We start from the raw sequence: 130,958 nt of genomic DNA on the forward strand, positions 1-130,958 counted from the left end.
ATCCTGGGAGACATGATACCGTGGACTATAGCCCCTGGTAGACCAAAAGGTGTTTTGGGTGGGAGTTCCTGTATTGATGTGAGGGTCCCGGGACAGAGGATGCCGTATGTGTAGAGATTTTAAAGCCCACATTTATGATTTGTGATTTTGGGCGATACAAAATACATTGAATTTAATTGAATTAAATTAGTAATGTCTCCCAAGGTGAAATGCCAAGGGCTTGTCCTCGGGTCCTTTGGTCACTCTGACCCTGTGTGTATCTCGCCAATTTACCACTCAATTTATATTCCAATACTCACCTATGAACATGAACTTCAGGTTGTGACCAAAAGAGTGAATCACTGATACAGAGACACAATGACTTTTCCCTCCTCAGAGTGGTTGGGCTCACTCTAGTGGTAGTGTGAGGAACTTGTCATCCAGAAGGAGCTTGAAGCAGGACTATTGCTGCTTCCCATTAGTGGAGCCAGTTGAGGTGAAAAACACTTTTCATGTGTCCCAAACCCTCCTGGGTCCCTCTGACCCATCTCCCAGAGTGTACATCTCCCCGACCCTCCCGTTGTCCTTGGGTCACTCTGACTGTGTGTATCTTGTCAAACCATCACGTTGTCCTTGGGTCACTCTGACCCTGTGTGTATCTTGTCAAACCCTCCCATTGTCCTTGGGTCACTCTGACTCTGTGTGTATCTTGTCAAACCCTCCCGTTGTCCTCGGGTCACTCTGACTCTGTGTGTATCTTGTCAAACCATCACGTTGTCCTTGGGTCACTCTGACTCTGTGTGTATCTTGTCAAACCCTCACGTTGTCCTCGGGTCACTCTGACTCTGTGTGTATCTTGTCAAACCCTCCCGTTGTCCTTGGGTCACTCTGACCCTGTGTGTATCTTGTCAAACCATCACGTTGTCCTTGGGTCACTCTGACCCTGTGTGTATCTTGTCAAACCATCACGTTGTCCTTGGGTCACTCTGACCCTGTGTGTATCTTGTCAAACCATCCCATTGTCCTTGGGTCACTCTGACCCTGTGTGTATCTTGTCAAACCATCACGTTGTCCTTGGGTCACTCTGACCCTGTGTGTATCTTGTCAAACCCTCACGTTGTCCTTGGGTCACTCTGACCCTGTGTGTATCTTGTCAAACCATCACGTTGTCCTTGGGTCACTCTGACCCTGTGTGTATCTTGTCAAACCATCACGTTGTCCTTGGGTCACTCTGACCTGCATATATATTCTCAACCATATCAAATAAACACCAGGCGTGCCAGCTTGCGTCAATGAGGGTGAGGATGTCTCAGGCTTCCACAGCTTGTAAGATAAAACGACACATATCAAACAAACTGTAGGCTCTTTTTTTTTTTAAGAGTAACCTCACATTTGTATTGAATATCAGGTGGATCCCCTGGTGACATTCGCCTATCAGCAGAGGATCTACTGTTACGATATGTGGTGGCGGACCCAAACGCAGACCAGGGAGTAGAAGGGGGAAATAGTTTATTGCCAGGGAAACAGCTACGGAGGAACAGTCAGGGAATGGCAGGGAAATCCAGGCGGGGGGGATCCAGGCAGGGAAAGGCAGACAGACTGGGGAACCGGGAGGATGGCTGACTGTGAGAACAAAAAAACAGGGTCTGAGGCAAGGCAAAAACTATTAGGTTAAATATCTGAAGTAAATTGTCACCAGAGCAGCCAGGATCAGTCACTACCAGGTTAGTTGAGACAACGATCTGGAGACGAGTGGCTGAGGAACCGGGGTAGGTATCCAGCAGGGTGATTAGTGGATTGAAGGCAGCTTGGTTGCTTGAGCAGGTGAGGTTGGTGTAATCAGGGAGCCAGGTGGAGATCAGTTCGGAGCCACGCCCCTACCACACACACATGTACAGGCAGGAGGCACGGCTTGGCCATGACATTTATAGTACTAAAATGTGGTGTAAGTAATATGTTATTATTGTGTATATATTAATGCATTCCCCTGTAAGATGGGAGTTCTAACCCAGACAACTCCTATTAATGGGGGAAAAGGAGCATTCAAACTCCTGAATGAAACAAATGCAATTGGGGAATGACTGGTCAGTTTGGTAGGACTGTCATAATTGGCCAAAAGTGACATTCAAATGTTTACTCTTTAAAAACACACAGGTTCGAACTAATTGAACATCAATTTTTGCACATTATCTGTTTGTTTTCTTTTACTATTCAACTATAAACTAAACATTTGAACATCTTGGTTGACAGCCCTACAATTGACATGTCATTACAAATAACAGGACTGTTAAAACTGAAACTATTTTCAATTTGTCCATGCCCTGTTAATAATTGAAAGACAAGCAGAAGAATCTCAACGTCTGTTTTACACTGCCAGAGCAATAATCTCGGAACAAGCAGTATTTAAAAGATTTAGACACAAACTCATAAAGCTTTGCTGTAAAAAGGGAAAATATGATCGTTGTCAAGACAACATGAAGTCATGAGCAAAGTCTAAGGCTACGCTTTGGTCTAGTGCTCTTAAAGGGTGAATTTACTTCCTGTTGTGAACATGCATAGTTTCAATATTACCCAATATTTAGCAGTTAATCTACAGCCCTATCTCAGTGTGTCCACTGTGAATGCCTGTCAAGACGCAGCAGCTCTCAAACGATGGAAGGTGACACACAGAGACTCAATCTGAAGAGGGAAGTGGGGATTATAGGAGCGGTGTCATTCATTGCTGGAACCATGATAGGATCCGGGATTTTCATATCGCCCCAGTTTGTGCTGTCAGCCATCGGCAGCCCCGGGGCCAGCTTTGTTATATGGTCTTGCTGTGGGTTGATAGCCTTGCTTGGTGGGCTCTGCTACGCCGAACTGGGCACAGTCATACCAGAGTCTGGAGGAGAATATATCTACATTCTGCGGACAGCAGGGAGAGTGGTGGCCTTTATGTTTGTCCTCAGCTTCATCGCTGTCATGAGGCCTGCCAGTGCCACAGGAATTGCCCTGAGTTTGGCTGAATACGTCGTGGCCCCCTTTTACAGCGGATGCACCGCTCCACAAGTCGTGGTAAAGTGCGTGGCTGCAGCAGCTATCATGGTGCTGGCCACAGTCAACTGTCTCAGCGTCCGCTTGGCCACCACCATCCAGGTGGTTTCCATGGTCGTCAAACTGCTGGCACTGGCTGTGATCATATTGGGAGGGGTTGTGATGCTTTTCCAGGGACACACTGAGAACTTTGATAACTCCTTTGAGGGAACATATGTTGATGTCAGCTCCATTGGCATTGCTTTCTATCAGGGCTTGTGGTCCTTTGATGGGTGGAACACTTTGAATTATCTAACCGAGGAGCTGAAACACCCAGAAGTAAGAGTTTACTGTTCATTAATCATCCATTTAAGAAGACATTTATGCTGTTGGCAAATAGAGAGATTATATAAGTATGCAATGAACATAAACTGTAGATCTGTAATCAAGATCTTACATCTTTCCCAATCACTCTGCTTATTGATTTGAATGAATGAATTACTCATTGAACAAAACAAGAAATTGGCCCCACATATTTTTAATCATATATTCAATATTAAGTCACAAAGTGGAAGTGCAGAAATAAGTTATAGTGAATGGAGTTGACGGCAGTCTGCAGACTATTTATTTTTAGTCACATTTTAGCACTGCTTCCTGTAAACCAGATCAAAGCAGAAAAACAGGAAAGCCACATGTTGCTCCGGGGTGAAAGGGTAATTTCAGTTCCCCAACTGTTTACTGTAAATCTACTGCTAGTTCGATATTGCATAGTACATGTCTAGCATTGTGTCTTTGAGGAGACAGCCGCTCTCAAAAAATGGAGGGCAAAACACAGAGACTCAATCTGAAGAGGGAAGTGGGGATTGTAGGAGGTCATTCATTGCTGGAACCATTATAGCCCCAAACCCCCAAAACATAGCCTCTTGCCCACAGAAGCTAATTTGTCGTTAGACCGATAGCCAATGGGTTTGTGATTGGTTGTGTTACGCTGATGCTTCCTCTCACCCTGCAAAACTTCTTCTCCCCCCCCCCCCATCCCACCCAATGTAGGGTTACAGGCTATGGAATGTATACCTTTAGGTAAATTCAGGTACATTCAGGTGCTGGACATAATATCAACATAATTGGATTAATCAATCCTCAAATAATAAAGTGAGAAAAATAAAATGGTTAATAGCTAAGGAAAACAAGAAAACTAAATTTAAATAATAAACAATTACAATTAAAATTAAATAAAACAAATTAAATTAAGGGGGGGGCAGGGGAGACTGCTCACTGTTGCTATGGGACGGATAAGGGATCGACATTAGTCTTTGTCGAGAGGTTCTTGTAAGGAGTCGTAGTAGTCTAGAAAAGGTCTCCATACTTTATCAAAGGTTTGGGAGGAATCTCTGAGTATATTTAATCTTTTCAAGTGTCAGGAAATACATGACTTCTTTGACCCAGTGGGAGAACGATGGAGGGGCACGTTGCTTCCATCTAAGAAGGATCAAATGTCGAGCAAGGAGTGTTGTGAAGGCTACGACCACATTGGCTTCATTTGGTAAACGGGTACAGAGTTCCTCTGGTGTTAAGTCAAAGAATGCGCAGGTTGGGTCCGGGTCAAATTGATTTGCAAACATCTCACTATAAGCTTTAAAAATACTTATCCAAAAGGTAGAGAGTTTCGGGCATAGCCAAAACATGTGTAACAGGTCTGCTGGCTGGCCTTTACATCGAGGACATAACGGATCAGAGTTAGGGTACTTTTTTGCCAGTCAAGCATTAGTGTAATGAGCCCTGTGTACCACTTTCAGCTGTATCAAGTTGTGTTTAGCGGATGTAGATGATGTATATATCAAGTCTAAAATAGAGTCCCATTGGTCATCTGTTATAGCCACTCCAATATCTGAATCCCAGGCCATTTTTAAATGATCCAAGGAGTGTGGGTTGATATCGTTAATGAGCTTTTTATGGCCATTATGATTTCAGCAACTGAGATCCTCTGATACGCTAGGGATAGTCAAATTATCAAAGAGAGCACATGAGGGCCCAAGGTCATTGTTAAATTCTGAGGTGTAAAGGTTAGAATAGAATTGTAAAAAGGCTATATTTATGTCCTTATGGTCTATCAACGTTTCTCCTGTGTCTGATTGAATCTTTGTGATATGGTGGTAGCCATTTGGCGGGCTTGCATAACCAGTAGTCTACTCGATTTATCTCCAAATTCATACACCTTATGTCTGGATTTTAAAATGAGACGTGTTGCCTCATCAGTAGATAGGAGATTAAATTCAATTTGGAGTCTTAACCGTTCCTTATAAAGACCTGCAGTCGGGGAATGAGCATATTTAGAGTCCACATCCAGGATCTGTTGGGAAATTTCGGTCAGTTTGTAGTTTTTTCCGTTTCTTGATAGTAGAGGAATAAGCTATGATTTGCCCGCGGAGGTATGCTTTAAGAGTTTCCCATAATGTAGCTTGCGAGATCTCTGGGGAGGAGTTAGTCTCTAGAAAGAATTGTATTTGGGCTGAGATGAACTGCACAAAATTTTCATCTGAGAGTAAGAGAGGGTTGAGCCTCCAGACTCTGTTTGGAGGGGGGCGGTTTGGGAGGTAAAACTTCTTTAAACCTAACATTTGGTGCATGGTTCTCTTGTAATGCTACCTTACAGCTACCCCTCTGGCAACATTGCAAGACTGTTGCCAAAGCTCTTGAACACATTTCACTGAAAACCTTTTTTCAGCAAAACTGTGTAATATCTGACATACACAAAACATGTGCTCAGTGAGGGAGCTTCTGACCTTCTTATCAATCCGTAAAATTGGCCTCTGCTGTTTCAATACAAGAGTGATCATATCCAGATAAGGGATCACATGAGATAAGATGTGAGTTTGGAATAAAGAGCTGGACGAACCGTTCAAAGGTTTACAACTATAGTAGATTTAATATGAAATCTAGGTAACACATTGAGCTGTTTTTATTGTTTCTCATCCAGTTATTGTGTCTTAGATGTGTATATCAGGGTGAATAACAACTACAGTACTTTCATCATTGTCTCTCTGTTCTACGTGACGACATGGCAATCAAGGAACCCGAAGCTCTGAAAATGAAGCGGGAAATTGGTCTGATTGGAGGTGTTGCCATGGTTTCTCGAACTATGATCGAATCCGGCATATTCATGTCCCCACAGTTTGTACTGGCATATGTGGGAAGCCAGTCTGGTGATCTGGGCTCTCTGTGGAGTTGTAGCTATGTTTGCAGCGCTGTCTTATGCTGAGATTGGGACAGTCATTTCTGAATCTGGTGGGGACTTCATCTACATACTGAGGATCTATAGTTCATGTCCGACTTTCTTTGCAGCAGTCACTTTTATCATGGTCGTGAAGCCGTACGGCATTGCAGCTGTGGCTATTAGCATTGCAGAGTATGCTCTAGCTGTCTTTTACACAGGCTGCCTTCCTCCTCAGCTGGTGTTGAAGTGTGCTGCAGCTGTGGCTATACTGGTGTTGCCACGGTCAACACCTTGAATGCCCAGATTGCCATCAAAATCCAAGTGGTCTTCTTGGTGGCCAAGGTGCTGGTGTTGACGTTCATCATAATTGGAGGAATTGTGAAGCTCACACAGAGCAGCAATGTCATTGTGGAAAATGTGAATGTTGAGAATGCGTTTAAAGGCACACAGTACTCTTTAAGCACTCTAGGGTTGGCTTTTTATCAAGGACTCTGGTCTTACGCTGGCTGGTACAACTTGAACAATGTCACGGAGGAGCTGAAAAGACCGGAGGTGAGGCTGTGAAGAGCTGGGTGGTGCATGTGTGAGTTAACAGTTAGCATTGGAAGTTGCTTTCAGATAGAACTGTCCCTCCAGTGACCCGGCAGACGATACCTTGATAAAGATTATGCAGGACAGATGTGTCCCATTGGTCACAGGTGTTAGTGTAAGTTCCACAAGGATGCTCTGGATGGCAATTATGTCCTGCAATTATTTTCTTAGCTAACTGTGATAAAGGTGTGTGCCTACCAGTGTTGGTATCATGTGGATGTTTGCAGATCACACAGACAGTTTTTAATCACCATTTCTGTGGATCTGGTCTGTATATTTTGTGATTTAAAGTTTAAATGGATAATTTAATTCATTCATTCATTTAATTAAATTTAATTAAATTTTCCAAGAAGACATTTTATTACAAACATCTTCAAAATAAATGTCCTCTAAATCCTTTTTAAGTTATTGACAATGATTACACTTATTCGCCAGCTTCAACGAAGACATTGGGAGGAGAAAAGAGCTGCAACATTTGTGCTTTTGCTGAATATTACTGAAAGACTTCAGAACCGTCATAGAGCTCATTTAAATCACTTTTTCTTTGTGACGTTTCTTATACTGTTGCTTTATTTGGGAAATGTTTGGGGCCAAATATTTGAAACATGTTTGCGGAGAAAGCATGAAAATAGTACCAATGTCAATAAATGTGTTCAACCTGAAATTCAATGCATTATTCCAGCGTATACATCGTGTGAGCTCGTACACATTAACCGGAACATAAAAACTATGGTTTTCCTCCAGGTGAATCTTCCTCGGGCTGTTGTGATAGCCATCTCTCTGGTGACTGGCTTATATCTGCTGGTGAATGTGAGCTACCTGACAGTATTGACGCCGAGAGAGCTCATGTCCTCAAGCGCGGTCGCAGTAACCTGGGGGTAAGACAGCACCTGATGTCACGGACTCTGATAGGCTGATAGTTTGACTTTTCTAACTTATAGTCTTCAGGCCCAGGGAGTCTTATCAGAGTTCACACAGCTCCCTCTGAATCTTCCAAAACTCTTCATACAGCTTCCACATATGCAGCAGTGCTCCCTGAGACCTGTACTTTGATGTGTAAAATCCATTAATCTCAAAATACCTGTTTAATGTCCCACTGTCATCGAACTGGAGCAAAAGCACACCAGGAGATCTTACCATGCATTTATTAGAATAGTTAATTAAACACTTCACGGGAACACAGTTAAATGTCAGCAAATATGAGAGCGTTCATAAATTAATAACTTGAACTGAGACAAAAAGAGAATCGGAATAATCGGAATATCCAAGCCCTGTGATACACTTTCTTTGCGTAACAGACGTGTGTGTACCTCTTGAAAATGGGGAAGGGTGCGGTTGCAGCTTTTGTGAGAACGTCGCCCTTTCTCCCCACAGGAACAAGGTGCTGGGAAGCTGGGGCTGGATCATGTCTGTGGCCGCGGCGTTGTCGGCTTTTGGTTCACTGAATGGGACGTTCTTCAGCGGCGGCCGCGTGTGCTTCGTCGCTGCTAGGGAAGGACACATGGTGAGAGGCCCTTCTTGGGAGTATATTGTCCAGCATTGGACCGTTGACCCAGAGTTTCAGCCAGACCCCTGTTCGCTTTGTAGCCAGGTATTCTGGCCATGGCTCACATCCACAGGCTGACTCCATCTCCGGCCCTGATCTTCACTACCATCGTCTCTCTGCTGGTGCTGATCCCCGGAGACTTCCAGAGCATTGTCAACTACTTCAGGTGAGTACGATGTTTGCATGTATGCAGCGTTGGCGTTTCTTCTGCATTACTTGTATAAAAAACTGTTTGTATTCGTCTGACATTCCTCTTTGTTGCCGCTGTCAGTTTCACCGCCTGGTTTTTCTACGGCATCACTCTGTCCGGACTACTCTATCTCAAGATCAAGAAGCCGGAGCTCCCCAGGCCGTACAGGGTCAGTGAATACATTCACTCTCATATTAAAAAAAGTCTCTTTTTGTCAACACTGGAGGAGAATCACCTTGCTTCTGTCGCTTCCTCTCTCCACAGGTTCCCATCATACTCCCCATACTGGTCCTCATTGTAGCAGTATTCCTTGTGCTGGCACCCATCATAGACAATCCTCAGATTGAATACCTCTATGTGACTTTATTTATCTTCAGTGGAGCTATAGTTTACATACCCTTCATTCATTACAAGCTCTGCCAGGGGCTGTTGACCAAGTTAACAGTGTTCCTGCAGCTGTTCCTGGAGGTCGCGCCAGCAGAGAAGAACCTGTGATTCGGGCAGAAGAAGTGAAACTTTGCATTTTACATTCAATATGAACCGAGCGTTGACTCCCGTTTCTCAGTAGTACGTGTTGGGTTGTATGTTTGACTGTCTTTGAATTTGAGCAATCTGATATTGTGTTCCGTTTTTGTCAGGGGCGCTTTGAGCACTACCAGTATTTGCAGATGATCTTAGTTAATTTAGAGAGCACATATGAAAATAAATATGAATACAAACTGCAAGGTGAATGCTCTCACTGTCGTAAGGAGAACCTTTCATTTCCAGGTTCCAAATATAAGATGCATAAATGTACTTGAAATATATTGTGCAACAAGAAAGAAACAGGGTTGTATGTTCCAGTTTATTTTGTTTTCTTGAATGGTAAGACATATTTGATTCGGGCCAGCAGGAAGAGTTCTTAGTGACGGGGAACTGCACAAGATATGAACACTGGAGGAAGATTGTTCTGTTCTGCAAACACACCGATAGCAGCATGTAAACAGTGTGCGAAAAGAAAACAAGGCTTGTCTCTCAGCTATTATTGGACCTTTTACTTTTCATCTCGTGTCATCATCGGGTCTACACCTGCAAAACTATTGATATTCCCATCATCCTCATGTTTTTGTTGTATTTAGAGTCTGTATGTTAGCAGTTGTGCGGGGCTACAAGATCAGTCATGAGACAGCTCGATGGAGCTGGCATTGCTGACACAAATTAGATTTTTTTTTAAATTTCTTAAATAAAAAATAAACACTTGTACGGATTATGTGAATAAAAGAAGAACAGTTTATTAAATAGTTGTTATCCACCAAAAAGATGAAACAAGGCATGGCCAATTCATAGTGCAACTTTCACATGACAAAGGATTGTTCGACACAGAGCGGGGAAGGGAGAGAGTTGTGTTAGAGCGTGTGTGCGTGTGAGAGAGTGTGTGTGTGTGTGTGTGTGTGTATACACAGACCAAATTTCTGTATGACAGTTTTCACTCAGTCAATCTAGTCAATCTGCTGTTTGTTTGTTTAGCTTCACTATTCTGTTACCTGACAATTTTAGCAGTTTTATTTAGTTCCACGTTTGGGCGTCTCAGAAAATAATGATAATAATTATGAGCTATTTCGAACACTAAAATAATGTTGCAATGTTGAGATAGTCTGCCCTTAATAACCAGTTCGTTCTCATTTAACCATCAAAGTCCGAAAAAAAAAAAAAAAGGTATTAAATGTGAGTGTGTTCAAGAGTCCTTTTCCCCTCCCTTTTCTTCTTTCTCCAAACTCCAGTTGAAGAGTCATTCAGCTCCAGCTTTCTTCTCAACGCCGTTATTAGCGCTTGACTGGCTTTCAGCTGTGTCTTCGCAGCACCGCTCCCCCGTCCCACTCCCACCGCCTCCCAGGGTCGACCGGTGGTACAGCATTTGGAGCCGCTCTGCGTTCATGTATGCGTCCTCCGCCCCCTCGCAGCACCGAATCCACGACTGAGGAATGGCCTCAATGCCATAGTGGGCCCCGGCGATGGCGCCCGCCATGCAGGCTATGGTGTCTGTGTCCCCTCCCAGGGCCAGGCTGTACGCTATCGTCCTCTCCAGGCCGCCGTAGTTTGCCGGGAGGCATTCTCTGGGCTGCAGGCAGTGGAGGACGCAGAAGATGGCCGTGGGGACTGAGTGGAGCGCCGCAATGCCGTTACCTGGGAGGACAGATGGGAAAATGTTCAGTTACGCGAAGTCTGGGAACATTAGATTAGAGGGTGAACTGTTCACAGGAAAAAAAATTTGAAATAAACAAAGCCGGGTTCATTTGGGGCTGCAACACAGAAAACAGTTCCATTACCAATGTTGAAACAATCCAATCGCTCAGTCCAAAATTAAAATCTTTAACTTAACAAGAGCAGCAAGATGTAAATATTTGTTCAACTACAAAATGGGAGTTTTCAAGATCCCCAATGAAGAAATGGAACTCCATCCTGCGTTATCCATGTGTTATCATAAAAACAGTTGGATGGAGGTGAAACAAACAGTTGGTTAATCAAATAGTTGATTAAATAGCAGAAACATTAAATCTGCAACTACTTTAAATGGATTGTTGGATGGACAAAACAAGCAATGTGAATAATCAACTTGGGCTACAGAAAGCTGTGACAGGTGACATTTCTCATATTTTAAGACCGAAGATAAATTGTTCAAATAATTGGCAGATTAATGCCCAAGATAGTAACAGTAAAAATAGAGTACTGGATGTGTGATACGGGAACCGCTAATGGAGGGACAGCAAAGGATTGATGGGTATTAAAAAACATAAATGAAAAGTCAAGAAGTCGAAGATGAACAGATACTGACCCAGCTCAGAAATGACCTCCTCTATGCTGACGTTGCTCCTGTCCATCAGGTCGATAACTCTATGGAGGCGCTCGCAGAATGGCTTCTCTGCTTCTTTTAGGCTGGACGGAAACGTTGAAGGAAGAATGACGGGAGAAAATAAAATATGTCAAATGAACATCCGGTTACATCTCTGACCTCTTAGAGACAGACACTACTCACATTCTGGCATCGTTGCGCGTCTCTTCGTTGCCCTCCACTTCCTCCATCTCCTTGATGAGCTTGCTCATGAACTGATGGGGCTTGTCTATTGCCCCCCGCAGGGAGAGGTGGACGGCTAACGCCTGAAGCACTGCCCCGTTATAACCCAGAGAGCAGGAGTGGGTCAGCATGGCACCCTGACGGGCGCACTGGAGAGGAAAAAGGAAAAACATCAAACACAAAGTCTGCATCCGACAAGTCAGGGGTCTTTACCTAATTTGGGTCCTGGTGATGTGGGACTTCACGTGGCATAAAAATTACCAGCAACTTCTAGGCTTGTGTGTTAGATATATTGTTTACTATTCAAGAAAAATGGGAATTGAACTCAGTAGGCTGAATGTTTCTCACACAGAATTACTGAGACAATAACAATTCATAAAATGTGTACACCTTTAGCATGCGTGTCACCCCATGGATGCCCACCGCTCACCCTTTTCACATCATCCCGATCCGGGAAAGCCAGCGCAAAGGGAGCCGCCCTCATGGCTCCCCCGTTCCCAAAGGAGCCGCGCCCATTAAACTGGTCCTTGGCCGGCTGGTACACGTCACTGAGCTGGGGGGAGGACAGCTTCTTCAACACCTGGATCACTCCAGACCCGTAGCCACGACCCGGGGACATACTGTACTCCTTAGCGAACCTAGAGGGGTGAGACACCACAGCTCCAGTTTGCGTGTGTGTGTGTGTGTGTGTGTGTGTGTGTGTGTTACCCTCCACTCATTTGAAAAGCCTTCAGACCAGAGAAGCGATTGGTATCGGCAGTGTGCTCTTCACACAAATACCTGCGAGCCATGTCCTGCTCATCAAAGCCGGCACGGGTGAGTAGAGACTGGACCACACAGCGGGCCATTGCGGTGTCGTCACTGTACTCAAGGATACCTAACACACACATAGAAACACAACAGCTTGCATCACATATCAGTATTACTAGAGTTTACGCACTGTCTGCAAATTGGAGAAATCAATACATTTGTTGGTGGCTTGTCAAGTAAAGTGTGTATTTTAAATTGAAGCGGGCGCCTGTGGAGGTCCTTCTGGGTACCCATAACTGGTGAACATTTCCTATTACTTTGATGTATTGCTGGAAGGTAGAATGAATAGACGGGAGTCATTCAGAATGACGACAGGATTGTCAAGTGCTGGTAACGCCGCTATGTAACACCGTAGTCACCATGACCCCCATATTAACATCAGGTGTCTTGAGTAATGGCGGGTGACTACATCCCTCCTGCATACGTGATTTTAGGACCTAACGTTTGACGTGCAATGCATCCCGCTGCTATCAGTGCCACCCTGTAGTGCGGGGACGTGATTTCATTTCCGGGCATGAAATCCCGTCCTTCCACTGACCATTCCCTTTGGTCTCGTCGTCCAGGTTGCTCAGGTGCTGCAGCACGCTCTCCATGGGGACCTCTTCAGCGCCTTCAAACTCTCCGCCGACGCAATCTCCCAGCACCGCCGCGACCAGCGCTCCCCTGAACCGGGACAAAGACGCCGGGCCCCCCGCCGCCGCTCTCGCCGTCGCCATTGCCATTCATTCGCCGGTGAAGAGACTTCTCAATGTACGCTGAGGAAAGCAGCCCGCGGGTCGGCCGACCAGACTGTCTCACGGAGAGAGGAAAGGGAGCGACGATAAAAACAATAACAAATGTCCACTCAAACTCCGCCTCTCTGCCGTTTCCTGACAACGCTCTGATGGCCCTTTGACCCCCGCTGAGCGCGTCGGCTTCCGTCCGCAGAGCGGCTGCTGTGGTTTGTACATTTCTATAAAGGGAAATACGTTCAATACCGCAGTGGATGCAATACATGCAACCAAGTTTGTGTACAACATTAGATTATATTTGGTGCCTGGTGTTAAAATGGGGACATCAGTAGATGTGCACGTGTGGAGTGTTTTGCTATTTTGTTACCACCGTGCTCACTCTTCTCGTGCCCGCCGCGTGCGCAGATAACCTCATACTTACGGTACAGTCGTGCGTTTGTTGAGCTCGCCCCCTGCTGGATTGGAGCTTTGGCCCTGACAGGACGAGGCATGACTCGTTGTTAAATGGCTCAATAATGTAGAATCGTGGGACATGTAGGACAAAGTGTAGGAGGAGTGTCTTCTCTCCTTGTGGCTTGGTGTGTTTAAGACAATTTAACTCGATAGTCCGCATAACGAGTAGTCAGACCACAGGTGGTAGCTGGCTGCCTGGTCTAATACAACTATAATCGGGTAACATCTACCCTCACTTTGGGGTTATGTTTCTGCTGCTTAGTGATGTGAATTGTGTAGTGGTTGATTGAGATCGGTTTGTCAGATTGTGGGAACATTTTATGGATGATGTGAGTGTTGCTGTGCGTCAAGCTGAATAAAGCAGTGCAACCACGAAACTACAATCCTCTGGCGGTCGTTCATTCCCAGTTCCGAGGACAGGCAAAACTGAAATTACCGTAATGACGCTGATAGAGCAGGGCGTATTTTTCTGGAGACGACATTTGAAAAAGCGGGGTTAGTAATGTGGTGGTCTACATGTGAGGACTGGAAAAGTAAAAGTCAACAGGCATTTCTAAAAGAAGACCACGCCTGTAAGAACATCATTATACTTTTACCAGGAGCAAAACACCACCACTGACAACTTTCTACTATGTCGGAAGCAAAAGACGGAGAAGAGCCACCCAAAAAAACGGTAACGCTATGTCTTCCCCACCTTCTTCTTCGTTGTTTTTATATTTAAAGGACTAAGTGGATATATTGGCAGACATTACATATAGTATGTATTCTGTTTTAATTAGTGCATAACGTTAATCACTTTAAACTCTGAATCGTTGTGCTTTCGCTAGCTTAGAATGAGCCCTTCATATCCACAAGAGATATTGGCCCTCTTGCACGGAGCCCGCCATGTTGCACCGCCATGTTTCTACTGCACCCCACAAAGGACAAACTAAAGATTAAAGTCTCTAAACGAGCCTTTGACGTGTTTACACTGAAGTGTCTGCATCGGCTGCATGAATGCACCAGCTGGAAGCCAAAGAAAAAGAGGATAGAGTGGCTGCTGATGCGGCCTGCGCATCTTGTGAGTAGTTTGAGAACCCCAATGTTGACAAATGGAGGATCATACTTATTTTGTTAGAACAAGAAAAAGCAATAGAGCGTAAACCCACACCGTCAAAGAAGCTCAAACGCGAAAAAAACAAAACGAAAGTGGGACACGTGACCTTTCGCAAATAGAAATCGCTGATGAGGGACACATGTTTTCAGAGTGACGCCGAAGTTGCCAGTTTCTTGCTGAACTCGAAGGCCACCGTAGGTTCTTCTACAGCCCGTGGTCAATATAGGCTCAGAAAGGTACAGTTTGTTACAATCTCCAACCTCACCGCTAGATGTCGCTAAAGGCTCATTTAAATGTGTCGTGTTTTAAAGTAAGTTATATTCAAAATCATACGGTGTAACTTGTGTGACAGTTGCTTCTGCGACCCTTTTAAATTCACTCCGTCTCCTCAGGGCAGCTTCCTTTTTATTAGTAATGTTAACGGAGCTGCGTACTGGATTTATTCCCCGAGAAGGGTTAGGGAGCAAAGCGTCTGCAGCGTAATTAAAACATGGCGGAGTCGGAGGAATTTAGACATAAAAGATTAAAGGTAAGAATTAAGAACATATTATAATTAAAGCAACACCCGGGCGCTACACTAAATTGGTCCGCTGACATAATACATAATACATGTAGTTACTGTGGGCCAGCTGGTCGAGATGTGCACGTTGGAGCTAACGGTAGCTCGCTAGCCCAACGCAACGAGCTGCTGCACTGATGGACGACCAGAAGCGTCTATAAGCCCGGCGATGTGGTTCTGTGAAAACCGACATATTCCATAGGATATGACGCGGGTCTTTGGATAAGCCCCGAGAGCATATTTACTAACCCAGCCCGCAGCTGTGCAGGTTGAGAACTGGCTCCACGGAGCAGTAAGTGGATATTTGGGGTTATGGGGCTTGGTGCGACGCCTTCTCCATCTCGGACAGCATTAGGCCTGTTATCATTATCATCCATATCATAGCTAGACATTGATAACACGTCACGGTTCGTGTAGCCAGTTCCCTTCAAAGAGAGATCCTCATCTCACACTCATAACAGTAGGACAGAGAAAATCCATTCTTCCTTCCCAGCTTAACATTGCAACACACTGTAGATTAAGGTGATGTTTGTGCATAGCACTGTCACTTCTGTGTTATTACTTATGTTGTTATGTAATGGCTTGAAATTGGCTTGTGTGGAAAATGTCTGTGCTATTGGAGGCTGTCTGTGTGGAGTAAGGGCACTTGTTGGGCAACTCGTGTCAGCAGTGGGTGGAGATGGACCTGCACTGTATTCCATAAAGGTGAAGATGGAAAAGAGCAATAGTTTATGGGATTACATCCAAGGTCACCACTGATGTTACAAGTAACCATAGATGCACCAGTGCTTATCTTTCGATCGCCTAGTGCTTAATACGAACACACATTTGAACTGAAAAACACAGTTGGGATGTACAAAAGGCCCTCCTCCCTGTGTGCCGCTCAAGTCAGGTCCAAGACCAAGAGTTAAACACCGTCACATTGTTGTCTGGAATAATGTTAGTCTGAGGTTTGTGGGACGTTTACAAATCTGATGGTTCTTTAAGTTAAAAAATAAATCAAGAGTTGGGCTATGATATAAAACAGGAATGGCTCTGTGAATGTATGGTTTTCTTATTAAGAAGAACAGATAATCATGGTGTACACATTGGTATCTGGGACTAGCTTCTATGGGATTAGGTGACTATGGGTAGAAATAGAGAGAACTGTTTGAACTGAGATCATTTTAAATCGGCGTCGAAACACTGAATCAATACATGAAGTTTATTCTATATTTCACCTGAAATAATAAAATACAACTTTGACTAAATTGATCATGGTAAAACTGAATAGATGTAACAGTGTAAACAAATGTGACTGGAAACGGATGAGTGTTTTTATTCCTCAAATGGCTCTGAGTAAAGAACTGTGTGACTTGTTTTGTAAATATTTGAAGATATAATTAAATCTATAGTATTTATAGTTGAGGTAACAGTTTTTCAATAATTCATATGTTGTTACTTTGACACTTTGAGTTTTAAAGCAGTTATTATGTTTCACAGTGAGGAATTGAAGCTCAAAATGCATTATTCCTTGAGTGCTAAACAGAAAATCCTCAAAACCTTTTCTTCCCTTGCAGCACGAGGAGCGCCTGTCCAGAGTGTTTGACGAAGTGATGGGGCTTGGGGACTTTGCTGACTCCTCCAGAGGCTCTGCCAGCTCTTCCCCAAGTGGAGGTCAGGACGAGACAACGGCAGTAGACAAAACTTCAGGACAAGGGGAACAGCAACCGATGGAAGAAGAGGACCACAGCAGTAAAGTAGAAAAGATGGACAAGGGGATGGGAGAGTCCTCCTCTCCTCGCAGTTCCTCCCCTTCCACTGTCCGACCCTCCTCGTTTATCATGGGAACTAATGAAGGAGGAGGAGGAGGAGGAGAAGGAGAAGGAGAAGGAGAAGGAGAAGGAGAAGGAGAAGGAAGTGGAAGTGGAGGGGCCGCATGTGATGACGCACTAGATGGCCTTCCTTCGTTTGGGCCAGAGGAGGAAGAGGAAGAGGAGGAGGAGGAAGAAGAAGATGATGATGATGATGACGACGACGACGAAAAAGAAGAAGAAGAAGAAGACTGGGATTGTGCCATGCAACTGGACAGGCTGGAGAATGCTGATGCAAAAAAAAAAAAAACAGTCCAACCAGAAGTTGGAAACAACGCAACTCCAGGCAAACCCTCTGCCCTTCAGCCCAGAGAAGTGGAGGAGGAGGAGGAGGAGGAGGAAGAGGAAGAGGAGGAGGAGGAGGAAGAAGAAGAAGAGGAGGAGGAGGAGGAGGAGGAGGAGGAGGTGGTGGAGGAGAAGAAGCAGCAGCAGGAGCAGCAGCAGCAAGAGAGGGAAGGGAGCACAGAGTCGGCTAACACCTCCCACTCCTCAAAGGACCACACACCTGATAACAGCCGAGGTAAAGAAAGCTGCAGGCACATTAGAAAGGACAAGATTGATCATAACACCATAATTTACACGTCAAGTTTAGTTCATTTGTCAGAGAGTGAGTGTGATTCAACCTGTTAAACGTGTTGCATCGTGTCCTCTGTGGCTCTGGAGGGGGCTTGACCTACACTTGTTTACCTCGTAAATTAGACTTAGAAGCTTGGAAAGTTACTTCCGAGTTGATTGCGTTGCAGTACCATAAGCTGAAAAGCTCACTGGCGTTTGCTGTTGTTATCAGAATCGGAATCAGCGTTATTGTCCATGTGTGTGTGTGTGCACATACATGGAATTTGACTCCGGTTACACATACGCTCTCGTCGTACATACATATTTAAATAACAAATGACAGGATAAATATAAAAAGACATTAAAGACAACAGAGTAACAACATGTATGTACAATATATAAAAAAAACAACAACATGTATGTACAATATAAAAACAACAGTGATCATGACCAGTTCATAACAACACACAGTGGCGTTTCACATACTACAAACACTGTAGCAGCATGTTCACAGGTAAGAGTTGGATAGTATTTAGTGGGACGGAAGTGCTAATAAACAGCATATTGCCACAGCTTTGTACTGTTGATGCACAGAGCAGCCATCTTGGATTTTTGAGGTCTGGCTTGGTGTGGGTCGTCCAACTTTCGAGTCGAAAATTGGCGTTTGGACGGCGTTCCAGTTTGAAATTTCCACCTGTGTGTGTGTGTGTGTGTGTGTGGACGTGGTCCGTCTTCACAGCTCAAATGGAATGCAGCAGAAGTCGGGATATCTTGGCCTCTGAGTCAGTGTTGACAATTATGAAGGTGCAGTGGCCTTTTAAGTGACTTTGGCGAGTCATCACATGTAGTTTGAGAGAGAGAGAGCTCTCTGACTCACTGTTTTGCATTATAATCCCATTTAGTGGGATTTCGCAGTCTCATTTTCTTTGCCAGGCCTCTTTCCTTCTTCGCAAGGAAATGACACCAGGCTGACAATCCCCGTGCAAAGCAAAAAAAAAGTTGCTTTTTAAAAGTTGTTATTATTGCACAATGTTAAATTGGTATTCACAGCATGTATAACTAGACTGTTGAACAAGTTTGAAGGTTGTCACATGAAAAAGCAAGCGTTGTTTGTTTAGTTTCTCTCTATTATATTCTATAGGATGTATTCTATCTAAGGTTTTCTCTTCTACCCTTCTGTCAGATGGAAGCATCCTGACCCAGACAGAGGAGACTGAGGATAGCCAGGAGGGAGCGGTAGGGCTCTGGAAAGATTGTCATGCAACTGCAATTCCAAAATCTTTGCACCGTCAGCTGGTAATTCTGAATACTCTTTTATCATCTCAGAGGTCAGAGGCAGCGCCGATGGAGGACAGTAACCCCCCGTTGTCAACTACAATCAATATTAAAGACGAGCCCATCGACGAAGGCTACGACAATGCTTTACTGCCTCAGAGCTCCATCAGACAGATCAAAGAGGAGCTGGAGAATCAGGAGGTAGGTGTGGGCGGAGAAAGTTATGAACATGCATCTTCTGTATATGTCCATTACCAGGTGTAGATTTGTAATATTTATATGTATTAACGGGAGAGGATATCACCAGAATTCGAATGACATATTTGAATTGAAGCTGCTGACGGCTCATATGTGTGCTGATTGTAGAATGTTTTCATAGCAATAAAGAAGCTATTCTTGTTGTCTTCAAATCAATCATTTTACTATGACATGCAACAGTCCTGCCTGGAAAGGCCCAATTAACCAATTAACCCCAACCAATGTGCTCATTTCAGGAGGAGCTGCGGATCAGCTCCGTCTACTCCGTAGGTGGAGGGAACGCCTTTACGTCCCCTACCGGTGAGCTAATTTGCTTTTCATTTTGTTTGTAGTGTTCATCTTGTGCCCGGTTCATGTTCACGATAAGAAAGTGACAATAGCAGGAAACTAACGTGGGTTGTTGGTCAAAGTCTGTGGCTTCAAAGCAGCATGAACAGGAAAAGCTGTGGGCAGTTTGGTTCCCGCTGGCATTAACTAATGGGTTAGTTTGGCCACACTCAAAGGACCATACCAGTGACTACTATGAATAACTACTCTCCTCTTGTTTTTGCTTTTGTATTATTTTGCACTTCTTCTTTTTTTGTATCGTAAAAATCAAAATCAAATGTCAGGTGGTACACCCACCTTTTTAAAACACACACACATCCACATTTATTACTCCCGGTACTTCTGGTTTGACCTGTAAAATAATCTTCTATGCTGGCGCTAAAATCCTCCTGTGTAGTTGGATCGGTTAGCAGGACCGATAGCCTGCAACTTTGTCCACTTTAATGTGTTGCACTGAAATCAGGATGACTTGCCACACATGTAGGTTCCTACACTGCATTGTGTGTTTAACTTCGTTAAAATGGTCATGATTCCCTCGGTAATATCTATTTTATATTGCTGTGAAAATATCTCTTTCAAACAAATGCATTTATTCAAATTTCTTGCCAAAAACTATTTTTTTACAAGATGACATGATTGGTTTTTAACTTACTAGAAAGAGCTTGAACGCATCATAATGTAACTCGAGCTGTTTGCTTCATTATTGAGCCGAGTAGGACTGCAGCCCACTTCCACGCTCTAAATGCTTGTGGGAAAGTTTTTATTTTTTATTTTTCGAGGAATCCCCCCAGCCCGATTGGTAACCAGTAGATCTTTTTAATATTAGACATTTTCTTTTTAGACAAATCCTAGCTTTAAGTGTACCTTTTTTAAAGCGTTACTAACTACTGCATTCAATTAAGATATTCCCGTTTGGGGGCAGTGGTATTGTGAAAATTGGTTCACCAGCGCAATAGAGCCCTTGTTTGTTCATGCACATGTGTGTTTATTATTAAAAGTATTCAAAACATATAATTTCTTCTTCTTTACCAACCTTTCTCCCCTCGTCCAATCAAGTTCCAACAGCAGTCCCAGCTCCCCCTACGACGACCATTTTTATCCCAGGTAGAGGTGCTGTCCTACAAGCTATGACTCCCTTTCCTCTCAGACCACCTGCCCCAATCACGAGTTCACTACCAGCTCTGGTACCAGCACCCCCACGCCCACCTCCGCCCTCCGTTTCTGGGAGTGTTCGCTGCAGTGGCTGCTCTAAGGTACTGGTGTGACTTAGTCCTGCGTAACAAGAGCCCTCTACATAGACATGCATATTATTAAGGAAACACTGTTATTAATGCCAAAAGTTTGAGAGTTAACACCAATCAATGCTTTATGCATTGTTATTGACATGGAATCAGATCTGTTAATCACATGATTGTCATATATTACATCTTTTTAATTGGGTGTTTTAATGTTTCATGGTTTTGTAAATGGTCGTAGGTTCTGCTGAAAGGCCAAACGGCGTTCCAAAGAAAAGGTTCCACGCAGCTCTTCTGCTCCACGGTCTGTCTGACCGGCCACCTGCCTGCAGCCAACAAGAACAAATCCTGTTTCCAGTGCAACAGGTACATCTTTGTTTTTCCACTTGACATTAGTGTGAAGTCCAGCTTTCATTTAGCTGCTCACAATGTTGTGCTTTTCTGCTTTAAAGCAAAGCTATGTTTATTTTAGGTGATCGTTTCGGTCGGCATATATATATATATATATATATATATATATATATATATATATATCTATCATATATTTTTCCGCATGACTTCAACACTTTATTGGACGAGGAACCATATATAGTCATTTCCGAACGCTTTACTAACGGTGTCCTTCCCGCGCCTCAGTGAGTTCAATAATCATGGTCTTCAATCAGCACAGATCCCCCCACGTCACTGCACCCGCCTTTGTGGCATTTGACCAATCAGCAGAGAACAGGTGCGAGTTTGATTTTCTCTTTTTTCCGAATCCCGGAAAAGACGATTTTGCAGCTCGACTCAGTCTACACTTTCAATCCAAACAACGAAATGAACCATGGTAAGTTGATGAAACTCACACATGTTATGCTTGAATAGTTGTGCTGACTGATTACGTGCGTGTTGTTTGTGGAGGACTTGGTGAAATGAGTGAAATTATGGCATGAAAAATGTGGGCACCATATTTGATCATATGCCCGGTTCCCGTAGAAACTAGAATTGATATGGAATGTCCATTTATGGACATGTGACCTATGCAGTAACAAGCCATACTTGGTGTATTTTCTTTAAAAAATAAGGCAATACAGCTTAGAACTTTATGTTTAATGTTGTCAAAGTGTTGTATTACACTATACAGTGATTCAGAGAGAATGTTAAACCATTTATAGAAATATTCAAGCAATAAATGGTGAATATGAGTGATTTGTCGAATTATGACAGTATAACAGTCATAATTTCATGTGTTTAATTATTTATTTTTTATTTCAAGGCAGACTGTTATTGTGCCAGCCCACCCTGCCATCAGTGATAATGAAGATCATCGGCTGTGATGATCTTCTTCATCACAACCGATGTGATGAAGAAGTGACGATGACGATGTAGCGGGCCCTGACTTTGTCCTGACTGCCCACGACGTTCCAGGCCCAAGCGACATGAGCCCCTCTGACAAGAGGAAGCGCAGGCAGCCTGTAGTGGAGGCGCTCCAGGACAGTGACAGTAAAGGAGAAGGAAGATGATGATGATGATGATGATCAGCCAGCACCACAAGCCAAGAGGCCATGTAAATCCAGTAAGTCAGCAGCCAGTCCAACCACCTGGCACAAAGTTGACATAAACAACAGAGCCCTGCCTGCATACCAGCACTCCCCCCCTGACTACATTGAAACCCCTTGTCAGTACTTTACGAGGTACTTTGACACCAAAATCATCAGGCACATCACCCACCAAACAAATGTACACGCTGCTCAGAAAGACATCAACACAACGTTCACCACAAATGAGGAGGAAATTATGACCTTTGTGGCCATCCTCATATACAGTATATGGGGGTCGTTCCGCTCTCAGCCGTTGAAGACTACTGGGCCATGGAGACCAGGGTGCCTCAGGTTGCCAACATGATGTCATCTAAGAGGTTCATGCTGCTGAAAAGGGTACCACAGCCATCTTTGCTGATAACCTTTTCAGCAGCCCGGAGCTGGTGCGTTACCTCCGAGATCATAACTGCAGGTACACAGGGACAGCCAGGGACAATAGAAAAGAAACCCTCCACTCAAGGCCGTCAAGGAGAGGGAGAGACTGTCCCACGTGTTACATGTGACTACGTCACCAGTGATGATGGGATACTGGCCGTCAGGTGGAAGGACAACAAAACAGTCACTTTGCAGACGTGGGGGTGGAGCCGATGTCCTCAGTCATCAGGTACTGCAAAGAGACAAAGAAGTCTGTGAGCTGTCCAGCTGTCATCAAGAGTTACAATGCCAACATGGGGGGCATTGACAAGAGTGACATGGTCCACCTCTACCGCACCCCCATGAAGTCCAAGAGGTGGTACATGCGACTGTTTGCCTACTGCATTGATGTCAGCCTCACAAATGCCTGGCTCATGTACAGGCGGGACTGCAAGGCCCTTAGTGTCTAAGGCCCGCCTCTGAAGGGTTTCAGACTCACGGTCTTTAGGCCAGCAGCCAGAGGCCAGCCACATCTGGCTCCAGAAGGAGCTCATTGGACTCTTACAATAGCCTGACCAGCATTGCTGAAATGCCAAAGCCTGTCCGGGGACACCACACCCCAAACGATGCTGAGCGGTTCGATCTGTCCCTCTTGCAGGTCCCTGTCTATGACAAACGCCAGACCTGCAAGTACTGCAGCAGGGAAGGCAACATCATACGGTCGAATTTGGTTTGCAGGGTCTGCAAGGTCCACCTCTGTGTAAACAGTGAGCGTAACTGCTTCATCAGTTACCATGAATACGTGGCCTAATGTTGTGGCCTTATGTTGTTGTTGTGTATGTTGACTGTTCCAGTATCAGTACGTGTTTGAATCTTTTAATTTTCTAAAAGAGATGTTTTAATGTTATTAAAATACATGTTCCTTTCACCTTTTTGTTTGTGTATTTCTTGTATTTCTTTAATATATACACTTCTTGGATTTTCTTTACCACAAACGGGCAAGGAACCAAATATGGTAACTTTGTTGATGTTGATTTTCTACCTGAAAATTAAATAATTTTTTTAAATGTCACAACAGTAAAACAGTATTGTTATGTCCTCCATTAGCACTGTAGGGTTGATATTTTGAATTTCAAAGTATTTCAATGAGTGCCCTATGAAGGGTTTAATCTTTGTCCAGGTAGTAAACTTGATGCATTTGAGTTTGAACGCATAATGAAAAAAAAAAAAAGAAAGCATGTCAATTTTTAACTCTATACTTAACTCTTCGCCCTCGATTGCCACTTTTGTATGTTCCATCCCATAACCCTGGCTACTGTGTTTTACTCTCTGCAGGGACATCCTTCAGCCCAGGGACATGATCACGATTCCAGGAGACGACAGCACCTTCATCAACTTCTGTAGCCAGTTCTGCCTGTCCGTCTTCAGACAGAAGAAGAAGCAGGCCGACAAGATCCCTGATAAACGGGTGGAGAGGAAGCCAGAGAAGCCGCCTGAGAAACCAGTGGAGCGGTCGCCTGACAAACCCGTTTGCAGTGTCTGCAGAGTCTCTAATAGGGTAAGAGACGTGAAACGCTAGCTTTTACAGGTTGTGGTCAAAATGCCTGATGAGCCAAGTCAGTGGTAATTACCCTGTTTTTCTACGTCTTTGTTCTCCGGTTCTACTTTTCTTTTTTCTCCTTACAGCAGATTGAGCATGAGGTCACCCATCAAGGTCGTCTACACAGACTCTGCAGTGATGCTTGCTTTGTAACTTGGCGCAAGATGCGGCACCTGGCGATGAACTGCTGTGAAGGCTGCGGACTTTACTGTAGCAGCAGCTCAGGCTCCTGTCAGACGCTCACCATCGACAGATCTCAGCTCAACTTCTGTGGTCCAACCTGTATTGGCACCTACAAACAGGTATGCTTTTGTGGAAAAGATTTTAAAAAAGATATATATATATATATATATATATATATATATATATATATATATATATATATATATATATATATATCATCTTGTATAGTTCCTTTTTAAAATCAGGATGACTGTAACATTTAGGCCAGTGGTTCCTAAACATATTTCTGTCATTCTCCCCTTTTTGTCAAGCAAATGCAAACCTCTTGAATAACCACTTGTGATTTTGCATAGAATTGCAGAAAGACCGTTGAGTGTGCCTACTGTCACAAAATGGCCATAGTGTCTTTCACCATCATGGAACGAGATCAGAGGGGCAAAGTCCAGCTGTACTGTTCATCTCCTTGTGTGGAGCGCAGTCGACCACCACGACACGTCCTCACTGGTAAGGCGACACGCACGCAAACACACACACACACACGTGCCAAGTTTAGAACTTGGAAGACGCTTCTAATCACCTCGGTGACCACAGCAGTCTCCAAACTGTTGCACAACAATTCCCCTCAAGATGGATAAAGTGTTAATCTTACCGTACTTTTTATTTTTGCAAGCTGATGGTGTCAAACAGTCCGTTCGTTTGACCCTTTTCCCCGTAGGTACTGCATTCCCCTGCTGCCTGTGCAAGGTGTCGGCTGTTCCTCAGTACCATCTGGCCATGGTGGACGGCACCATTCGTAACTTCTGCTCCTATGACTGTGTTTGCATATACAGGGTAAAGGCACCAATAGCATACCAACTTTTGTGTCCAACAAATTGATTGTTGACGGCTCGTCTTGTGGATTTGACATTGATGTCATTTCTCTCACCGCGTCCTCGCAGAAGTCCGGGATCACCTCTCAGCCGGACCTTATCAATGGAGCCTCTATTCTCAGGGACTCTTCCCTCAGAGACGCCCCCAAACCAGGGCCCTCTGCGGGAGCGAGCTCAGTCCCTCCCATCCCTCAGGACCACCCATCTTCAGTCCCTTACCAGGGCCACCATCACAGTCATACCTCAGTGCCCCCACTGGTGCCTCCCTGCCCAGCCAACTCCTCCCCCTCTGTCCCCGGGCAAGCTCAGGCCAGGACACCTGCTGGTCAGCCCCTGAAACCAGCGGAGGGCGGGCCCACCGACACCTCCAAGCTGACCTGCCATCAGTGCAGCAAACAGTTCAACACAAAGCCGCTGCTATTCAGTCTACAAGTAAGGAACACAGCTCACATGCTGACTCGTGTATATACGGATACTTAAGCCTAACCCTTATGCATGACAAATGTGACTCATCAACTTATCATGATGATGATAATGATGATTTCAATGCTCCTGGTTTTCTTTCAGGGTCAGATTTCTATGTTCTGCAGTAGGACGTGCTGTGAGCAGTATAAAACCCAGAAGAATATCCTGATTATGTGTGAGTTCTGTAAACAGGAGAAAGTGCTGTTTGACACCATCAGCTATAACCAACAGGACCTGATCTTCTGCGGTGAAAGTGAGTAGACACGGTTTTGCTCCTTTTAGCTTCTCCTCTGCATTGTTATTCCCGTCACATCTGTGGAAGAATTACTGCCATAAAGGGATAGTTTGGGTATTTTGAAGTGGGGCTTCTCCATCGACGGTGTATCTACAGTAAATGGCGGTCAACAAGCCCCCAGTTTGGAGAAACGGAGGAATAGTACCATGAGAGCAAAGTCATGTACTTCTGCGGGCCGGATATTTAGATTCCACAGATAACACCTAAGAAAATCAATATCAGTTTTAAGTGCATTATTTTTATAATATTTACACACACAGGGAACTGAAGCTACTATATCCATCTAGGCTCTATTAAAAGCTACAAGACTCAATTAACAAAAACAGTTAATGTTCCTCGCTGCTGGTCTATCGCTGCCTCGATCAGTTGGTTTGTTAGTGTTTTTGGGTGACTTTGGGGAATCCTAACTAACTCTTTATAAAACACCAAGCTAGGAAGGTGCACTAAATAGATCAACAGATCTCTGCCAGGTGTGTCTGCAACGACCACTGCTGTATTGTGGGATTGAATGAGTACAGCCCGCAAATGGCGACGTAAAACACACCTCATTCAAACTAAAGAAAACAGCGTGTACATGTGTACTGGTAATTCTGTTAGCTGGTAGCCAAACACAGCGAACTGCCACTTTGACCTTCCATACTCTCATTCAAATAATATAATGCCCGTCCTTCCTCTGTTCCAGGCTGTAAGCAACTTTATAAACACGACCTGACAGCTCGTAACAAGGATCATTCTTGGCGTCCCTGCACCTACTGTGCCGGCATCAGCCAGAAGATGCTGCACAGCCACTACGGAGGCAAGATGGAGGAGTTCTGTAGACCCCACTGCATGTCCCAGTACACTGTGCTCTACTATGGGGTAAGGAGACTGGTGTCCCATTACACTGTGCATTGTTAGCCATTGAACCAAGGGGAGTGCCGTACCTTGTTCAACAAGGTTATGTTTGAGTTTTTTTTACTTTCTTCATCTTCTCTCTCTTGCTCCTCCTCTCTTGTCCAGATGGGTCGATGTGATGGTTGTCGGAAACAGGGCTACATGGCTGAGAAGCTGCAGTGTTTGGGTTCAGTCCGTAATTTCTGCAACCTGCCCTGCTTGCTGCAGTACTGCTACCTGCACTTTGAGACGAGCCGCCCCACCAGCAGTAACGGTACTGGAACGGCCCCGCAAACACCGTTTGGTAAATTGTGTTACTGCATCGGTGTTTGTACTGTATGAGTAGCAGCGCACTCGGGAAGGGAATTTCTTCAAATTTGGTTGAACTGAGTTTAGAATTTAGTGGTCAAAGGTCAATGTGACCTCACACATCACGTGTGTGAGGTCACATTGACCATCACTCAAAAATGCATACACTAGTTCTGACAATTTCAGACAAATGTCTCATGGGATAAACTGATGAAGTGAAAATATAATTATAGTCGGTAATTATAGCTTGTTTTGTTTTATTCACAACCACAGTGGCAAATATGAATTTACTTCAAATGCCACTTTGTTTACATAATGGCAGTTATGATGAGGATTGAAGTTGGTTGAAAGATTTAACGTGTTGCAAATATCAATACATAATTTCACAGCAGTTTACGACTTAAGACATCGGAGCCATCTTTTCAAAAAGTGAGGAAAATAAAATTCTGTGTCACTGGAACTGTGTTGGTGTGGTTTGATCAATATGATCGTCGGCATCCAGCAGATTCTGATTTACAACCTGATGAATTCACTGAAGAACACAATATCGCCTTCTTCAAACCGACTTGTGACCACTTGAAGTAGCGCCCCTCCATTCCGTATATTATTTTTCAACACGCGGGTGGGAAAACCTGGTGCAGCGGAGTGCAGGCAGCATACGGTGCAGAAGGAATGGCCTTGGATCTCTATCGGCTGGTAATGAAACGGCATGTTGGCAAAGACGCTGTCGACCTTTTTTGTATTTATTCAGCCAATGTACGCATGATTTCATCAGTGTAAATCATTTGCAGTGCTGTTGGTACAGAGGGAAGTTGTGTTTATGTGCACATGCAGCTTTGTTTCTGGTCAGCATGAGCGGCATGTGCCATTTTTGTTTGTGAAACTTTAAGAAAGGAGTGAAAACCAGAACCCGTCAGCACAAACCGGCACCGTGTTAGTCAGGTTACCCAGTGGGAAGAGAATGGAGGGGGAAATGAAAAGCAGTGCTCTCTCATAGTCAATGACCAACACTGTTCTAACCGCGGTTTGTTTCTCTCCTCCATCCAGCTCCAGCGCAGCCCCAGCACTCTTCCAGGATGAATCCCGTCATAGCTGATGTCGTGTCACTGGCCAATGGCTCTGCCTGTCAGCCCAGTGTGTCAGCAGATACTGCTCTTACTGGTTCGTTATATATCAGCAAACAGTTGTTCTACATTCATGATATGCTTTACTCACAATGAGGTTTAATGCAGCGCTGTTACATTTGTACTCCTCTTTTGTAGGAGCACTTGCGACCTCCAACGTTGACGGGAAGAACCTAGACCATGTACGTTCTGTGTGTGTGTGTGTGTGTGTGTGTGTGTGTGTGTGTGTGTGTGTCTCTGTCTTAGTGTCTTAACATAACATATAACTGTAGGTCTTCCCTCAAATGTTAAAATGTCTGTTTCCAGGCCAGTACACAGACTGATGCCATGCGAGTGCCAACGCCCCGTCGACGTCAAATGAAGAACAAGTCGGTTCTGTGTCGGCCCTTCACCATGGACCAAGAGAGCATGTGCCAGCTGCCCACACCCTTCGATGATTTAACAGGTAACTACAAAAACAAACAAAAACAAGTTGGGTAGTTCAGCTCGTTCAGACGGGCCACAGAGGTGTCCAGGTTTCAAATGGTGCTCGTGCCATCCGAATACCAGGTGCGCGTATCATCTACTTACTGCACATTGCTCATACAGACACAAGCATTAACTATTTTAAATTGATCGTGGGAGAATGTTTTCCTCTTGACCGTTCACATTATATATCTGCTGTCTCTGTACACACTGCGATGCCGCTGGATCTTCAGTCCTGCTTGGTGTGCGGAAGAATCTCTCAAACATCTCCTTGCGTTTCATTGGTCAAACCATACGGCTTGTGGTTTTAACGGGTTAGGTCTCACTACGGGGCAGTTGCTATGTTTTTATATTTTTCCGATGAGTCGTATCAAGTTGAATCAAGAAAAAGACAACCTTTAATCTTAGTGCTTTGTGAGGTATGATATTGTGACAAAGATGATATTTTACATTTTGTTATTTAAAAAATTGGTTAAAGATGAAACTGGTCAAGACTAACTACTAAATTTCATTCATTTTTTTTTTTGTTGGGGTGTTCATTCAATTATTCGTTGTTCACAATAAGCTGTTTCAATAATTGCACCAGCTCTGCTAGATAGCTCCTCTCAACCTGACAAGCCGTCTGCGGAAGCATCCACATCCCCAGCGCCGCCAGCAAAACCTCAGGGAGAAACTCAGCCGCGTACCGGCGTGCCGGCGCGCCTGACCGGACGACATTTCCTGGCCATGAGGGAGACCAACTCGGACTGCAAGGTCTGCTCGCAACACAAGAGGAAGAGAGTGGAGGAAGAGAAGCAGGAGGAGAAGAAGAAGAAGAAGAAGAAAAGAAAAGAGGAGGAGGAAGAGGAGGAGGAGGAGAAGGAGGATGAGGAGCCAGGGAGGAAAACAGAAGAAGAGTCGGAGGAGGCAAAGGGGGTGAACTCATGTGACGCGAAGGACGGGGAGAGCAAAGAGGGGGAGCACTCGGAAGCAAAGCATTGTGAGCAGAAGAGTGGGACAGTGAGGAGGCAGACGTCGTATTACTGTAAGACGTGTTCAGGAGAGCCCAGCCTCTGTCCTGTGCCCTGTTTTGAACTCTACCACACCAGACTGATCTACAAATCAGCCCCTGAACCGGAAGCACAAGGTGAGCCTCCTGAATGACGCAACACTTTTAAATATATAACAAACGGCTTTTTAAAATGTACCGTTTGTACCACAGTTGTGCCGACTATTCAAGGATTCTTCTGCATGTAAATTGCAATAACTGTCACTCAATTTAAAGGGATAGCTCAGATTTTGTTGGAGTGGGTTTGGATGAGGTACTTAGTCAGTTTATTACCTTTTTAGTACATGGCGTTCGGCAAGCTCCCAGTTTGGAGAACCAGCAATGGAGCAAAGCAATGTTCTGCTCTGAACATGGGCAGCAGCTAAATGTATTCAACGCTTTACGTCGCCATCAGACAGCCCTTTGCGATGGGGAATCTTAAGCTGTAGGCTCCGAGTCTCCATTGACAAAAAACGGTTATTAAATCGCAGAATACGGTACTCCACCTGCCCGAGGGTTCGATTCACTTTGGTGAATCCAAACAAGTTCGTTAAAAGACCCGAGTCGCACAATATAACACAAACCTGCTTATCGAGCCATCGGAAGAGCAGCAGCTCCAGTGTTCTGCGAGGTCAGAGTACTGTTTTTGTCAAAGGAGTCTGGACGCTTTGAAGAGAGCATAAAATGACTGTATTCCCCCTCTGGAAAGGACGGTCTGACTGCACGGTACAGCGCTGTACACTCTGGATAAGTGCCTCATGCAGCCCACTTCAAAGAATCCAAACTATCCCTTTTTAATGCTGTTAAAATCATAGAATCAACAACAGTGCACTGACATGATCTGTTGATATTCATGTACTTCTTCCAAGTCAATTCAACTGACTTAAGAGGGTCGAGTTTGTCACCCACGTTTTTCTCTCCACAGCCTCCTGACCTACTGACATGAGACGTTGTCTTCTCCCCAGACTCCGGACAAAGCTTAAACTACGGGATTAACCGTCTGTGTTCACAACCAACACGGCTTTAGTGTCCTCGACCGCCGGTTTTTGTGGTCGTCTTGTTTTAGTTTAACCCGATACCTTATTGACGGTAAACGCAGAATACCTGATCGTTGTCACGACGCACCTAAAGGGTGGCAGTATTTACACAGAACGGGTCTTCAAGGCCCTCTCGTCTTCCTTCGAAAGGTTTTTATTTTGTGAGACGGTGTTGCAGGTAGTCGGCAGCTGATGGACTAATGATCCAGACAAGATTAAGATACTTCCTTAAGTGCTTTTCTGACCTACAACAGGGTGCTGTAACAGGCAAGCAAAAATACCTCATTTATTACCCTGCATGTCATTAAAGCTGAGCATTTGTCAAGTGTCCTACAACTTGTGAATGTGATGTTTCGTTCACTTATTCATTTGATTTGAGTCTGTAATGTTCATTTTCCGGTGCCGTCACTTTTATTTATGATGCTTTCTCACACACAAGTATGTTTATCCCGCCATCACATCGCTAACCATAACAGTCGTAGCCTGATGGTTACATTTATTAAGGTCACTTGTGCCTACCTGCTCGCCCAGATGCAGCTCATGAAGAGAAGGAAAAAAAACATAAACGTTGGACACAAAGGGGGTCACATTGTTAAACCAACTTCTGATGTGTTTTTGAAAATGGCTCTTAAGCATATGCAATTTACAGCGGGGCAAAACCCATTTATGTTCAAATCCAAACTGAAAATGTGCCCAACAAGAAACTGCAGGTTCGTGGAGTTTTATCCAGGCAACTGTGCTGCTAAACGTGCTTCTACTTTTGAACGAAACACTCACGAGTAGAATCAGTATTAATAATAATAATTTGTGTTACTGTAAGTTCTTGTAAAACTGGCTCTTTTTAAATTGTTTTAATTTATAAAATAATGTATGGGATCTTCACCCCCCATATAGATGAACAAAGTAATTTAATTTACTAGATTGACTTGATTAGCTGGAATTAAGGCTGCTGGTTGGATAAGGACATGCAGCAGTTGGTCTGTAATGCAGAGGGGCGGCCAGACCCGTGCTGCCATGGTGACCACAGGAGGAGTTCACCAAACTGGGAAATAGAGTAACAGCCACCACCTGTAACTTGAGATGCAGGTACACGTGAGGCGGAAATCACTCGAAGTTTCCTTGAAGTATCTGAATGAAGAAAACAGCCTTCAATTGATGTTCAGTTCCCTTATTTGTCCTGTAAAGCTACATTTTAATGTTTCTTATGAATGTGATTTATAAGTTAAATCCCTTGCTGTACCTCACTAGTCCAAAGCTGACTTCAAGTCATTGACTTGATTCCAGCCCCGTGGTGCGTCTGATGTGAGTTTTACTTCTTTTACACTTGTCTGTTTTAGGCGTTTGTAACTTCTCCACTGTTACTGCATGTTTTTTTGTTTTTTTTCGTTTCTCTTCTTTTTTTTTTATGATGACACTGACATGGATCGGATTGAAAAATCATGTTGCATTGATGCCTCTTTTTTAAAATAAATGGGTCAATACATTAAACTTTTGCTTGTGTTGTGTGTGTGTGTGTGTGAGAGAGATTGTACCTGCCCAAAGTCCATAATGACTGAACGTTATGCCACTGACTAGTTCAATCAACAATCAATAGACATTATTTAGGAATGAAATCATTCATCCCGATGTCACAAAAGGCTGTGCTCATTTTGAGGGGTGTTCCTGTTGAAATCATGGCCGGAAAAGTCAAAATGGAAATCTCCACGCAGAGTCTGCAGACGGATGAGGAACCCGGCTAAGCTTCTTTTTTAATTCACACCTAAAGTGCCTAAAATAAATAACATTTAACACAGAGATTTAAAAAAAATGCAAGCAAAGATGCGTTAGTGAGGGGGAGATGATTCCACTTGTCTTAAGTTCTGTGTCACTGGTCATGTGACCACCAGAATAGAGGCACTAAAGTGGCACGCTGCGATCATATTGTAAATATGTTGTCGGGAGCCCGATATGACAAATAAATTCTAATGAAAATAGTTTGATACTTGTAAGTTGTGGTCTGCCGTGACTTCCAAAACATCTGGAACCCGTTGCCATGCCAACAGATCTCCAGGTTGGGATGGCAGTTTCACTTTTCAAGTCCAAGGCCATGTGTTCCCCAAAATGAAAGATGCCTCTAAAAAGTGAATGCACATTCCTGGACATGGATCCAGTTATTAGAAGGGTCGTGACCTTTTTCCATCCATGACGAGCTCCAGCTGTGAAATGACGTGTTGACAGCAGCTCCTTTAGGGTTCTGTTTGAGCCTTTGGAGATGGAGGTTATCAGTATTCTCAGCCACGGTCGGAAATGTTCACATTCTATCAAAATAACTGATGATAAAAATGAGGTGTCCATGAGTGTTTTTTTCCCAATATATTTTATGAGAATACAAAAGTATTCTTGCCCTCAAAGGTGAATAATTTGATTTTAGAACGACCCACAGACTGCACGCTCTCTTCATTTTTGGTTTTCTGCATTCTAGAAAAATGACAGAATATAGTAGTATAATATATTTTATTTCAATAAAAACAGTATGTATGGGAGTTATCGCCAATTAATGTACCTCTTATATCCAGTACGCTTATCTTTGACTTTTTTCGACACGGTTGGATGTTTGAGCCTAATCTGTCAATTCTTTGTTTCTTTACCTTCTTCTCCTCCTTTGCCTGTCTCTCTCTCCCTCTCTTCATGATCTCTCTCTCTCTCTCGCTCTCTCTCTCTCTCTCTCGCTCTCTCACTCTCTTCATGATCTCTCCTCCCTCCCTCCCTCCTCTAGCTCTGACTCTGCCCTCAGTTAGCTTATCTGCAGGGGAGGGAAATGTGAAAGTGTTGATGGTGCCAGTCCCAATACCGGTCTTCATTCCAGTGCCCATGAACATGTACTCCCAGCACACACCAGTTCCAATGGCCATGCCCGTTCCCGTACGTCCCATCGCATCAGTAGTTCAAATGAATTCAAAACCATTCACGTGCCTTGTAGCATCAAATACAACGTGACCTTGTTTCTCCTGTTTTCCACAGGTTCCAGTACCCATCGTCGTGTTAGCGCAGAAGAAGGACATGAAAGACGCAGCAGTCCAGTCAGAGCTTGTGACTGTGGGGGAAGAGAGACAGGAAGGTGGGCCTGTTTCCAGTTTCTTTTGTCCTGATTTTATTGCACTTGTGTCGTATATAGTTTGAGGTATGCTACATCAATCAATCCCAAGTACTCAAATATCAAAGGCTTAACTACCCATATGTCACCTCGTCTTTGTTGGTTGTTGTGGGTCTGCTGCAGACCAGAGCAGCTCTTTCAACGGAGACGTGAAGTCAGAGGCGGTCCCTCCCAAAATCCGTGAAGACGAGGAGACTGAAAAAGCAGTGCAAGCCGACCTGCCACTTACTGTAAGTGCAGAGAGCATCCCAGAATCAAGTGATCCCCAACTTCATACCCAGCCAGAGGGGACCACGACGACCAGCGACCCACCATGCACCAGTGCTGAGCCTCAACCTCCCTCCTCTCCAATGATGGACTTGGAGACTGACATCCCGAATGGTGAGATATCATCTTACTATTTAAGGGGGGAAAAATAACGATTTGGTTTCTAAGTCTGCTCTGAATAGTTTTCTCTCCTGACTTAAGACTTAATAACATTGTTATTGTTGTGATACTCATTCCACAAGAGGCTGAAGTGCACCACTATTGATTGCATGACCTAAAAAAAAAGGAGTAAAAGCATTCCTGTTTTCTTCCAGGTGAGTTTTAATTGACATAAAGGCCGACACACAAACTCACCTGGAGGAAAATATGAATGTCTCCAGTCCTCTTTAGAACATGGGGTAGTGGTGGCTTCTTGTGGCTGAAATGAGTATTACAGTCATAAACTCAAACGAAATGTCGTCTGTCGAAACTAATTTGACAGGTGAAATGGAATAAAAAGGTAGCACCCTCTTAATAATCTTGCCAAAAGAAGTGTTTCCACTTGACAACATGTTTTCTCAGATGAGAAGAAAATACAATTGATGAACTCAGAAAGATTGTCCTGGCAAAACCTTATAGTTTTCACCCCAAAATGAATGTTTAAAAAAGACATATATTGTGTGTGTGTTTTTACAGAATCGTTGGATCAGAAGTCACCTGCTCCACGAAGAGGCGTGAAAAGACCCAGAGAAGGTTACTCCGGACGGAAACGGGTAGGACTCCCCTGATAGTTCAGCAGTATTTCATTCATTCATGTTAGCAGCCTCTGATTTTAATTCTACTGACTTAAGTTTGTGGGCAGACAAGTTGTCTTGCAGGCTGCTCTGTTTATAGAACCAAAAAGGTTTGAAGTGCATTGTCCGCTCACGGTCAACCTTCCAGTCGCGTGAACCGTTTCCCACAACACCCAGTGTTCGTTTTGCATTTTTCCATCCGTCCAGGGTCGAAGACGAACTGTCCCGCTGAACCGCAACGCAGCGGTGACTCCAGCAGCCGCCAAACTGAACCACCTGTACGGGGTTAAAGCCTGGAGGAGTTGGGTCCGACAACAGAACAAACACCCGGGACAATGTGAGCCTCAGTTCTCTTCCAAGTCCAGTCTGATCGCTTCCTCTGAGCCGTTTAGTGGTCCTATTGTCACAGGCTTTTATTCCAAACCAGTGGTGTTCATGGCCTCTCTCCCTGCAGCCGATCTAGTGGATATCAAAGAGGACGTCGTTCAGTGTGACTCTGCTGAGCTGAGCTTTGCTCTGGCTCACTTCATCAGAGACGTGAGACGGCCCAACGGAGAGGCCTACAGGCCAGACAGCATCTTCTACCTCTGTCTGGGGATACAGCAGGTACGCACACGCACACACACACACACACACACACACACACACACACACACACACACACACACACACACACACACACACACACACACACACACACACACACACACACACACACACACACACACACACACACACACAGTTTCTTACTGCCTTATTTTCCCGTCTCCCTCTCTCTGGACAGTATCTGTTCATAAAGGGCCGCATAGAGAACATCTTCACCGACGAGCTGTACAGTCAGTTTGCTACCAAGATCAGCGGGATGCTGTCGCTCTGGAAACCTAGACTCCTACCGAGTGGTATGATCGCTTACATAAAGTCATCATCCTTCAGATTTTCATTTAATTACAACCGAATTTCGATACTGTTTATTGTTGGATTTCTTTCCTGCGATATCCATTCGGTGTATTTTCTCTAAATAATGGTCTCTCGAGTTCTAATTGATTGTGGCGTAGTCCGACATTCCCGTGATGGATTCAGATCACTAATCACTTTAAAGTTGCTCTAATCTATATTTTTATAACAGCGGGTGGAGATGTTTTGATCTAGACTCGCAGATTCTCCGATACCTGATCCATACATTTCAGTCTGTATCAGTTGAAACATACCACAGCATGCAGCGGAGGCCTCCTGAACAGGTTGCCTCGTCTCTCCTCCTCTAGGTGCTCCTGTTTCCTCCCGTGTGGTGGAGTCCTACCTGTGGGAGTGCAAGCAGCTGGGCGCCTACTCGCCCATCGTGTTGCTCAACACGCTGCTCTTCTTCTGCGCCAAACACTTCGGCTTCACCACACTGGCGCAGCACCAAGGCCTCTCCTTCACCAACTTCACACGACACTCCAAACCCTGCTACCGAGCTGGCAAAACCCACTCCCTCCGACACCACAGAAGCAGCACCGCCACGCCGCACACAGGTGTGTGTGTGTCTTTTCACACCGGAGGTGTGATGGTGGCAGTGTGTGTCGATGCTGCTGTGCTTTTAAGCGGTGGCTTACATTTTCACCCACGACCATATTTAGGACAAAATATCAGAAGAAGAATAGAAAAGAATACTATTTCCAGACACCACATTTAAACCGATTTATAAACTGTGCCAAAAAGCAGGTTGTGTTACGGTTTCTGTTTGTTTTTAGAGCGATTGAGAAAAAGACAGGGTGAGGAAGAAGGGGACCTCGAGATGCTGGAAGATGTCTCCAACCGTCTACACTGTCCTGTCAGACTCTACGAGTTCTACCTCTCGAGATGGTGAGACGCACACACACACACACACACCCACGCACACACACACACACACACACACACACACACACACACACACACACACACACACACACACACACAAAAGCTTCATCTCCTCTGTCCTCTTGCTCCCTGACAGTCCTGAGTCCATGAAGACCAGAACCAACGTGTTTTTCCTGCAGCCTGAACAGATCGTGAACACTCACAGGTCAGAGCCAGTCCTCCAACATTAAAGACACCCATGCATGAATGTGTCACTTATCACCAGGGCTTCCTATCCACCCTCACATATGCTGCTGAATCACCCAAATAAAACAGTGTTTGTTTTTAGGTTATTAATCAAGATTAAATTGGAGTGAGAATATTACCTACGGTGCTTTTTGAAACATGTGCAAAGGCATCGCGTTACGTTTTCTTCTTAGTCACTTCTAGATTTCCCCAATCAGCTGTTACATTCGCAAAACAGAGAGCCCATTTCTCTAAAAACAATTCGTACCAACGGCACCTCACGACAGATTAACGAGAAAAGCCTGTATAACTTGCTCTCTTCCTCCAAAGTAATTAGCTCTGCCAACGAACATGGCGGTGTTCATGACATGTCCTTCGTGTCACTGTCTCCAAACAAGACGGTTTAGGCCACGGCCTAATACTTAATGTGCACTGTAGGACCTTTTAATGTAAGATATGGAGAAGATTTTGACACTGATAGAAAATGCATACGACTGCAATCCAGGACACATTACTACATACAAAATCTAATAGAAATGTAGATCAAATATGCATGACAGATTATGTAAAGCAGTACCAACCGTTTTGCATGTAGTGATGTATGCAATAGATGTTTGGAGTGAACCAGTAAATACATGTTGATCAAAAGGACATAAGCAATAGATCATGTTTGTAACGGCAGACCTTTATGTATTAATGTAATAAGCAGTAGTTTGGAGAAATGCACCAGTTTTTATATTTATTTTTCACCTTTCCATCTCTGCCCTCAACAGTTCCCACTGGTACACCTCTCAACCGTTAGAGGCCACCACCCTCCAGAGCATGCTCACGCGCATCTTGGCCGTCAGAGAGGTCCAGCAGCACCTGCACGCCACCGCTGCTGCTGCTGCTGCTGCTGCTGCTGCCGGCAACGACAGTTTACAATGAGGCGGAGCTCTGCTTCTTCACACCCTGCAGCAGCCATTCAGACGGAGGCTGGGTTCTTTGAAACGGGGCAGACGGAGTGAGACGCGACGAGAGGACAACGTTGTCACACGCGACCGTAGCATTTAGTTTACTCGGTGGCCATCCGCCCCCCACGACCGCACGATGAGTTTACAAGCATCCAATACTCTAAATTATTTTAAAAAGGAGTGTGATGCCCATCACTTGTAATGTGGCAGGTTTATTTACTCTCAGTAATGTCCATGCCAAGCCTGTCAGAGGAACTCTTTGCTTCAGGTACTAGGCCGGTGTGAGCAGCGAACCGCGTGCGAGGACCGTCGGTTGCTGACGTAGACGGCGGCGATGGGTTTACATCTATCAGGCCCTGAGGGATCTGTTCACTGATGGGTTTACATCCATCAGGGATCTGTTCACTGATGGGTTTACGTCCATCAGGCCCTGAGGGATCTGTTCACTGATGGGTTTACATCTATCAGGCCCTGAGGGATCTGTTCACTGATGGGTTTACATCTATCAGGCCCTGAGGGATCTGTTTACTGATGGGTTTACGTCCATCAGGCCCTGAGGGATCTGTTCACTGATGGGTTTACGTCCATCAGGCCCTGAGGGATCTGTTCACTGATGGGTTTACGTCCATCAGGGATCTGTTCACTGATGGGTTTACGTCGATCAGGCCCTGAGGGATCTGTTCACTGATGGGTTTACGTCGATCAGGCCCTGAGGGATCTGTTCACTGATGGGTTTACATCCATCAGGCCCTGTGGGATCTGTTCACTGATGGGTTTACATCTATCAGGCCCTGTGGGATCTGTTCACTGATGGGTTTACATCCATCAGGCCCTGTGGGATCTGTTCACTGATGGGTTTACATCTATCAGGCCCTGTGGGATCTGTTCACTGATGGGTTTACATCTATCAGGCCCTGAGGGATCTGTTCACTGATGGGTTTACATCCATCAGGCCCTGTGGGATCTGTTCACTGATGGGTTTACATCCATCAGGCCCTGTGGGATCTGTTCACTGATGGGTTTACATCCATCAGGCCCTGTGGGATCTGTTCACTGATGGGTTTACATCTATCAGGCCCTGTGGGATCTGTTCACTGATGGGTTTACATCCATCAGGCCCTGAGGGATCTGTTCACTGATGGGTTTGAATGTTCTGTGTTATCGTTTCTTTCCCCGCTTTGCATCAGCACGGTATTCATGAATTGCTTTTAAATTTCACCAAAATCTAAAACAATGACATTTTGGTAACTTTATTACAATCGGCGTATGTACGCACAGGTACACACACACACACACGACATTTGACCTCTGCATCATTCAACCCATCCTCATCATTAGGAGCAGTGGCCTGCTGTTCAGTATTTCGCTCGTGGTTGAACGGCGACCGGCTCCACCCGCTGAGACACAGACGCCCACCAGTGAGCAGGGATTTGTAACTTGACTTGTGCGGCGCTTTCATCCATAAAAGAAAAAAGAAAGCTTGTCCTCTCAGTTCAAGTGAAGACCTCGAGGCTTCACTTGAACTGACATCCAGTTTAGTTTTGAGAAATGACGCCTCAAATATGTCGTTTAACAAAACGCATCGACCAATATAAGATTGAATATGTTGTTAAATCAGTATACGGTATAACAGTGTGCCCCTTGCAACGATGGAGGAGACTCACAGTGCCTCTCATCTTTTGTTGTTTTATGGTTTGTCTCGTTATCTGATGATTACGATGTTCTGTTAGATTCTTCATCCTGTGTGGCCTTAACTCCCCCCAAAGAACGTCCCCTTCTCCCTGGGTTCCCTCACATGGCTTTTGGAGGTGAAGTGGAGGAGTGGCTCATTACCAACATCCACTTGTGGCGACTCCTTCAGGCCCGCGTGCCACCATTGGCATGCGGGCGAGTAACAGTGTGGAACAGAGGGTTTTTGTGTAAATGCTGAAGGGCCCTCCAAGCAGCATGCCGCGTGTATGGGTGGAATGAAATTACACCTCCGTTGAAGTTTAAAACTTTGATGTGGTGTCATAATTAAACATAATCCCTAAAGTCATGCCTAATGTTGATATGGCACAAAAATATGACTTCATATAAAAAAAGGTTGCTGACTCCTGCCCTGCACCTCGATAGCACAGCTTCATTTACAGACCACCGTGATCGATTATAGAATATTAAGAATTATGGCCGCACCATTATCATGACTGGGAGTGTTATTATTATGATTATGATTAGGGGCCTCCGTTCCCTATATGCTTTCCCTGTAAATATTCCGGTAACTCTCCTCTTTTTAACTTGCCTTTGTTCGCTGATTTGAAAAGTGGAATTGGGAGACAGCTCAGAGTACTATCACAATACTTCTCTAAACTCCAAAACCCCAGACTTTCCCTGTTTTATGACTAATGGTTTGTATGGTATTGTGTGTTTTTTTTGTTGGCCGTACATCCAATCAAAAGCAAGTATTATGACAATGTGCCTAAGGTATTTACCACTGTGTCTGTCACAGATAAAAGCTGCAATGGACCTCTGATGTTTCAAAATTGGCAGATAGATATTCAAAACAGACTAAATATGCAAAGCATGTTTGGCTCACAGGGTTGTTGCTCACAAACATGTCTGGACATATCTTATCATGTTCATTTGACATCAATGATTCATAGAGTTCTGGATCATGATAAAAAAAATGTCATAGCATCTTAAAAACTCATATGAATTCTGCTTGTTTACTGGACCAGTTTTGATTTTGCTGAAAATGTTAGCACTTTGTTCTTTTGTTACCTCGTCATAATGGATCTATTTTGTTCGTGACAGCTCTTATTATATTTTGTCATGAAGGCCGACGTGCCTTGACTTTCGCCTCATGCTCATGTTTTATATCCGATCTGTGTTCCAGTGTGAAAGCCCCGATCGGGAGTTAACCGGCGTCTGCTGCGTCGACCCAAACAAAGAGTAAACGACACACTGTAACACGCTGCTGGTGCAGAAGAAACTTTTAAAAGGAAGTTTTATTGTCATGCAAAAAATGCTGTATTGTCATCAAGTATTAAAAAGTGACGTTTGTGCATTTTTAAAATGCAATAAAATGTTTAAACTGTTTAAGATCAGTATCCGTCACACATTTTCTCACTGAGACCTTAAGTACGAATTATATTTAATAAGGGAATGCATCAGTTATTAATGGATTCCCTTCTCTTTAATGTTAACTCCTATTCTCTCAGTCTCACTAATAAGCATTAATATGAAGCACAATGTGATGGAAGATTTGGAAAAACTCTGGTGTGTATATTAGCATCCAGATATCAATTGAATGTGGTCAGATGATATTCTTTACCAATAAGTCCCTTTGGACACATCTTTCTTTAAACATATACATAAACACAAATATTAGGTTAAAAAAAAGAAAAAAGTTTGAGTAGTTTTGTGTAGTCAGTGAGCTTGTTGAGGGGCAAAGGGAAGTTTGATAACAGCCGAGAAGGATCAGTTATCAGCCCTGTGGTCGCTTCTGCTGGATAACTTCCTTTGACCTGATGGACAGAAACTTTACATAACAGGCTTAAAGCACTGATTTTGCGTAGATGTCATACTGACATTATCATTGTATGCATATTCTCTCAAAATATAAAAGATGGTAAGAATGTTCATTTGAATTTGAACATTAAATACAACTAAACCAGTCTACTTAAACGTTCACCCACGCACTGAACCGCTTCCTATTTTCCATGAGACAAAAGGTCTAGCTATATTTGGACACGGGTGTCTGGTGGATCAGGAAGGACACTTTTGAGATTTATAATTTGAGCTTTACAAAAAATGATTAATCAATTGTAATAAAAAGTCCTATTTATACGTCGCTACAAGTAAATACACAGCTTAGGAACAAGTCATCAAATCTTTATTAAAATCCAGCTAGACAGTCAATAATGTAGCGCTTACCACTTCCTGACATTATGTATAGCTTTCAACTCTTAGTGCATGGAGGTCATTTTTATTACATTTTTTTGCTGAATGAAACAGTTTCATTCCAAAAGCAGGAAATAAGAAGAAGACAGAAAAGAGACAGAACAAACATTTAAAAACCAAGGCTGGAGAAATCCTTTCCACCCACTGCTACGGCTGGACAAGAGTCCCATATTATCTTTTGATATTTATCCACGGAAGAACTGTGCGATTTTAAACTGTTTGCCAAATTATTGTTTTAAAGCCGGATATCATTTATTCTACGACAATCTGAACCATGTTTGCCGAGCCATAACTGTTGTATAGAAAGAAGGAAGATGTCATGGTCAGTGTCTAGGCCATGTCCTCTTCACCCTCCTCTTCAAACTCGCCCTCTTCCTCAGCAGTGGCCTCCTGGTACTGCTGGTACTCTGACACCAGGTCATTCATGTTGCTCTCAGCCTCCGTGAACTCCATCTCGTCCATGCCCTCGCCCGTGTACCTAGAACAAGTAAACTCTTACTCGCATGCATTGGGTCTAGGAATTCTGGGTAAGGAACGAGACAAGCACTTTTCTTTCATTTACTCACCAGTGGAGGAAAGCCTTGCGGCGGAACATGGCGGTGAACTGCTCTGAGATGCGCTTGAACAGCTCTTGGATGGCTGTGCTGTTGCCGATGAAGGTGGCGGCCATCTTGAGGCCGCGGGGCGGGATGTCACAGACGGCCGTCTTGACGTTGTTGGGGATCCACTCGACGAAGTAGCTGCTGTTCTTGTTCTGCACGTTCAGCATCTGCTCGTCCACCTCCTTCATGGACATGCGGCCCCTGAAGATGGCGGCGACGGTAAGGTAGCGCCCGTGGCGGGGGTCACACGCCGCCATCATGTTCTTGGCGTCGAACATCTGCTGGGTGAGTTCAGGGACCGTCAATGCCCTAAAAAGGGGTTGGACAATATGAATTAGGATTTATTTTAAATGTATTTAGCTTAACACAGCTTGTGAAAAAGCGAGCTGATGCCTCTACCTGTACTGCTGGCTGCCACGGCTGGTCAGCGGGGCAAAGCCCGGCATGAAGAAGTGCAGCCGGGGGAAGGGCACCATGTTGACGGCCAGCTTCCTCAGATCAGCGTTGAGCTGGCCGGGGAAGCGCAGGCAGGTGGTTACCCCACTCATGGTGGCAGAGACGAGGTGGTTGAGGTCCCCGTAGGTGGGCGTGGTGAGCTTTAGTGTACGGAAGCAGATGTCATACAGGGCCTCATTATCAATGCAATAGGTCTCATCTGTGTTCTCCACCAGCTGGTGGACGGAGAGGGTGGCGTTGTACGGCTCCACCACGGTGTCCGACACCTGGGGGGAGGGGGAGAGAGAGAGAGAGAGAGATGGGAATGGCATTAAAAGAAGCACACGGGTGGGACAAATATTGAAAGTTGAAATATTAGCTGCATGTCGAACCTTGGGCGAAGGCACCACACTAAAAGTGTTCATGATGCGGTCCGGGTACTCCTCGCGGATCTTGCTGATGAGCAGGGTCCCCATGCCGGAGCCGGTACCCCCTCCAAGGGAGTGTGTGAGCTGGAAACCCTGGAGGCAATCGCAGCTCTCTGCCTCCTTCCTCACCACATCCAGGACCGAGTCCACCAGCTCGGCTCCCTCGGTGTAGTGGCCTTTGGCCCAGTTGTTTCCCGCTCCGCTCTGGCCTGTGGTATATGCAAACAGGGTAATCCGTCACTACTACAGTGTCTACCATGTCTCACACAATGCACCGAAGGAGACCGACTCCTTCACTCATGCAGAGAAAACCCTTTAAAAATAATGTAGGTATGCCAACATCCATAAACCCAAGTCAAAACACACATTTGTTCACATTTAGATTCTCACCAAAGACAAAGTTGTCGGGTCTGAAGATTTGGCCAAAGGGGCCAGACCTCACAGAGTCCATTGTTCCTGGCTCCAAGTCCACCAGCACTGCACGGGGGACATATTTGCCACCTGGAGATTGAATACAAGCAGACAAATTACTATTATTAATACAAGTTACACACATAGTGATGGAACAACTTATCAGGTTAAGACCGACCTGGGAGCTTTCCTCATTTTTTTAAACGTTAGTATGCATTAAGTACTTGGCTTTTTTAAATGTTGATCACACAAGTGCAAAAAAATATTCAATCTAAATAATTATTAAATATGAATAATATAAATTATTATGACAATACTGATATTATTATTTTTATTGGAAGCTAAATAATGTTCACACGGGTAGGATTTAAATTACAGCAGAGTCGGTGGAGCGACAATCTAGAGAGATAACTTTCTTTTCTTCGCTCATAAAGGCTTCTATAGCCCTACAGGTCCTGGCCTCAAAACAAGACAACACATTAAAGCTAACATCATATGTATCGTATATATTTGGGATAATATCTCTCGCGAGCTGGGGGGGTTTGTTGACTTGCTGCGCCATGGAAACGGAGCCGGTAACTAGGAAGGAGAGTTAACCGTGACTTGGATTGGCGTCTCGCGGGACAGGGGGGAGATGGCGTCGTCCTGCCGGACGGCTGCGGTACTAGCGGGGCTCCCCGCTAGATTAGCTAACCCCGACGGTGTCGCCCCGGGACCCGACGAGGAGCGGAGCGACATTCACCTGTTGCCTCGTTGTAGTACACGTTGATGCGCTCCAGCTGCAGGTCGCTGTCCCCGTGGTACGTCCCGGACGGGTCGATACCATGCTCGTCGCTTATGACCTCCCAGAACTATAAGAGGGGGAAAAGGAATAAAAGAGAGTGGAAAACAACGGCTACTTTAACAGGCTTACCAGCGTGACGCAGGCCAACGGCCACCCTTAGCGCCGTTGCTAAGTAAGCTAGTGTATCTGCCCGCCCAAACCAAATGTTAAAGTTCACGCACTTGTTCATCGAGTTAAGACTTAATTTTATAAGCAAAAACCGTTCATACCTTCGCTCCGATTTGATTTCCACACTGGCCCGCCTGAAGGTGCACGATTTCTCTCATTTTGATGGTGATTTAAACACAACAACTTCCGAACAAACGACTGAAAACAGACCAAGTTGCTTCACTCTCGCGCTCAAGCAACGGACTAACCTGAGAAGGTTACAGTGTTGCGTCAACAACAGTTGGCCGATGAACGCTATTGGACCAATGACACGTCGGTCAAGGCACAGCGGACATCTCATTGGTGGGGAGAGAAATTATGGGTTTAGAGTTTTGATTGGATGGTAATCGAAGGGAGCTCTGTTGTCACGGTGACGCCAAATAGACTCGAATACACAGCAGCGTTTCTGGTGAGACTCTGTGAACCCAACCAGAGAAATGTGATAATAGATAAGACAAGCGAACACTTTCATGAACATTATTATATTTTAGTGTGATCTCATGTCGTGGGGCCTGACCTGCAAATCAAATGTTTCCCAAATAAAGTAAAACTAATTTAGTTCAAATTCCAACTTTTCCTCCTCCACAAATGACCCAGCTTCAGCAGACATCCCATAATAATAATGTTTGATACAATAGAGTGGACCAAAGCACGGGAAGGGGAAATATAAATGACCTGTATCCCCTTATTATACTATCCAACAGAACAATTAAGATTACATTTGAAAGATAGTTGCAAAGGTGGTTTGAACAAATCAAAACTATAACAAATCTACTTATGACACTTTTGGAATTTTTTTATTGGTAATGCAGTCACATTTCAACTGTATAAAACTCGAGACAGAGAACTCTATGGCGTTCAGCCTGGCCCCTTTAGTTTAACCCTGCCACCTCTCATAATGTCCTGGCATGTGTTCTAGCAGATCAAGCTAATCCTTTTGTCAGAGATTTCCGAATGAGCAGGAAAAATGTCCATCTGGACCTGGACGATATAACCATCTCAAATACATGGTATACCTTTTTAGCCGGCAATTCTAAATTATTTTACGTTTATCACTGATTTTATTTATTATTTTATTATGAAGTGGAGGATTGTCTCTGAGCATACATCAAATAATGTATTGTGTGATGTCCTTTCTTAGACTTTGGAGGGTGTATTTGGTTGGATAGAGCCTGGGGAGCAACTTCCCCAGGCACAGAATTCATTCCTAGGACCTTTTTTATACAACGCTTATATTTCTGTTATTATTTCTGTGACCATAAGAAAAAGCTTAATTTGCCAATGAATAAATAAACCATTTTTGTTCTTCCAAAAGACTTTATTAATCCAAAACATATTACCATTTCATCACAATAAAGTTTTTGACATTGTAAATAGAAAGCACAATCGTTATTTAAGACAATACATATGAGATAGAAAGGACAGTAAAGAAGAAGAAGAAATATTATATACAATAAATAGATGAATACAATAGGCTCGTTCGAGATGAGCCAGTTCTGCGCAGAATCGATCGCCGGCGATCGGCGTGCAATGCATGCGCGTTAGATTTGTGTCCGACTTGCACCCAACTTTCTCTGACGTCATGCACACGTGGTCAACGATACACTCAAGAGAGCGAGGCGCCGATGTACGTTTTGTTCGTTTGTTTTATGGTTCATTCGAAAATACGGAAATACCGTGGTTTCTTCGTTTTCTGTTTGAAACCAAAAACGGGTTAACGGAAAAGCACTTCTGTTTTCCGTTTTTGTCGTCTGAATCCAAAAACGACAAAACGGAAGTGCTTAAAACGAATGTCAAAATAAAAGCCAGTGATAGATGTTCTAAATTACAGTCTTCTATGAATCAACGCATAGCAGGTGTAAGAGCCATTTTGTGTATGTGTTTATGTTGGACCTCCCACCACTGGGGGGCGCAAGGCCGACTGCTACTGGCGTCGGCCCTATATAATGACCAGAGCATTGGGGACAGCTCGTCCTCGTTTTGAAGGAAGCAAACAGTTTTTTGACCGTCTTGTGTGACTGAGGCTGTGCCAGAGAGGCAAATGTTTATGGTTTATTTTATGATTTAATACATGCAAGTAAGTTTTGACAATGAGATGATTTTTGGTAATAATAAATATGATGGACCTCACAACTGGACAGTGTCATCAATCGAACGCGTCAGGAACAATCGTCAAGCGAGCCCCAAGTAGGACTTATTGTTGAATAGGCAACGGGGCCACTACAGCAGGGTAACGTTAGAAGAACATTAATTAATAAACAGGAGTAACATACTGTTACACAATTGTTATTATAAAATGAATAATATGTAACAAAGGTAACAGTCCAGTGTAAGAACTCTGTATAAATGTATTTCGGATTATATATTTATTTTGTATTTCTCCTCATACATTTAAGAGAGAGACAGTTTCTGTTTTTTTATTCACATGTATTTAAATCCACTATACACTGCAAGTGTGTGTATATATACATATATATATATATATATATATATATATATATATATATATATATATATATATATATACACACACACATATATATATATATATATATATATATATATATATATATATATATATACGTAGTACCCAGCACTAATATATACATAAATGTATACATACATATATATATATACTTACATATCTACAAGTTCTTCCGGAGGTGGGAGTTGAAGACCTCCTGTACAGGATCCTCCACCAGACTTTCCCAGTTCACCCTCACAACACGTTTCTAGCCGGCTCCGCCGTCATCTGATCCGACTCACCACCAGGTGGTGATCAGTTGACTGCTCACCTTCACCTGAGTGTCCAAGACATACAGCTGCAGATCAGATGTCATGGACAAACCGTGGCGAGCACAGAAGTCCAATAGCGAGACACCATATATGAATGTGTGTGTATATATATATATATATATATATATATATATATATATATATATATATATATATATATATATATATGTATACACATATGTGTATACATATATAGATATACATATATATCTATATATATGTACATATATATGTATCTATGTATATATGTATCCCTCTACCCTCCTGGTCCCTGTCCTCTATGTATCCCTCCACCCTCCTGGTCCCTGTCCTCTGCCTGGTCCCTGGCCTCTAGATATCCCTCCACCCTCCTGGTCCCTGTCCTCTGCCTGGTCCCTGGCCTCTCTTCTAACAGCCTGGTGGAAGTCACTTCTATTTATAGCTTTGGTGGTGTGCTCCGTGATGTCACTGAGAGGGATCAAAGCAGGCCCGTAGAGATAACACTTTTCCTCGTGAGAGCCACCGAGCTTCGCTGTGAAGCAGCTGAAAGCTCCGCTCCCGTCTCCTCAGAGTGGAAACCGTCGTGCTTTCAGCCCGTGTTCTGTCAGGTAACTGTCCAGACGCCTAAAGAGCTCGTCAGCTGATGCCACTTTTACAAAGTGATTTGCCTGCATGCGGTATTCACCAAGTTTCCTCTGAAAGAACTCCCGTGGCTTATCTCCGTGAGTGGGGTGTAATGTCTCCAGTGTCTTTTTAATGTGTTGGGCTTCATACTGTCCGCTGCCAGAGTTTTCAGACATAAATCACAGACTGGTCTCTCCTCATCTGCGGTTGATTTTATTTTCCCTCCTGTCAAATGTCTGTTCATTGTGCTAAGCTACTAAACTACACGTGAGTCTTTATGCTGCGTTCAGACCAAACGCGTCTGATGCAGCATTAAAGGATCTTGGATCGCGCATGCGCACGCGTAACCTGTTAACGCCGTAACCGTAGCGTCAACATTTACACGTACTTTTGTAATATGTGAAGTTCTCCGCACTGCCCCCCGAGCCCCACCTGTAATACCTCGGCGCCCCACAGTTTGAGAAACACTGGTTTAGGGAGATGTAGTAAAATGACCATAAAGTTTCCCCTCAAGTGTCCGTATTTTTCCTTTTGATGTGTCCAGCTGGCAGCAGCCAATCAGAAGCCTCCTCTTCGGGAATACCTCCATCCTTCAATTAACAAAGTGCATTCATGTCTCACCCCTGCAAGAGGTAAGTCACAACTTATTTATCTCCCCTAATTTAATGTAAATGTCATGAAATGCATCATTATTTCTGCATAATTAACTTATTAGAGTAGTTTATGTGTGAGATATGTCGAAGTTTTTAACAATTTAAGGGTTTAAAAGTTAATTATTTACAGACAGGAGAAGCATGCATTTGACACATGTGCTTGAGGTCAAAGGTCAAGCATGTTTCTCCCCCTCAGACAGGAGAAGCATGCTTTCGACACATGCTTGAGGTCAAAGGTCAAGCATGTTTCTCCCCCTCAGACAGGAGAAGCATGCATTCGAAAAGTGTTTGAGGTCAAAGGTCAAGCGTGTTTCTTTCCCTCAGACAGAAGAAGCATGCTTGATCTTTGACCTCAAGATCATGTGCTCATGTGACCTCAAGATGTCCCTCATAATAAGCTCAATAATATATGTATATACAGTAATTGTAAATTATTTTTTGAAGTAATTTTTGTTTTGAAGTTGTTTTTTTTTCAAATTTATTGAAGTGTTTTCTTTAAAATGTTAATTGATTTATCTTTTTTGACTTTTTTCTTTCAGAACTGACGCGTACACAACATATAAATGTCTGCCAAAATTGTCAAAAGTTGTATTCCGCCATGCCCCACCACCTTAAAAGGGGGCATTATGTCAAAAATGTGGAGAAGAGAAAAATTCAGCCGGATAAATATTAGAAAAGGCAAGTGCCCCGTTATGGACTGCCTGTATCAAAGCACAAGGCATGACAAACACCTGCGGCAGGGCCACGGGGAGCTGGGTCAAGCCAAATGTGAGGATAGTCTTAGAAGAGCAAGGTGGAGCGCCGCAATGGCCAAACTGCGGGCAATCAGAAACTTGTGAAGAGGTCACGTCGCTCACAAACTGTGAGTGCGACTGGCTGGAAGATTAAAAAGCATCATACTGGTTGTCTAAATACGTGGCGGTTCCTGGATGACGCTGAAGGGATCAGGAAGTAAGCCTTGTTTTCCCGTGCAAATGGAGCATTCATGACACCGGCATTGATGCGGAACATCTTCCAGTTTTGTCATTATTTTTGCTGAGACCCCGCCCCCCCCAAAGCCGGCTGTCAAAGGCCCAAATCACGGGCATGGTGAGGGCCGTGAGATCCAGCCTTAAACGCCTAACAAAAGACGTGCTTATACATCAGTTTCGGGCTAAGAACATAATTTCCATTGCCAGCCTCCGCACTTGTCAGCAGCTGGCAAATGAAACAATTCCTACAATACTGAGTAAGTTGGCCTATCTGAATAGAGATGTAAATAAACCTGTGTCTCTCCAAGTTACTAAAGGTGCTTTTATTTTCTTCTCTCTTTTGCCCTGTCCTCAGAGGAAATGGAAACAGACGAGAGTCAGGCACTTCGCCACACCTTCTACGGCTATTTTTCAGCTCTGCTGTGCTCGATATACGGCCATCGGCCAGGGGTACTGACAAACATGAAACTGGAGGAGGTCGCCAGGGCCCAAGAAGATGGGGACCAAGACCACGGCTACGTGATTTGTGTATCTACAAGTTTCTACACTCAAGTGCCTCATCAACTGTGTTTTACTCCCTAAACGTCTGAGGGGGTTATTTGAGGACGTGCTGGCTGAACCCCGCCTCTGCCTCCACCTCCACCTCCGGAGTGATAAGATATCGAAAGAATCAGAGTCCTGTGGAAACAAGCGATGACATCGCAGAGGTTCCAGGCGGAGTCGGGCACCTCGGATGTTGAGGACGATCTGTCAGACCTGGATGAGGACGATGACGTGGTGGAACATGCAAGTAAAGATAGGTTGTTTAAAGTACGTGACAGTTGTGTGAAAATGGAACCTCTAATAATCAATGTATTTTTGTTTGTGCATTGTTCATATTGTGTGTTTTAATAATTGTTCTTATAGTGAGTTTTAATAGTTGTGTTTAATAATTGTTCATATAGTGTGTTTTAATAATTGTGTTTAATAATTGTTCTTTTGTGTTTTAATAATTGGGTTTAATAATTGTTCATATAGTGTGTTTTAATAATTGTGTTTAATAATTGTTCTTGTGTGTTTTAATAATTGTGTTTAATAATTGTTCATATAGTGTGTTTTAATAATGTTTGTTATGTGTAAATTAAATCTTTTGATTTTGCAACCATCAATCACTGTACTCCTGCTTATTCACACAAATAAGGCATTTAGACATTTTATATATATATACTTATAACTATATATATATATATATATATATATATATAAGTGTGTACATATGGACAAACACCCAGCACTAATATATATAATAATAATATATATAATTATATATATATATATATATATAATATACACATACATATATATATATATATATACACACATACATATCTACAGTTCTTCCGGAGGTGGGAGTTGAAGACCTCCTGTACAGGATCCTCCACCAGACTTTCCCAGTTCACCCTCACTACACGTTTCTTATATATATGTTTATACATATGTATGTATATATGTATGTATAAACATATGTGTGTATACATATACATGTATATCTATACATATATGGATATACATATATATCTATATGTACATATATATATGTATCCCTCCACCCTCCTGGTCCCTGTCCTCTGCCTGGTCCCTGACGTCATCTGTTCTGAGGTGTGGGGGAGGAGCTAATTTTCTTTTTTTTGTCGCAGAATGAACTGATCAAGAAATCAAAGACTCGAATAATTGTTACTATGGAAACGGTGACGTCATCTGTGAGGTGTGCTCCCTACACCCTCCCCTTACTGCTTGCGCGCGGCCGAGTCCCGTGACTTCCTGAACACTGACTTTCTGATTGTTCTTTGAAGGCAGCTGAAAACTGTCCGACTTGATCGCAGTTTTTTGGCACCGCCTCCTGCAGCGGCCGCCTGCTCTTATCTGGATTCCAGGAGAGGCGCAGCTTTAACGAACGAGCCTAATAATGTAATTAATTATTAAAATATGTTAATTTAAAAAAGAAGATTGGATTGAAGTATTTCCCGATATGTAGTTAGACTATTTAATTGCGCACATAACTTTGTTTTTATGAACTTTCAGGGAGTTTATACAATAATTAATAATAAATTGTTTATTAAAAAAATATTTGTATATATTTGTTTCACCAAATTAACAATAAAAGCTATATTGGAATAATAAAACTGCTCATTTTATTTGAGTCATTTCTTGCCCAATGACGTCATGTTTCTGCGACTGTTTATGTGCGACATACCATCATGGCTCTGTTTCCAGCGTTTGCTGAATTAGAGAGTGACAAAGTAGAGGATTCTTCTAAAGGTGACCGCTCGCTCGTGTAGTTCCCGTTGTGATGCGGACTGATAGTTCATCTCGATGCTGTGTGTTTTATGTGTGGAGAAAATATAGTTGATATTAACGTCTGTCGGCCGTTGCATTTGATTGACAGACGTTAGCGTTAGCTTACTTTCTTGTTAGTTGGTTTACATTCAACCTGAAATGTGACTCCTAAAAGCCAGGAAACCGTCTACTATTTGTTTGCCTTATATTTGTTGATGCTGTTCTTACATTCAGGTAATAATAAACTGGGCAAAGACGGTGTTGTGGTTGCGTGAGCAACGACACAGACACTCGGGTTTGAAAACAAAGTAAAGACAAAGTGAGCACAATGTGACAATACTGATGATATTATACAAGGCGTGTATTTCTGCTGATAACTGAGGAGTGCTAAAGGCTTCAAACGCTCGGTGTCTGGGTGTATTCGTTACTGGCGGAATCACGTTCTCCTCTACACATTGTGATGTGTGTTTTCAAGGAAAATATCTTCCTGTTGTCACTATCATTACCACTACTCCCCTGCTTCGGTCTATCAGCCCCTTGTAGACGTGGTTCTAATACTATCCAGGACCCTGATCCTCGAGGGCAGTGCAGGCATGTCATTGACTCATAGACCTTCATTTCTCTCCCCACTGAGTTAACTCAGTCTGGTTTTCCTAGACTTTGGTGTACTTACCCATCATGTTGATTCACCACATGTAAACATCAAGATCTCTGTCGTCCTCCTGATTACTGAATTATACTGAATTGTCCCCCACTCTCTCCTTTAGAATTAAACTGGCTGAACAATAAGAGTTTTCCAGGCCGGGGATGCCGTCTCTCTTCACAATCGTTTTTTTGAGAAGACCAGCGAGAGGCCGAAAGAGAAGGAATCAAGGTACGGGTCAAAACCGAAACCTCTATATTTTTTTTCTTGCTTGCAGACACAATACTGGACATTCTGCTTTACATGTTCAACCTCTTGGTTTGTAGCATCTTTTTAGATTTCTTCAGTGACATATGGTGCCATTTTATTGTTGCTGCTATACAATTGGTTCTATTACATTTTCAGATCTTTTTACATTGCGCATTTCTCCTGTTCATTTGTTTCTGAGTTCTTATTCCCCTTACACACATCTGTTTTTATTCACTGTGAAGCACTCTGTTTAGAAAATTGCGATATGAACTTTTCCCGTAAGTGTATTAGAAGTACATGAACGTTTGCATGCGGCAGGTTATAGGTTCACGTTGGGTAACGTTGAGTTCACCTTATAATCCTCAGTGTTGGTAGATATGTGAACTCTGAGGAGGAAGAGGAGGAGGAGGAGGAGGGTAATGTGCCACCTAAAAAGAAGAAAAAGAAGAGTGAAAAGAAGAGAAAAAAGAAGAAAAAAACACAAAAAGAAGAATGGACACTCTGACAGCAGTGGGACTGACTCCGAAACCATTTTCCCCAGTGACCTCAAAAGGGAGCAAAAAGCAGATAGGTATAGACGCACACTTTTACATCACGCCTGCTTACACTTATGATCTTATAAACAATAGCAATGGCTTGCTTCTGTTCTTTGGTCATGGTTGTGTGTCTGTGCTGCCATGCAGTCCGCAGGCTGCTCCGTTAGCAAGCTGTTTCTCCTGGTTGGATGACCTCCAGTCGCCCACGGAGCAGCTGTTCTGTGTGGACCGCAAAGCCGACCCATCCAACTGGACGTACAAGTCCCTGTACAGAGGAGATGTAGCCAGGTAAACTAACACCACACACACACACACACACACACACACACACCCACACACACACACACACACACACACACACACACACACACACACACACACACACACAACACACACACACAACACACAACACACACACACACACACACACACACACACACACACACACACACACACACCACACACACACACACACACACACACACACACACAACACACACACACACACACACACACACACACAACACACAAAACACACACACACACACACACACACACACACACACACACACACACACACACACACACACACACACACACACACACACACACACACCACACACACACACACACACACACACACACACACACACACACACACCACACACACCACACACACACACACACACACACACAGCACACACACACACACACACACACACACACACCACACACACACACACACACACACACACACACACACACACATACACTTACACACACACACTTACACACTTACATTCTGCATCACAAGAGCAGTGCCGTGACATCTTTCTCCTTCTCTTAGTGTCTATCCCATCTCATGCAAACTACCTTCAATTGGTTCTCCCTTTTAATTACAAATCAAAACCATTGGGAAAGACTCCCTGTGACTCTTCAGAGGAGTGAACTTAAAAGCCTCCGTGTCCTGGAAGTACGTTGAAACTGTGTGTGTTTCAGGTATAGGAGGAAAGGCAGCTCGTCCTTGGGCCTGGACCCCCGCAGACAGGGAGTCAGCTGGGAGGAGTCGGCGTCGCATAAGAAACAGAAAGGCGGGGACAGGAAGAAGGCAGCCGACAGATACTTCTCTGCAGTCAGTCGCCAGCTGCTGAGTTCCGAGCCCCCTACTCCCACATTACCAAGGGTTTCTGGGTGCGGCGATGCCATCAGCCCCACCCCCTTCCTCTCGCTTGGTGCCGACGAGGAGAACAAAGGAGGGGAGACCGGTAAGAGACGCTGTAGGCTTAACAATATCAAGAAGTAGGGCAAAAAAAACTCAGCTGGTGTGACCAAAAATGTCATGTGTCAATCCAGGTGTCAGAGTGCCGACATCGACAGTAAATCCTCTCGTGTGTATGACTCCTCCACGGCCCTCTGGCTGCAGGGGAAGGGACAGCAGGAGCAGACACAGCAACAGGACACTCAGACGGGGCAGAGCGCAGCACTTTTGACCGGGAGGACGGAAGAGTTTAACAGGCGGCTCAGAGAGCAGCCAGCCGACACACAGCTATGGCTAAAATTCATTCGATACCAGGTGCGAAGACCCTCCTTTTGTAACGATGCAGTCTACATCTTTATTCCGCTTCACTTGCCTGACAAGCGGCTTTGATTTGCTATGATGTACCCTACATTTTGTTAGTGTTAGTGTCTACGTGTCGGTGTCGGTGCGCATTACAATCTTATTACAAGTTTATTGGAGGCCTTATTTTATATATTTCTGATCATTAACAAAATTCCAGATTAAGACAAAAAACATCAATGTGTTAGTCTGTCCCTCAATATTTCCTTACTCTATCTGGTCTGTGACCCTCAAGGCCATTCTTTTTTACTGAAAATTAACTTATGATTTAAGTTTAAATCTATGTTTGTGCACCATGTAGAACCATGGACCGTCTCACATGCTGGATGTCAAATCACGTGCATGTTTCCACGCCCTCTATATTGTAACTTTCAATATGTATCATACATGTGACACTTGGTGGGATCATCATGTCAGCCTACTGTAATCGGCAGATTATTCCTGAAGTTGTTTTCCGATGCAGCGCTCCTTCTGAGCCCCTCTTCTCTCCCTCACCAGGACGAGCTGAGTGTGACAGTGTTTGGAGGCGAGAAGGAGCAACAGGGCGGCGACGCGGCCGAGCGGCGCAAGTCTTCCTACAGAGCGGTGCAGGAGAAGAAGCTGAGCATCGCGGAGCGCGCAGTGGCCACCAACCACGGCTGCGTCGCTCTGCAGCTGGAGAGGCTCAGGATCTGCCAAGAGCTCTTGGAGCCCTCACTTCTGGCTAAAGAATGGAAGAAACTGGTCAGTCTACATGTCTTTCTGTGTTTTCATGAAACCCACGCCGTGCTACTATATATATATATATATATATATATATATATATATATATATATATATTATATATATGTATATATATATATATATATATATATATATATATATATATATATATATGTTGACTCCAGCTGTGGTTTATTATTTTGCTCTAAAAGAGTGGAACATGGCTATACTCTAGATTTTGTATGTGGTTTATTCTGTTTCTCTCCTGTCTTATAGCTTATAGTAATTCTAAGGCTAACTCGTGTTGTATCTGTTGTTTCTCAGGTGTTCCTCCACCCAAACAGTGCCCCACTGTGGAGGGAGTATCTGCTGTTCACCCAGAGCTACTTCAGCAATTTCACCGTGTCAAAGGTCAACGCCGCGTACGGGAAGTGTCTGAGCACGCTCAGTGCGGTGCGCGACGGCAGCATGGTCTCTCACCCAGCCCTGCCGGGGCTTGAGGAGGATATTTTGGGTAACAGAGATTTAGTTTAGCCTTTGCTTACCCAGTGGTTCTACCACTTATTCAGTTACCCTGCACAGTTTTGTCACCAGCGGCTATCACAATGGCGTATGTGATGTTGTAATGGAAAAAATACTCCACTTATAATTGTTGCAGGTTTCAATATCATATCATATTATATTCAATATAATCATGTTGCGCTTAAACTGGCAAGAACCTTTTGAGGCCCCTATTTTGTGAAACTCCTCAGCATACCCATTAAACTTTCTGAGAAATCTCAGGATTTATGGGTATCCCCTTATTAACACATTAACACAGTCTAACCCCCCCCATATGCTTCCTTACCTATAATTACATCTCTCTCTTATCTGTCTGCTATAGACCTTCGACTCATGAATCGGCCATTGAAGACTCAAAAACTCGAACCCTCCCTAAGACAGCTCTCTCTCTCCCTAATTGCCATAATACAATGAAGTCACCTCTCACTCCGCCCTTACACACTCACTAACTGTGCATGTTCGTGTGTTACTCGACCCCTCGGAAGGAAGAGTATATAACTGAGACTTGTTCCTTCCTGCGTAGGAATAAATACTCAGAAGCTTAAAGGTTGTTAGATCTTATTGTTTTAATGTTAGAAATAATTCCACCACAATGCACATGATGCATCACATACGTATTAGTGCAAAGCCTTTTGTTTTGTATGCTCAATGCTTATTGGAAGTTGTTGTAATTGTTCCCGGTTGTCTTTTCTCTCTTTCTGTCCAGATATCTTCACCCAGCAGTGTCATTACCTGCGTCAGTCTGGTCACTCAGAGAAAGCAACTTCTCTGTTTCAGGCCATGATCGACTTTACGTTCTACAAGCCCGACAGCGTACGGAAACTGTCCACCAAGCAGCAGGTAAACACACTTCAGTTTTTTTTTTATATCTACAACATGTTAATTAGGGAGCCTCAGGGGTGCTGGGAGAGTGGATCTTGTCGCCTGTGGACAACAGTTTAGCAGAACATGTGACCACTCGTAGTGCTAGGGAGCGATGCTTTTAACGATCGGATCGGTCTTGTTTGTACATGCACACGATGACACCACCACATGCAAGTAGGCGACGTCAGTACACATACTCCCAATGGGTTCATGCTATTAAACCGATTGACAGCTGGTGCCAGTAAAGAAGGCATCGTGGCGTGTCAGCAGTGAGCTAGCAAACATGGGTGTAAACACAGGATTTCAATATTTCTTTCTTTAGATCTCAATTATACACACAATGTAACATTGAATGTAACTTTTTCATTTTAACAAGTAAACTCCACAGGGCACCTTTTAAAACTAGCACACATGAGAGATGTATGATGTAAAACTAAGCAAGAAAGCAAATATGCGTATTTCCCACTAAATGTTGAATGAAAGCAGAACAGCAAAATGTGGTCACTTAGAATGATTCTTCTTTTATGGGCATTGTAAAAAACACAAGAGGACAACCACCCAGTGCTCATGAATTCCAGTTAAATTCAGCTTTTATATGTGTACAGGTTGAGTTCTTCGAGCCGTTCTGGGACAAGGCGGGGAGGAGCGAGTCCGGAGAGATGGGGGCCAGAGGCTGGAAAGCCTGGATGCTCCAACAAGAGCGAGGAGGGTGGCTGCAGCCCAGTGGCAGGTGAAACACACACACTGTTGACGTAAATCCTGGAATAATCTCTGAATTGATTTGCGGGCTAAAAATGGTAAAATAAACGTGTTCTTGTGTGTTTGTGTTTTTCCGCAGAGGAGAAGAGGAGGAGGAAGAGGACGAGGAGGAGGTGAAGGATCGGAGCCAGCCCAGATGGACAGTCTGGTTGGACGTGGAGCCGTCTCGAGAAGCAGCTCACTGGCTTCCCTGGAGGCCCGACAAAGGCCAAGGGGACAGTCAGAAGTAGACTGTGAGGACCCGGACAGACAGGTAGGGATTTAAAGTGTGGAAGCCCATTTGTGCGAAAACAAAACCGTGATATGCCGTAGGTTTGACCGCTTTTTTTTGCCTTTGTCATCTCTCTTTCTCTCTAACTGTAGGTGTTGTTTGATGACATCGGCCCATCCCTAATTTGTCTGTCTTCGCCAGAGCTCCAGCTCCGTCTTCTTCTCCGTTTCGTCTCCTTCCTGGGGCTGCCCGTAGACTCTGTGCTCTCTGCTGCCCCTGTCAGCCTGGCCTGCTGCTGGAGAACCTTTCTCTGCTCACTCAGGGTAAAGAAGCTACAGACATAATAAAGCACACCAGCTATGTATTTCTCTATTTTTTAATAGAATGAACAACTTGAAGCAAGTCGTTGATACAAAGCTGACTTTATGTCACATCCTAGGTAATGATCTCAAGTGTCCTCTGACCTCCCACGACCTACTTGACCCGGGGTTAACTCTGTGGGTCACACGACCACTCTCCAGGGAACAAGGAAGTGGCCGGGGCTTGGGAAGCTGGGCGAGAGGTTTGTCGCCAATATCTTCAGTGTGGTACAACCTGTCATTCCTGCCCACCACCGAGCCGCACTGTCACTCAGCTGGATGCAGTACGAGAAACTCAAGGTAGGAGTCGGGTTATTGGACTCCAAGGTGTTTACTTACAAGTAAAAAGAAAGCAAAAGATTGAACCGCCGCCCTGATGTACCCATTTGTGTGTGTACAGGTCTTGCGCTGCCTGCGTGGCGGCAAAACAAGAAGCGCCTGCGCTCTCAGGGCAAGAGCGCAAGCGGGTTGCCAAGCAACTGCTCAAAGAACCCGATAACCGCTCGTCGTTGGCGCTGTGGCAGGAGTACGCCCACCTGGAGTGGATGCTGGGCAACCTCGAAGAGGCTCGCAAAGTCTTCTCACGGCCAGTGCGATGGGGGGAACAACGGGGCTGAAGAGCCCCGCCCTCTGCGAGCTGTGTCTGCTGTGGGCCCCAACTGGAGGTGGAGGACGGCTCGAGTGTGGCGGGGCGAAGGGCTTCCGGATGTCGCCGTGTCCCCAGCTGTTTGTGTGCTCACCCGGCTAGCAGAAGGAACCTCCTCATCCTCCCAGTCCCTCTCGCCGGTTTCCATCCTGAAAGCCAGGAAGTCGTACGAGCAGGCTCTGGCTGCCGTCTTGTCAGCCCTGGACCAAAGCATCCACAACCCTCAGGCCAACAGAAAAGGTTCACTTCCTAAACAACTTCTGTGTGTTTCATCTGTCACGGAGGGGCTACATGTCTGATAAAAAGCCAAAATCTGTGGTTTTGCACGTTTTGGCCCATTTTCTACTTTTACTGCTGATCATTTATTTCCAAACTGGAGCATTTTCTGTAGCATTTGTATCAACTTTTTTCCAGCCAGTAGTAATTATTCTAAAACATGGAACAACATCCTTCAGTAATAAGTCATTATTACCAGTTACGCACTAGTCCTAACAAAATCAGCAGATATTCAATGTATCAACACCGGGGCTCTCTTTTGCCTAAATTTACATTTCACTATGTGAAACTCATTGGAGTCATTTTTATTGTTATTAAGGTAACATGAGAGCAGGGATAGCTGTGACGCTAAAAGCTTGTTGTGACTGAATACATGTCCAATGGACAAATCTTAATCAAAACTAGTTATGTAATACATCAGTTAAATGCACAGCCCAAGTTGATTAGGCCTTTTCACAGGAGACATTTTGACTTCACAGAAGGAAAAGCTCAAATAATCAAATGAATGATGGCTGAATTCCATTTAACTGCTTCGATTTCAGGGTCCTGGTGTTGTTCATGCTAGCTCACTTTTACACAGCCATGGTTTACTGGGAGACTGTTGTTAATGTTATTAGTAACAGCTGTATTTGTTCCTACTGTGACTGGTCTAAGCGGCTAACTGTCATTAATTTGATCCCCCCCCTCTCATCGTTCCACCGACAGCGCACGAGGACCTGCTGGGAGACAAGCTGAGGCCGAGGGGCTTGATAAGCTGCTACGCTCTCTTTCAGTACCTCACAATGGGCGTCCAAGCAGCGAACGCCGTCTACAGCCAGGCGAGAGAGAGGATGGAGGTGCTGCACCACACGCTAACGCAGCGCAACAGTGAGATGGAGGAGGCCAGCCTTGCTGGCACTGATACTGGCACTGATGCTGGCCAGTCTGCAGAGGACTCCAGCCACACCAGAAGGCACTGTGTTCACAGGCTGGCCTCCGACTGTGAGACATTAGCAGTGCAGCACGCAGCGTTGCTTAGGTACCACAACACCGTCGGTGTGTTTCCACTTGCAACACTGAGACAAGCGCTGACCTCTGCCCTCGCCACATGGTCCAGCAGCGCCCCTCTCTGGAGCATATATATACAGGTAAGCCATTATCTCCTCATTAAAGACCAAAACTAATTTAATTTCTTCGTCATCGCGGGTTTAAATTAAATCAGTCAGTCATTTGCAAGGAGCTTCTGTAGATGTGTGTTAGTCACTTAATTCTGTACCGAATCTGTACTTGGGTACTTTGGCATGATGGCCCTCATACGTGTTTCAGGTGGAAGAACCGTTACCATAGTGCCGGCCGGGCACGTAGGTTTTTTCACTCTGTAACCAGGGACAACAGCAGTGTGGTGCCGCGCCTCTTTGCCATTGTTGCCGAACAACAAAGGAAGCAGCTGGTAGATGCTGCTCAGAGGTAAGAGCAGAGAGGATGTTGGGTAGGCATGAGGCTCTCCTGCACGTCGCGTTGTAACAACATTTTTTCATCAAGATGCCGTGATTATAGTTTTCTCACGGGGGGCAAGTGAGAGAAAAAACACCCTGGCAATCCAATTTTTAAGAAAGTAAAATAGGTTTTACCAGGATAATAAATAAAAGTTCCTTATTTATTTTTCTTCCATCTGTAAAAACAGGTGGGGGGGGAAAAAAAGGTTTTGGCAGGTGTCATGTTTTGTTGTTGTAATTCCCATTTCGGCCACAAGAGGCTGACTTTTAGAAATTTGACAAGAGCATTCATGTTTTCGTCCAGGTGAGATTTAATTTCCTCATGTACTCTAAACACAAGCTACATATACTGTGTTTTAGCACGTCATTTGATTGAATGATTTGTTTGTAAACTGAGTGCAGGATGAGTCATTATTTGTACACAGGAGAGAAAACTATTTAGATCAAATTTAGAAAATGCATCACCAAATTTCTTTCCTTACTTGTTCTCGCTTCTTCCGTATTTATGCGTGGTAAGCCAAGAATCGATCAAAATTCCTATTGCCTACATCACACATTAATAATTGTATGTTTCCATGGTGACTATAGGTCTTGTTGCCATGATGCTGCCTTGCCCATCCTGCCCGAGACTGGACTAAGCAAACCGTATCCGTGGACTGTTTTGAAAGCGCCATAGAAACCGGATGGGTGCTCACTGCCCTTTACTTTGGAGGATGTACATCCACTTCCTGGTGAGATGGAAAATCATGCTCACAAATTCACATGTTTACTGATATTGTGAGGACACTCAATTTACTTGAACTAATTTCCTGTCCTTGACCCGTCAGTTTAAAGAAAATACAAAGCAGGGGAAGTTCATAATCCTTTTTTAACCATTATCCAATCATTCTCATAACGGCATAGCTACAGACTTCACTGCGAGGGCAAATACCTGCTTTTCTTTTTTCAGTGAGCTGATAGATGAACACACAATGGCAAAACACATGTTTAGGAAGATGGCAAAAGTTAAATGTATCAAGGACCAATGTGCATTTAAATAATGATTGGTGAAGCCTGCTTGCCTTTTTTAGATCAAATTGTGTTCATTCTGGTGTTACCCTCTCACGTCGTTTTCCAATATTGACTTGGAGATAAAAGCACGAGAACTAACACGCACAGCAAGACCAAGCCTATGCAGACTTACTTTGTGTAATTTGAATATACAAATATCGACGGTCGGTAAAGTCTCACATCTGCGCTGTGTGTATTCGCAGGTGTCGGAAGGGAAGGTGGATAAAGCCAGAGGGATCTTCTACAAGGCCTTACAGAACATTCCCTGGGCTAAGGTGAGCTACAGACGTAAAAGTAAATGTGATTTTTCCTCACAGCAGCTGACCTCAGACCACTGCATTCTCAAATTGTAGTATGTGAAATCAGTTTTCTCTCTCTCTCTCTCTCTTTGTGTGTGTGTGTGAATGTAAATTTGCATTGATGCAAATATGTGTGTGTGATCAGGGTCTGTACATGGACGCAGTGCAGCTGTTCCCTGAGCATCTGCAGGAGTTTGTAGATCTGATGACGGAAAAAGAACTCCGACTCCGACTGCCTCTTGAAGAATTGGATATACTACTGGAGGAATGAACATACACACACACAGATACATCTACATCTCATTCAAGAACATGAGTTTGCTTTACTGGCAGCATGCCAATGTCAGCACACTTAATGGCAAGAAAAGGAGACGCACACACTCGGATGCGTACACACACACATTTAAAGAATGATCATCCTTTGTACATGTGTTTTAGTACCAGATACTGTTAATAAATATATTATTCTAATGTGTTGTCTTGTGTGCTGTGTAGGTTTGCATAGGCATACCCTTTAGTGCATTTAAATTAAATATCATATTTTAAAAGTTCATGACATGTTTATGTTGGATGTGAATGCAAAGAGACCAATGCAATTAATTGTAAATAAATACTGAGATAAATGATCAAACATATACTTTGGAAAATGCAACGTAACACCACGTCAGCATTTCACTGAATGTTAAAATGCATATGCCTGAACTTGTTAATAATGCTTTGGACACCATTGTTTTAGGAGACACCAGAGGATAATGAGGTAACATTATATTGTGTCCCTGCACCTTGGTGATCTTACCCAGTAACCAAGAATAGAAAAGAACAGGCTGGCAGTGTCAACTTCAGGAAGTTTTCACTTTTTTTAAAGTGAGCTCTAGCTTTCAGTTATTTTGTATATTCAATTTCATCATGTGAACAGTGCTTCTGCAAAATCTGACACCAAGTTTAACAATGCATTGCTGCAATATTTTTTTGTTAAATTAAATCATCTAATTTTAAGATTTCCGATTTTAACATGGGGAATTCAGTCTCAGTTTTTATATGTATGTCCGCTGTAAGTTTTTTATTTTTTTTAATTCAATTTCTCGACTCACCTGTGAATTACCTGGAAGTGTCACCTGCCCTATTTTGTCACTCATAACGCAGCACATACTACACACAGCAGCGGTGGAGTCGCCCCCTCCTGCCGCCGTTTCCGCGCCGTGGTTTGACGCATTGCAGATCCGCCCTGGCCAATCAGCGGTCTGTACACTGTGCAGAATATTGCAGGTCTGTTCCATCCAATCCGAATCCGCCTCTCAAATGCGAAACCTCAACTGCCACTGTGCCGTCAACCCGAACGTATCCATCCGCCTGAATAAAAACCTGTTTAGCACAAGCTAGTCCGTCACTTTGACACTTTAGACAGATTAAAAAACTAATATAAATACAGACGAGGAAACCTGTCGTTTTTTCTTTAAAGTCGAACGATCACTACTAAGAAAAACGACTCAATTAGCTAATGTAATGCAAGTCAGGCAAACATTCTCCTCACTAGGAGACAATATGACAATAAAATCATTCTGCCTGAAAAGGAAATATTTCTCACAGCGATTCCACAACACATGTTTATTAGGCCTACAATGTCAAGCCATGTAGATAAATGCAGACGCCAGTTGCAGTTATTGGGATTACACTAATATTGTGTGTCTGATTTTCACAACACAAAAGTGGGCTTCATTCATTTGGTATTGCGTTAGCCTTGTTACACACCTGTCTATATATCTAAATCTCTGAAGGGTGGCTTAGGGCAAAGCAGAACACTGCCCAGGTTACTGCATGTCACATTTGTTTATGTGCACCACTCGAGTACAACTAAAGCAGGCCCTCCATTGGCCCGTTCCCCTCCTCTGTGTCATGTCCTGTAAAGGGACCTTGTATTGAGAGCTTAGTTGTTGTGCATGTTCCAAATACAATTGTGTTTAAACGCATCGGAACAAACGGTGACAGTATACAATGCACAGAGGGCGTTATATGTGGTGTCAGTAGCTGGGTCCACAGCATGCAAAGCCTTTCACATGCACTCTTATTACCGTCTCTTCACTATATGAGTGAAGACTTCTTCTTTTTTAAACTAAGAAACACGAATTATTCAAGAGCAACATCCTTTTATAAAACACATAAAACATGACAACACCGGAGACGGGTACGCGCACATCAGTAGGCTTGTATGCGTGTACACGTGTGTTCGTGCACGTTTGAAGAGACTGGAGTCAGGACGCTGCACTGATTGAAAGACTTTCCCTAGTGCGGAGGAATACAGTGAGCCGTACAGCAGTGGTTCGTCCTGCCCGCCCGCCTCCAGCCAGCCTTGCTCAGCGGCAACCTTCCATTTCCTATCTCCCTGTAGCGTTAGCAGACCGGGCTCCCGACTCCAACAGACATGGTGAGTATTTCATCAACCACGGCTTGAAATGGTGTCACGTTGACTGGATGCCAGACCCGCACTCTGAACGTGTCTATCGGATAGTCCGTTGTGTTGGAGGGATACCTGCAGCCTCCATTGCAGAGAAGTAGAACGAACGTGTACCGCTGAGTTAGCGACCTAGCTAGCTAGACGCGTATCGCAGCGTTGTTGCTTAAGCTCGTTCCAGCCATTGCACTTAAAAACGGGAGTTGATATTGTGTCTCCATGTGTGAAGGGTCCCTCCGTGTTACCGGTGGCCGCATTCTGGCAGCACTAGTTACGGCTGTTCGGTTGGCGCCCAGTGTTAGCATCACAGCTAACGTTACGCCCGTCACTGACGGCTGTACCACAGGTCCACGGTAACTGTACCGGTAACGTTAGTTTGTTCCCAAAGCGATGCGGACGACGCAGTTGTCAGTGTCCGGTCTCTTCGACTATATTTTTTGTATGCCTGTGTTGCACAGACGTTAGACATCCAGTTGTAAAAAAAGACCGGTGCGTGAGGTGCTGGTCAGGGAAGCGATTTAAGGTCCTCTTCTGTCCGCTCCTACAGCGACTCACCCGTGAATATAGGCTCACATATTATCATAACTGTCGCCATGATAACTATCCATCGATATACAGCGATCGAAGTACAACATCTAACCATTGTAAAAAAAAAAAACGTATTAGTGATAGCTGCGAGTCCTAATTATGTCACATAATATGGAGTAACACCTGTACCGTGTCACTTTGCTACACAATTAACACAGACAAGTTAAATATGTACAATCTGCTCTACGACCAACCAATCGGTGCATTGCAATGCACGATGGAATTTGCTTTTCTATTCCTACAATCAAAGAGGTGTACCTCCTTCCTGGAGCTGGGACAGAACTATGAAATCTGGTTTGTTCATGAAGGCACAATGTCAGTGTTTTAGTCCCTGGAACAGTCCCCAGGGAATAGATGGCTCCATACTCTAATCATGGTCTTGAAGAAATAGCTTCGAGGGGGGAGGGGTGCTTGCATTCACTCACACATGCATTCATGTTGTCTTGGGGGAAATTAGATTATATGGTACGGTGGACCTTTTCTTCAGGCAATATTTAAGTCTTAACTGTACAACGTTTGTTTGACAGATGTAATCTGCTGAACACATGCTCTTTGGTTATGCAGGCAAAGCCCCCTACTAGCTATGTAAATCCGTTTTGAAAAAGTCCTGCAGCAGCATATCGCTAAAATTTAGGTTTGTAATGGATTATTTTCTAGATCACATCTTAAGGGAATTTGGTTTGTCTTTTGACAAATCCACCTCACGTGCACGCCTTGACTAACACGGTGGTTTGTGTCCGAAAGTGTGTCTGGCTTTATGTCCCAGCAGCTCATTAATATTAAATACCAGCAGGTCCATCTTTCTCAAGGACTTTTTTTCTTCTTGTTGGTTGTTTTACAGGGAGGGAGAGACCGAGAAAGAGCAAATCCAACTTTAATTTCCTGAAATATTTTAGGCTTTTGAATCATGAAATTACTTATAAAAGATAATAAAAAATGTTTTGAAGCCTACAACTTTGGTTACCTCAATGTCAGGTAGATAAGCTTAAAAAACGATTTACGTCATTGAGAAGTGAGATTAGTAGAATGAGGATGTTTAATGAATTAAGTTTCATTTGAATGTCCCTGTTAGATATTTAAATGGTTTTAAAATAGACATTTTGGCCAGGCTTCTGTAGTTTCCATTTCTTTACCTGCCGTTTAAATTAGTTACCAGACTGGTTTATGGTTACTATAGCTACATGGTTAACACAGTTTAATACAGGAAGTCGTCCTGTAGTTCCTTTCTTTTTGTGAGACTTGTTTTAGGAAGAAATACTTGTCAGTCATTTGATGTGAGATTATACTGAAAATGGAGTATCGCATTATTTATCAAGAACCATTTTTGTATAACAATGACCACATTTAGTAGCAGGGGTGGATTCAATGAGTTTATTGAATCCACCCCTGCTACTAAAATAAATGTTCTTTGTTCTATTTTCCCCCTTTTTTAAATGTAGTATTACTGGTGCACTCACTATCGCACAAGCATTGCAGAGCCTTGAGAGGAATTTGGCCTGCGTATTAGAGGGGTTAGCAGCTTGTTAACCACCGCTAGAGCGCACACGCATGCATTGACACAAATCCTCGCTGTCATTACCATCAGCCAAATTCTGAACGCCTAATATTTATTGCTTGACAGTACTCTACCTTGTAGTAGAGGAAACAGTTTTGTTTCGACCATTATTATCGTCTTTTCTTTAATTTTCTCTGTCCCTACTGATAGAAAAATACAGAATACATTTAGGATCAGATTTAGACTATTGATTATCATTACCTTTATGCTTTGATTTCTAAAACTCTTCCAGACAATGTCTTAATCATTTAATGTTACGTTAGCCCTTCTGAAAAAGATTAAAATATCACGACTAGTGGTCTCTGTCTTAAAGTGTTATGAGTTTAATAAGATACCTACATCATAGGTGTATGCCATGTTGCTAATATACATTATTTGAGTTAAAGAGTCCAGTACATAAAAATAAATATAGAATATAACTCATCAAATCATGACTTTTGGAAAAGGTGGGGAAAAATGTAAAGATTCACCAGCAGAAGGACTAAGAAGACATTCTCCACCTTGTTAAACATCCTGTTCTGCACATTTGTATATGTACATTGACAGTTTGTTTAGTTTTGTAAGAAGGGCAGTTTTCCATTTTTGGCAAATTTACTTCAACAAACTTGGGGCTTGCGGCAAAGTCCTAGGAAATGAATTTGTCACTTGCAGAATCTATTGTAACTTTGTGGAAAGAAGCCCCTGTCTGTGGGGGCCATTTGGTGTGACCCATGATGCTGTCTAGGAGGTCAGAGGACCAGCCAACTGATCCTCCCTAGGAGTTGCAACTGTAGCAGTGAGATGACAGGCCACAGTTTAGCACATGCATATAGACACACAAAACCCTTGTGACCTCCCCCAGTCTGGACACTGTTACTCTCACACACCTTAAATAAATTTCCTGACACATTTTGCTGACCTGCTCTGGCCTGGCCTCCTTATATATATTTACACCCACCCACACTAAGTGTCTTTCAACGTGTCAAATGCTATTCATCTATTGAACTACTGCAGGAGGTGGACACTTCATCTGTACATCCAATCTTTACTGTTCATCTGTTGGCGAGATTGACAGACGGCTCATCCTTCACTGTCATGCCTTGGCTTACACACTGACGTGGAGGTACAGGGAGTGAGGTTCTCTCTCCTCATCAGATGCAGTCAGGGAAGGACAGCATTCGGTCACATACCCTCTCAGCACCGCAAGACACAAGGACAGAAAAAATGATCGACAGTTAAGCAGACAGATTTATTGAGAGACAGACAGACAGACAGACGGACGGCTGGACAAGTAACCAGGAAAATATCAACAAACCAGCTTTTTTTTTTATCGGCTCATGGAAGAGCGAGACCTCGCCTGTCAGGTCAGTGCCAATACACTGACCTTTGCCACTCCAGACGGATTGTGAAAAAGTCTGTCATCCATCCAGCCACTTGCACTGGATGGATTGAAAGACGAGTCCTGCAGTTATCCTGTCACCTGATCACCATTTGTGTGTCCATCCAGCTATCTACTTATTCAGAAGGACTAAAGACATAATCTGTTTTGCCATCTACTCACCCTCAACCTTACAGTTATGTAACTATTCAGAGAAATGGAAAAAATCTGCTGTCCACCTTTTCCACCGTCCATCTGATTTACAAATCAGGAGCGACTGATAGATGTCTAGCCACAATTTTTTTCATCCACCTATTCCTCCCATCCTGAGACATCATTTCTGCCCTTCATGTCATCATTCCCTCACCATGCTGCCTAAGAAAGTTGCCCTGTACCCAGCAGAAGATGAGCTGGTTAACCTGTCTACCGTCTATGACCTCTTGGATGAACAACAGCACTATTACAAGGAGCTCATCCAGCAGCAGGAGAGAAACTACAGAGCCTTTCTGCAGATGATGATGGATACGTCATCCAGCCGCATGGACAGCCTGGTTAGAGAGATGCAGGACCTGAGAAACTGCCTGCAGGGAGCCAAGACTGAGCTAGCTGAGGTTAAAAAACAGGGTGTCCAGAACAACAAACGGGCTGAGTGGCTGGCTGAAGGCCTGGTGATGGTGCGAGGGCAGCTGGATGGCCTCAGTGTCAACACAGGAGTAATTGGGGGAGGTGCAGGAGGAAGAGCTATGGATCTGAAACAGCGCAGAGGAGGAGGAGGAGGAGGAGGAGGAGGAGGTGGTGGTGGGTTAAGGCTGGATGGAGGAGGAAGAGGTGGACAGGCCAAAAAAACAGCACCAAAAGCGGTGAAGCTGGTGGCAGACCTCACAGATATCCACTTTGATGACATAAAGGTTGTACACCGATACACACACAAAGTTAGAGCTTTCAGCTTCACTAGGTGGTATATTGCTGTTAATGTATTCCTTGTGGATAGACACAATAGTGTCTGTTTTGAATTACCATAGCATGTGTCTGTGGTTCATACTGGTCACTTTCTGTGACTAGATTTTAGTATGCAGAGCAGTTAGTCCCAAAAGTAAAATGGAAAATAAATAAATAAAGTAATTGTGGTATATTGTTGCATCGCTCTTGAGTTTGTCTTAACAGTGCAGTTCATACAGGTTTCTTGAGTGATATTTTTGGCCGCAGCACACATGCTTGTTTTAATGGGAGTGTCCTCGCCGCCTGCCTCTATTTAGGTTGTGATCACAAGTGTGATGGCTGGAAATGATTAAAAGTTGCTTTGATCCATGAAACTGTTTTTTTAAAAACCTGTCCAACCAGTCTCATGATTCCAGTGTTTTAATCTTTTCCAAATATTCTGTCTTTTTCTGTTTTTTGTTCTTTAGGCTGACCAACTAACAGAAGAGCAGATTGCAGGTAAGGTAACAACTTAAAATCACTGAATAATGAGTTTTAGCGATAAACATGCATTCCTCCATCACTGGAATATCAGCTTTGTTATACCTGTTGTTGCTAATATATCTTCCTTCATCCTGTCCTCCACCTTCTGTATATCTTTGTCGCTGCCTCCCCTTGTGACAGAGTTCAAGGAGGCCTTCTCCCTGTTTGACAAGGACGGAGATGGGACCATCACCACTAAGGAGCTGGGCACCGTCATGAGGTCACTGGGTCAAAACCCAACTGAGGCCGAACTCCAGGACATGATCAATGAGGTGGACGCAGACGGTATGCTCATTCCTCCTCAACAATTAATAAACCATTGGAAAGAAGAACATCTAATGATAATGTCTGTAAATTTTTGGCTATTATAAACAGTGTAGAATTGGCGATTGTTTAAAGAAAACATGCTTTGCCATCCCGCCCCATTCATAAAACGTTTTTAACGATATTGACTTGTTGTAATTATGTCTTCTGACTTCCTTTCTCTTGCCCTACAGGCAACGGGACCATTGACTTCCCCGAGTTCCTGACGATGATGGCAAGGAAGATGAAAGACACTGATAGTGAGGAGGAGATCCGGGAGGCGTTCAGGGTCTTTGATAAGGTACACCTTGACGTGTGTGTATTCTCGGTTGCGAGAACAATAATTGATTCTTAGATGTATTGCGGTTTTCTCATCAGTAGTTTAGCATTGATATACAAAACTGAGATTAGAATGTCCTTTTCTTCCTGTTTATTCTACTTTGAAAGCACACAGTAGACGTGAAACGACGGATTTGTGATATTGAAATGAGGAGTTATCTTTATGATACCTCCTCATTTCACTCTAAAAACCTAAATAAGGAGATTGTCCTACTTGCTGTTTGCTATATTGTATGTCATTTCCAGTAAATATCAAAATATAACAATTGATGATTGGAAGTTTAACTGGCCCATTTTAAGTGGTTTGTTTACATGATGCAATGTAGCGCTTGCTGTTAGAACAGTGTCGCACTTCACGGCCAAGTTCTCTGCCGCCATTGCTGTTGTTAAATTAAATAAATACCGTATACATTATTATACCGAATGCTATATTTCATTTTCAATTCATGAAAGTGTGGTGGATTCAATGTGCGTGAGGCGGCTGCTGTAGTCCTGCTTATTTTGCCACACAGTCGAATCTTAATTTTCATATTCAAATAAAATTACTGTTGAAATATAGATTTAGAATTTCTCATTGAGAGCCACCTGTAATGCCGTATGTGTGTTGGCAGGATGGCAACGGTTACATTAGCGCAGCAGAGCTGCGTCATGTGATGACCAACCTGGGAGAGAAGCTCACAGATGAGGAAGTAGACGAGATGATCAGAGAAGCAGACATCGATGGAGACGGACAGGTCAACTATGAAGGTACAGGAGTGTCAAGTCTTGAAACTTACTTATGCTATACTTGTATTAATTAGTGTTTAAGTACCTTCATATTATAATATTCTATCTTTATTTAAAAGAGACCATGTACAGTTAAAACATAAATGTCACCATTTGATGCACTGTACCAGATTGTAGCTACAGCTAATTTCCATCATTAGTCCCTTGACAGACATAACAAACATAAAACAATAGGTCCCTCCTACTTAGTGCTCCAGTGTTGTGCTGAAGTCTAGACTCGATATGAAATATGGACCTTCAAGACGCCAACACTTTGACCACACATCACCATGCTAATATCGTCAACAATAAGGGCCCTTGAACAACTAGCAATGACTAAGCCCTGCACAGCACACACCCTCCAACCAGAGGCAGACGCACACAAAGTGACGCACAAACTCAAACATGACACACGCATGCTTGTCTGTCACTTTGCAGCTCTATCACAGTTCAGTCTCAGCAAACAAAGGCTGGAGATCGAAACATATTATATCTTACCCTTTTTTTTTTTCAAAAGGAACGGCCCACAAATAATGAACTTTGCTTCAAACATATTAACATATTTTCCCTGATGCGCCCCTTCCTCAAGCATTCTGCACACTGCTGATAGACTTAAGTCCACTGGCTGGTTTCCTTAGACTGATCAATCATAATGTATTACAATTTAAGTTTTATTGCTATTTTTTTCCCCCACAGAATTTGTTCAGATGATGACTGCCAAATGAACTGGGCTCACATTAAAGACAAAGAATCAGTCAAATGTTTCACTTACCTCTTATTGCAAAAATCTACATTTATTCATACTGTTCTGTATAGACTGAATGTTGGAAAACTGATAATCTGTCCATATTCACGAGCTCAAAAATGTAAAAAAAAATACTAATAAAAAGACAGAAAATTTTTAAATGAATCTATCTGCATGTACTGGCTTGTATTCCCCGCCCCCAGCGCTGAGCTACCCAATCAGATCTCAACCTTTTAGCCAAGCAGCCTCTCTGCAGCTGGCTGGTTTGGCCACTGCACCTCCGCTTCCTGGTTCCATCTGCCTGATTTCATGATGATTTTATGGGATGGCCAATGGCCTTTCTTCTATGACTTCCTGTTTTCTTTTTTCTGTTCTTCATGCATGCAGCTTTAGATGGGTTACTGTTGAGAGCCCAATGGCAGAAGGCGAGGAGAGGGAGAGGAGGGAGGGGTTGACAGATGGATGGGAGTGAGTAAACCGGCGGAACCTTTTGCAGTTTGCTTACCTAAATGAAGTCCGTGACAACAGAGATATTTTTAAGGAACATTTTAAAATGGAATAACTCATTTTAGATTCTGTGTTTCTGGCATGTCAGGATACTCGCTTTATCCTTTGTGTGTTTACCTTTTTTGAGAGGGAAGCTTGGGTGGGGCATAGATTTGAGCCCGTTGAATGTTTCCCACACTATTTGGAGGGGTTGGGTGGGCTTTAAAGGGGATGACATACAAGATCAACTTTGAGGCAATGTGGTTATCACTGAAGTTTGCTTCAGGACAGTATATTGCCTCAAAAGTTGCAATTGGAATAACGATTCTACGGGGTGTTAATTTCAGTTTAGTGGGGACAGGGTCGGTGCTTTGCGGCATTTCTGTCTGTGAGTGTGTGCGTTTGTGTGGGTGCGGCGAGGCCCGGCCCAGTCCAACTGTTCTGTTTAGTTCAGTTGATCTGCATTCCAAGTTGTACATGCTAGTCTTTACATTTTGTTTTTCCAATAAAATATCATGAAGTAACATCTCGTACTGGGTCTTGTGTTTTCTCTCGGTGAAGGCAGATTCTGTGGGGGAGGTGCTGCTTTAAAATGACTCATAGCATGCAATAAGTATGTCTTTGTAGGAGTGTAAGTGGACGCACAGACATCGAAGCTCACCTAAAATGCATTTTGGGAGGGGTGTTGGTCAGCCTTTACATTCCTAAATCCATATGAAGATCAGACGAGAACATAAACGTACCACAAAAAGTTTCGACTAGTCTCAGTCTTTCATACAATATGCACACCTTTTTATTGGAGGGGAAAAAAGTTGTTTTAAAGGAAGATGATTCTCCAAAACTCTGAACTAACTAGCGAGTGTCCCAAACACTAGTGACAGTAATGAACACCGACATGTTCCCACAATCTAGTGTGTGTGTGTGTGTGTGTGTGTGTGTGTATATGGAGGGGTGTCACAAGGACTTCTCTAGATCGTTGAAACCGTCTGTCTGCAAATGAGGTGTTGCTAGGCAACAGCCAGGCATGGGGTGGGTGGAATTGAAGAAGAGGGAGCAGAAAACTGAAACTGTGGGAGTTTGAGGAGAGGGCAAGATAGGAGGGGGGGGGGGGGGGGGGGGGAGAGGTTGAAAGATAATAATAGAAGCCGAGGACTTGCGGGAGAGGAAGAGAACGAGGGATGAAAAGAGAACCGATTCACTGTGCATCCTAAAACCCATAAAATCTCCTCTCCTAAAATACCTCCCTCCTCTGATTCAAAAGCTGCTGCTCTGGCTTTCTTCAGCAGATGAAGCCGGTGGCTGTCGTCGTGCAGTCAAACAAAGACAATAAACAATTAAACAGTCTGCTTAATTACCGGGGAGCTGAGTCAAGAAGAAGTAGAACTTCATGTGTGCACAACTGGCACTTGCACAGATGGTACTTCTTAGAATAAATCCAGTGCAGTTGATATCGACGATGGCATTGATGAAGCAGACGGGCGTAGCGATGGAGACGGCCGAGGGGAAAGACAGTCAGTGGCTGTAGTTATGCAACGGTCTGAAGAAGAGTATTAATATGCTATTAGCGAGCTGTCACTCCAGCGCTGTTAACGGGGTCTCCAATCCAGAGGGCTCTCACATTTGCCTCAAATTAATCTCGCACACATTTACAAACGGCGTATACTACACACAAACACACACACACTTAAACAAAATCAAAATCCCTCACGCCTGGCTGCAGCTTTCAACCACATAAATATTTCAGTTTTTAACCTGACAGCTAGAAGAAGAAGTGTGTGTGTGTGTGTGTGTGTGTGTGTGAGAGAGAGATACTATACTATACTATGACTTATGAAAGATGCTATGACTTTTTCACAACATACTATAACATGTCACGCTTTATGGCACGTTTATAACGTTGAATAATCCATTAAAAGTCCCTAATGTGTATTTCTACATAGTGTTTTGTGTATATCTGCAGCTGTGTGTGTACTGGCTGTGAAAACAAATGCACCTCTGGGACAAATAAACCCCTGCACTCACCATTTCCTTTTACTGAAGTAAACACAGTAAAATATACAAAGTAAATTTACTATGAGTGTTAAGATTGTATGAATATATAGTCTGAATACTATGTTAATATTAAGAACATGTCTATTATGTGTCTCTACTTCGGAAGATAAAGAGGTATAATGTGAATTAATAATAATACATTAATAAATCCTTAGACTAGGCCACAACATGCTGGGACCAAGCTGAGATCCAAGATTTATACCCAACAGTCTATATATATATATACACAACATGTTTGAATCAGCTGTAAGATTAAATGTAATGTTAGTTTAATGTCAGAAGCATGAAATAAACAATAACTATAATCAAAAGACCAATATCAGCCCCATCTACTGTACATTGGGCTGAGGTCATGACCTCCAAGGGGGACTACTGTTGGTGTAACCTGAGGATCCAGCCTGGGGGGGGGGGGGGGGGGGGGGGGGGGGTGTTTGTGTGTGTGTGAGGCTGAACTGGGCCTTCCTGACACTCTAGGACAAAGCCTGTCAGCTCCACAATGCTCTGATAACAAACACACAAAGGAGGACACGCCCACCCAGTGACAGACGCACACCGGAGAAAGTAACGCACACCAGTGGCCCCCGAGGTCACAGCGAGAGGGAACGCCACACACACGGACGCACGTGTTGGCACAAACCGAATATTAAGCCTTTAGATGAAACATATCTCAACTGAGCATATGTTAGGAGTGAAAGACAGTTTTTAAGGAACACCATGCTATGACTTTTATGACTTTATAATTACTTATTTCTACTTGTACCATGACCCTTTTATTACTTATTTATACATACTATGACCCTTTTATTACTTATTTATACTTACTGTACTATGACATTTAAAAAAAATACTTTTCGACATGCTTTATGCTTTTGTAACTATTTACCACCACTGGAATATATTTCTGTATATACATATATAAATATATATTTTAAAAGGACTTTTTATGTCAAACTTACATTATGAAGTCATAATATAGTATATTTATTTTCATGTTTTATTATGACATATTTGTGTGCATACTTTGCTATGACTTCTTGACAACATGTTTTATTACATACATCATGAAATCTTTTGCATATTAGTGACTTAAGTGTTTTTTATATTCAATACATCAAGTACAAACAGACACACATTTATTCAACCACTTTTAGTATTTATGTCATTGTCATCATCCTAGTTTAATTTAATCTGCGTACTATGACTTCTCCAAGATAGGGTTGTTCATTTTGAGAATATTGCAAGAACACGCGAGGATTTCAACAAAATGATTAAAAAAATATATTTTTGAAGACCACTTCTGCCTTTAATTTTTTATGACATACTATGATTTTTTTTAATGAGATTTCTTAAATGAAATACTGTGTCTTTTTTCCAGCATCAATGTTTTCAATAAATCACATTCGGCAAACAGACAAGTCGTCCCACATGACCCACTTTTATTTTCTCCGTCATCATAATCATAACTTCATTCGTTTACTCAACAAACTGAATCAGTTTAACTTTTTTTTTTCCTCCAACTGCATCTCAGTAACATCACCCTCCAGAAAATAGAATTATAATTTACTTTCTAAGACCATGGCAATAATAATAATAATAATACAATTGGAACAATCAAATATACAACAACAATCCTTTGTATTTATAAAATAAAAATAAAAAGTATATTCATCTAGTTGTATTTAACACGACTGTGACAGGACACAAACACGACAGTCACTGGTTGCATTTACACACAATATTGAATCAGAAAATGTGTGGAACAGATTCCTCCCATTGTTAATAATCTGTGAACATATAAATGGTACATATGAGCTCTGGTTTTTCAAATTCAGATGAAGTTTACCTGCAACACTTTGACACGTTTGAGTTTTTGTAGTTGACACTTATGTGTTCATCTATTGTGACTTAAGCTGCTCATGCTAAAAGAAAAATCAGCTTCCCCAAACAGATTAAAAACCATTAACAATGTACAAGTGTTCATATAAAGATGGGATTTATTTTACAGCAATGGTTTTGACATTTTGAGAAATATGCTCATGAATCTTTTTGCCAAGAGTTTGATGGAAACATGTATTCCACTCTCTAATGCACGAGTGGCAATAATCCTCTCAAGCAAGAAAAGAAAAAAAAAAGACAAAAGAAGCACATTTTCCAAAATGTTGTATTCTTCCTTCAGTTTCAAAGCTTTCCTTGAGGAAATGGAATAATAGTGCAATATTAGGAACATTTGTAAACTCATAGAATGTCATGTCAATGAAGTTGAACAAAAAGAGCATGTAAAGGCTGTACACATGAGAGATAACGTGCTCGAATTAAAAAATAAATGTAGAAAAAAAAACCAAGAACAGCCGTCCTTTGAACATCAGCGGCTGGAGCTCTGATCTGCAGTGTGTGTGAACGCAGCCCGTGTTTTGGCATTTAGACTTCACCGATTGGCTCCATCATGTCTGTCGAGGCTCCAGGAGATTCTCAAAGATCTGCCGGTCCTGAGCCAGCCATACAGGAGCCGCGATCCCCTCCGCATGAGCGCCGAGTGAACGTGTGTGTGTGTTGAGATTATCAGTAATATTTGGCTCGTAAAGGAAACACACTAATGAACTAAATGACATGTAAACAAAATGTAAACTCTTCGGCTTCTGAATACTAGCAACGCAAGAGTAGGAGCTCAAGTCTTTTAACCTTATTTACGTCTTTGAATCAACTAACGCACACACACACACACACACAAATATGCACAGGCAACGTGTTGGCACACACACATGGATAAGGGTGTACATGCACAGATACAAAGAAAAAAGTGCAGGTCGGCGCGCGCGCACACGCACACGCACACAAGCTATGTATGCCCTCACCCACGCACACACTCACACACAGTCAGGGTTCACAGCCACAGCAAGGCAATGTGGGATTGGTGGGTGGGAGGGGAGCGTGTATATATGTTATGTGTACTCTTTGCATTTCTATACAGTGTGTGTGTGTGTGTGTGTGTGTGTGTGTGTGTGTGTGTGTGTGTGTATTTACAGTAAGGGTCTGTCAGTGAACCCTTGTGCAGGTGTGTGGAACTGGCATGCAGGCATACTGTGCGTGTCTGTGGGGGGTTTGCAGCTTGCAGGTCCATCATTTGTGCCAGCGTGTTACAGTACTGAGACTCTAACTGGAAGGGGGGGGGGGGGGGCTCATAGTGCTCTGGGTATGATGGTGAAGGGCAGAATGGGGCTGCTGGCCTCCAGCTCCAAGGCCGTGAGGAAACACTCGGTGGCAGCGGCCGCGTTTCCCTGAGCCTGCAACACCTCGCCGAGGCTGTTCCACACATCGTGAGCCGTACTGAGGAGACAGGAAAGGATGCAGAGAAAGGGAGGAGGAGGAGGAGGAGGAATGAGAGAGGGAGGTGAGATATAAAATAGGAAGCAGGGAGCATATGAGAAAAAGAATGAGGAGAGGAGAGATAATCAGAGCGGGGAGGAGAGAAGGAAAATGTAGGAGGTAATAGAAGAGAAGAAGAGGCGAGGAGAGCAGGAAACAGGAGAGAAAGGAAAAAGAGAGGAGAGGAACAGGGAGGTGAGTAAAGAAAAAATGTGAGTGACCTAAAATATAATAATCACATTGTGTCAGCAGTACACACACACATTCCTGTATAAGCTTGGAAGTGAGGACCAAGACAGCTGACATTGGGAGTTTGCATTTTGGTCCTCACTCCAAAGGTTAATAACCCTCGATGGTCCTCACTTTGATGGCCATACGCACACGCACACACACACACACACACCTGTTGACCTGCACAGCATCCCTCAGGACCTTTTCCGACAGACTGTAGCGCTGCAGCTGCTGAAGAATCAGACCCTGTGGAGCGGTCCAGAGACAAAGAGAAAGAGGAGTAGGAAAGAGAGGATGAAGCTTTTTAAGACATATAGTCACCGTGTTTGTGATGAATGTGTGCTGCTGTGCATCCGCTACTCAGATACTGGTGTTGAGGATTCACAGGCGTGTTTGTGCAATTCACTTTTATTGCAGAAAGTCGATCACTGACACGTCACCTGGCAACGTGTAGTGATGGAGCAGCAAAATAAACCGTCCTGCCCTTTCCCTTACCTTCTCCCTTTCTACTCGGGTAGGTGGGGATGAGAGAGGGGGGAGCACTCGTCACCACTGAGACAGATGCGCGCACCTCACTCGTTCACCTGTGCAGATGAATTAAGAGCTTTTTTTTTGAACGTACGTCATCCAAGAAGTACTAAACATGGGCTTCCTCCATTCTTCAGCACGTCCATTAAAAGTAAGCTTTGAGTCACGTTTGACCAAATTTAAGGACGTATATACAGAATATGCTTATTGAAACATAAGAATCATACGCTACATCTCACAAGACTTTTAGAGACCTCTAGGTGCTCAGTTGAGAACCGGTATTCCCCCTCAGGCCACTGAGGTTGACAGATTCAAGAACATTCAGGAGAGAGATTATTGTGTGGGCTCTGTGAAGTAGATAGTCTTATTTATTTTAGATTGTACATACTTTGATGATTGTGTTTCAAAACACTGAAATCCTATTTCTCTCAAACGCCTGGGGGGGAGGGGGGGGGGAAGCTGAATTATTTTGGTGATATCTTTTCTGATCTTTCATTCACGAGTGATTAATGAAATTTGTCGTCGACGTGAAGGACTGAAATGTGGTTCTTTATTTAAAAATGTGTTCCTTTTTGTAGTATTGTTTGAAAACGTACAAACTTAATTCTGGATCTGGCTCTTTGTGGCGTCTTGTAAACATTGCGAGACATTAACAAACAATTCCGTTAATTCCATTTGGGGAGATACAGCACCGATACAAACAGGCGGGGTTTGTTATGTTCTCAAGCCGCCTGACAGGAGGACGCAGCTGAAGGAGAACAGCAGAGTCCAAGCGTGAGTGTGTGTGTGTGTGTGTGTGTGTGTGTGTGTGTGTGTGTGTATATTACCAGTCTCTGCATGGTCTTGACATGCGTCGGGTTGATGGACAGGGCCTCCTCATACCAACGTTTGGCCTCGTCTACGTTGCCCCTGAGTTCAGCGATCTGGCCCCTCATATACAGCACATTATGGGATGTGGGGAAGAGGTTGGAGGCTTCCTGCGTGCAGGCCGTTGCCTCTGCAGGCTTCGACATGCCGGTGTACACCTCGGCTATCAAAGAACAGGCATTTAACTGTGTGAATAGTTTACTACGACTTTTTATGGCATACTAACGCATGCAATAAGCCATTCTTTATGGTACACTATAGAAGGCCCTTTTAGTAGATGCTTTTTATGACATTTGTAGTAGTTTCAGAAATTTACCCAGCTTATGAAATCAAGACTGCTGTGTTGCACAAAGAGGATGCTGCCACATCTCAAGTAACGTCTTACAAACCTTAAATGATGTATTAAAGTCAAGAGCCACAAACAGAAATGTGAAATGTATTTCGAGTGAAAACATTAAACTTTGCTAAGCGCAGAAGGAGAAAATGTGAGAGAGAAAAAAGCAGTGAGGAGGCATAACTCAATCTTTCTCGCTTGAACAGCATAAATAAACAAAACATTTTCAGTATCCAGGTCATCTAATGCGATCTGTGTAAAGAGAGAGAGAGAGAGAGAGAGAGAGATACAAACAACGAATGACACGAACAGAGGAAATGAGTTTGAACCGTCTGCTCGTCTGTCCTGTGATTGGATGATTATATTAGCTGTGTCGCCAAGCTGGAAATGACCTCCTCTGACAGGAAGCAGCTGGCGAGATAAACGGGTGCACAAGCAGCCTCTGTCTATGTGTGTCTATGGGTACTCTTCAGTCTGCTTATGTTTGTGTCTGCTGGCGTCGCAGAAATGAGAATCGGGGCTGGAAATTACTCCAAAAGTTAATCTAATGTGCTGCGATTGCAAAGACCGTCAAACTGCTGTTACACGCCAACGCCAGAACACACACTGCGACGTCACATCCGTTTGTTTGATGGCGCCAATGATAATGTATGAAGCATCCCATATTTAGTTTGAAGCAAAGACTAGTACCTCATCCCGAATTTGCAAAGGTAGAAATGTTTTTTGTTTGTTTCTGTGGTGTGGAAATCAGTGATCCTAATAATTTGTTTTCCAATGTGAAGGAATGACCATGACATCACAGGTTGAGGCCTGTTAGCGTCAACATGGGTCATCAGCAGTGATTGTGAAGGCCTGAAGAGACCAAAGTGTGAATGTATTCTGGATGAGGAACCCAAATCAACTCTCTCCACCAGCCCTGTGCTTGTATCTGTTGCACCTCCATGTACGTAACCGTTATGTACGTGTGCATACCTGCATGCAGCCAGATCTGAGCCAGGGTCATCCAGGGGTGCAGGGGTCCGTGTTTGGGGGCACTGCTCTGCAGAGAGGAGGCTACCTCAGACAGAGCCTGCTCTACACGACTGGCTGCTATAGATGTAGCATGAACCGAGCCTGGGGGGGGGAAGTCGAACCATTAGACACGCGCCATCTCCCAGAGGTGCCGACTAACTACTGCAGCAGCGTCGGGCAGCGTCAGGTTTTAAATTCAGCCAAACACACCAGCAGATTTCACCGGTTCCCCCAACAGAAAAGAGGAACAAGCCAGTGAAAAGTGGGGTATTTGGGTGAGGTTAAAAGCTCAAAACTCTGGGCCCACATTGCCACAAAGTTGTCTGTTCCTGCCCGAAAAGCCTTTAAAATCAGTCCACACACACACACACACACACACACACAGTGTTATGGCCCTAGTTGAACCGGGTCAAAATGAATTAATTTCTGCACTCTCATGCATAAACACAGCATCAATCTGCACTCTGTGGATTAGTAATCGACAGAAGTGTGTTCCGGATTTTGCCTCCGCGTTTCAATTGCATCAGATTATCACAGAGACACAAAAATGGCCGCCACGTGGGGCTGCAGATGCACACTGCACATCTGAAAGCAAAGCGTCATATGATGTTACCGATAGCAGTTTTCACATTTCATCATATCTCTCTAATGTTGTGTAAGAAATACATATGAATACTTTTTTGAAATGCCACTTATCCTCCACTGCAGACTTATTTATTGTCTTACATGATACATTGATAGAGAGATGCTCTGCTCTTTTGAGTGTCAGTTACAAATGACTCCAATGATGGCCAAAAAGTTATCAAATGGTGAACAATCTCGTGTGAAAGTGTTCTTTCCATATTTTCATGCATGTCTTTGAATAAATTGTCCGGGTGGAATACTTGACTCAACAATTATGAATTAATCCACTTTGATCTGTTCTTCGTTCAATACAAATGTTGATAAATCATAGGACCACTTTTACATGTTTCTAATACATTGTTGTCCATTTCCACATGAGATTTAGTCAAATATGTATGATTTTATGCATTGTGACCGACTTTCATTTTCACTTTTGGGTCCGTTTTGATTTATAGAAGTCACATCAATTGCAACCTGAAGGGATTAGATAACACATAAATATATGCCTTTTATATCCTAAACATGGGATTACATTAAAACCTACTGATGGTTGCAGCTCGCTTGAATAAAAAGCTTTTCTTTAATAAAACATCTCCCACCCCGCATCTCGTACTGTTCTGGTCTCCCACTGTGTTATATAAAGTCAAAAATACTCCTTTCACCACAGCTGCATTTCAGACTAATTGTTTTATCTGCCAATTTACTCAAGGGTTAAAGAAAACGCACCTTTTTCATCAGTATCTGCATTTATATCTATCCGGTGTGTTTTTTGTCCCCCTCACATCCACTCCTTTTACTTTCCTGAATACGCTGTTCTCATCATGCAGCGTGAGGCTTACGCCTCATATAGACAGTCAGTGAGTAATTGGTTAAAGAGAAACAGAAGTGGTACCGTATGCCATTTCGTGCCCCTAATATTCAAGACATTCTGTTAACTGGATATTTCTAAAAAGACATTAAAAAAAAGAAAAGAAACTACGGAAGCCCTGTGAGGCAAATGAGAGAAACAATGCTGGTGATCCTGTTTTCAAGTCTGATGTGATGTTTTGTTCTTTCCTGTGTTTATGACTGAAGAACACTTTTGCTAGGTGATTTTTAAGGAACATAGAAAGATGATCATGGCAGATCCTATTTTGGCCTGTTCTTAAGTCAAAAAAGCAAGAGAGAAAACAATTAAGAAAATACATCAGCTGATTGTTTTTCTTTTCTTTTTGGTACTTCTAGGGCAAGATTGTTTTTATAAAAGTATATAGTCTTGAGTAAGTGTGTACTCAGTGACATTTACACATTTGATAACAAACTTACTGAAGAAGCTTCTTTTAGTGGATTGTGCTTAAAAAGTCATTGTATTCCTTTAAATATATATATATATATATATATATATATATATATATATATATATATATATACACACATACACCAAAGGATGGACAGAACAATGGATTGAAAAGGAGGTCAGATGGAGGTCAGATGGAGGTTAGATGGCTACTTACAAACAGAAAACATGGAGGAAAAACCAAGAGTGTTAGCGTCCTGAAGGCCGCCTTGAAAAAAACGGAGGGATGGGGGAAAAACAGTGAGACGATCATTAATGATTGAAAGAGCGCTCGAGACAGAGAAGAAATGTACAAATCATAAAAACATTTTTTTTAAAAGGAACGCCGATTCCAGGAAGGAAGAACGATGAGCACGATGAGGAGGGTTTTATTCTTCACGCTAACCTTTTAGACCAACATGAGACAAGCTGCTTCCACACTTGTGTCAACTTCACGCCATAATCTGTTCAAATAAAGTCTGACATACAAGCAAGTCTGAAATAGGCTCATCTTTTTCTGCTTAATAAATCACGAGAGCTTTTTGTTGGCAGGTTGAACTGCATGCTCAAAACGAGGCAGTGACCAGTAACGTTACATCTATTAAACATTTCAGGACAGTTGGATTGAAATTGGGGACGTGTGCAACACATAAAATCTTTTAGTTTTTCCAGACGTCATTTTTCTGACATCAATGCAGCAACACAAGAATCAAGTCAGATTTCCAGTAACTGTGATCATTGTGATGGACTTATTGTTTAAATCATGTAATTGTTCCCAGACTTACTGAGAGAAATGACTTTTCTGTGCTGCTTATTGATTTAACTAAATAACAACCGGCATTTTACAGTGCAAGCATCATTAGGAGAAGAGATGGCCACGGGGACAGGCAACATAAAGGTGTAACCGGGAAACCTGACAAATTAATGTTGGCTCAAATGTATAATCCTCACAGAAACCGAGAGAGAGAGAGAGAGGAGAGAGAGAGATGCAAAATAGTAGCGAAAACAAGAGAGCAGGGGAAAGCAGATGGATGTGGAGAGACAGTGATGCTGTAATATGTAGAACTCCTTTTCAGTGGTAGCAAAAATAAAAATAAAGAACCCAACTGATCTCTAAATCCGAGCTGTATCAACTGCGAGCGTGTGGAGTTAAAATGTGAGTGAGTGAGTGAGTGAGTGAGTGAGTTCACCCGAGACAAAAAAAACACAAAGCAACTGCAGCAGATCCACGAGGCTCAACAGCGCTCTGATCCACAGCCAGAGCCGACTATGAAGCACATCCAGTTAGCGTGAGTCGGTTCAGTTCTACACTGGTCGTCCGTGCTCGCGAGGTTAAGACGACGGGTCGAATCCACGGTTCACCTGGTCGACGGTCTGAGTGACAATAAAGTCAGAACCGCGGTGGAAACTCTGTCTGATATTTAGGTGGTGTTGATGCTCCGTTGGTTTGTCTGTAAACCAGCAGTACGGACTGGGTGAGGTCATCCTGATGTAGGAGTGTTCTGCCTTTTCTGTTATGTAATGTTATACTGATAACATATGAAAGAAATATCATAAACACTGATAAATAGCTACAAACAAATGTATGTTATTACATGATGAACATATACGAGGATGATACTTCCCTATTTACTGTAGTGACGGGTTGAATACAATCTATTACGTTTAAATAAAATATATATAATATAATAACAGATCTAACATGAGCTACATCAGTGCAATTCAGTTGTAGTCTTCTGCTTGTAGATATTTCTAGTTGGCTAACATTGATCAAGATGCTGTTTAGCACAGAGCTCCGGGGCCACCAGCACACCGGGGACGCTCTCGTCATTAAACAGTAAACCCACAAGCAAATCGCGCAAAACACTTGGTGGATTCTTTTAGGTCATTCTCCACACCATGCTACAGGCCGAGTGGACGCGGAGGCGGATTACAATTGGAGGAGAGCTGTCGGAGACGGACGTGGTTGCAAAAGGAGTGAGTCCTGGTCTTGGTGGGTGCAGGAGGAGGAGGAGGAGGAGGAGGAGGAGGGGGAGGGGGACAAGGAGGGAAGAAGGATGTGTTGTTGGGTGGAGGGAAAGGAGGAGACTGGAGGATGAAGACAGGGGAAGAAGGGGAAGCAGGGGAGGATAGTGGGGAGGAGAAGGTGGAAATGCTGGATGGGGAGACCGGTTCGGAACCAGAGTGAGAAGAGGAAGAACCTGAGACTGAAACAAACAAAAGGTAACCAAACAGAAAAGGGTTCAATAAATCAAGGACTAAAGAAAGGGAAGTCATACAGGTCACTGGTGGTCAATCTGCATATACGCTTAAAACAATATTTCTAAAAAACAGTATAAAGGAAAAACAATCATATGGATATATATCGGGTGTTAGGAAAGCTTTTCCTTTGATCCATTCTCCCTCGTATCTACAAGGGAGAATGGATCAATACAAAAACAAGAAACAGGAAGCCATATCTCCCTCTTGATGCCATTTTCAAAATTAAATCATAATTGACTACTGTCACTATTTGATGGGAGAAATAAATTGTGTTTACTGAAAGTCAATGACCACAATTGGATTAGTCTCACTGGGGAGGTCCTGGGGGCTCTCGAGAAGGAGCAAGTAAGAGTGTGTGTGTGTGTGTGTGTGTGTGTGTGTGTGTGTGTGTGTGCCTACCGGTGTCTGGATCGCTGAAGTCAGGCAGAGTCATGGCGTTGAGCTGCCGTCTGTCTGCCATGGCTCTGTCCAACAGACTGCTGCCACGCCCAGAATCACTGCCACAAAAACATGTTTTTGCCATCTCTTCTATTTCATTTTTTTATTCTTTCTTTTCATTTCTATATGTATGCAGTTTCGTAATGTTGTAAACAAGATGAAAGCTATTGTTGAAAGACTAGAACATTTTAAATGAAATTTTACAAAACTATATTTTGAATTGTTTAAACATTCTAATACAATTCCATAGATTCGGTTAGTTTAGGTTAATTGGAAAGGATCCTCTAATTATCAACTCCATAAAGACTAAAAACCCATATAGAGACCCAGAAAGTATCTCCATGTCTAAAAAAATCAAAAGTCACATATTTTGTGGCGATTATACACAGAAATGATTGCTTTCGATTGGACTGAGATGCTAGCAACTGATTTACACATTACATATTGAGTGGGTGCATTTGAGGAGTGTGTGTGAGTGTGTGTGTGTGTGTGTGTGTGTTTGTGTACCTGGGGTTGGTAAGGTTGTAAAAGCTCTTCCAGATCTGCAGCATGTGTTTGCAGGTGAGCAGAGCTTCCTCCGGTCCTCTACACATCGACTCCAACTTCACCTTGGTATACAGCAGACTGCAATATGCAACACACAAGGTGACACAGAAATAAAGACACTAAATAAATGTGCTGTGGTAGCGTGGGGAGTCTTACTTGAAGTTCTCTGGGTACTCGGACAGAGCCATCTCTATAATATTGAGAGCGTCGTGGTAGTGTTTCTGAGCAGAGAGCAGCAGGGCTAGCAGATGAAGGGAGTGGACATCATCCCCTTGGAGCTGCAACGCCTGTCGTACATAGCCTAGTGCCTCGGGGATCTACACACACACACACACACACACACACACACACGTTTTCACCACAGTCAGGGTAAAAGAATCCCTTTGTCAAGTGACAGGTGTGTAATTTCCTGATGTTCCCCGGCTCTCTCTGTCTGGCATTCCACGCCTCAAACTCGTACGGTTTCGATATGTACATTGTGATATGTTCACGTAGCTGTTACCGCTAAAGATTGTGTTACCTGTCTGGACACAGCGAGCTGCAGCGCCAAGTAGAAGGCTGCTAGATGGTCAGTGGGAGACAGACTCTGAGCCCTACAGAAAGAGACAGATACTGCGTGTTCAGATGTGCTGAACAAAAAGTCAAATAAGATTTCATGAACCTTTAACGCGCCCTGTGGGGGACAGCAAAGGGAGCAAAGAAAGGGATATTTATACATCGAGACACAACTTTAACACCATATTAATAGGCCGTATGTAAAACAAGCGAGGGTATATGGCAGAAGTATAACAATGTGATAAGTAATGTATAAGTATGTATATTATTTCCCTTTATTAATAGATAAAGCTTACAGTATACTCTTATTGACTGTAGGACCTCACACAACCCCAAATAAAGAATCCCAACCGTCCCTTTGAATGATGGGTGCATTACAAACTGGTTCCCAGATGTCCTGAACATATGGCAGCATATGACCCTGATACAAGTCATATACTGTGTACACAGAAGAAAACCTGTGCAGGCGGACATAGGATTTAAATCTGTTAATATAATGGATTGATAGGACGGTAAATTCAGAACAGTTTCCATTTTGTCAGACTGAGAAGCAGTTTGTACTGTGAACAAAAAAAAAACGGCGAGCGGCATGGCTCAGTCCCAACCTCTGGAAGGCTCCCAAAGCTTTCCTCTGGTACTCCTCCTGTGTGCTTCGCAATGATGCTGAAGAGACGCAGGGAGACAGGGACAGAAATCTTAATCCTAATGCCTTTCAGTGTTCCTGATTATCATCCTTCCTACAACAGCAAATACACACAGAGACCTACCGTCAGTGGCTTTGAGGCTGTAAACCAGCCCAATGGCCAAGAAGCCTTTGGCTCTGAACTCAGCTGCTTTCTCCCCCATGTCAATCACAATCTTTCCAAAACACTCCCCCTCATCCAACTGGATTGTGGGAGGACACAGACATAAAATGAGAAAGAATGGGGAGAAAAAAAGACATCAGAGCATTGCATTGTTTTAGAGAGAAAGGGGTATTTAAAGGAAGGCCTGAACAGAGCAAAAACAGCTCCAGAAAACCTCACCAAAGGTTTCTAGAATCGCTGCCGTTGCGTTTGTGTCTGCAGGACGCTCCTTCCTTACCCAGTGCAGAGGTCCGATGCACAGCTTGACAGCCAGCAGTGGGATGGTGGGGTCGTCAGGCTTCAGGCGAATACACTCCTTGAGGACTTTAACAGCACGGGCGGATTTCCCGGCTGCCATGAGCGACAGGGCGAGCTGGTACCACAAGTGGAACTCCTCAAAGGCAAACTTCATGGCTCTCTCCAAACACTGGAGACATCGGAAATAGGACACATTTCACCAAGCGTTCTCCGGGTACCTGTAAGCTTCATCAAGTTCCATTTTAGAGTCAATTGGATTGTAATAAAATATTTATTTGTTTGGGGAAATAAATAGAAAGAAAAAAGTGTCTGTAACCCTTTTCACAGTCTCTATGATGATGACAATGCAGCCCACAGAGGGATCACTAACCTCAGACAGCATCTCATACTGCCCTCTCCTGCCCAGAGCTATAGTCAGCAGGTCGTACACCACTGACGCAGACTGCAGGCTGATGATGCGATCGTTGTTGTGTTCGGGGATCCTGCTCAGGACAGCGTCACGGTTAGCCTGAGCACACACAAACACAGACAGAGATTCAGGAGTGGCCCTATGACAAGGTTTCTAAACCTGAGTTGAAGAGAGGCGTTTGTGCTTACCATGGACTCACTGATGAGCAGCAGCAGCAACGCTTCTTCTGTGTTCTCCTGGGGGCAAAACAGGCTGAGAGAGAGAAATGCATCGAGGGAGTCAGAAACATGGACAAAAATGAGCGAAAATAAAGGAACACATTTAAGAAAAAAACAAGTTAAAAAGTACATTGGCAAAGAAGTAATTTTAGAGCCATGTTGGGCATTTTCCACCATATTCCAACTTTAGCATCAACACACACATTATCACTTACTTCTCTCCCGAGTACACGCGTGGGCGTCGGCTTAGGCTGTAGTTCTTGGTGTGAGTGTGTCCCTGCCGTGTGGGATCGTCCAATGGCGACACAGTGGGTGGGTCTTCCAGAGGAGACCAGTAACTCTGTTCACACATTCCTCTGAGCAAGATCTCTGCAAGCTGTCTGGCTATGGTCTGCATTCACACACACACACACACACACACACACACACACACACACACACACACACACACACACACACACACACACACACACACACACACACACACACACACACACACACACACACACACACACACACACACACACACACACACACACACACACACACACACACACACACACACACACACACACACACACACACACACACACACACACACACACACACACACACACACACACACACACACACACAGAGACACACACACACTCTGTTTACTTGGGGCTTACTTTGCTTCTAAGTAACAGTCAGTTACATTAATGATTTTACCATTGTACCATTTTACTATCTGGATCCTTTCATCATCATAACATGTACAATCATAGTCACATTGTAAGTGTACTTGCTTGTGGTGGGTTTTATATTGACATTGAAAGAGATCTGCACTTATGTTTAGGTTTCCCCCTCATAGTTTCTAACAGACGAGACAGGAAGGCTGGAGGAAATAGATGTTTACAACTTGGACTTATTCAAAATGTCCTCACAAAAGGTAATAGTTGGGTTTGTGACTTGAGCAGTGCCTTTTTTTTGACAAAGGTTTGACATTTTGGGAAATACGCTTCTTTGCTTTCTTGCAGAGAGTTCGATATCCCTGTTTGGAAAATATGCGCCAGCTAGCTTAGCATAGGCTGGAAACAGGGGAAAACAGTGAGCCTGGGTGTGTCAGAAGGTAACAAAACCCTCCCAACAGCACATGTAAAGCTCAAGAATTAACACGCGATATCTACTTTGTTTAATCCTTAAACAAAAACGTGTTTCACAAACAACATTTTGATACATAAACATCTCCTTAATCTCAGAGCCAAATGAAAAAAGCCAACCTCCCGGCCCATCATCCCTTACCATGCGCAGGCTCTGGGTGGTTCTGTTCTCAACAGCCCGAAGAATCTCCCGAAACCGGCCCACGCCTTGTGTCAGGTTGCTATGGCAATGTAGTGAGGAAACAGGAAGAGAGACACTTGTCAGAGACTGTAGTGTGCGTATGTGTGAATGGAAGACATCTCACAACAGATGTGTGCATAATCCACACCATGTCCATAACATTTTCAAGTTTCTATCTATGCGTGTGAAAAGTTGAATATTTAGCAACATCACTAGCAGATTTCGACCTTTGCCAGTTTACAAGGTGACAGAAATGTTCATAAGGTCTGAAGGTATTGTAGTCCATATTTTTCCATGCTGGAAATGTTTCAGGTTGTTATGTTCAGAAATGATTTGAGGTAATGTTAGTAAACAACATTTTCTTTTTTTAAGTTTGAAATCTTCCTGTGTGATAACGACTATACACTATACATTGCATTTGGATAAAAAGGGGACCATTTACATTGTCTACATGTTTGAAGTTCCCTTCCTTGAAGTGGAATGAGCTTGCACTGGGCAGACTATATCCAGCCCTCTGAAAAGGGATTTCTTCCAGCAACGAGTCTCGACCTGAAATGATCTCTGCTGTCATGAAAACAACAACGCTATGGGAACTACTTTCTGCTGCGCATTTTACGTCACAGTGTTCACACTTTTCTGCTTTCACCCACCTGTCAGCAGCTTCGTAACGCGATTAGAAAGTGCCCACGAGAGCTGTCCGTCTTCTAAGGAATGTAAATACTAAAAACGTGTCCGGTAGTCTTCTTAAAAAACTCTGTTTTGTGGTTTTGAAGTGATTGGAAACCAACTCTGTGGGCTCCCTCTAACTTTCATTTCGATCTATCTGCCGCCACCTGCTTCCCTCTCTTACCCGTTCTTGAAGTGGATGACGTGGGCTCTCTGCAGGCCCGTCTCCAGGAAGTAGCCCAGTTCCAGGTCTTGGGCCGTCGGGCCGGGCTTTGGGCTGCGGTTCTGAATTCCTGCTGATAAGGCCTGCAGAATAATAATAAATAAAGATAAATGATCTATTAACTATCTGTCAATGCAGTTAATAGCAGAGCAGTTATTTGGCGTGTGTCATCTTGGACATTTTCAGGGCAAACACTAAGCCTGATATCATTTCACGACAGTAAGCTTCAAATTGGCTCACTCAAACTATTTCATTTCTACAGTGGCCTATTTAACAAATCACATTTATTTATGCATGAGAACTGCAAACTAAGCAAGATACAAAGAATAGTCTTTCTGTCTTTGTGCGAGTGGGACTGTTGGGATTATTAAAATCCAGCTCAATAAGTTATGAAAGGAATAAAGGACTAGGCTATAGTTGATAAATAAAGCTGTTAGGTTTGCGTGTTAGTAGCAATTACACTCAGGTGAAGCGTAATGTTGAATTACATCCTCATTTATACATTAATAATCCTATAAAAAGCATTTAAGATGTGACTTTACTAGAGCTAAAACAATACGTTGATTTGTTAGTCAGTAACTATTTTGATAATAGAGAAATTGTCAAGTTATTTTTCAAGCAAAACTGCGAGAAGAATATCTGTTGTGAGGATTTGCAGCTTTTCTCTGTCTTGGGGAGAGGACACCGCTTGCTTTTGGGTTCTGGACTGCTGGTCCGTCTCAACAAGACATTTAAAAAGACTTCCCCTCGGACTTTAGGGATTTGTCTATTTCTCACTATTCTCTGACATTTTAAAGACGAAATGTGTAGCTCTAAACCTTAACGGACTTATAAAACAAGTATGATATTTTAAAATCTTCCTAGAACTCATGATGTTTCTTAAGACAGCGTATTGCTGTCCCGTTTTAACGTGAAAAATTCATTGTCAAAGATGTTTTTCACGTTATAGCAACATGTTTTCATATTATTACAACATACAAGATAACAATATCTAACAATATACTGTGTCTTCTTATCGCGTGAACCTTTTAATGGTAAACTTACTGTTATTACGCGATATCAACTTAATGTAGAGATTTTGTCTTTTTCTTTGTATGGTGATCTTTGTGGGGCGACCTCATAGTCTCAAGCAGTGAAACTGTAGTTCTTTTGTTCCATTTTCATTCTTATATATAACTTATCTTGTTATTACATGAACAACATAAAAGATCACAATACAAAATAGTTTTCTAGCATGACAGCAACACCCCTCCATAGTCTTGTATTCGGCCATCGCTTCATCACATCTCACTGAAGTATGATTTGCCTTTTATTGCAGTACATGGTTGTTTGCCAGCTGACTTGAGCTGGCAAACAAATCTCTCCCTCTTAATTAGGAGAATGTCTGCGAGCCGACATTCTCCAAATTAAGAGGGGGAGATTTGTTTGCCAGTTGGCTGTCCCCGGCGGTAACGCGTTGGTAAAACTTGCACACCGTCTGCAGAACAGCAGAACATGCATCACAACACCCACGGCGACGGAAAAGCGTTCGGGAGTCCGGGTGCTAACAAGATATTGGGTGACGCTCAGAGAAAACACAGCATTTGACTATGAGTATGCTGCTTTCACAACCTTTAAACTACAGGAGACTGAAGACCGACGTGTACCTTCTCAGCCTCCTGCAGGTAGAGCAGAGCGATGTCTCCAGACTTTTCATAGCAGGTGATGATTTCCTGATCCTGGTCCGTTGTGCTCCTATTGGACGAGGGAGACCCAGTGTTCTTATTGGATAGAGACGGGGAGGCTGCTGGGACCTTCTCCAAGCACAGTCCTGGGGAGGCGGGGGTAGAGGTAAAGAGTCAGAAACAGTGGCAAAGGCCATGAGTCAGTTCCCAGCGTTACCAGCGTCCACATTTTTAGCCTTTCAAACCATTAGTTCATATCTTTTGGTTGGGTTGTTTGATGTAGTTTTTTGGCCCTCGGGGTGATCATCTTCTCCCACTGATGATTGCTTTTCAAACCCAGCTGCTTTGAGCCTCAAAACATCATTCATAATCATCCCATTCAGACCTTATCAATCATAAATGACTGGTTACTTGAGTTTTGAGAATTGTATTCGGTTGCACAGATGACCTGAATAAGAATAGAATAACAAGTAAATATCTATTATTCAAAGGCACCCAGAGGTGCCTGATGGGCGACTGTGTTCATTTATTAATCATAACGAACCAACGTGATCCAGTGTATTCCACAACAGTGACACTGCACTGCCACCATGTGGAGCAAAGGAGTAGTGCGGAGGTCCGGGTTAGGATCAAGAAGGATATGAGACATGGGCATGGGCATGTGTAAGTGTGTGTGTGTGTGTGTGTGTGTGTGTGTGTTTATACCTTTAGTAGCGTATGCCTCCGCTATCATGGACAGCCTGTACACAGGAGCTCCACCCAGATGCATGTCATCCAGGTTGACCCTGCTGTAGTGACCTGTCAATACACCAATTATGTATTAATTAAGAAATTGATCGTTAAAGCAGTATTTTATCCATAATTTGTATTTATTTTTATTAATAACATCATACCAGGAACAGATAGTAAATATGAGTAAATACACCAGAGGAGTGTGAGGGTTACCTAACGCGTCTCTGTATTCTCCCTCCACATAGCACAGTTTGGCCATCAGCAGGCTGGCTTCCTGGAGGTAATCCGCCTAAAAGGACAGAAAACAAGACATTTTCTCTTTCTAATATTTTCCACTATGTCTACTAATTTTAGAAAAAGCCTGCGTGAACCACCACAATCACATGGCAGACACCGGAAATCTATTTGTAGTATAAGTAAGAAACAAAGTGGCCGCGCGGGCACGAAACCAAACCAACAAATTCATTCGGACAACTTGTCGACCATCTCTTCATCCGCAGTTACCTTGAGGTTTCCTCTGTCCAGAGCAGCAGTGAGGTGTTTCCTGACCTCTACCAGTTTAGGTCGTGGGCCCCTGGGACTGGCTCCCTGTTTGATGGGGTTCTCCTTCAGGTACGTCTGAAGCTTGCATTCCCCCAGCAACAGCTCACCTAGGTCATCTATACACACACACACACACACACACACACACACACACACACACACACACACACACACACACACACACACACACACACACACACACACACACACACACACACACACACACACACACACACACACACACACACACACACACACACACACACACACACACACACACACACACACACACACACACACACACACACACACACACACACACACACACACACACACACACACACACACACACACACACACACACACACACACACACACACACACACACACACACACACACACACACACACACACATCACCACTTAAAACACTATGTAGCATTTATGGCTACCATGCTTCTACAGTAGCCCAGAATGGACAAACCAAACACTGGCTATCGATAGCGCCATTCACGTTCTTTCCCCGTAGTTCTCCCACACAATGTATCCTTTTGAAGGGTTCTCCTGGTCGTCAGCTGTAACTGCGATTGCAATAAACATCTCAACATATGGAGGAGCACTGCTGAGCTTACACACATACCAGCCAGAAGTATGTAAAGCCTCGACACGCTTCAGAAATCGAGTGATTGTGTGTGTTTTTGAGAGGTTCATTGGGTGAAATGAGCATTAATCCGGTTACTGGTCCCAGTCAGTGACCAGAGCTTACAGCTCTCCTGCACCAAACCACAGAACAGGAGCAATTTTTCTCATTGCATTCTTGGCTGTGGTTGCCAAGTTATTACTTAAAAAAAAAAAATCAATCAGGATTGGACTCCATAAACCGTATGTAGCTATCTTAAAGTACACCAGGCTGAAAAGCAGTGTTTTGCTTCCCTCTCTGTTTCACCTCCGACCCCAATGGGTGTGATCAGAAGTTTGCTCTTTAACCACAATCCACCGTGATGTCACAGGGAGACCTGTACATGTTTAATGTATTACAATTGGGAAATTATATTGGATCAAGGCAACCACCATAAGTGATATTTAAATGTTATCGTAATACAAATAGGTGAATTTAAATTGCACGGCAAGATGGGATATAATGCTGTTTTCCTTCTTTTAAATCTGTTTGCACGCAAACCAGCTAACTTCCATATCAAAAAGGGGGAACGAGTATAACTACAAATCCCTGCCAAATGAACGCATCACGACGTACATGTGACACAATCATCGTGATGCGTTCATGTCACAGGGATTTTACAGAGATTTAACACAAATGGGATTTCATACTTACAATAAACTGATTCAGATTACAGTGAGGAATCGGTCACTGCCCCGGGGCCAGGCAGCATTATCTTTATTTTTGTAAAACAAAAATGTTCCTCTGTCGTCTTCAGTTTTTAGGTGTTGTTGCTACTGTCACTGCCAGTAGTACAGTTTACCACTCGGCATCAGCAAGGAGTTTGACAGCTAGCGTTAGCATGTAGCATCGCGCATTTTAGCTAACCGAATTGCGAAAGCCAGAATTGAAAATCTGCCAATTTAGCCTGTGCGGCAGTTTTGGTAACCGGGTGCTCTGTAGAGAGTAACGTTAAGTGTTAAAGCACATAACTAATAACTGGACTATTAGGATAAATTCGGCATCTTCAAAATCTCGACATGTAGGTTAAGTAACAGGGTTGAAACAATTGTGTGATGTTGCTTTGAAGGGGTTTGTCGATTATGAGCAACGTTACTGTGGGCAACGTTACAAGCGAGGGCAAAGTTGACCCGATGATGTGTGACCGGAGTTCCGCGTGAGTGAACCAGAGGGGCAGAGCTGTCAGACCACTAAGTTCTCCATGTCGTAAAATCAAAGTACCTCAGTGCGTGTGACGTTACGCCCCAAACGGCCCAAAGATGGCACAAACCCCCAGTGAAAAAGAAGGAAGTCTTTCTCTTGACCTTTCCAAGCTAACAGGCTCCAACAGGAGCACAGTGCCGGGAAAACTCCCAGCCTCGGCTGCCGCGATCAGGAAGTACCGAGGACTCCGAGCAGAGGGAAGGCCTGAGAGGCTGAATGAACGACCAGAGGGGAGAGCCGCACACTTCTTACCGTTGGATATTAGTTTGGCGGACAGCTGTCGCACTAACTCCGGTATCTTGTCCCATTGACTCTCAGAGCGGCACCGCTCGATCTCGGTCTCCAGTCGCGAGCCAGACTTCCGCGCTGTCATTTTTGTGAGTGGGCTCGACTGGACCAAAACACCACATCAGCGAGGATCCCTCTCGCTGCCGTGAGCGTCAAGCTGCCGCATACAGTTGTCGTGCAAATCTTTCGAAATAAAGGTCTGACTACGTATGGTTGAAAATTGGATGACACATACAACAATCACGTCAACAAGTTAGAACTCGTTGACTCAGTTTTCACTGGTTGAGCAAACTGTTGTATCCCAGTAAGAAAAGAAACTGAGCAACTGGTTTACTCAGGAAAAATAGTGCCATCCAGAGGTCAAGTTGCAGTGTGTAGTTACCATAGTTCTCTTTGTTTCTTGTGTTTTCCAGCAAAGCAAGTACAGTACAGTACAGTCAATTAATTATTGTATTTTCTTTAAGAAGAGAAAACTGTACATATCATATATTTGTTTTAAGTGTGCAGACCTGAACGTATGCTGTCAATCGAACCAACCGGGTTTCGCCCAAAAAGCTTTTATTCTGGAGAAATTAGAACGGAAGTGGTGCCGGCGCAACCTAGACAACCGGATCGAGTGAGGTGGAAGAAGTGACCGAGATGGCAGATTTGTCGTTTCACTTAACTAACGTGAACGTTTCACTGGGGCAAACTATGGACACTGATAAGGTTGGTCCGTGCGAAACTACTTTCGACACTTTCCGTGTTTGTTAATGAAAAAAGAAATACGTTTTAAATTATTTGCGAATTACTTCCTTAGCTAAGAAGCTAACCGTCAACAAACACAAAGCTGGAAGCTAGCTTAGCTATCTAAGTTGTCCCCACAGGACGATTCACTTGAACGTTACTTCCCTGACTAGCTACAGTACATAGTGTGATGAAGAACTCGACTAACGTTAAGTTACAGATAATGTTAGTTAAAAACTTTGCTACGTAGTAACATGTCTTATGTTTGACCTTTTTATGAGTTTCTTACTCATAGTGATGGAGGTGCCATCAGATACATTATATCGCCTTGTTTTGACAGAATCTCGCAGGGGCGACAGACTTTGGGAGGGTGGAAATGGGAGACTCTGCCGGGAGCCAGGTGAGGGTTCCCCGCAGGACCATCTTCTTCGCCAGCGGAGAGACTATGGAGGAATACAGCACAGATGAAGAGGAGGACGTGGAGGAGCCCGTAAAGAGAGAAGTCATTGCTGTTGATACTGTGGGTTCACTTACAAAAAATTAACTTTTTGGCATTGCCCAGCAGACGTGTGTGTGGTCTAATTGTCTTGTTCTCTTTATGTGTATTTCAGTCCAAACTGACCTGGGGTCCATACTTCTGGTTCCACGTGTGGAGAATGGGCACCTCAACTATCTCAGGTAAAGTAGGCCACTATCTCAGGTAGCTCGGACCAATCAATCAATCAAATTTAATTTCAGACTCAAGGTCCAGATAATACAAAACATTAAATGTGTTTTTCTTCAAGATATCTTTATTGTGTCTCTGTGTGTTTGTTTCTGCAGTGTGTGACTACATGGGAGAGAGGCTGGCCTCTATGTTTGGCATCACCTCTCCTAAATACCAATACGCCATTGATGAGTACTACCGCATAAAGAAAGAGGTAGGACACGTCCTTGAGTTCCGTGTGTCAATTTCCTATGCAAATGTAAGTAAAGTCATACTGTTTGGAAAAAGCTGTTCGCACAGAGGCAGGAGCAAGAAAACAAGCACCAGCCGTCAAACAGTAATCTGTATCGGTTTGAAATGCAACTGCAGGAGGAGGAGGAAGAGGAGGAGAACCGCCTGGCCGAGACGGCAGAGAGTCGGTTCGCGGACCAGCGACGAGGCGAGCAGGAGGATCCTCATCCCGCCACCATGGAGCAGCCAGAGCCGTCCGGAGCCTCCTTTGTCAACATCAGCTTTGATCTCGAACCTGAACCTCCCCTCAACACCGCGGACGCCAGCAGAGTTCCCGTTCCCCTTCCCTCCTGAGAATTGACACTTAGGAGACACACGTTTTAATTTACGCAGCAGTAGGGATTGAAAGTGACGTTATTTTTTTAATTTATTTTTTTCTTTTATAAAAAAATATTCTTAGTTCACAGTGCAGGGGGGAAAAAGTGAAAAGGGCTGCGGAAGTGACTGTACTTGCCTTATGCAGGAATGTGTTTATGACTGTTGATCATGTTAGTAAAAGTCTGATGTTTCGCAAGTTCAGCTATTTAGATAAGCAGGGAATGTAATTTCTGCTTCAGCCTTCTGACAGTCACGAGTACTCCCTGTAGGCCACTGTGCCTTCTTGCTCTTTTGAACAAGATTTATGTCATTTTGCTGAGTTATTAACTTAGAGGCCTGTTAATCCAAGAGCTCAATTCATAGGCATGATGCTTGGTTTTGTAGATTAATTAGTAACTGTTTGGTCCCCTCCTGGGCATAAGATCTGCCTGCTAAAATCTGGCGTTCTATAACATATTTACAGGTAAGCATTATAGCTAAGTCATTGGACATGGTCCCATGGGTTTCTGTGGTCATTCCTAAAAGTGTCATGGGAAATTAACCAAATACATTGTTACTGCGTTATTCGTGTGTGTTGAGGGTTCATTCTTAAAGTGTCCTTCTGGAAGCCTTTTCATATGAATGTTCAGCTGCGGGCATTGAGCCGAGGCCGAGCCGTCATAAGCTTCTTATTGATTTACATCCCCTGACATGGCTGTGTGGGAACAGCCCTCAGATCAGCTTTGTTTAGCATACCTCTTTTGAAAATGATATGGCTCGAGAAGACATTTTTTAACTGGGCTTGTTAATAAGTTTGTTCAGAACATTTTGTGAATTTGTCTTGAGTCACTGAAGGATGTTATGCTTTATTTTTATTTTTTGTAAAAAGGGCCGATATGCAAAAGTTATTTTAACAAACCTTTTAATGAATATATATATATATACATATTTATATTTTCTCTGTTAATAAAATATTCATACAATGGCTTTTTTTTTTTAATCATACATATAACATTACCTTTTCCAGTTATCCCATTGTGTTATAACGGAATCAATCACCTGTTAATTCCTAGGAAGTTTCCTTAATGTCAGCTTTATCACCTGCTAGGCAATACCATCAAGGTGTTTTTCTAACAATCCCAACCATCTTATCTCATAAATATTATTAATTTACAGTTTTAAAATTACTTCATGAATCTCCCTCTCGTTGCTCAGCTCTACGCCAAGAAATCTCAAAGCGGCAGCGTTTTGATTTGTTTCACACCAGTTTGATTTCAGTGGGTGTGAATGACAAACAAAACATTTAGGCATCGTTTAGAAAGGAAACATTTATTTTGAAGGTCAATAACAAAACAAGTCTTTACAGGAAAATTAATGAAGCAGAATGTCTGCTGCTTCCAAGCCCCCTCCAAATCATCCTCAGCTGTCATCGAGGTCAGCTGTGTTGCTGCCGTCGCTGTCGCTGGCCACCAGCACTTCTCTGTTCTCATAGGTCCAGAAGCCGTTGAGGTCAATCAGGATGCTGGTGACAGTATCGCCCTGGCAACTGTTCACCAAGTCCTGGAGGGTGATCTTGTAGGGATCTTTAGGCTTCACCATGTCAAAGATCTCATCCTGAGGACGAGGCAGTGATCGGAAACGGTCATCTTTCTTTTTGTTTTTCCCAAAAAACAAAGAATGTCTCTGTGTGTGTACCATATACCTTGACATCCTGGAAGGTGACCTGCTCCTGACCGTGGAGTTTCATCTGCTCCTGAATGGCCTGAAAGCACACGGCAGTATGATTACAGACCGACACGAGCTACAAGCTCGGCCCAAGCCTTGAAAAGGGCCTCGGACGCTGAATTACCCTGAAGAAATAGTTGAGGGAGAAGACATTGAGGTATCCCTGATTGTCCATGTCCAGAAGTTTGAAAATATACTGCAATGCCGCAGGCTCCTTCCTGTTTTCCAACGCCAATACAAAGTCCAGATAGGTCTTGTAGTCCTGAGATAGGAGGAGGAGAAAAACACAGTTACTAGACCCAGCCCCTTAGAAGTCCGCCAATCTATCATCTTAAAAGAAGATTTTGGACCGAAAAATGAGACGTTTCACCAATCCGCCATCATTAAAACACCACTGGGCAACAAAACAGCTGTGGAAAGTTGGAGGATGAATGACGGGGACCACTGGAGCCGTATTGGCAACAACAACTCTCCTACGGTACCGTATTTGATCGTACCATTTCTCCATCGTAGGTGAGGCACTCCTGAAACACTCTGTCCAGGAAGACCGAGGTGAGCGTCGCCGTGCCGTAGCGTGAAAGCTCCTCTTTGCTCAACATGCCGTTGTGGTCCTTATCCAGGTTGAGGTACTGGCCTGCGGAGACACAAAGACGCAAAACATCCGGAAATAGCACAAACCACAGAACATTGGATTTGACATTTGCGCAGAGGCGTTTTTCTCACCGTAGACCCGGAGAGCGGAGGGGGCTGAGAACCAGTTGGACTCCTGACTCTCTTTAGAAAGCTCCTCGTCTCTAAGCTAAGAACCCAGAGGAAAAGTAAAAAAAGAACATAAGCCGGATTGCTTGACAATGAATCTGCCTTGTAATGTCGAACAATTTCATGAGGTCAGAAGAGATTTATTAAAAAACAGCATTTATCCATATAACAGCTACAAAATGTCCCATATTCGTCCCTTTTAACAAAAAAACACGTTTTTCATCTTTTAACGGCCAGCTTGCAGTGTAGAAACCAAATAGTCCGTGATAGAAAAGAAAATAATAATAATTCTACCTCCAACAAGTCATCCAGAAAACTGCAGGCCAATATATCCTGGATTTTAATCTTTCCTGGAGAAGAAAAAACAGACACAAACATCTTCAGCCTCTCCGAACCCCAAAATTCAGCGTTACATTTGACTTTTGATTATTTCCTTCACCACGTGTGGGGTTCAGGCTCACCTGTTCGGAGAGGGTCGAGGAAGAAAAAGAACTTGCGAACAGCGGTGCAGACGTAGAAAGAGTAGAAGGACTTCTCCAGTCCGTCCAGCTGAGGCAGAGTGGGGATCAGCTCCAGGATGTAGTTCTCCAGATCCTACACAGAATGTAATGTAATGGCTTTCTTTCATTTCACTACTAAAGGAAGCCATTATCCTCCTACTGGTTGCTCATTACTTTAAAAGAGGAAAAACTTGATGGGAAACGCTTACCGACTCTCTGAGGTGGCCCTGTCCTGCTACGTCATACAGACTCAGACCTATCCGGGTCTGATGCAGCCACACTAGATGTACAGAGAGACCAGAAATGAGCAACACTCAGTGACAAGATATTCACAAGTTTAGATCAATCCAGGTCAGAAAACTATCAAAGGAAATATCGTGAAAATTGGGCCAGGTGACAATAAGAAGCCTTTTTGTTTGTTGTTCTACCTTTTCAAGAAATAATTCATCCTTTTTAAACTTTGCAGACTTTTGCTCACTGATACGTATGTACAATAAAAAGGGACAAAGTAGACAAGAAAATGGGGGTCCAGACCTTTCCTCATGACGTAGTTAAAGAACTGCATGATGGAGATCCTGCCATAAGGGTCGCTAAGGAGCAGCTTGGAGTACACTCTGGCTGTGAAGAATTTTCTGAATGAAAGAAGGGAGAGAAGCGGCGAGGAATTGTTACTTTTTATAACATTACTCTGTTAGACCTGAAAGCCAGGTCTTCCCCCCTTTTATATCTGCTTTTAACACGTTTCTTCCTCCAGATACAGAACTATCTTAGCTAAATCTTTACTTTTCCAGACCGTTCCGAGATTCAGTTCTCTGCTTCACACTTCGGACTCTTCACAGTGGACTCACTGACATATTAACCTCCTGTGTCCACTTCCTGGTTAAGCATTTAGGGTTTTATGGGATTTTGCTGAATATAAAGTCATCCGAGCAAAGACACTGTGACGCCAGATGGATATAAAGTCAAGGCGGGGGGGCGGGATGTTGACTCAATCAACAAAGACATAAAACAAGACTGGAACAATAGGGTTTTACCCAAACCGCGCTGTACGCACTTAAACCTCTACTTCCTGTTGCTTACTTGCATTTGGGCCCGGCCTTCTCCCCGACCTGCAGGTAGGCTTCATAGCTGATCATGGCCTCCTCGCCGCTCACCGGGGGAACCTGGTGCTTGTCGAGCAGAAACCACAGATTCTACAGAAAAGACAAAGAGGAAGAGGAAGATTAAAAAGACAACAAAGCAGATTGTTGTTATTCGTGCAGAAGGAACTCAGTGTGTGTGTGTTACCTGTAGTTCCTCATTATCCAGCAGTTCCCTGCTCTTCCTCTGGAGGAAAACGGCTCTGGATTCCTCTCTCAGTTTCTGTAGTAATACTTCATCCTCTGCTGGTAGCTGCAGAACATCATCATCATCATCATCATCATCAACATCATCAACATCACAATCTATGGTGTCCTGCAATAAAATAGCTTGTCCATATTAATCTTGTAGTTGTATTATTTGGGGGCATAAATGTTATATTTGTATAGAAAATTGTAATTATTTGGCGGATGGAGTACACACAGGACACACAGGGTTTAGTCACATGTCTGACGTTGGAGCGCTTTCCTTTGGGTTGACATGTGTCATGTGACGTTATGGAAGTAATACCCTGTAGTAAAACCGTGGGATGTTCTTGTAGGACTTGTCTTTGTCGCCTCCTTCCTTCCACTCCGTGTAGTATTTGGTGAACAGCTTCGTTTCTTCGGCTTTCTTTTCCTCGTCGCTTCTGTCATCTGCACAGAGACACGTTAGTGTTGACTCCAAAGGAGCTTACGTTAGCTAGCACGAGACGTCACTTTACATTTTGTCTCACCTTTTTTGGTGTTTGCTAACCTGCTTTTCAAAATATCCGCCCATTGAGGCTGTTGGTCTTTCGCCATAATGTCACCGTCTCTGAAATTAATCAAGTATATTTCGTCAGAACAACCTTTCCATCGCAAAAGTTTAAAACAGTGCAAAGACTTGTGTACAAAAGTCGCCAAGACACCCAAAAAATAGGTCGACGTCAAGTTGCTGAGTGAACAAGTGTGTGGCTTCCGGTTTGGTTTCCGATGTCAAAATCAACATGTGTTGCTAATACATTTGCAAACCGGACAAAAGCAGAGGCAGTAAAGCATGTGTACTTCAAAACAGTTCATATCAATTAAAATACAACATTAATAACAAAGGCAGCTATGCATTCATGAAAATACGCCTCAAGTCAAATTTAAAACCCACAATAAATCAATCGAAGACATGAGACACAAACAGTTTTTCGAAATTAATTTGGGTTGAAACTTTTGTAACATTTCCTCAACATATTTTTATTTTTTATTTTCAAATAATACAGTTTGCGTCGTACATTTCAAACCAAATTGCGTATTCCGGTCGTTTACTGGTTGTCTTTACAAACTTGACAGTTAACAAACGCGCAGCTGTCGAGCGTTGATGACGTCGAGTTGTGCGACTCGAGTCATGTGTCCAGCTCCCTCAGTTGTGTTTATCCATGAAGTTGTACAACGAAAAGAGCTGTATTTGATTCGGATATCGAAAGGAAGAGTGAGTCGCATTTAAAGAGTTATAACTACTTATAGGACCAACGAGAGAGGGATATTCAAGTATCTATTTGCATTGGGTGACGGCAAGGTTATTAGCAGGCTCATTTCCAGGTTATTCATGCAACTAACAGCATGTGATAGGTTTTTGGTCAGATGCTTTAGGAAATACATATTTATACAGTGTATATGTGGTATGTAAATTAGGATTATATCTGCTGTATAACTGAAATAACGTGTAGTAATAGAAGTACAAGCCCATAGGCTAACATGGGCTCCACCTTGATATTACAAGTCAGAATGTGCCTGAAACCCTTCAAGCCGTTCTTCTACCAGGGAAGGTCGGCTTTCTACACACTGAATACTTTTCTGTGCAAGTCACCCCAGCTGCCCCTCTCAGCCCGCTTTCTGTGCACCAGACACACAACCCCGACCCCAGGGGGCAGACAGACAGACAGGGGGAACAGTGGACAGGCTGATGGACAGGAGGGAGTCAGAAATAGCAGCAACAGACGCAGGGAAGAGGAATTGTGGGATGGTGCTGCGAAGGGAAGGGGCAAGAGCTCCAGTCTTTGGCAGAGGACGTCTCCCCCCAAATCCGTGTTTGCTGCCGGGACGGCAAAAAGGACGACAGAGATGCTGAAGAGGAAAGCACCTCAGGATGTGGAGCAGCATGCAGGGGAGCCTGAAGGGAGGACGAGGAGAGGACCAGGTAGGACACCATCGGCTTTATTAATGAAGTCTAAATTAATCTGTGAAAGGGTTTTGGAATCATCCAACCCTCACTGAATTAATGAATGAATGTTTCACAGCGAAGGTGCAGCCTCCTGACAGGCCGCTCTCTGCCGCTGACTGGAGGACGCTGAAGGAGTCTATGGGGAATTCTCAGCGCTTTGACATCCAGATGATGAGTGCGCTGTTCACCTCCGGGGCAGAGCTGGATATTGCCAAGTGAGTGCAGGACGAGTGTGTTTGTGTGTCTAATTTTGAATTGCATTTAATTTTTTTAGGTCCAATTGTTGGTTTTACAGTTTGAGCACTATTATTTAAAATTAAATGTAATGTATATGCACCATTCTGCTACAGGTCCCTACTGACGTTTGTAGCCATGGAAACGGGGACGCTGACTTACGAGCTGCTACTGCGGTACCTGACGCTGTGTGTGAGCGGTGGCCACGACGCCGAGGTGTTTGATATCTATGACATCATGCAGGGAAGTTTCTCCTCTCTGGAAACGGGAGCCTCCAGCCTCTTCATCAAGTCCTTCAGCCGGACGGAGAGGTGGAGGGAGGCGGTCGGCATCCTGCGCGAGGTTAAGAAGGTTAGCAGCGTTTTGATTTTTACTTTAAAAAAAAACAACCAAATCTCTCATTGGATCTGGAAGACGGCGTCCCTTTCTCCGTCGTCACCTGGTTTTTACGGTTGTCCTTACAGGTCTTTACCCCATCACCGCGCAACTACGGCGATATCATCGCGGCTGCGATGTTAAATGGCGACATGACCGCAGCCTGGGCTCTCTATGACGAGTTGATTGAAAATGGACTGAGCCCGCACCAGGAAACCTGGGACGCTCTGTACAAGGGAGCGAGGGAGACCGAGGAGAAAACGGGGAAGAAGGAGGCTGAAGCCGTGTCTCAGTCGGAGCACCGGGAGAGGCTGCTGGGCATTCTGCTCCACATGAGGAACAACCAGATCTACCCCCAACGCGGCCTCACCAGCGGCATCAAGACCTGGTTTGAGAGGTACAAGAGAGTGATAAAGGCTCTGAGGGTTTAGGTGGGAACCAGAGGCTGGATGCACTTTATATGATTTACCTAAATCCTGTGGCAAACTATTTCACAATGATGTCATTTTAGAAGTATGGACTGATGACAAGATATAATTTGATCAGTCCTAAAAACAGGTGCTTTTAAAAACCATAACGTCGTCAATGAACTCTAATTTCGAGTGAACATTGTTGCAGAATTTTGCCCTGGTGAGTTTTATTCAGGTACGGCTTCACAATACATTTTCGGTGGTTTTCCCCCCTATTTTACTCCCTTCTATTGGAAGATAAAACCAGCATTTAGTCTTTTTCTCTTGTCTGTATGAACTTAACCTGATCTCATCCATGTTTATCCGCCTCAACAACCCATCATTCCTCATGTCTCCTTTCTCTGTCTCTCTGCCTTCAGTCTCATGGGGCAGAGATGGGCAGGAAGTTGGACCAGCGCCAGCCCAAAGTAACCGCACCACTTCCTACCAAATGAATCGCCGTGGAAGGTGTTTTCATCCATATTTGTGCATTGGTAGAATTGTGTGTCCGGTATATGTCATTTATGAATGTGTGTGTGTGTGTGTGTTTCTAGGGGTGTGTGTAAGTGTTGTGGGTCGGAGTTAGAGTCCATCCAGCTGACTGTTGAAGAGTACCAACAGCTGAAAGACAGAGTGATGGCTGACATCATTCAGGGACGAGATGTTTTTAACAAGACTACACCTGAGGTACACACACACACACACACACACACACACACACACACATGCTTAGCCCGGTGTCTAATAACTTAAAAGAATAATTTAAATATGAGGTCATAAAGATAATTTAAATAGCTAAATTGCATCTCTACTCTGACTTGTCGTTTTATATTTCATTTCATTTCATTGTATGCAGTTGTGAATTATGCATTGGTTTTAACAAGATCATTTATGATAGATTTGTAATTGTATTAATTAAATCGAGCGTGCAGTTAGTCCATTAATCTAATCTTCCATTATATTAACCTTTGGATTAATACAGGCCACGATGAATGATACATTATTGTGGTTGGTGTTAAAAGTTTGTGAACTTTTAAGCTGTGTTCAGTTTGAACTAATTTTGTGTTTCTTTATTTAGAATGAGCTAATTGTAGCTCATCCTAAATAAAAGAAATTCCACTTTTTTAACCGAAACTTAAGTATCTGTTTGGAGGCTTATCTGCCAACAGCATGGCACATTATCTCTCTGTCTTCTGCTAGATGGCGTCATTGGTAGACATGTGGCACCACGCCTTTGGGGCCTTTGGGGCTAGTCGAAACCGCTAAGTGAACTCTGCCACTTTCGTTATACAGATGACTGAGATCTAAACCGCTTCTGATCAGATCTCCTTTTGAGGCATTGTTTTAAAGGAAGATGTCCTTCAGAGACTCATTCCTCTAAGCTGCTACTGCACCACGTTGATATTTAATAATTAGTCCCTGACACAGAGGACAATACCACCAAAACGTCTCTGCCGTCCTCAAAGCTTGAGGTTTTCTGTCCTTTATAGTCTATTACTAATAATTTGATCGGGATACGGCTTGTATCTGGGATAGATAAATCACAAGCTTTTCATTGGATTGGAATGTACTGGCTGTATTCTTTTTATAATGCTAACAGAAATACATTAGCAAACAAGGTTATTCACTTGAAATAGTTTCAATAAGAAACTTGTGGACATCAGTAACATGTAGTTGAATAATAGGCCATGGCTCACTTATGTACAGAGAGACCGTTTGAATGTTTTCCTTTGTGTTCTTCAGTAGTCAGGGGGAGTTTGTTGGTGCAGTTAGTTAAATTGAGGGGATTTCCAGCATTTGGAGCACCATGTGAATCTGGATCACAGCTACCTCCCGCAGAGGAGCCGGAACGAGGAAGGCAGACATGCCGCATAACTCGACTTTATGAATTTATTTATTTTTAAGGGGCAAACAGGGCTCTTCAGACCACACAGTGAAGCAGCTGATGCTGGGAGTAATGGGGACAGAAGGGCAGCTGTGTTTCGTCGTCGCAGCCACCACGGAAGCGTTTTTTGAGGCTGTAGTTTTCAGTTGTGATGCATTGCATTTGATTATATTAAGTGAGAATTTTATTATTTTTGGAAACAAAAATAAAAGTTCCCCAAAGGTTGCATTTTTGATCACATTTGCATCACATTCTAGTGTCTACGCTGTTCAGCACAGTTACAAGCATCAGATATCAAAACAAAGACAGAAGTTTGGTCTATGTTTTACTTTTTTACATGTAATACACAATACGTCTGTATTAGTACAATGAGGTGGAACTGATAAGATAAGTGTTAGAACCGAGAGAAACTCAACCAGAAGTTCCTATTAAAGTGTTATGAGTAACATCGGCAGATGTAATTATAGCTGGTATCTTGTTGTCACTTTTTTTGCATTGAGATTTTGTACCTCAGTAATGATGCTGTAGGGTATGTACTTACACACAGAATACTAATGTGCTTTTTTTTTTTTAATAATGGTCTTTGAGTGTGCGTGTGTGCACGCGTGCGCATGTGTTTTAAGCAGTCATATCATCCGCAGTAGCACAATGAACTGGTTTCACATATCGGCTCTGGAAAGTCCCTGGATAATTATACTGGACTTTCTCTCCGTCTCTCTCTTTCTTTCTCTCTCTCATCCTCCTCCTCCTCCTCCTGCTGCTCTTAATTTTTCCTTCTTTCTTTTCTTTGTCAATTTAATCTTGTTTGTTTTTGTATGTATCTCTGCACCTTTTCTCCATCATAACCAATCCCTCTCTTCATCGCCACACTTTTATTTGTCCATCATATGTCTTTTTCTTTCATTTCTTTCGCCTCCCACCCAAAACACACATCTCCCCCTTCTCAACAAAAAAAGAAACTGCCTCCAATGTGAAGCTGCACATTATTGTAAAATTAATTAAAAAGCAATAACAGTGCACCATCGACGGGGCTCGGCAGGCGCTTTATCTCGAGCCCGGAGATGGAATATTACATCCTTTTAAAAATGTTTTTTTACATTTTTATGGTTGCGTTCATGGTGGCGGGCACGCAGTCAAGTTTCAATTCCGGGGGAATTCACTGCAAACCTATTTCCATACTGCTGTTATCTAAAAGTGAAAGTACTATTAACAATGTTCCCGTGCTGGAGGCCTATTCTAAGCTGCAGCACTGCTTGCCTATTATGGTACAAAGCTGTTCCACAGAAGAAGCCTTCCTCATTCCCCGCACTGCAGAAAACCTGTGGTATTCATGTTCAACAGATACTCTTTTTATTTATAGACTGTCTATTAGCCCCTTTTAGAGGGAGTAAGTATATTATTGTATGTACAATAATAATAATAATAATAATACAGTTGAGAGTGCTCTGACCATAGCCCGCTTCACATTCTGTCATATTAGGGTCTAATTGAAAATCATGTTTTGTCCAACGGGGAGAAACAACCCAGGTCCTCAGTGTGAAGGTGACGTTTTATAAGCTATTAAACTTTAACTCAAAACGAAGTACTTCATTGTTTAGCTGCCAGCTGGCCATCTCGGTGCTGAGAAAGAAAGGCTGGGTAGACGTATTACTGGCAGGCCTGTGATAAAACCAGCCAACCATCAGGCCACCACAGGTGGGGTTCACATACGCTCCCGACCGCGATAAGGAACGAGGCCCTGACGTTGCTGTGGGAGAGTTCTGCAGAATTCTTCTGTACCTTGTCAGCACTGCATATTTAAGTCAGACGTCCAGGGAACTAGTCAGTCAAATTGTCAGCTTATAAGGCATTTACCTTTCGCCGACAATGAGCCACTAAACCCAAATGTGTTGGTTTAGATCTCCATGCCATTCGTGGTCTCGTAGAAGAGGACTTGAGCGATCCCCTGACTTCCCCCCGAGGTCACCGGCAGGTCAAATTAATTCCTCCATCGGTAAAATATCTCCACATCCACGTGAATGGATTGGACCAAGAATTCAGACAGACATTCTTGGTCCCTAGAAGATGATATTATTGTGAGCATGCCGCCAGCACGGTTGTGATCTTGTTGTGTTGTTAGTACGGATAGTGGAAACCTTTAGAACATTGCAACTTGTGCACAATCCCTGTATTTGCCTCTTCCCTGCGGTGGTTAAATAGCTTATTTCTTCTTCTTTTTTCTGAGAAAAGAAAAAGGCAGTAATGTCATGCAGTGTAAAATCAAATGTTTTTGTACAATATTCGGGTGTAACTTGCCTGTTTTAAAAAAAACACTCACTCAATAAATCACTCTCTCGGCCTATTTTTGTGTGTGTTCAGGAGTTGAAGAGGTTCAAGGCGTTTGTGGAGAGGAAGCCAGCGTTCGATGTGGTCGTGGATGGGCTGAACGTGGCGAACATCAACAGGGACAAAAGCAGGCAGTCAGAGACGGTGAGAAAACGCACGTGCAGGCGAAATGTGATATAACGAGGAGATAAGAGACGGAGAGAAATATTATGCAGGGTCTATCAGACCAACAGCGCTTTTTTCAGAATCGTGTCTACACACAGTTTTTAGTGTTTTGTTCCTACATGTCTGTCCAACCTGGGGAGTTTTCTGCCGGTTGCACTATGATAATCCATTTAATTTATATAGCGCTTTTTAAGATACTCAAAGACACTTTACATGCTACATTATACACCGTAGACACAGCTGAGGTCAAATATGTCTCATCTTTCTCAGACGCTCTGTGGCCACAAGATACAGCGTAAGAACAAACAGACAAACCCGTGTCCCTAGCTTGTGTCCGTACTAGTCCTTTAGGATTTGCTACATTGTGTTGACATCAATAAAAGCGTTGCGGTGTGTACGTGTGCGTTTCAGTTGTTGGCCGTGGTGTCGGAGCTGGAGGGTCAGGGCCTGACTGTGCTGGTGTTGGGCAGGAAACACATGCTGCGGCCATCCAGGTCCTGGGATAAACACAACATGAAGCTTATCCAGCAGAAGGCTCACTGCTTCTTCACTGAAAACATGTGAGCACATGACGACAAAAACAAAAAGAGAATAGCATAGAATATACCCCATAGAAAAAGGGGCAGCACGTGGGAGGCTGATTTAATATAATTCACATGTTATCACTCAGCACATTGTTATACGACTGTATCTCTTTTATTTTTATTTTTATGTACAACCCTTCTGTTCTTGAGATTTTTTTATTTGCGTCTACTCAGCTCGGAGGATGATCCCTTCTTGCTGTATGCCACGTTGCATTCCGGCAACCACTGTCGGTTTGTGAGCCGGGACCTGATGAGGGACCACAAGGCCTGCCTGCCGGATGGAGCCACCCGGCGGCTTTTCTTCAAATGGCAGAGGGGCCACCAGCTGGTGCTCGACGGATACGTCGCAGCAGGCAGGAGAGTCCGATTTCAGGTGAGGGAAGAGGAGGAAGAGAAGGAGACAGAGAAAGTTGATGATTGGGACCGAATGAAAGAAAGAAGTATACCAATCAACCGTGTGTGTGTGTGTGTGTGTGTGTGTGTGTGTGTGTGTTTAGAGTATTCCCAGCTATGACACCATTATCCAGATGTCAGCGGACTCGTGGCACGTTCCCTACGACGACACGGAGGACAGGAGCACCTATGAAGTACCACAACGCTGGCTCTGCCTCACCGCAAAGCACTGAACACACATACAAACGCTCATGTATTTTGATTGTAACTGTGGACTTGTAAATAAATTAAATGTTTGTACAACGTGGAACTCTTCAATGTAACTGTTGAGACATGGGGGGAATTTGCACCTCTTTGCAACATGCAGGGTTGTAAGTCAGCGGTGACATCTGTGAGCTGCAAAGCTGCGATGGTGACCCGGATGTGGAAGGTTATAGTCGGGCAGGTCACATCCGGTGTATGCTTTAACTCTGTCGCCTCTCAGTTTAGCTTTAACTTCAGTCTCGACCCGTTTAAAGTTATTTCCAGCCGTCATGTCTCGGGGCTCGACTGCAGGGTTTGACCGCCACATCACCATCTTCTCTCCGGAGGGAAGACTCTACCAAGTCGGTGAGTGACGCTCGTGAGAGAAATGAACCGAACTCAACCTGCTCTGTCATCACGACCTGCTAACAGGCTAACAGGAGCTAGCTAGCCCATTCATAACGCGGTGTTATGTAGAAAAAGGAGTCGGAACATCGAGATGGAGTTAACAAGAGGGCGACTCGTGTGTGATTAACTACAAATGGATGCTTACATTAAGTGGGCAGCAGGTTCGTTTTGTTGCAGTTTTGCTAGCTTCTTAGATAGCTTCATTTAGCTAGCTGTGCAGTGCTAGCATTACAATAATAAGATAAACATTTGCATAAGACTAAGTGAATTATGTATGAAGCAACCGTAATATGCTGCTTACCCCTAGCTCACAATTTTATTAATTATAATTTTTAATTTTAATTTTATTATAATTTTTACAGTGACGTCCTAAATAAATTAGAACTGAGCTGTATGAAAATCTGTTTAAAAAAATCACTTCCCATATGTTACAAAGGTATACATTGTATAATACAATGTATACCTTTTATACAGTTGTGCGTATGTAAAATAATATTACAGGTAAAACCATCTACCCAGGTTCCTGAAAAGTTTACATGCATTTTTGTTTGTCATGAATTTGAATTGTGCCACTTTCCCCTCCTATCTGTCTCCAGAGTATGCCTTCAAAGCCATCAACCAGGGAGGACTGACGTCCGTAGCGATCAGAGGGAAGGATTGTGTTGTGGTTGTCACACAAAAGAAAGTTCCAGTCAGTATACACGGACACATTAGTTTAGTTACACACAGACGTTTATGTTTCTGTTGTCAGATTCCACAGCTTTCGTTGCTTGTGGTGTTCATATCTCTCTGTCCTTGTCTTGTGTTTTTCTCAGGACAAGCTGCTGGACTCCATGACAGTCACACATCTGTACAAAATCACAGAGAAGATTGGCTGCGTTATGACTGGAATGACAGGTACGCAATGACTCGTCCATCCGATGGTGAATACTCAGTCAGCTCGTTGTTTTTTATTTGGCTTAAATTCAATTTATATAATGGGTCAGCCACTGCCTTGTCTGACAACCATGTTGAGAGGAATGAATCATCCATCTCTACTATGCATTTGTGCAAAGAAGTGTATCATATTCTTTCCCTGTATTTGTCCAGTTCTAAATGTTGCCGCCTCCTCCTCCCTCCAGCTGACAGCAGGTCTCAGGTGCAGAGGGCACGGTATGAAGCGGCTAACTGGATGTATAAATACGGCTATGAGATCCCCGTGGACATGTTGTGCAAACGCATGGCTGACATCTCGCAGGTCTACACACAGAACGCTGAGATGAGGCCTCTAGGCTGCTGTGAGTAGTGTGCATGTGTGCCCTTTAGGATTGTTTGTGTTGTATAGTCGTCTCCTATTTTAACCAAAACTGACCTGTTGGAATTGTTTAAAACCACTTGTCATCCATTTCCAAAATGATATATGTTCCTTCATGTCCAGAGCTGGTCAATGCTTTTGTAATGACCTTACTTTATGATGTATTGAGATCCATACTGAAAGCTGTTTTTGTAAGAGAGTTACATTGTGGAAACTGTTTCATCGCAGCTTGATTTTGGGTATCGGGACAAAAATATTTGCAGTTCCAATTTACATATATCTTTAAAACCTGATGTTGATCTAGCCCGTGCACAAGGCTGTTAGAAACCATTTTTGGAGTAAAATGTATTTGTCAAAGTGCTGTTTAGAGCGTTGACCAGATAGTCAAATGGATGACATGGCCTCTTTCTCTACGTTTCTGCTGGCCTGTCTTCATTTCCTCTCTGCCTTGCATCCTACCTCCAAGGTATGATGGTGGTCGGGCTGGATGAAGAGTTGGGTCCGCAGCTGTATAAGTGTGATCCAGCCGGCTACTACTGTGGCTTTAAGGCCACGGCAGCTGGAGTCAAGCAGACAGAGGCCACCAGCTTCCTCGAGAAGAAAGTCAAGAAGAAACTGGATTGGACCTATGAGCAGACCATAGAGGTACGCACACGCAGCCGGACTGATCTGGGCTGAATGTCACTCAAATTATTTGGGAATTTTGTTGGCAGGGAAAGTCGAGGAGTGCGTTTGGGTGTCAGAAAATTGCATATAATTTATGTCACCATGCTGGAATGTTACCGCACTACTTAGTGGCTCTTCGAACAGCTGAAGTGGAAACCAATCGATGGCAGCCGTCGATGCAATTACACAAAATAGTTTAATAAAAACTGATTTGTTATTTCTTAGATATTCTGTTAATATTTCCCAGATGTTAATGTACTCCCCTTGGAAGAAGAATAAGAAGTCAAAGCAAACAATTGGAATATGTCACACAGATCTACATTTAATCTTCTACGTTTTGCAAAATAGCTTATTAACCCGTATTAACAATTTAATGCTGTCGGTAGAAAAGGAGAGCAGGTGGACAAACCGTGGCTTTATACGTTTCTAACATCTTTTAAAATGCCAAACGTTTTTAAAACGCACATTTATACGCGTGTCCCATCTTTCTCAATTGTTTGCCAGCATGAGCTCCCGTTTCCAACGGAGTCTATTCTCTGATGCAAGGTTTGATTGAATTTCCTTCTCCTCTGCTGTCTCTCGTGCTTCTCAACAACTCTCCCCTTCTCAAAACAGACGGCCATTTCATGTCTCTCAAGCGTTCTGTCCATCGATTTCAAGCCCTCAGAGCTGGAGGTGGGAATCATAACTACAAAAGAGTCGAGATTCAAGTGAGTGTTGTCCTCACACAAAGGGAGAAAAATTGCTCAAACATGGTAATGTCTTGGCATTGTTAAAAATGATAAAAAACAGAATAAGTGTTGTAATGGGAAATCCCCTTAAAATTAAAACCAGTGACGAGATCAAAGCAAAGGCTTGCAGGGTTGAATGTGTTCACAATGTGCCAGCGCGTGCGTGTGTGTGTGTGTGTGTGTGAGTGAGTGAGTGAGAGGGAGTGTGTGTGAGAGGGAGTGTGTGTAAGGTCTACAAAATCTGGCATAACAAAAAAATGATGACCGTTAACTTGTGCTCCAGGATTCTGTCAGAGGCTGAGATCGATGTCCACCTGGTGGCTTTGTCTGAGAGAGAGTGAGGAAAGCTCTGAAAAAGGATGAACGGCAACACCAAAACCCTCCCCACCTCCCTCCCTCCACACACCAGGTCTCTCTCATCCCAGAAGGAAGATTAATGAAGAGTCGGTATGATCTTGATCAGAATGGCCGGTATCGCACAGTGGGGTTGAGAGACACGCAACAATATGAAACATCAGTCCGACATGCCCCTTTGGATGGAGCGCAGCCCAAACGACTTCAGTCGATGAGCGTGACGTGAGCAGATCTGAAGAACAGGGTGGGGTACCGCTCCAGCACTATCTCTGTCGCGGACTTTGTTGTTCAGCAGCTTCTCGAGCCACTGCCAACAGAGCTTCCAATCTCTTTTACTCAGGGCTGCTGCGACGTGCATCTCCCCCCGTTTTCTATAACCGACTCGAAAGTCTCCCCCGTCTGCCGCCACTGATGTACATTACTGCACTTCTATTAAATGCAATGTTTTTACCGAACACTCGAGTTTCCGTTTTTCTTTTCTTTGCATATATTGTCGTTGGGGAATTTTATGCAAATGTAAAGTGGGCAGTTCAGACTTCAGAGCAGTGGAGGGAACATTATTTTCAGAATCACTGTTGCCAATTTGTGTCTCCATAAGGCTTCTATTTCTGCTCAAATACAGCTTACTAGAATGTATTTTATAACATTTGTTATATGTATTGACTGTTTTATCTGCACTTGAAAGGTGCTAAAGTTAAAAAGATATACTAGCTGGGCCCGAAAAGTACGTCAGTAAGAAGGTTCTTGCAATTATTTAAATATTAGTTTTCAGTTTGTATTCAGTGCTAACACACCAAGCTGCTTGACATTGACCCGATCTGCATTACAATCAGACTTTCATGAGCGTAATTAGCAGCTTTTAACGGGCCATGTGGATATTTATTTTACTGGAACTGAAGTGAAACTGCCTTCCTCCCCTCCGCCCTTGAGCTGGACTGAAGCATCCTGTTGTTCGGCGGAGATTCCCTTCTTTGGAGGAAGGAGAAGCAGGAATGTCGCCAACAGCTGAGTGTTCTGTTCCTGGGAATTTCCTGACCCTTTCTCTTTAGCCCCACCCTCCCAATAAAAACAGCCTAACATCCCCTTCTTATCTCTTTCTGCACACACGACAAGTATGAGGAACTGTCGCAGGCTCAATTGGCCGTCAGTTCCTCATTCAATGGAAGGCGTGTTATCGGCCTCCTTGCTGCATGACACGACAAATAAATGGCAGCAGTTCAGAACTCAAACTCAGCTGTCACGCGTCAGCGTTTATAGAAGCAGACATACTGACGGCGGCAAAAGGCACGTGGTAAAGAAAGAATGTCTTCTATAATTGCAGTCGCATCGCCAGCCGCTGGTGATTACACGCTGGGTTCCGGAGGAGCCTTATTTTGCATTACCAAAATGACTCCAAACTAGTTGCAATCAATGACCAACTGCAATCTTCCCATCACATCCCTCGAGTCACCCATCCACACAAACATGATCACACTTTGTTTTTTTACTGTTAAATATGAGTGTCTTTAATTTAACTGGAGTGTGCTGGACTGTTTGCTGCCTGACATATACAACCTGCTCAACTGTACACATTCACAGCTTCCATAAAAAATACATCTTTGTATACACAGCATTTACAATATCATACAACAGAGCTGTTGCAGGTACATCTGTGTGGATGGATGTTGTTTTTTGTGACCAATGATTTGCTGTGTCCACAGAATACAAGCAATCCTCTCATCATACAGCAAAACTCATCCGGTGGTCCTGTATTTACAGCTCGGTGCGTCCGCTCTTCCCCCGCGTCCTGGAACGGACTCGTTGTTGCTGCCTGTCCATCTGTTCCGCTGGGCGGTCGCGCATGCGCCAAATCTGCCCCCGCGTGTGTGACGTTGATGCAGGAAGTAGCCGAGCCCTTTTTCTAGTCCTTTACAGTCATCATCGCATCCTCCTGCCTCTGTAACTTCCTCCTCCCGCTTCCTGCTAATGTCCATTCCACTGGATGTCATCATAACCCACCTGCAAACACACAGGAGATAAAGTCACACACTGGCCAGGGAGCTCGTTTTAAATGTTATGGCGGCGGCTGCTAGTCTCAACACGCACCTCCTCGTCGGACTCGTCGTCCTCCTCCTCGCTGTCGTCCTCCTCGCTGTCGGGCAGCTCCCGCAGGTCGGGATCGGTCAGCGAGTACAGCTCTTTCCTGATGTCGTCGCCGTCGCGGCCGTAGGTGAGGTGGAAGGGGGTGTGGCCCCCGGACGTCAGGAGGTTGGGGTCGGCTCCTTTCTTCAGCAGCAGTTTGACCAGCGACAGATTCTGCTGGTCCACGGCCAGATGCAGTGCACTGCGACCGTTACGCTGCTCCTATAGGATGGGGGAGAGCGCAAGATTGTATTATATATATGTACTATGTAATTCTAGACAACGTAAGTGTGTATTCTTAAATATAGCTTTGGTGTGTGTACCTTTGAGTTAATGTCAGCGCCGAGATCCACCATGTTCTCCACCAGTGACAGGAAACCCTGAACTGAAGCCAGGTGGAGGCAATTCTGACCTGCAAGAAAACATCATAGGAAGAGCTTAACAGCTGACACCAGATCAGCATACCTGCAGTTTTCTAGGAAAAGTCCAAGGCTCCAAAAAGGATTCAAGAAAAGAGCTAAATAGTTTGTTTGGACAAAGTATTAAATTTAATGTGGAATTATATTACTCTGCCATTACTAAAGGAGAACAGACTTTTCATTGGGTCCATTTCATTATATATTGTAACATTTGTTACATTTTATATTCAGAAATGTGGTTCCCCAAAGTAAGATTTGACAAGTCTTACTCTATTTGAAGCCTTAGCATCCGACGCCACAAGCCACGTAATTGACGGGTTGTCGTCAGGAAGTGATGGCGTTCCCTTTGCTTGCTTAAAATGTTTCCTCCCCTCTAGTCATAGTGTTCAGGGATAACAGGCAGCAGAAGTTGCCCACCATTCCTCCGTTTAAATAGTACTTAAGACCAGCAGCAGACTGGTCAGTGTCTGGCCTGTCTCAATGCACCGAGGGTGGGCCACCACAGAATGGAAACTACCTTCTAATAATGTCGAAACGGACTTATTTAGTCCACCGCTGCTAAATCCAAACGTTTCCGTTCCAAGTAAACAAGTATAGTTTCAATGTTGACAACCGACATGTTTACCAGAAATGTCATAAAAGTCAAAGTTCGGTAAAATATTCTCACCGTGATAGTTGCAGGCAGCCATCACTGTGTGTAAATGCTCCGTCTGGCAGTTCTGGGTGAGGACGCTGAAGCACAGCAGGTTGCCGTGGCGACAGGCAATGTGAAGAGGCGTGTCCCCGCTGTCGTCCACCAGTGTGGGGTCGCAACCAGACACCAGCAGGCGCTGGCACACGTCCGCCTGGTTCGTTATTACCGCCAAATGGAGCGGTGTCTAGGATGAGAAGACGTGAGGGGAAGAGACAGGTGAGTTACCGAGTCAGAGGACAGTCTTGTGACGATGATGATGATGATCCTTCGTCAATACCTGTCGCTGGTCATTTTGTGTGTTGAGGAAGTCTGTGTTCTTGGACAGGTCTATGATCGTTTTGATGTACTCCTTGGCCTCGTGGATGATGGCCAGGTGGAGCAGCCTATAGAGACGAAGAAAAGCTGTTACAGTACACACAACCAAATCTGTATTATTGTTATCGGTTCTTTCCACAAGGATAGTCACTTGACATTATGTAAACAGGTAAATAACAGCAAATACTTCCATTTGTGTACTTTTGAACAGTGAAAATCTAACCTAATCTACAATTGTGCTGATTCAAGTGCAGGCACAAGAGGTTTTTGTTTTTAGATTTTTGCCTCGTAAAAGTTAACATTGTTGTGTGCCGTATACGGATCCCCATCATTCTCAAAGAAAAATTTTAAAGTATTCTTCAACATAGCAGTTTCCACATCTCAGACCCCCAAACATTCAAAAGATTCTTCAGTTCATTTGATACTGAATTACATCCTTGTTTTCGTTTCATTTAGACTCAAATCGAATTAGCATAGGGGCCAGTTTCCTACGAATGCCATTACAGTAAATTAATGTAAACGAATAGATTGATGAATAATTTGAATGACCTCAAAGTGTTCCCCAGACCCCACGTTGGGAAACCACTGCTATTACGCCTTGCACAGTGAAATGATTCCAGGCCTGTGAGGCGGTGCTGGTTAATAAAGTCACGTTGTTCAACTTAAGTCGCGATAGCGCATCATGTATGCACGCGCCATGAGAACAGTTACACTGCTGTTATGAGTTTGAACTATGAACTTCTTTGCGGATAAATAGTGTTCCTATTTTATTTAAATAAATAAATAAAAACACACTTGGAGTCTCTGTTACGGTTATTATTCCTGGTCTCGTATTCCAGGAGTGACTTTCACGTCAAACTCCGCAGAAAGTTTGGTGTAATTTTATAGGTGCTTTTTTTTTTTTTTCTTGTTTTTTTTTTCCTCCCCTTCTCGCACCACGGGAGCGCGCGTCGGTCGGATTCCTTGGCCGCGCGCCCGGGACTTTCCCAGTCTGACCCGCGGCCATAGTAGAGTCCCCCCCCCCCTGATAATAGCCTTTTGTTTACGTCCACCGCCGCGGTGCCTGACCGCAACTAAACCCGTTACCGAACCAGACACCCGTTATGTGGATTGTTAACACCGCTGCGACGCCGTACGTGTGTTTTGTAATGCCCTTGTGCCACATTAATACGCCGTCGTGCTCCTTTGCATTGTAATGACAGACTAGAGGCAGACATTCCCCACAGGAAAGGGATCAAATTACCTCCCCGAGACCCGCGAGCGGGGCCTTCTCCTCAGGCGACATTACGAGCCGTGACGTTATTCCGAGAACTCGCAAATATCCCCGTGCTTAAATATTTTCTTTCCCCTCCTAACTTTTCTTCCTAGTCCGACTTACGTGTCTCCGTCCTCCGTGATTTGCGTTTTCCACTCGTGCTGCTCTCCGGTTCCAGCGGGTGCCTGTTGGTGCTGCGGCGGCTCGCACTCCAACCGGAGCAGACGGATCTCGGCCGCCACGGCCTGGTACTCCTCCTCCTTCAGCGAGTCCAGGCCGCTGTCGAGCCGCTCCTCCGTCGACGGAGCCGGCTTCCCTTCTTTGGAGTCCCGGCTGTAATCCATTTGGTTTAATATACTGGTCCGGTGAAGGGCCATGGCGGCTTGTTTGTTCGCGACTAGGTGCGCTTGGTTGTCTGCGGGCGGAGCTGTGCAGCAGGCTGTAAATGCCCTCTGCTGCAGCGGGGCGGAGCTAACGACTAGGTGGGGGATTTCCAGAACACTGTCACTCAGAATAACACAGCACACATAGAGAGCGCTGGCACCAGGAGGGGATTTCTATTCGGACACATATAAATACACTCCTCAGTTTGTCACCGAGAGGGCGAAGTCCGGTTTGCAGGCTGCAAAACACCCATTTCTGCATTATGTCCGTCCTTACACAAGTGTTTCCTCCTAAAACTGTATCTACACCCTCAGCTTTAAATCAGCAGAAAGTTATCCCCAGTTAGCATTCAAACTATATAATATTATAGTAATATATGTTATGCACCGCCAAGTCAACCTGCATGGACTAAAGAATAAGGAAAGCAGTGCATCAACAACTCCAGTGTTAATCCCACGGGAATCCAGGAAAGCAGAATAACTTGATGCACATCAGGCTTCTGGTGCATGTACGTTGCAAGCATGTTGGAAGCATTAAACTAACCGTGCTTCACATAGCTGGTTGTTATACTGAGATGGGGATTAGACCCCCACTGAATCCGCGGCAGTGACCTTTAATAAAACCCGAGTATCGGATCACTCGTTCGACTCCTCCGCGGATGAACATGGAACGACTTCCAAGTGCCTCGATAAGGCCGCGAGACTTCCGCGAGGCTGTGACCTATCCCTTTAGAAAAAAATGGGGAAGAAAAAGTAAACACCGAGACGAACGTGATGTTCCGGAGGCCCCTGAGGGAAACTCCGGGCTTGTTTTACCTCCCATTGTTCCGTCTGTGTGACCAGTTAGACGGGGGGGGCGCGCGCATTTGTCTTTTCTTTTTACTGTCACGAGAGCGAGCGACTGGTTGAGCAGCACATTCATGAAAATGCATATCGTGTGCATCATCATTTTAGGCGTCTACATTTGTTGCACCGAGAATAAAATGTTGAGGACACACGGACTGGAGTCACGCGGGTGCACGTTCACGGTCGGCACAGTTAGTTCATCCTGAGCACGCGCGAGGCTTCTCACAGTGAAAACAAGACCTCTGCTTGACCCCTAATGAAGGCATGATGGATGGAGGGGAGGAATGCGCGCAGCGGGCCTGTGGAGGGAGCTTTGTGTATTAAGACGTGAATTTAATTTAGACGTGAATTTAATACTATAATAAGTGTATTATAAACGTGTTGCCACACCAGTCTACCTCGCTCAGCTGTCCATTTGTGAGCTAGTAGTTAGTTATTATGAGTCTATTATGTGTCCACTTTCCATACACACGTCACTCGAAGGTCAATCAAACCAACCGTAAGATGTGTGTGTAAACGATGCCGATCGGATTTTGCGTTATTAATCTGATCTGAAACAAGAGCAGCTCTGCGTCATTACTGGAAAAATAAATGTGCATGGCTGACGCTTAAAACAGCACAGGAAACTAAACCAATGCATTTAACAACTATGATGTTGCACCAACAGCACGATCGGTATTTCTTTTATTACATTACATTACATTACATGTCATTTAGCTGACGCTTTTATCCAAAGCGACTTACAATAAGTGCATAAAACCGTGAGTCCAAACTCAGAACAACAAGAATCAAGCAAGTACAATTTCTTCAATAAAGTTAAACTACAAAGTACTATCCGTAAGTGCCATTTAAGTGCTACTAAAGTGCTATCGGTAAGGGACATTTAAGTGCTACTACGGCATTTAAGTGCTACCTATTCAAGGTATAGTCGAAAAAGATGTGTTTTTAGTTTGCGCCGGAAGATGTAGAGACTTTCTGCTGTCCTGATGTCAATGGGGAGCTCGTTCCACCAATGAGGAGCCAGCACAGCAAACAGTCGTGATTTAGCTCGAAGTGAAGGAGCTACAAGCAGATTGGCAGAAGCCGAGCGAAGTGAACGGGCTGGGGTGTACGGTTTGACCATGTCCTGGATGTAGACTTCTTAAGTGCAATGAGTGTTTTCCAGGGGGTCTCTCCCAGCTGGCTTTTCTGGTGCTTTTCAAAAATGTAACGAGAGTCATTTGCACTTTGTTGATGACCTATTTATTGTTTGAGTGTGCCCTAACTGGGAAACATAAAATCGGGGAAAGGACATAGAGATTGTGTAACCAAGATAAGATGCAGTCTTTATGATGGTTGTGATATTTTGGAAGTTTAATGCATTGTTACTGTAGAACTCCCTACAGTGTGTGTCCCAGCATAAATATGTGCCCCTCCCTTAAAGAAGAAAAACCAAAAGGCTGTAAAACAAGGTTTAAGAATGAATTATGCTGATTTGCATTGGATGTGACTGTTCAAGTTTGGAGTTGGGTAGTTGGAGATTTTCCAGAAAAACAAAACAAGTTCAGGCCAGACCCCCCTTGCGGAAATGTGTGTGTGTGTGTGTGTGTGTGTGTGTGTGTGTGTGTGTGTGTACTGCTTACGCTCCAGGAAAGAGGAGCGTAAACGGGCTTCCTGGTACCCAGTTCTATGGGCACTGGTTCCCGTAGACCAGAACAACAACCACCTCAAGTTCTCCCAGCCCACCACATGGTGCAGTGTGTTTGAGTACCGTTTCAAACCTGATGATTAAATGATTCAAGATCATTGATGTAATAAAAACCCACTTGTAGAATGTATATTAATGAGAATACATCACCAATGGTAAATATGTGTAATGTCGGATAATTTTGGGATGGAACTGTTGGGAGTAGCATTGTAAAATGAAAGTCTTTGTCTCTGAGTGGGACTGTGTGTGTGTGTGTGTGTGTGTGTGTGTGTGTGTGTGTGTGTGTGTGTGTGTGAGTGTGTGTGTGTGTGTGTGTGTGTGTGTGTGTGTGTGTGTGTGTGTGTGTGTGTGTGTGTGTGTGTGTGTGTGAGTGTGAGTGTGTGTGTGTGTGTGTGTCGTGGGAATCCCTGGGCATTCAGGACACGAGCTGACACGTGCATGACTCAGGATGAATCACTCCGATCAGCCGCACATGCTGGTGAAGGGTCAAAGTGAAGGATGACTCTTCAAACGGCATTCTGAACTTGTGACTGTGTGGAGACCGAAAGCATGAAAGAGGAAGCTTCCTGCTAAGAAAGCTTCCTGAACCAGAATCCAGACGGTATTGTATTTACGGTCATACGGTGTGAATGTTTGTGAACAGACACATGTTCAAATAATGTAGCACCATTTACTGAAGGGTTGAAAATAAAAATTGTCATATTCTGATTCACAAGTGAGCACAGCTGTGGTCCTTTTTTAGTCATAGATGATTATCTGTTATTACTGTGATATATTTAAAGTTTCACATGATCAATGTATCAAATCATGCAGAGTAAACACATATAAACCACCTCCAACAGCTCACACAGTAGCTGATTCATAATGTTACGACTCAATATTATAATATACATTATTATATTGAGTCGTGTAAATTGTTATTATTATACAATAATAATAATAATATATATATATAACATATAATATAACACTCAAAAAGGCATGAGTAAATTCACTTTTTCTAAGTTAATGTTGTGGTTTGCGGTTTTACTGAAGTCAAGTAAGAATGCAGACTTGTTACTTGTAAAAGGGTGTTTTCACATTTTAGATTGCGTGTAGTATCGCATTGTAGTATTTTATAGGGCGTTACAACATTATATATTTCAAAAAGACAAAGATTCTGATGAATGCAGAGAAAGGCTAGGTTTAAAATGTTCTTCCAAATGTTGCAGGAATATTCATATATACCTGAAAGTCATTATTTAAGTTGTAGTTAAGTCACTTTTACCGGCATTTTATCTGCATTCAACAAATAACTAATCATTTAATAAAGACTATATGAATATAGTATATATATATATATATATATATATATATATTAATAATAATATTTCATGTTCCACTTTGTGCAAACATGTTGAGCGCTACCTGTTGCACCAGTTGCACCCAGTGCAGCTCAAACCAGACACAATTCAGAAAGCAAACGAATGTTTCTGGTGTTTTCGAGCTGCTCACTTCCCGTCGTGTCGGTAACTCGTGTTGATGTTCCGGGTTCCGCTGAGTCTGCTTTAACGGGCTGTTCGGGTCCGTGCCGGCCGCAGTGCAGACTTCCCTTCGGCGAGGACCGCTGGGTTGCTTCCCTTCTATCTGACAGCACGTTGCTGAAAACAGTTGCTCAACCTGCGCAGATGTGTCACAGCTTCAGCTTCCGGTTATTCGGTTATCCGGTTATTTGGTGCTGCAGTGGGCGACTAACAAACCGGAATCTAACGTCGGCGTTCTCCAAGTGCACACACGCCAAACCCCCGGCCCTCCGGACTCCAGTGAACACGTCTGGGACGGAATGAGTCGATGAAGGGCAGCTGGTTTTACCCGTCAGTCAATGACAATGAACAAGTCAATAGTTTAAAATTAATTGTATAATAATTTAAAAAAATGTCCCCCAGGAATTATTGAAAAATATCCTGATATTTAGAGCCGTAAAGTAAAATAGTGGTGGAAAGTTAAAGTGCATTTACTCAAAACTTTGAGGGACTGGTACAAAGAGAACATATTGTTGTATAGTCCTTTTCTACTAGATTTTAGAAATATGTTGTAGTTTTAACTCTACCACATTTATTTCACATATTTGCAATTTTTGTTAACGTACTAAACATTAGGAGTTTCTCCTAACATAATTAAAGCGATATAACCGACATCTTACCTAATTTGCTATGACATACTTATTTAGGCATCTGAAAATCTATCAAATTAACCTGTTCACACCCTATATGCCTAACCTGTCACACATTCTTGCTACACAACAGTATATAAAGTATATAAAATAATCATTAAGATTGGTTAAAAGAGGAGGCTGAATGTTGCCGAGGCAGTGCTTTGAATGGGTGGTGTTGCATTGGACTGAAATAAAGCTGTATCTGATATTTTGTCCACCTGAATTATATGCAGGAGAAAACATTATTATTGTCATTGCACCACATTTTGACACAATGCTATCGATAACAACAGCCTCCCAAAAAGAGTTGCAACAGCACCCTTCTGACATACAGATTACAATTCAGGGTTTCACAATTTAACTGGACACTCGCTTGATTTTTATAATATCAATCTTAATCTAAATGTATAAGGAAGATTCAGCAAAGCTAATGCAATGCATATATTTGCATCACCGACAGAGTGAGATAGAGAGAGTGAGAGACAGTCAGACAGTTAGTTGGTTATAGAGTTAATTTCTGTGGCAGGTCCGTTAACACAGAGGTTACCTGCTTCTTTGCAAACTTCATCTATGCAGCACGTTGTTCATTGAAGTGCTTTGAAGCCGGTTGCAAGCAGACGTGTTTTAAGGCTCATTTAGAGGCATGACATCATCATATCAGCTGTCTGTGTTCACGTTACGTTGCAGAAAGTCAGTTTTGTCTCAGATTTGTGGTTGTATCATTTAGTTTTGTGTGAACTCCATCTGGCACAGTGCACGTCTCCAGCACAGCCGTGACCTTGGCTCGCTCTCCAGGTAACTGAGCTACATACACAAATCTAACATTATCTTCTCCGATGTGGACATCGTGGCTTCTAGGTGTGTCGTCTTTCTAATAACATACCTTCACAGTCTTATACTTCAACAGTTTTACGACAAAATGCGTACAAAATATTTGTTAATTTGACAAACATTATGTCCAAATTCATGGCACAATTCCAACGGAATCAAAAGTTATTTGTCTCTCACCATTGGTATATTTTTTATGAAAAGGTGCCATGGTGGTCCAACCGAATGGGAGGGTCTATTTGAACAGTGATGCGACACTTAGCTTTAGCCAAAAGGTTAATTAACAACAAAGTCAGTTACTACAAATCTGAACTGAACACAGTGATTGTCACCAAAGTTGCATTTAGGTACATTTTTTAAACTTTTGTTAAAAAAAGTATCCTTTTTGGACTGGTTGTAGAGTGAGATGGCAGCTGGAAGGAAGGAGCCCCTGGAGCGGATCTGGATCAGTCTCTTACTGAAAGTGCTCGACTGGGAGGACCCTGTTCTCCACCACCACCTCTAATGGTTCCAAGGTGGTTCACAATTATGAGATGCCCTTGTCATCTCATAAAAAATAATTCCCTTTTGATATCGTGATATCTCAAATGTTTCATTGATCTATTTAGGCCAGTATACCTGACAATATTCTTTGAGCCGGACCTCTGTTTGTTGCAAAGTAAAAACACAAATGTACCTTGTAGTTATTTACAATATATTTCTTTATTTTGTATAAATACTGTACACACAGTGTACATGAACATTTTGTATTGTATATGACAAATGAAATGCTTTAAAGCTTTTAGAAGGATTATTTCTCATTCAGCCTGAACCGTCAGTCTCCTTGATTTCTTGTCAGCAGATGCAAACAGCGGATGACAGCTTCCTGTGTGTGTGAGGAGCTTCCTGAACGCAGCACAGAAGAAGCACATGGCCCTCATGGCTTGCTCATTTTTACCAATGAAGCGAATGGCATACTTATATATTGCATTAGTGAGCTTCTTGTACTCAAGCACAGGCCCTTGTGTGGGTCTCCCTGCCCATGATTTAAAAGCTTCACAGGCTACATATTATACATGGAGCTGAGGTCTCTCCTATGCTCCACATCCTTACAGTTAAAATCAGTACACAACGTTGCATCTCTAAGTAGATGAATATTACTTAGAGATGTGTCTGTACAAGCATAAAATGCTAATAAGTCCTTATTGGTAAGAGTTGACCAGTTGAGTTGTCTGTTTTGACACTTATTTCATTGCTAGTTAGTGCTGGGAGATCTTCAACATTTATCGACATATAGAAAACGGTATATGATCTGTTGTTGCTGCCCCATAAAGAATGCCCATACATCCTAATGAAGCATGTGCATCAGAGGTGCTAATACAATGGTCCAGCCATGACGTAGTGTGCCAGGCCTCACTGATGTATGTATAGCTGTCTGTAGGCAAAAGCACTTTGCTTGACAGTATCAAATGATTATCTTTACAGAATTGAGCCATGTGATTGGAAAATAATGAGCAGTTGTCTGAGATATCTGCATTCATATCCCCAATGACATACTAGAGGAAGTATTATCTTGAATATAGGAATTGATGAAGGCCTGTTTAGATATTCATCCTCATTGTGATGACACTCATAGGGTGTATAGACATTTAGGATAATGAATTCCTTATCAGTGTGAGTAAACTGTATTGCAATACACCAGTCAACACCAAGCCTGACCACATTATTCAATGAGTCGAGCTTCTTATTACATAAAATAGCCACACCCCCTGGTATCCTACCTCTGACTATTCCCATGCCAAGGTCAGTTGTAGACTCTCCAGCCCTGTGAAAGTCATCATTGAGAGAGTTTAGTTTTTCCAAGTCTTGCTTTGCTAAGAATGTCTCTTTGTATACACAGTATGTCACAATTCTCCAAAAGGTTGTCAACCACCATGCGGCGAGCTTTATCCCGTGAGCTCTGGCCCACACGCAGGCCACGACAGTTATATGACGAAACCTGAATAATCATTTAACAAGGTTAGTGAGTGCCCATAGCACCAGCAAGCACACTTACCCCCCCCCCCCCCCCCACAGATTATTGTCTTCCATTGGATTATACTCCCAACACAGAAGACACTGAGAATTTAAAGTGTGTGTGTGTGTGTGTGTGTGTGTGTGTGTGTGTGTGTTGTGTGTGTGTGTGTTCGTAGAAGGATTGGAGGGAAAGTGGCCAACTCCAGCTGCAGCTCTATTCTCCTGGACTCCGACTGTGAAGAAGGGTACAGAAAGGTGTCTGCCTGATGATGACCACCGACCAGAAGAGGTAAGCGTTTGCTGTGACAGACAATGTCAGTTATGATTCAGCCTCCTGTTTTGTCTGTCGCTGTTTAGACACCGTCTCATGTGTCCTCAGAGAGGAGCAGCTGTAGATTCAGCAGACTTCGGTGGCATAAACGACGATCAGATGCTGGCAGCCGTGTTGGAGATGAGTCGTCAAGAGGCCGGGCTCTCGGCTCCATCCCTCCTGGAGGATGAGCCGACCATGCCCACGACCTGGCCTATCATACAGATCTGCTGGAAACGGACAGCAAACAGCCTTCAGGTAGTCCAACCTCCTTTTGGTTAAGACATTCGGGAAATGGGGTTGATACGGGGGCAGTCCTGTTTTTATTTAGTCTTTTTCAAATTAAACGCAGTATAATAGAGGGGTAGTATGAATGTCGCATTGTAAAATGTGTTACGATGACTAGTACTGCATATGTCAATTGTCTTGCTAGTTCACTGAAATCATTCTGGCTTTCTGCATCGACACAAAAACTGTGTTGGCCGAAATGTACGTCTTACGCGAAGTAGCGTTGCTATATCAAACTCAGGCGTATGGGTGTTCACTAGTATTTCATTTATTACGGTAACTGACTTGTGTGTGGCTCGATCTTGTGTAGATGTGCTGGATTCCCTGGACTTGACCATGGACGAGAACAAAGAGAACCAGACTCCAGAGAGCGTGCAGCAGCAAGGTGAACTGGCCTAGGTACAGCAGTCCAGTCTGGACCAGGAGAGAGAAGAACAGGACCTACAATACCTGGCTCAGAGCCTCCAGGAGCATGTAAGACCACATGACATCTGGAGGGCCGTCCTTTAAGACTGGAGCAACGGTGCTGCGTCTAAATGCTGTCGAAGCGCCATGATTCCATGAACTTACCTGTATCTAATATGCAAACGAGAAGTACAAGTTGAACGGCCGAGTTATTAGTAGTAGTTCTATTGTTAACTGCAAAGTCCATAAAATAACTCCCCCCCAGATCACATGACATCTACGCAGGGCTTTTTAAGACGGGAGCAATGGGGCTGCGTGTAAAGTACTTATGTTCAATATAATTGATCTCACTGAAGTGTGTACTTTTTTTGTTTACTTAAACTTTAAGGAAACAGAAGAAGTACACACTTCAGTATAAGCGTACATTGTATGCTCTGTAATTACTCAGAACTCATCATTCGTGGCACTGCTATTCTATAGTTATACAACACCAGTCCTTCTGAAACTGTGAGGTGATGTCTGGAAGTGTAGTAGTCTTTTACCTTGTCAGGCACCTTAACAGCATACTTGGGCCATCCCGACATCACGTAGTGTTGAACCGTGTGCAGCTCTGCGTCCTGTAAGCTCTGCTGTTTGACCATGTCGAGCTTGGTGGGTGAAATGGGCCACAACTCATGGATTGCTTTCTCACAGGCTTCTATTTCACTGGTCGGCTCTGCTATTTCCTGTATGACAGCAGCCTGGGGATGTCTAGACCAGCGGTTCTCAAATGGGGGTAGCGTACCCCTGGGACACAGACTTCAACACGCACAACCTCCAGAGAGTATGTTCAGTAGTTAGGACGTAGCCTGCATCAAGTGGCAGAATAATCCACTGGAGCTATGTTGGTGACTGGTAGTCCACCCAGATCCCAATAGTTCAGGTGTATGTTAAATAATTGTTTCATTAATAATAATAAAATAAAACTGTTAAGTGCCAGTGCCACCACAAGTTTAAATCCTGAAGAGATTTTGAAATGAAATGTATGTTGTTATGAAACTGCTACTAAGAACAGTTAGTTATGCAGAAGACGGCAGACGATATTATGCCTTTTGCAGCATGTCTTCTTTTTTTTTTTGTGATGTCATTAAATTAAACTATTGTTTCTGACATGGACACGTTATTTATGACTCTAACATGCTACATATGTGCGTGCGTTCTGGTTTGTATGTTTTCTCCCCCTTCAAATTACAACCCAATAGCCTATCATCATACTTTACGATATAATCCCCGGGCACTAGGACCTTGGGGAGGCTGCTGCGCTGACTCTCACTGCCAAGTAACCTCTCTCAACGACAGCCAATGAGGTGAGCTCAAAGTCAATGATGCACGGAGTGACCTGTAAGTCCAGGTAGTTACAGCATGTGTCTGTCTGTAGTTGTTAACGAGTGTTAGCTGCTTACATTCAGGTTTACCTGTAAGTCCAGGTAGTTACAGAATGTGTCTGTCTGTAGTTATTAACAACTGTTACCTGCTTACATTCAGGTTTACTTGAGGCAAATGAAAGGGAAGTTAGAAACTGTCTCCATTGAGCGAGAGTGAACGAGCGAATTCGAAAAACAAGAAATAACTATCGACATCTCTCTATTCTTTGCATTAATATATATTATTATTATTATATTTTTCTCCATTGAATGGTATATTTCACACTATATTTGCATTAATATAGATTATTATAATATTTTGTTCTCCATTGAATGGTATATTTGACACTGAACTAGTTAATCTTTATCTCAGTGATAGTGTCCAAATGAGCATAAAATATCACTATGACCCTGAAATTCTTTCTCTTGTGTTATCATATAATGAATGCAAGCAAAACTACAAAATCACACTCTTTCTGATTGAACCAATCTATGAACTGTCGGAAACAATGGACATCAGGGGCCCCAAGAAAGAGTTGCACACATTCAAAAGAGTGCTGCTCCCTTTGGGGCTTAGCCCCCCGTTTCTTTGAATCCTACAAACGCCCCTGGTTTACATTTTATAATAACAATAATTATTATTCTTGTTATTACAATCCACCTTAAGCCAACAAAACAGCCACAAGCTTCACGCTATCATCTCTGGTGCTGTGAATGTGCACCACTAGATGGCGCCATTTGACCAGTTTGAATTGAGAGGTTTCTTCTGACTCTCAACGTGGTGATGGGGTCTGAGCACGGCGCACAGGACCAATGGATTGATAGAAACGGAGGACTACTGTGCTCCCCCCCCCCCCCCCTCACATAAGAGCCGATCAGCTAAGAGCTCTCAAGCCGATGGACATTTGACATGTGGCACTAAATGACACCTACAATCAACCGTTCACTCAAGTCCTAAAACTAAACTAATCAGACGAGAACCAGTGAAATGTCCGAACAGGTTTCCTTATTTTTCTGTCAGACTCTCTGCGCGCGCACACGCACACACAGACGCAATGTACAAATGCAGTTCCTAGACAGACAGCTCAGCTGTATAATACTGCAGTACTTAAAGGCTTGTGACTGAGAAGCACAGATCAATACAGTCATTTTCAGCAGTCTGGAGGATTATCCACCTCACTGCCTACTGATGCGACGCAAACTATAGACACACACGCACACGCGCGCACACGCACACACACTTCCAGCCAACACCCCCCCCCCCTTTCAACATGTCGGTGGATCCATACTTTTTACAGGACATCGACGAAAGAACATTGTTCCTGTTTTTAGACTGCCACCTGCCTGCTCTTTTCTCTCCTCACTAGAATATGTGTTTATTTAATAAATAATAATCACCATTTGGAATTTAGGTTAGAGAGCAAGGTAAAATGATGAGATGAGAGAAAATAATTTGACTTGGTTTCTCATTGATTGGGCTCACTTTCAGTATTTTAAACGTTTTGTAATTTAAGTCATTTATAATGTTTGCTCTATTTTATTTTGTGGCTGATATAAACGCGGACTTCCATGCGACACAAGGTGGGGTGAAATGATTGAAGAGGCCTCAGTCACTCACGTCCAGCGAGTCGGATCTATAACGCCTGAACCTGGGTCACGGTTCCTC

The 130,958-nt window shown here is 43.5% G+C and overlaps 13 protein-coding genes and 1 long non-coding RNA gene across 23 annotated transcripts; 9 read left to right on the forward strand and 5 right to left on the reverse strand.

Annotated features, from left to right (window-relative positions):
* The first annotated feature begins 2,575 nt into the window (after positions 1 to 2,575).
* LOC117751335 (b(0,+)-type amino acid transporter 1-like) lies at positions 2,576 to 9,778 on the forward strand. The gene is made up of 6 exons (XM_034563138.1): positions 2,576 to 3,330; positions 7,541 to 7,674; positions 8,171 to 8,300; positions 8,384 to 8,508; positions 8,614 to 8,701; positions 8,797 to 9,778. The coding sequence occupies exons 1-6, from the start codon at positions 2,632 to 2,634 to the stop codon at positions 9,025 to 9,027; spliced, it is 1,407 nt and encodes a 468-aa protein (XP_034419029.1). The 5' UTR covers positions 2,576 to 2,631; the 3' UTR covers positions 9,028 to 9,778.
* On the reverse strand, positions 9,779 to 14,418 carry adprs (ADP-ribosylserine hydrolase). Its single transcript, XM_034563140.1, has 6 exons — positions 12,933 to 14,418; positions 12,365 to 12,461; positions 12,015 to 12,222; positions 11,546 to 11,733; positions 11,345 to 11,445; positions 9,779 to 10,695 (listed from the first exon to the last, which is right to left on the reverse strand). Exons 1-6 carry the CDS (start codon positions 13,114 to 13,116, stop codon positions 10,301 to 10,303), a joined length of 1,173 nt encoding a protein of 390 aa, XP_034419031.1. The 5' UTR covers positions 13,117 to 14,418; the 3' UTR covers positions 9,779 to 10,300.
* LOC117751543 (zinc finger MYM-type protein 4-like) lies at positions 14,363 to 38,081 on the forward strand. The gene is made up of 30 exons (XM_034563461.1): positions 14,363 to 14,638; positions 16,793 to 17,401; positions 17,516 to 17,606; positions 18,825 to 18,877; positions 18,968 to 19,117; positions 19,411 to 19,474; positions 20,558 to 20,754; positions 20,978 to 21,102; positions 24,006 to 24,228; positions 24,357 to 24,572; positions 24,807 to 24,957; positions 25,169 to 25,284; positions 25,392 to 25,754; positions 25,890 to 26,040; positions 26,765 to 26,940; positions 27,082 to 27,259; positions 28,312 to 28,425; positions 28,527 to 28,570; positions 28,695 to 28,833; positions 33,673 to 33,818; positions 33,918 to 34,029; positions 34,168 to 34,431; positions 34,993 to 35,069; positions 35,298 to 35,427; positions 35,545 to 35,696; positions 35,875 to 35,989; positions 36,353 to 36,601; positions 36,821 to 36,932; positions 37,066 to 37,134; positions 37,928 to 38,081. The coding sequence occupies exons 1-30, from the start codon at positions 14,477 to 14,479 to the stop codon at positions 38,079 to 38,081; spliced, it is 4,902 nt and encodes a 1,633-aa protein (XP_034419352.1). The 5' UTR covers positions 14,363 to 14,476.
* Positions 28,849 to 32,405, forward strand: LOC117751338 (histone H3.v1-like). The gene is made up of 2 exons (XM_034563141.1): positions 28,849 to 29,979; positions 30,806 to 32,405. The coding sequence occupies exons 1-2, from the start codon at positions 29,580 to 29,582 to the stop codon at positions 30,811 to 30,813; spliced, it is 408 nt and encodes a 135-aa protein (XP_034419032.1). The 5' UTR covers positions 28,849 to 29,579; the 3' UTR covers positions 30,814 to 32,405.
* A 3,878-nt stretch (positions 38,082 to 41,959) lies between the features above and the next one.
* On the reverse strand, positions 41,960 to 45,141 carry LOC117751336 (tubulin beta-4B chain). Its single transcript, XM_034563139.1, has 7 exons — positions 44,979 to 45,141; positions 44,668 to 44,776; positions 43,905 to 44,015; positions 43,479 to 43,723; positions 43,051 to 43,373; positions 42,616 to 42,960; positions 41,960 to 42,527 (listed from the first exon to the last, which is right to left on the reverse strand). The coding sequence occupies exons 1-7, from the start codon at positions 45,033 to 45,035 to the stop codon at positions 42,380 to 42,382; spliced, it is 1,338 nt and encodes a 445-aa protein (XP_034419030.1). The 5' UTR covers positions 45,036 to 45,141; the 3' UTR covers positions 41,960 to 42,379.
* Positions 45,142 to 48,025: 2,884 nt separating this feature from the next.
* On the forward strand, positions 48,026 to 50,879 carry LOC117751339. The gene is made up of 4 exons (XR_004611867.1): positions 48,026 to 48,299; positions 48,860 to 48,947; positions 49,508 to 50,196; positions 50,295 to 50,879. It is a non-coding gene; the product is annotated as an uncharacterized LOC117751339 (long non-coding RNA).
* Positions 50,880 to 52,167: 1,288 nt separating this feature from the next.
* nrde2 (NRDE-2, necessary for RNA interference, domain containing) lies at positions 52,168 to 62,974 on the forward strand (the record flags this gene model as incomplete). The annotated part of the gene is given in 31 exon segments (XM_034525499.1): positions 52,168 to 52,237; positions 53,023 to 53,048; positions 53,050 to 53,129; positions 53,514 to 53,619; positions 53,621 to 53,718; positions 53,831 to 53,971; positions 54,683 to 54,948; positions 55,037 to 55,069; positions 55,072 to 55,256; positions 55,800 to 56,024; positions 56,328 to 56,517; positions 57,271 to 57,404; positions 58,034 to 58,158; positions 58,267 to 58,396; positions 58,399 to 58,440; positions 58,551 to 58,668; positions 58,671 to 58,721; positions 58,838 to 58,876; positions 58,879 to 59,057; positions 59,158 to 59,178; positions 59,181 to 59,214; positions 59,217 to 59,336; positions 59,339 to 59,412; positions 59,414 to 59,443; positions 59,445 to 59,643; positions 60,385 to 60,806; positions 60,992 to 61,125; positions 61,743 to 61,794; positions 61,796 to 61,885; positions 62,408 to 62,479; positions 62,649 to 62,974. Coding segments are annotated over 31 exon segments (3,612 nt in total), but the record flags the coding sequence as incomplete, so codon positions are not given.
* Positions 62,975 to 64,785: 1,811 nt separating this feature from the next.
* calm1a (calmodulin 1a) lies at positions 64,786 to 73,080 on the forward strand. Of its 2 annotated transcripts, none has more exons than XM_034562956.1 (6): positions 64,786 to 64,925; positions 69,859 to 69,889; positions 70,055 to 70,198; positions 70,411 to 70,517; positions 71,167 to 71,302; positions 72,017 to 73,075. In XM_034562956.1, exons 1-6 carry the CDS (start codon positions 64,923 to 64,925, stop codon positions 72,043 to 72,045), a joined length of 450 nt encoding a protein of 149 aa, XP_034418847.1. In that variant the 5' UTR covers positions 64,786 to 64,922; the 3' UTR covers positions 72,046 to 73,075. The 2 variants fall into 2 exon arrangements, with proteins under 2 accessions (XP_034418847.1, XP_034418846.1); XM_034562955.1 differs by having other exon boundaries at positions 64,805 to 64,925; positions 72,453 to 73,080.
* A 3,499-nt stretch (positions 73,081 to 76,579) lies between these two features.
* ttc7b (tetratricopeptide repeat domain 7B) lies at positions 76,580 to 96,047 on the reverse strand. Of its 5 annotated transcripts, XR_004611860.1 has the most exons (23): positions 95,692 to 96,047; positions 93,520 to 93,674; positions 93,229 to 93,304; positions 92,989 to 93,081; positions 92,266 to 92,429; positions 90,581 to 90,702; positions 89,692 to 89,770; positions 88,623 to 88,798; positions 88,378 to 88,441; positions 88,151 to 88,288; positions 87,761 to 87,949; positions 87,445 to 87,562; positions 87,283 to 87,340; positions 86,643 to 86,715; positions 86,279 to 86,439; positions 86,084 to 86,200; positions 85,538 to 85,635; positions 83,055 to 83,105; positions 80,899 to 81,039; positions 79,553 to 79,755; positions 78,693 to 78,781; positions 78,370 to 78,443; positions 77,901 to 77,927 (listed from the first exon to the last, which is right to left on the reverse strand). XR_004611860.1 is itself a non-coding variant. In XM_034562984.1 (22 exons), the coding sequence occupies exons 1-22, from the start codon at positions 95,810 to 95,812 to the stop codon at positions 77,780 to 77,782; spliced, it is 2,619 nt and encodes an 872-aa protein (XP_034418875.1). In that variant the 5' UTR covers positions 95,813 to 96,047; the 3' UTR covers positions 76,580 to 77,779. The 5 variants fall into 5 exon arrangements, 3 of the variants coding, with proteins under 3 accessions (XP_034418875.1, XP_034418876.1, XP_034418877.1); XM_034562984.1 differs by lacking the exon at positions 78,693 to 78,781 and having other exon boundaries at positions 76,580 to 77,927; XR_004611859.1 differs by having other exon boundaries at positions 77,877 to 77,927; positions 78,370 to 78,781.
* A 251-nt stretch (positions 96,048 to 96,298) lies between these two features.
* Positions 96,299 to 98,332, forward strand: fam177a1 (family with sequence similarity 177 member A1). Its single transcript, XM_034562995.1, has 5 exons — positions 96,299 to 96,435; positions 96,794 to 96,973; positions 97,065 to 97,131; positions 97,276 to 97,373; positions 97,529 to 98,332. Exons 1-5 carry the CDS (start codon positions 96,367 to 96,369, stop codon positions 97,742 to 97,744), a joined length of 630 nt encoding a protein of 209 aa, XP_034418886.1. The 5' UTR covers positions 96,299 to 96,366; the 3' UTR covers positions 97,745 to 98,332.
* Positions 98,333 to 99,060: 728 nt separating this feature from the next.
* On the reverse strand, positions 99,061 to 102,869 carry ppp2r3c (protein phosphatase 2, regulatory subunit B'', gamma). The gene is made up of 13 exons (XM_034562992.1): positions 102,587 to 102,869; positions 102,382 to 102,506; positions 102,019 to 102,123; positions 101,812 to 101,924; positions 101,266 to 101,363; positions 100,941 to 101,011; positions 100,693 to 100,825; positions 100,526 to 100,581; positions 100,196 to 100,271; positions 99,970 to 100,106; positions 99,597 to 99,734; positions 99,450 to 99,509; positions 99,061 to 99,361 (listed from the first exon to the last, which is right to left on the reverse strand). The coding sequence occupies exons 1-13, from the start codon at positions 102,651 to 102,653 to the stop codon at positions 99,167 to 99,169; spliced, it is 1,374 nt and encodes a 457-aa protein (XP_034418883.1). The 5' UTR covers positions 102,654 to 102,869; the 3' UTR covers positions 99,061 to 99,166.
* Positions 102,870 to 103,173: 304 nt separating this feature from the next.
* prorp (protein only RNase P catalytic subunit) lies at positions 103,174 to 110,756 on the forward strand. 5 transcript variants are annotated; one of them, XM_034562990.1, is made up of 11 exons: positions 103,178 to 103,311; positions 103,727 to 104,019; positions 104,120 to 104,258; positions 104,394 to 104,628; positions 104,742 to 105,049; positions 105,482 to 105,529; positions 105,656 to 105,788; positions 109,345 to 109,455; positions 109,888 to 110,036; positions 110,235 to 110,433; positions 110,558 to 110,756. In XM_034562990.1, the coding sequence occupies exons 2-11, from the start codon at positions 103,944 to 103,946 to the stop codon at positions 110,684 to 110,686; spliced, it is 1,527 nt and encodes a 508-aa protein (XP_034418881.1). In that variant the 5' UTR covers positions 103,178 to 103,311; positions 103,727 to 103,943; the 3' UTR covers positions 110,687 to 110,756. The 5 variants fall into 5 exon arrangements, with proteins under 5 accessions (XP_034418879.1, XP_034418881.1, XP_034418878.1 ...); XM_034562987.1 differs by having other exon boundaries at positions 103,184 to 103,311; positions 103,686 to 104,019; XM_034562988.1 differs by having other exon boundaries at positions 103,174 to 104,019.
* A 115-nt stretch (positions 110,757 to 110,871) lies between these two features.
* Positions 110,872 to 114,604, forward strand: psma6a (proteasome 20S subunit alpha 6a). Its single transcript, XM_034562994.1, has 7 exons — positions 110,872 to 111,062; positions 111,701 to 111,795; positions 111,920 to 112,001; positions 112,226 to 112,381; positions 112,865 to 113,043; positions 113,680 to 113,774; positions 114,079 to 114,604. Exons 1-7 carry the CDS (start codon positions 110,987 to 110,989, stop codon positions 114,134 to 114,136), a joined length of 741 nt encoding a protein of 246 aa, XP_034418885.1. The 5' UTR covers positions 110,872 to 110,986; the 3' UTR covers positions 114,137 to 114,604.
* Positions 114,605 to 116,056: 1,452 nt separating this feature from the next.
* Positions 116,057 to 119,391, reverse strand: nfkbiab (nuclear factor of kappa light polypeptide gene enhancer in B-cells inhibitor, alpha b). The gene is made up of 6 exons (XM_034562993.1): positions 119,077 to 119,391; positions 117,661 to 117,766; positions 117,357 to 117,567; positions 116,594 to 116,682; positions 116,235 to 116,492; positions 116,057 to 116,147 (listed from the first exon to the last, which is right to left on the reverse strand). The coding sequence occupies exons 1-6, from the start codon at positions 119,328 to 119,330 to the stop codon at positions 116,112 to 116,114; spliced, it is 954 nt and encodes a 317-aa protein (XP_034418884.1). The 5' UTR covers positions 119,331 to 119,391; the 3' UTR covers positions 116,057 to 116,111.
* Between the last annotated feature and the right edge of the window lie 11,567 nt (positions 119,392 to 130,958).

This window comes from Cyclopterus lumpus, chromosome 22 (genome assembly GCF_009769545.1).
Source record: "Cyclopterus lumpus isolate fCycLum1 chromosome 22, fCycLum1.pri, whole genome shotgun sequence".
NCBI classification, from domain to species: domain Eukaryota; kingdom Metazoa; phylum Chordata; class Actinopteri; order Perciformes; family Cyclopteridae; genus Cyclopterus; species Cyclopterus lumpus.

Coding starts and splice junctions, on each gene's coding strand:
- LOC117751335 (XM_034563138.1), top strand. CDS start 2,632: ATGGAAGGTGACACACAGAGACTCAATCTGAAGAGGGAAGTGGGGATT. Junction 7,675..8,170: donor GCGGTCGCAGTAACCTGGGG/GTAAGACAGCAC, acceptor TTCTCCCCACAG/GAACAAGGTGCTGGGAAGCT. Junction 8,301..8,383: donor CTGCTAGGGAAGGACACATG/GTGAGAGGCCCT, acceptor TTCGCTTTGTAG/CCAGGTATTCTGGCCATGGC.
- psma6a (XM_034562994.1), top strand. CDS start 110,987: ATGTCTCGGGGCTCGACTGCAGGGTTTGACCGCCACATCACCATCTTC. Junction 111,063..111,700: donor GGGAAGACTCTACCAAGTCG/GTGAGTGACGCT, acceptor ATCTGTCTCCAG/AGTATGCCTTCAAAGCCATC. Junction 113,044..113,679: donor CCTATGAGCAGACCATAGAG/GTACGCACACGC, acceptor TTCTCAAAACAG/ACGGCCATTTCATGTCTCTC.
- ttc7b (XM_034562984.1), bottom strand. CDS start 95,812: ATGACAGCGCGGAAGTCTGGCTCGCGACTGGAGACCGAGATCGAGCGG. Junction 86,716..87,282: donor GCTTTGGGAGCCTTCCAGAG/GTTGGGACTGAG, acceptor CTCTTTCTGTAG/GGCTCAGAGTCTGTCTCCCA. Junction 86,201..86,278: donor GAGTACCCAGAGAACTTCAA/GTAAGACTCCCC, acceptor TGCATATTGCAG/TCTGCTGTATACCAAGGTGA.
- fam177a1 (XM_034562995.1), top strand. CDS start 96,367: ATGGCAGATTTGTCGTTTCACTTAACTAACGTGAACGTTTCACTGGGG. Junction 96,974..97,064: donor AAGTCATTGCTGTTGATACT/GTGGGTTCACTT, acceptor TGTGTATTTCAG/TCCAAACTGACCTGGGGTCC. Junction 97,132..97,275: donor GGGCACCTCAACTATCTCAG/GTAAAGTAGGCC, acceptor TTGTTTCTGCAG/TGTGTGACTACATGGGAGAG.
- ppp2r3c (XM_034562992.1), bottom strand. CDS start 102,653: ATGGCGAAAGACCAACAGCCTCAATGGGCGGATATTTTGAAAAGCAGG. Junction 102,124..102,381: donor TCCCACGGTTTTACTACAGG/GTATTACTTCCA, acceptor GATGTTCTGCAG/CTACCAGCAGAGGATGAAGT. Junction 100,826..100,940: donor AGGGCCACCTCAGAGAGTCG/GTAAGCGTTTCC, acceptor CATTCTGTGTAG/GATCTGGAGAACTACATCCT.
- LOC117751336 (XM_034563139.1), bottom strand. CDS start 45,035: ATGAGAGAAATCGTGCACCTTCAGGCGGGCCAGTGTGGAAATCAAATC. Junction 43,374..43,478: donor GTGTGGTGCCTTCGCCCAAG/GTTCGACATGCA, acceptor CCCTCCCCCCAG/GTGTCGGACACCGTGGTGGA. Junction 42,961..43,050: donor CGTGGCAGCCAGCAGTACAG/GTAGAGGCATCA, acceptor ACCCCTTTTTAG/GGCATTGACGGTCCCTGAAC.
- calm1a (XM_034562955.1), top strand. Junction 70,518..71,166: donor CGTTCAGGGTCTTTGATAAG/GTACACCTTGAC, acceptor GTGTGTTGGCAG/GATGGCAACGGTTACATTAG. Junction 71,303..72,452: donor CGGACAGGTCAACTATGAAG/GTACAGGAGTGT, acceptor TCATGCATGCAG/CTTTAGATGGGTTACTGTTG.
- prorp (XM_034562987.1), top strand. CDS start 103,201: ATGACGTCGAGTTGTGCGACTCGAGTCATGTGTCCAGCTCCCTCAGTT. Junction 104,020..104,119: donor GAGGACGAGGAGAGGACCAG/GTAGGACACCAT, acceptor AATGTTTCACAG/CGAAGGTGCAGCCTCCTGAC. Junction 110,037..110,234: donor TGCTTCTTCACTGAAAACAT/GTGAGCACATGA, acceptor GCGTCTACTCAG/CTCGGAGGATGATCCCTTCT.
- LOC117751338 (XM_034563141.1), top strand. CDS start 29,580: ATGAGGGAGACCAACTCGGACTGCAAGGTCTGCTCGCAACACAAGAGG.
- nfkbiab (XM_034562993.1), bottom strand. CDS start 119,330: ATGGCCCTTCACCGGACCAGTATATTAAACCAAATGGATTACAGCCGG. Junction 117,767..119,076: donor ATCACGGAGGACGGAGACAC/GTAAGTCGGACT, acceptor TCGTCTCTATAG/GCTGCTCCACCTGGCCATCA. Junction 116,683..117,356: donor GGCTGCCTGCAACTATCACG/GTGAGAATATTT, acceptor GTTTTCTTGCAG/GTCAGAATTGCCTCCACCTG.
- adprs (XM_034563140.1), bottom strand. CDS start 13,116: ATGGCAATGGCGACGGCGAGAGCGGCGGCGGGGGGCCCGGCGTCTTTG. Junction 12,462..12,932: donor CGACGAGACCAAAGGGAATG/GTCAGTGGAAGG, acceptor TGTGTGTGTTAG/GTATCCTTGAGTACAGTGAC. Junction 11,446..11,545: donor ACGCGCAACGATGCCAGAAT/GTGAGTAGTGTC, acceptor GTTTCCGTCCAG/CCTAAAAGAAGCAGAGAAGC.
- LOC117751543 (XM_034563461.1), top strand. CDS start 14,477: ATGTTTCTACTGCACCCCACAAAGGACAAACTAAAGATTAAAGTCTCT. Junction 17,402..17,515: donor CTGCCCTTCAGCCCAGAGAA/GTGGAGGAGGAG, acceptor AAGAAGCAGCAG/CAGGAGCAGCAGCAGCAAGA. Junction 35,697..35,874: donor TCTGTCTGGGGATACAGCAG/GTACGCACACGC, acceptor CTCTCTGGACAG/TATCTGTTCATAAAGGGCCG.